The 109,206-nt window shown below is 41.2% G+C and overlaps 12 protein-coding genes and 1 long non-coding RNA gene across 20 annotated transcripts in view; 9 read left to right on the forward strand and 4 right to left on the reverse strand.

The window, feature by feature from the left end:
• LOC5520433 overlaps window positions 1–1,028 on the reverse strand; it is a 23,431-nt gene extending 22,403 nt beyond the window's left edge. Inside the window, exons 1-2 of the mRNA XM_001640140.3 lie at window positions 878–1,028; window positions 32–79 (exon numbers count right to left, since the gene is read on the reverse strand). Coding sequence (XP_001640190.3) covers window positions 32–79; window positions 878–938 — 109 coding nt within the window. The 5' untranslated portion in view covers window positions 939–1,028. The remainder of the gene's footprint in view (window positions 1–31; window positions 80–877) is intronic.
• A 13,947-nt stretch (window positions 1,029–14,975) lies between these two features.
• On the forward strand, window positions 14,976–24,221 carry LOC116603702. The gene is made up of 7 exons (XM_032365292.2): window positions 14,976–17,065; window positions 17,727–17,984; window positions 18,883–19,250; window positions 21,308–21,908; window positions 22,289–22,675; window positions 23,162–23,409; window positions 23,870–24,221. The coding sequence occupies exons 1-7, from the start codon at window positions 15,455–15,457 to the stop codon at window positions 24,024–24,026; spliced, it is 3,630 nt and encodes a 1,209-aa protein (XP_032221183.1). The 5' UTR covers window positions 14,976–15,454; the 3' UTR covers window positions 24,027–24,221.
• Window positions 24,222–24,723: 502 nt separating this feature from the next.
• Window positions 24,724–44,163, reverse strand: LOC5520360. Of its 2 annotated transcripts, XM_032365296.2 has the most exons (22): window positions 43,563–44,163; window positions 42,394–42,644; window positions 41,019–41,221; window positions 40,081–40,163; window positions 39,486–39,606; window positions 38,329–38,403; window positions 37,944–38,032; window positions 37,769–37,842; window positions 37,358–37,434; window positions 36,998–37,081; window positions 33,468–33,541; window positions 33,047–33,124; window positions 32,839–32,899; window positions 32,675–32,759; window positions 32,424–32,552; window positions 30,393–30,766; window positions 29,925–30,090; window positions 27,965–28,056; window positions 27,047–27,124; window positions 26,664–26,708; window positions 25,764–25,853; window positions 24,724–25,300 (listed from the first exon to the last, which is right to left on the reverse strand). In XM_032365296.2, exons 2-22 carry the CDS (start codon window positions 42,623–42,625, stop codon window positions 25,076–25,078), a joined length of 2,535 nt encoding a protein of 844 aa, XP_032221187.2. In that variant the 5' UTR covers window positions 42,626–42,644; window positions 43,563–44,163; the 3' UTR covers window positions 24,724–25,075. The 2 variants fall into 2 exon arrangements, with proteins under 2 accessions (XP_032221187.2, XP_001640187.3); XM_001640137.3 differs by lacking the exon at window positions 27,047–27,124.
• LOC125567394 lies at window positions 28,148–30,368 on the forward strand. Its single transcript, XM_048728455.1, has one exon. The coding sequence runs from the start codon at window positions 28,278–28,280 to the stop codon at window positions 29,745–29,747; it is 1,470 nt and encodes a 489-aa protein (XP_048584412.1). The 5' UTR covers window positions 28,148–28,277; the 3' UTR covers window positions 29,748–30,368.
• Window positions 44,164–44,318: 155 nt separating the features above from the next.
• LOC5520359 (putative histone-lysine N-methyltransferase PRDM6) lies at window positions 44,319–55,171 on the reverse strand. Of its 4 annotated transcripts, none has more exons than XM_032365299.2 (5): window positions 55,035–55,171; window positions 48,485–48,772; window positions 46,474–46,763; window positions 45,938–46,187; window positions 44,319–45,852 (listed from the first exon to the last, which is right to left on the reverse strand). In XM_032365299.2, the coding sequence occupies exons 2-5, from the start codon at window positions 48,705–48,707 to the stop codon at window positions 45,260–45,262; spliced, it is 1,356 nt and encodes a 451-aa protein (XP_032221190.1). In that variant the 5' UTR covers window positions 48,708–48,772; window positions 55,035–55,171; the 3' UTR covers window positions 44,319–45,259. The 4 variants fall into 4 exon arrangements, with proteins under 4 accessions (XP_032221190.1, XP_032221189.1, XP_032221188.1 ...); XM_032365298.2 differs by lacking the exon at window positions 55,035–55,171 and adding an exon at window positions 50,980–51,294; XM_032365297.2 differs by lacking the exon at window positions 55,035–55,171 and adding an exon at window positions 49,959–50,915.
• On the forward strand, window positions 52,844–56,760 carry LOC5520431. The gene is made up of 5 exons (XM_001640218.3): window positions 52,844–53,085; window positions 54,028–54,109; window positions 54,434–54,535; window positions 55,040–55,432; window positions 55,864–56,760. The coding sequence occupies exons 2-5, from the start codon at window positions 54,034–54,036 to the stop codon at window positions 56,262–56,264; spliced, it is 972 nt and encodes a 323-aa protein (XP_001640268.1). The 5' UTR covers window positions 52,844–53,085; window positions 54,028–54,033; the 3' UTR covers window positions 56,265–56,760.
• Window positions 56,761–57,458: 698 nt separating this feature from the next.
• Window positions 57,459–66,603, forward strand: LOC116603703. 2 transcript variants are annotated; one of them, XM_032365294.2, is made up of 19 exons: window positions 57,461–58,760; window positions 59,677–59,811; window positions 60,191–60,265; window positions 60,776–60,869; window positions 61,108–61,305; window positions 61,446–61,604; window positions 62,417–62,522; window positions 62,605–62,736; window positions 62,827–62,874; window positions 63,126–63,176; window positions 63,272–63,414; window positions 63,485–63,874; window positions 64,146–64,244; window positions 64,621–64,773; window positions 65,314–65,398; window positions 65,475–65,591; window positions 65,836–65,916; window positions 65,993–66,225; window positions 66,337–66,603. In XM_032365294.2, exons 1-19 carry the CDS (start codon window positions 57,641–57,643, stop codon window positions 66,461–66,463), a joined length of 3,546 nt encoding a protein of 1,181 aa, XP_032221185.2. In that variant the 5' UTR covers window positions 57,461–57,640; the 3' UTR covers window positions 66,464–66,603. The 2 variants fall into 2 exon arrangements, 1 of the variants encoding a protein (XP_032221185.2); XR_007311629.1 differs by lacking the exons at window positions 65,475–65,591; window positions 65,836–65,916; window positions 65,993–66,225; window positions 66,337–66,603 and adding an exon at window positions 65,108–65,245 and having other exon boundaries at window positions 57,459–58,760; window positions 65,314–65,364.
• A 1,961-nt stretch (window positions 66,604–68,564) lies between these two features.
• On the reverse strand, window positions 68,565–76,258 carry LOC116603705. Its single transcript, XR_004290750.2, has 3 exons — window positions 75,405–76,258; window positions 69,519–69,704; window positions 68,565–68,827 (listed from the first exon to the last, which is right to left on the reverse strand). It is a non-coding gene; the product is annotated as an uncharacterized LOC116603705 (long non-coding RNA).
• Window positions 74,671–77,392, forward strand: LOC5520358 (galactosylceramide sulfotransferase). The gene is made up of 2 exons (XM_001640217.3): window positions 74,671–75,214; window positions 76,193–77,392. The coding sequence occupies exons 1-2, from the start codon at window positions 75,030–75,032 to the stop codon at window positions 77,262–77,264; spliced, it is 1,257 nt and encodes a 418-aa protein (XP_001640267.2). The 5' UTR covers window positions 74,671–75,029; the 3' UTR covers window positions 77,265–77,392.
• An 831-nt stretch (window positions 77,393–78,223) lies between these two features.
• On the forward strand, window positions 78,224–82,028 carry LOC5520357 (galactose-3-O-sulfotransferase 2). Its single transcript, XM_001640216.3, has 2 exons — window positions 78,224–79,625; window positions 80,470–82,028. The coding sequence occupies exons 1-2, from the start codon at window positions 79,330–79,332 to the stop codon at window positions 81,542–81,544; spliced, it is 1,371 nt and encodes a 456-aa protein (XP_001640266.3). The 5' UTR covers window positions 78,224–79,329; the 3' UTR covers window positions 81,545–82,028.
• A 2,832-nt stretch (window positions 82,029–84,860) lies between these two features.
• Window positions 84,861–88,245, forward strand: LOC5498041 (galactose-3-O-sulfotransferase 2). Its single transcript, XM_048731782.1, has 2 exons — window positions 84,861–85,404; window positions 86,248–88,245. The coding sequence occupies exons 1-2, from the start codon at window positions 85,133–85,135 to the stop codon at window positions 87,320–87,322; spliced, it is 1,347 nt and encodes a 448-aa protein (XP_048587739.1). The 5' UTR covers window positions 84,861–85,132; the 3' UTR covers window positions 87,323–88,245.
• Window positions 88,246–91,001: 2,756 nt separating this feature from the next.
• LOC5520430 lies at window positions 91,002–96,616 on the forward strand. Its single transcript, XM_001640215.3, has 5 exons — window positions 91,002–91,513; window positions 92,353–92,541; window positions 92,956–93,162; window positions 93,644–93,910; window positions 94,612–96,616. Exons 1-5 carry the CDS (start codon window positions 91,045–91,047, stop codon window positions 95,961–95,963), a joined length of 2,484 nt encoding a protein of 827 aa, XP_001640265.2. The 5' UTR covers window positions 91,002–91,044; the 3' UTR covers window positions 95,964–96,616.
• A 403-nt stretch (window positions 96,617–97,019) lies between these two features.
• Window positions 97,020–106,236, forward strand: LOC5520356 (QRFP-like peptide receptor). 3 transcript variants are annotated; one of them, XM_048730117.1, is made up of 6 exons: window positions 97,020–97,158; window positions 97,564–97,752; window positions 98,049–99,771; window positions 102,398–102,500; window positions 102,638–102,691; window positions 104,196–106,236. In XM_048730117.1, exons 5-6 carry the CDS (start codon window positions 102,676–102,678, stop codon window positions 105,275–105,277), a joined length of 1,098 nt encoding a protein of 365 aa, XP_048586074.1. In that variant the 5' UTR covers window positions 97,020–97,158; window positions 97,564–97,752; window positions 98,049–99,771; window positions 102,398–102,500; window positions 102,638–102,675; the 3' UTR covers window positions 105,278–106,236. The 3 variants fall into 3 exon arrangements, with proteins under 3 accessions (XP_048586074.1, XP_048586065.1, XP_048586069.1); XM_048730108.1 differs by having other exon boundaries at window positions 98,049–98,202; XM_048730112.1 differs by lacking the exon at window positions 97,020–97,158 and adding an exon at window positions 97,254–97,374 and having other exon boundaries at window positions 98,049–98,202.
• The last annotated feature ends 2,970 nt before the right edge of the window (window positions 106,237–109,206 follow it).

The raw sequence follows: 109,206 nt of genomic DNA on the forward strand, positions 1-109,206 counted from the left end.
CCCATGGCAGCCCAGCCCTGGAGTCACTTACTTATGCACTCTCCTGACTTGGCGTCGATCTCAATGCCAGCAAAAGGTGCTGTGGAAAAAATAATGAGTCGGGATAAGCACAAGCTGAGAGAACAACAAAGACATTCCTAGGCTTTTAGTCCAGTTATCAATTGACATGAAACCAGAGCAAGATAACGACAGAACAATGGTGAAAACAAGATCGCACTGAAGATACAGAGATATTGAATCCGATTGAATTCACCGGGTCACCAAAATCTCATAAAAACAATCCAAGCAAAATCAATATTTGCTTACCGACATTTTGGACTTAGTGGCAAGTTAAGGGATTGTTGCGAGTTTGCAGGGGAATCGCACATTGCGCGCACAAAGAAACAGTGTTCTGAGTTTGGAAAGATGATCTACTCTCGACAAATCAGCCCTCGCGCTTCGACAAAAAATATGTGCGCTTTTGACTTTACGAACATGTGTCAAGCGAGTGCAAAAGAAATGATGGAATTTCTCTTGTGAGCATACACGCAAAACTTCTAAAGAACCGTGCTTTAGTCTCACAGGAAGAATTTTTTCATGCCGAAACTGAAACCCATGCATGGCTAATCAAAAAAAATTTGACCTCTGGGTCTCCTTGCACAAGCCGCAGAATATGTCCGTGAGAAATGTAATAAAATACATGTTTCGTAGCTAAAAGACAAAAAAGGCAAGTAATAATCTCCCCAATGAAGAAGGACAGCTGCGCAAATTTCGTATCGGCACAGGTTAACACCGCACTCGAGCGCGCCGCGAAAATTTCCTCTTTGATTTTCCGAACAATTGCAACAAGAAGAATGTCCATAAAGCACTGGAATAATGCGATAAATATGCTACGAACCTGCAATCGAGCCAGCGGCTAACAGCACGAGCAAAAGCGCTCTCATTCTTGCAGCGTTCATCTTGCTCGGCTGATGAACCTCAAAGAACTAAGGGCTGATTTCAAGGTGCTGTTCGATTATAAGATCCCTTCGCGCGAGAGGAAAAGTATCAGTTTACGGAGTCATGTGAGCAAAAAGCCGCTCTCGTCCAATCAGAATTCGAGTTGCTCGCCGCTGGATGTTGTTTACCCGGTAGATCTCGTTTGTGATGGCATCCTGTGCCGAAGATTACAATGCAAGTAGCAAAGTCCAACCTCGGTTTTTGTTGACTTGCAACTTTCTTGCGCACTAGCTGCGATATTGCTTTCAGCATGGTAAGCTGAATGGTAAAAAAAATAAGGCTTTTGACGCTATATGCGCCATAAAACATGTCAGATTGAATATCTTTATTTTCAGAAGGAGGTCAGTTTATCAGAATAAAACAAAAGGTGGCCTAACAGTCTCTGTGTAATGCAATACTTATTGAAGAGACAAACAATGACGCTCGTGTTACAAGAATCAGGAATTGCCTATAAATTTTTCACCGGGAGTTTTAAAGTAAGATCCTTAAGCAGGGACAAAGAGGCTTAGGGACATGGGGCGGGTAACTAGGCGGGTAGACGACATAGCGAGCGAATCATCTAATCCAACTCACGAAGGTCGTCTCGGCTCGCGCTCTGACAGGATGTGTCACTATCACGCTGTGTTCATGCGTCCTGAGCCTTGACACAGGGAGACCGAGTCGCATTCCGCACCTTGACCTCGCGTGCTCCACTCTTATTCAACCAAAACAAGCTTCATAATACTATCTTTTGCGCGAAACTCTACGAAAAACATTTGGTCACTGGAGATAATGCTAACACAACATCTAGATTCCTTTGGTCAAGTTCTTAAGGAGATTTTATTGAATTGCATAACATGACCCGGCAGGTTGCTAACTGTCTGGCAAAACTCTTGAGTCAAGCAGCGAACGCTCAACTGAACGCTGATTTTGTTTAAGTTCTTACTTATACATCAGACCTGCAGCACTGTTTTAAGCTTAGCCGTGTAGACAAAATATTGTAAACAAAGTGTAATCGTGTGTGTTCCTCCACGAGGCACGTCGTCTTTATGTGATGTTTGTTTTGTTTCTATTTCCAAGTGGTTGCTGGGCCCATTACGACAGTGCAAATATCAGATTGTCGTTTTCCTTTACTGACTCAACAAAACGCTTGAGTATGAACGCTTTGTAAAGATATCATAGAAAAATGCAAATGTCCAGATCTGATTTCGCCTCCCTCGCAGGCATTTTTAAGCAGGCGTCGCTCCCTAGATCTGATTGTGCTGTATCATTGTTTGTACTTTGGAACCGAGAATTGTACAATTGACCCCGATGCATCATGGTATAGTAAAGTGTGAAAAATATTACACAATTTACTTGCGAATAAGGTTAGAAAACTGAAATGCATTTTGTTGAATTAAATTTGCACGTAGAAGCTTTTATACTCATCATACATTGTTTCACTGATGATTATATTATTCCGACCTTGACCTGGCCAATGATCTTAGTACTTGACGTATAACTTTGTAACTAGAGAATCATAGGTTATAACCCCGGGCTTAGAGATAGCGCAAACTCTCTCTGCAATCGAAACCATTCCAAAATTGTTTTCTTCCCTTGAAATGGACACGTGTCATACCCTCGATTGTATTTTTTTTTCGTGATAAAGATTATTTTTGTGTTTATAACAGAACATAAATACGCAACACGTTATAGGACGTCCTTATCGCTCTTCGCGGAGTTTTGATAACACTCGCTACCGGGAATTGTTATCTATTCAGCACTACAGCAGGGTTCTTCTGCAAACAATTTCATTTTACATCGTTTATTGCATGCGTGCCAGGCTAAACCTTCCTTTGTCTGGGGCGGATCCAGAAGTTTACAAAAGGGGGGACCGAAGCAAAAGTTTCAACAAAGGGGGGGGGGGGGCTGACTTATTGTTCTTCCGTATATTTCCTTATATTACTTGTTATTGTCTGAAAATAGGGGACGGGGCTCCCTCGCCCCCCCCCCCCCCCTTAAATCTGCCCCTGTTTGTTGTGATACAGGCTGATTTTGTGGGGTTCCAAAGTCCTCGTGTGGAAGTGGAACTTTCATTTCTTCTCGGTCACGAGATGGAATATTTGGAACTGATCGAATAAGGACTGATATCTTCCAGGAACGTGCTTTTGGTGTTGTCGGTGCTAGTACAAAAATGTTATTTCAATCTCGTTTGCCCTTTCATTAGACAAGCACATGTTTTTTTTTTTTTTTTTTTTTTTTTTTTTTTTTTTTTTGTCGTGTGAGTCTGAGTAGCCTGAGTATCAGGCTTTTATTAGGGGGGGAGGGGAGGGAGAGCCTGATACTTGGGCTATCGTGTGAGTATTTCGCTGTAAACCAAGTCTTATCATCTCTTCTAATTTGAGTTTATGCGCTATTTTAAGAAGACTTGGTGAGCGGACTCATGCCATTACAACATTAAAAAGTAAATGTTTGCTTTACAATAACTTTTTTTCGAACGTCTAGCCTGAGATTTCACAAAATTCTAAGATAGAACATGCCAAGGCCTACCCTTTGTGGTTCCTTGCCTTAAATACTCGAGTTACAATATTTCTAATGTTTCATTTGAAAAGAATCTAGTAATTCTTGAATAAGCCGATGGAAATGAATGACTTGTGGGACTCTGTATTGAATGGGTGTGTTTTATGTCGGAGTGATTGGCTTTTAATCATTCCACAGACAATCAAGGTTGCGCATGAAGCCAAGGGCAATGTAAGCGATATTGTGGCAAAAGAGAAGGCGCGGATGGTAGGGGATGGACAGATGGACCATCGGTGAAAGAGGGGTGGCTTATTCCATGCTATTTTAACTAGATATGCCCTTGAGGATTATTTTAGATCCATAGTATCCGTGCAGAAAGTAAATGCCTCTATGAAACTTGAAATCAGTTCAAAAAATCATTTCGCCGTTATCCGTAGTTAAGATATCTGTCGATATTCTCTCTCTATTTTTTTTTCCTATCAGTCCGTTGCTAATTCGTTTCTTATCTGAGGTTTGACGTGTTTTCATGCCAAGACTAACTTGCTCGTTTTTTGTTGAAATTTCTAATCGACCCGTAATTATGATACCACCGATCAAAACAAACCACTTTGAGTGATGTAGCTTTGTCAGCTTGGGGTCTTTGCCATGTCATGTCTATAAGGTGATAGTTGCTTCCGGTACCTGGAAAATCGTCAACAGCATCGGTTTGTGATCACATGGTAGGGGGTACTGCAAAACAAGTGTAATCGCGTAATGATTAGATTACAATTACACCAGTCAACCGTTACACGTGCCTCGTCTCATTGGCAAGGAGACGATAAAACATTCAAAGAAATAATTTCCGCTTTGGCCATTTTGCCGTGTCGTTGTTACAAGGGTGTAAAAGAGACCAATAAAAGACTTATGTATGTGCATGGCGAGGAATACGCAATACTGTATAGTATAGTTCCTGGCGAGCATGTGTAAAGTGACTAATTTACCGATAAAATAGGTAAATCAACCTTGCCACGAATATCCTTTATTGCGAACGACTCTTGTTGGTTATGCGTACAAAACACTACTAAGGTTACCCTTAGGTCACTTGATATCCACGCGTTAAACTTAATCTTTAACTTTTAAATCGAGTGCGTGACGTAACTAAGTAAATATCTATCTTAACACTCTCCCCTTCTGAAGAAATGTTGTCATAGTATGTTGTCATAGTCTGTTTACTTTCTCTGTGGCTACTATCTTGAATCCATTTGTCACAAACAGATGTGGATTGGGTTGATCAGGCCCTCCTCAACTGATGTATCACTTTCGTTGTTCATTTTAACCATTCTTTAACTATTCTAAAATCATATTCTAATATATGTAAAAATATGTAATAATATCACGTACATTTCCTTCGTGCACATCTTGCACTTAAATATTCATACTCAGTGGCTTTTTTATATTTTTAAATTGTAATAAATGTTATTCTTTGAGTAGATACACGAGTGTAGATATGTATATGTCCACTAATTAATATAATGCTTGAGACGCTTGGTTGACATTTGACATCATACCGTATCCATATGGTGACGTCATCTGATACTGCGGAAGTCCAAATGAGAAGGAGTACTGCTGGTTGTAATTGTTGTAAGGATACAACTGCTGATATCTGTACATCCATGGCTGCATTTCATAAGGCGCAATTGGATTCATGTATACAGGTGTTCCTGGGTTTACATAAGTGAGACGTTGCGGTGCTTGCCGAAGTCTTTGAGGTCTGCCATGATGATCAGAGTTCCCTTCTTTCATGGGCTGAGGTGGTATGCCTGGTGCTGGTTGATGTGGCGGTACTATGTTGGGTACTACGTACGGTTCAGTCGCCTGGGGAGAGCTTTCCAATTCCACCGGTCCTTCTGTCGGCTGTCCAGCGGTTTCCGCTGGTATTTCACCTTCATTCAGCCTTTGAACTGTTCTTGGTACCAGAGCCGGCCACTCGTCGTCGTCGGACATGGATTCTACGTCCTCATGGTCGACTGGAGGTTGTACTTCTGGTTGCCCAACATTACCTTGTGTTTTGTTCTGCTGTCTTTGACGTCTTGGGTTGTTTGCGGTTGTCTCTTCAGCTTCGAGAAAGTCAAATGGTAGCAGTAAGTTTAATAATAATAATAATAATAATAATAACAACAACAACAACAACAATAATAATAATAATAATAATAATAATAATAATAATAATAATAATAATAATAATAATAATAATAATAATAATAATAATAATAATAATAATAATAATAATAATAATAATAATAATAATAATAATAACAATAACATTAACAACATAAATAACAATAACAATAATAATAATAATAATTTTATTAGTTATTATTTTTTTTAGATTTTTATTAGTTATTATTTTATTAGTTATTTATTAGTTTATTTCAACTACCACTATCGCAGGTGATACTAAATTACAGTGGTATGGTCATAACACATGACGAAGTTATTTGCCATAAATATCACTGGTAACGAACGGTTACAAACTCATTAAGCCTAGAGGTCATTCCTTAAAATATATCAGTTCTCTGTGTACCCGATCTCAGAGAGTTGCCATTGCTTATTGTATCGCTTCTAGGAAAAACATAGCTCAGGGGAGGAGACGTTCTAGCTTTGGTCGCAAATGAGCGACATAGGCAATCCCGGCGTTCAGCAAGGGACCCGAGTCCAGAACTGTGAAGGGCGGTGATATACTCGACCTGCGAAAATATGATGCGCATCGCCCTCCTCTGAACTGTTTCAAGCATGTCTGAAAGATAGGCAGAAAGCCCAGCCCATACGGGCGCGGCATATTCAAGGACAGATCTAATTAGTGAACAGTTTCTATGGAGTGTTCTATTCCTTCCTTCTGCCCCCTCTGGTTTAAGCTCGTACACTGGGCTATCTGGTGCCTTTCGTTTAACCACCACATGAACCTTTTCTTCCCAGTAACTTCGAAGCTTGCCTGGACCTCCACGAGGGTTTAGGTTCCGAATTAAGACCCTATCTCCAGGTTCTAGTACTGAAGAACGAACTCTCTTGTTGTACTGAATGCAATTTCTCTGACTGCTTTGTGTGGTTGTCTTAAGTACCTGGCTGTATGCTTGTCCCATCGCAGTTTTCCATCTCTTGTAATATTCTGAGTGTGAAGCTTTGTCTTTGTCAGAGTCGAGGCCAAACATAAGGTCAATTGGGAGTCTTGGTGAACGGCCCAATAGTAGTTTGAACGGCGCAAATCCTGTTGTTTCGTGTTTCGTGCAGTTGTACGCATGTACAAGCTTATGTACATGGTCCTTCCAGTTAGATTTGTACATTTCAGGAAGTGTTCGCATCATTCCTAGTAGGGTGCGGTTCATTCTCTCGACCAGTCCATTTCCCTGAGGATGGTACGGGGTTGTCCTAGAATGCATTACACCTGTCAATTTCTCTAGGTGTTTAAACAAGTTGTTTTCAAACTCCGCTCCCATGTCGGGATGTATTTTGCCTGGATAACCGAAACGCGGTTATATATCTTATATCTTATAACTCGTTATATATCTTTTCTGCTGCAGTCGTGGAACCCTTGTTCTTGGTGGGATAGGCCTGTGCATATTTCGTGAAATGGTCGACAATTACAAGAAGATACTCATATCCACCAGAACTCCTTTCAAGATGTACATAATCTATAGATACGAGTTCAAAGGGAGACGAGGTGACAATTGGCTGAAGGGGTTCCCTTGTGTGCCTGGAGGGGTGTCTTTGTTGCAGATAGCGACATACGTTAGACATATAGTGGTCAATATCTCTTCTCATGTAAGGCCAGTAGAATCTATCTTTAGCTAAGGCTAGAACGCGATCAGTCCCAAGATGTCCCATTTTGTTATGCAATTCTCTTATTACATTCGATTGAAATGCCCTGGGGAGCACTACCTGCTCTGTGTGGCGAAGCAGTGCCTTTTCATCTATATGGAGATTGCTATACTCTTATATGTACTTCCTTACTTCTGGTGATTCACGACGTCTGACGTCTGGGTCGCATGTTAGCTGACATGAGTTCCATGATTCGTTTAATGTTGGGACCATCACTTTGTGCTTTAAAAATGCCCAAGACCTTCACTTCATTTACAAGTAAACAGTCCATATCGATGTTTAGCAAATCTTGTTGATCCGTTACACTAGCCAAAAGAATGGTGTCACCAGACCCAAGTGCCGCTACTGACGAGAGTGTAGTCGACAGATCATCTTGGTTGATTGTTGATGTGCATGTTTCCATGAACTTATAAAAGCTTTCTGGTAGCCTGGAGAGACTATCCGCATCTACGTTCATCTTGCCAGGGCGATATTTGATGTTAAAGTTATAATCTGCGAGTTCTCCTACCCATCGCAGACCTGTTGCATTGAGCTTGGCAGTAGTAAGAACGTAAGTGAGCGGATTGTTATCAGTGTAAACTGTAAACTCTGGTGCATAATATAAGTAATCACGGAACTGCTCTGTAACGGCCCATTTGAGAGCTAAGAACTCCAATTTTCCCGAGTGCAGGTGATAATTCCTTTCTGCTGGCGACAATGTCCGAGATGCATATGCTATTACGCGAAGGGTACCATTTTGTTCTTGATAAAGCACTGCACCCAGTCCACTTTGCGAGGCATCTGTGTGAACGATAAATGACGATTGATAGTCTGGATAAGCAAGAATTGGAGGGCTAGTTATACTCTCAATTAATGAATCTAGGGCTTGTTTGTGCTCAGATGTCCATTCTACCGGAGACTTACGCGAAATCTGGTTATTGCCTTTCTGATCACTGTAATTCTTTGATTCTTTCAGTGTTTGTTTTTGTTGAGGTGCCCATTCTCTCGGAGACTTAGGCGTGGTCTTTGCATTAGTAGGCCGTAAATAGGTTTAGCGGTCTTTGAGAAATTCGGAATATGGCGACGGTATATCCCTAATAATCCCATCAACCGCCTAACCTCACCTACGTTCTGTGGGACCTCATCTTGCCACTCTTGCACAGCTGTTGTCGCTTTGGGGTCAATGCGGTAGCTGTGTTGGGAGACGATCCGTCCAAGGAAGGACACTTCTCGCTTGAATAAATCACACTTTTTCGGTTTAAGCTTTACTCCGCTGGAAATTCGCAGGAGCATTCTTTAGACCGAATGGGATTCTAACCCACTCGTAAAGACCCCATGGAGTTATAAAAGTCGTTAGAGGTTGACTGCCTTCTGCTATGAAGCCCTGGTGGTAAGCTTTACCCTGATCGAGGACACTAAACCACGACTTCCCTCCCAGATTATCAAGAGTTTCTTGGATCCTAGGAAGGGGATGACGATCCGACACGGTGCGTTTCTTCAGCTCACGGTAATCAACACACAGTCTCATTCCTCCATCACGCGCACACAAACGACACTACTCGAAAACGGCGACTTAGAAGGCTTAATAAATCCCCTGTTCAATAAACGTCATGCTTACACAACGGTCTTATTTTGGCTCTGATGGTCTCATCTCTAATGCCTGTCTCCAACGCGTGCAAAAAAGGCTTTGTACTGAATGTGGATCGTATTTCATCCCGCCAGACTCTTTTGATGCGAATGAGATTTTTTGTCGAACGGTTAAAGCTCGCATTAGAAATGTTTGTGCGGTTTCCTCGGTCTCCTGCCTCATATTGGTTAGCTTTTTTCGTTAAAATGGAAACGGAAAATCTTTCTTAGTTGTGCTAGAGATATATCGCCTAAGCTCTCTAAATAGCTTCGCAACTGTAAACCAGGCTGCACGGATCGTATTACCGACGTAACTATTTCTCTTTCTTTGTAACCCTTTTCCACCGGTTTCGATCTGAGAGACTAACGACTGATACGTTAACTTTTTCTTCTGCCCCGGCTCCCCAATTATCCCTTGAATTTTAAAATCCCTATGGAATATATTGGTGGCTGTTGATGGTTACTCGCTGGTTAGAGCTGATCGCACATACAACTCTGGTGGCGGGCTGCTAGTTTTCATACCCAGCCATATTTCCTTCAAAAGGCGCGTGGATCTTGAGTTTGAAGGTATTGAAGCCATTTGGCTTGAGCTCTTATTCCCCCGATCTAGCCCGTGCTTTGTTTGTTTTATTTACCGTCCTCCTTCTTCTACTTCTGCATACATAGCTCTATTGGACGAAATGTTAGCTCATGCTAGCTCAGCAATAAGCCAACAGGTTGTGGTGCTCGGTGATCTTAATTTTGATCTCCTCGAAAAGCCTCTTCCTGCGCCAACCAAGCAGTATTTATTCATTATTGATTCGCTTGGTTATCAACAGCTTATAACCAAATCAACCAAGCGAAAAAAACTTCTGTACTGAATCATTTATGCATGACTTGTCACTTGTTCCTTGGAGCACACTTGATATATACGATGATGTAAATGATGCTCTTGATCAATGGTATAAACTATTCAATGACATTCTTACAGTGCACGCGCCTATTAAAGAACATCGCATAAAGCGCCCTCTTAAACCTGATTGGTTTAATGCTGAAATAAGTGCTGCAATTAAAGCGCGCAACTGCCTCCACCGCATTGCTACTTCGCTGAAAACAGACACCTCTTGGAGTGAATATCGCCGCGCGCGAAATCATGTTGTTCACTTAATAAGAAAAGCTAAAAAGACCTTCTATAATGATGCAATTAAGAACAACCTTGAAAATCCAAAAAATCTTTGGAAAATAATACGTAACATCTTTCCATCAAAACATGTCAATCTCCCTAATCGCTTAACTGTTAATGACACTTTATACGAAGACATTTTTGATATAGCTTATTCTTTCAATGAACATTTTTCCAATATATCTTCTCAAGTTTCTATTGATGCTGTCCCTGAATTTCCGGACTGGTCTGTCCTAACTAATTTTATTAATTCTAAACATCAACCTGGTTCCTACTTTTCAATTCCTCCGATTTCAGAAGACTTTGTCCTTAATAGCCTCTCTCGTTTAGACATCGGTAAGGCTGCCGGGTTTGACGAGTTGAACGGATTTTTTTATCAAATCAGCAGCTCCTGAAATTTTTCGCTCCTTGACTAAAATCCTAAACCTGAGTATTTCCTTTTGTGTTTTTCCTGATCCTTGGAAAAGTGCGAAAGTGTCACCACTTTTTAAGGATGGGTCTCTTTTTGACCGTACGAATTTTCGTCCCATCTCCGTACTTTGTATCCTATCTAAAGTTCTGGAGCGCCACACTCATACTAGCTTTTATTATTTTCTTACTTCACAAGACCTTCTGACAGATTTTCAATTTGGTTTCTGGTGGTTCCGTTCATGCGAACTGGCCACTATAAATCTTTCTGATTCCATTCTAAAGAATATGGATAATGGACTTCTAAGTGGTATGCTCCTGATTGACCTGAAGAAGGCTTTTGATTTGGTTGATCACAACACCCTCCTATTGAAGCTTGTTTTGTATGGGTGCGATGAACTAACACTCAAATGGTTTAAGTCTTACCTTTCTGGACGCACTCAGAAAACGTGCTTCAAAGGAGTTTTATCGAATGCACTACCCATTAATGTGGGAGTTCCTCAAGGCAGTATTCTCGGTCCTTTGTTTTTCCTTCTATTCATCAATGACTTGCCCCTTTTTCTCTCCTCTGACTATGTTACCGATACTACAATGTTTGCAGACGATACCACATTTTTTATTTCCGGCCCCAGTGTGCCTGATGTTGAACTTAAACTAAATAAACTGGCAGCTGATGTACATAAATGGGCTACACTCAATCGTATGGTACTAAACACCAAGAAAACTAAATCAATGTTAATTGGTTCCCACCAAAAAATATCAAATCTGGCTGAATCCTCTCTTTCAGTAACTTTAAACAGTTGTCCAATTGAGCAAGTGAACAGTGCGCGGGTTCTTGGAGTGGTGTTTGATAACCACCTCACCTGGGAACCTCATGTCGAGCACTTATGCAAAAAGATTAACAGCCGCATATCCCTACTACGCCGTATTGCTCCCTTCCTGACGCCAGTTGGTGCAATACATTACTACAATGCCTGTATTCATAGTCAGTTCCTCTACTGTGCTAGCGTTTGGGGCAACTGCTCACAAACCCTCCAGATTTTACTTCTACGCTCTCAGAAGCGCGCTGCGCGCACTATTTTGTCTGCAGATTTTTCCGTCCCGTCTGTTTCGCTCTTTTCTTGTCTAAACTGGCTCCCCATTTATGATTTGATAAAGCAAAGGAAATTATTGACTCTTTTTTCAATCCTTATTAATCCGGATTCCCCTCTTTGTTTGCGTCTAAAGTTTTCTTTTGTTTCGCATGAACGGAGAACGAGATCGTCGACTTCACACAATCTCGTGCTCCCCCAGCCCAGGACTGATGCTGGAAAACGCACCTTTTCCTTTTCTGCAGTTTCTCTTTTTAACCTTCTACCCCTCAGCCTTAAACAACTTGCTGACTCCCGTATTTTAAATCCCAATCAACTACAAAATGTTACAAGTCTTGCTAAAAAAAAGTCCGTGATATTTTCCACTCTCACCTTAACTCGGTATCTCACTTAGAACAACTTTTTTGCCATACATGCCGTTTTTATATCGACTGCCGCTGCTACTTTTCCTAAAACCGGTTATCCATTCTCATGTTAATTGTTATTGCATGTTGATTAATGTTTGTCTGTTTGTACTTGTTTCTATGTTGACGTCTACCTGTTTTTGTAGTTAGTTTTTAATTGCTTTATCAAGATGTAGTATTAGTGATGTCTTGTATAGTTTTTTGTTGCTTTATCAAGATGTAGTATTAGTGATGTCTTGTATAGTTTAATTTCCAAGTTTCCCCTTTGTATTTCCGTAAATGTCTAACATATTTTTTTATTATTATCATAGGTACTTAGATATAGGGAGGGCCATATATTATAAAACTGTAAAAGGTTAATATGAAACCCTCGTTAAATAAAGTTTATTGTATTGTATTGTATTGCCTTGTTTGGGAGCGGTGCCGAGTTGATTCTCGGTAGCCTGTTGTTTGAGTTGTAGATTGCTCAATTCCTTTTTAAGTTCCTCAAATTCCGGTTGAGTGTCTTGTGTCGATCCCTCCAAACCTGGAACTCCGAAAAAAAAAAACAATTGCATCGTCTAGGTATTCGATTTTATCTTCTTCGGTTTGGGGAGCTTCTGTTTTTTATTCAATCTCCTTGCGGATTAATTTTAACAGGCTCATTTTAGTTTTCCCATCAGTCGCCGATTCAATTTGCCCCAAATGGGCCCAAAACTTCGCCAATGAATCCCGGTCAGCTGAAATCAATTTCCCTTCTAATTTCAATTCTTTCTCTTCAGCCATCTCGGGAAATGGAAACCACAACAAGCGTTCAAAACAATAATTTCCAGCTACTAAATCTACCACTTAAACAAACAATGCAAACAAAACACATTCCTCAAGCGTCCAGATATATCGTTTTCAACTTAAAACACATACCTCTATCGGCGCTTCCAGCACCTTTACCTTCAACAAATCCCGTTTCTACACCTTTTCGACAAATCTTGATCTCTCCGTTCCTTTTTATCCAAATACCATAAGAATAACTTGTGTTGACCAGTTACTGTTCACGTTGAGATCCAGCATATAATAACCACTCAACAACTTGAATCCCTAAGTCTTGAACCATAAGATTCTTTCCAACTCCTGTAGATGTTTTCCCGTCTGAGCCCCCAAATGTAAAGTAACTAATTAACCGATAAAATATGTAAATCAACCTTGCCACGAATATCCTTCATTGCCAACGACTCTTGTTGGTTATGCGTACAAAACACTACTAAGGTTATCCTTAGGTCACTTGATATCCACGCGTCAAACTTAATCTTTAACTATTACATCGAGTGCGTGACGTAACTAAGTAAATATCTATCTTAACACATGGAACAAGTATAATCCTGTTTGTCTTGGTATAAATCCCATGTTCAAAGTGCCAAAAAGATCGCTGTTCATTCGTTTGTGAGCTGGGCTTTCTGAAATAAAGGATATCCCTGGGAATAGGTGAATAGGTTTTCGGATCGGCGGATCCGGCCTAAAATGGTGTACGCGAATAAGGGATTTCTTAAAACGTTCCGGATCAGACCCTTATTACCCCCCCCCCCCCCCCCCACCGCCCCCGCCCCGAGGGAAGGGGGGTGGGCTAAATGGGTGTGTAACAAAAAAAATGTAAGAGCTTTTAAAAAAATGTGTCGTATCAAGATCACTAGAAGAAAACAAACGTATCGTGTTTCTCTAAGATAAGCCCCTGTGAAGATGATACACGGTGAGAAACATCAATGCTCGTCCCAGCTCACCCCTGATTTTCCCTGCATAAAACCTTAAAAATAAAAAGTCGTAAAAACAACACGCAGAGTTGTTTTTTTAACGATATTCCGGCAGGCCAATACCTGCCTTCTTCAGGTTATAAATGAGTTTATACTGGCATGTTACAGCTAGTATATATACCATGTTCATTGATGATTGACTAGCAGCAGGAGAGCATAAGATAAGAGAGGGACACTTTGGTATTACCCGCGCGCCATGCCGATTCCGAATCCGGCTATTTTTAGTAACCACCACCCCACCACTGCGCGTGAGGATTTGCTCCGTTTATTTTGTCCTACTGACCCCGCGGGTTGCGTGTTGTTGTTTTGCCATTCGAAAGGAATGAAAAGAGATCATGTAAAATAACTCGGAAGAAGAAAACAAGTCTAACTTAAATTACCAAGATTGGCAAATATACTCACAGAAAGCTAAATCCTTGAATAGTTTGACTGTTTTGTTTGTCTGAGCGGCGAAGTCAAGTGAGAAAGAAAAAACCGACGAGCGATAAAATGGCTGTGATACTGCGTTTGATTCAAATCCCGACTCCAGCTCTCCAGCTTGTATAATAACAACATAATAATATAACATATAATAATAACAACATCAAAGAAGTACAGTAGTATCTTCCTCTTTATTTTCTCACTTTAACAAAAGCTCAGATACTTTAGCTTGCTGGCTTTGATCATCACAAAAATGCATTCCCTCGCTACAAGAATAGTTTTATGAAATGTATTTTTCTTGGATTCCTTCTAAATTCATCGGAATATTCACAAAAATCAATATTATATCTAATGCTTAACTTACAGATTTCGTTTGACCATTAGGCAGATTACGAATGTTGAGAAACCACGGAGAAGCCGCAAGTTAGAGCAAAAACGGTGATTGAAGCACGAGGTTTTCCGCTCTTTATTTTGAATGAAGTCTCGTTTTGGAAACCTTGCAATCCTCGAAGTACTACATCCCCTTAATAAACCGCAAGTGCCCGTATCCTTGATGCTAGAATGACAAATAGGGTGTTTTTTTTTTCGGTTTCATGTCACAAAATAGTGGCAAACAACAAGATGTAAATGCCAAAGCGCGGGGGTAGGGTGAGTAAAAATGCTCAAGCGCAGTGGTGGGGTGGTGGTTACTAAAAATAGCCGGATTCGGAATCGTAATGGCGGGCGGGAAATACCAAAGTGTCCCTCTCTTATCTTAAGCTCTCTTGCTAGCAGCAGATAGAGGCTGTCCGGTAGTTTTATTCCTACGTTTTGTAAATCTCCTGGATCCCACGTGCCACGCTGTGTAAGGAGGATAGGACTTGCTTGACATGTCACCAAAAGAAACGCGATTGCGTGACCAAATTTGCCTGGGTAACACGTGACAAGTAAAAGGAACGCATGCTTGCTAAATAGAAGGAGGACTCGCTAAACGTGACTTGAAAAATTTTAATTGCGCGACATATTGCGTGACAAAACCTGCTTGGGTTACAGGTGAGAAAAGGATCACATTCTTGCATATAAACTTGTGAATAGAAGAAGGGATCGTTCTAAACGTGACTTGGAAAAGTTTACTTGCGTGACACGTGACATGTAGACGCGAGCTTGCGTGACACGTGTGTATTTATTGCGCACAGGGTCAGACTTGCGAGATGTTGCACGTAGCTGTACACAACATGGTTTGGTGGAAAAAATTACATTAAGACTGGTGCAAGTGAGTTCATATAAGTCATCATGGATGGATGTGCAAGAATATATTTGCTAACTTGGATTGTCCTGCAGCAAAAGATAGTTTTTAGCAGCTATGTCGACGTGATTGTATCACAAGCCCGAGGACAAGATACTGCTAAATGTCATGAATCTAATTCCACGCTTCCCTGCAAATCGATAGAGTATGCACTAGAAAGACTGCAAACTACCAGTGATGGGACCACTCTTAGAATCTTTGTCATGGACGAGATATATTGGATAAATAATTCCGTAATTATTCGACAGCCAAATCCAGACATAAATCTATTAATCACTAGCAGATATGACATAACATGGATGGAGTGTAATCGCACTGACGCAGGGATAGATATTGGTCTCCGCACGCTCAACCTTTCAGCTTATAATGTGGAGTTCTCAAACATTGCTTTTAAGAACTGCGGTCCAGTCCGCGCTGCTGTGGTTCTTATATGGAACGCGCGTAATGTCTCATTTAATCATTGTGAATTTGTGGATAATACTCAAGCGGCGATCAACGCGTTTGACAGCACATTGACAGTTCACTCGTCTTCGTTTATACGGAATAGCTATAACGAGCGCGCAGGGCAGCCCTGGCCCGTGTTTGAGCCTGGTATTGTTTCCATGTCGGGGGCGATAGGGTATCTACTGAGGAACGCATATGGTCTCTCTTTGACAATTACCGAATCCTACTTCTATAATAACACTGCAGTCGTTCACGATGATGATTTCTACGTGTCTGCTGCCATGAATTATACACAGTATAGTGAAGATGGTGGCGCTATCCTGGTTATTCTAACCGGTGGTACCGCGAACTGCAGCGTCAGGCTGGACAGACTGAACATCACGGAGAACTCGGCCACTTATGGGGCTGGGGTATTCATCGCGACGGGGGGTTATTCCAGAGACAACGAGTTCATCTTTACCAATGCTGCCCTTCATCGTAACTGGGCATCACAGGCGGGTGGGGGTCTATGCATTGCGCAGTGGGATTACTCCTTCCAGTCTCGATTTATCTTCAGGAATATTACCATTATTGAAAACTTTAGTAGGCGGGGGGCGGGCGTAAACGCTTTCTTTATGAGCTTTTTTGGTGACACGGATAACGTGCTAGAATTCACTCGACTTCATGTGGAAGGAAACTTCGCAAAATCATCTCCCGCGTTCCGTCTGACCTCCTCTCTCCCTTATGGTAACCCTCCCGACCTCGTTCCCGTTTTCACTAATTGTACCATCACGAAACACGTGACCAACGCTCGTGAAGGGTGTACGTATCTCGCGCCAATCACCGCGCAGAGGATGAGCCTCACTTTCGTGGGTCGGAATGTCATCTCCCATAATCATGGAGCGGGCGGGATGGACATCGAGTATGGACTCCTGCACGTGATCGGAGAACTCGTCATTGAGCATAACACGTGCCAGAATGCAGGTGCACTCAAGTTATGGGGTAGCCAGGTGGTGCTTCACCCCGGAAGCCATCTCGCGTTTTATCAAAACTTCGGTGGACTGGGAGGGGCTATTTCTTCCGAGACTTTTCCAATAAATGAGGTTATTCATGAGTACAATGCCGACTGCCTTCTGACCTATTCCGAGAGCCTTGTTCCCCCATCAAAGTGGGAGGTAAATTACTCGTCACCCTTATTATAATCATCATTATCATCATCATCAATATCATCATCATTATTATTATCATTATCATTATCATCATAAGTAGCATCTTCATCATTATTATTAATATTATTATTATTATTATTATTATTATTATTATTATTATTATCATTATCATTATCATTATCATTATCATTATCATTATCATTATCATTATCATTATCATTGTCATTGTCATTGTCATTGTCATTGTCATTGTCATTGTCATTGTCATTGTCATTGTCATTGTCATTGTCATTGTCATTGTCATTGTCATTGTCATTGTCATTGTCATTGTCATTGTCATTGTCATTGTCATTGTCATTGTCATTGTCATTGTCATTGTCATTGTCATTGTCATTGTCATTGTCATTGTCATTGTCATTGTCATTGTCATTGTCATTGTTATTGTTATTGTTATTGTTATTGTTATTGTCATTATTATTATCATTATCATTATTATTATTATCATCAACCCACATCATCAACAAAATGATCACCATTATCATCATCATCACATCAACATTATAATCATTGCATCCTAATTATAAACATCAATAGAATAATTGTTTTCATAAAAATGTAATAGCGAACATTCACAAATCGATTTCTGACAACACTTTTTCTCTTTTAGACCAACGTGACATTCGTCGGGAACGGCGCAATGCTAAAAGGCGCCGCCATCTACGTATCCTCCCTCTCTTCGTGCTTGTGGGACGAGGAATGGCCGCACTATAACATCAGCAAGTCCCTACGATGGAACGACAAATTCTACTATCGGGATAACTACTTAACAGGAAGAAATATGGAAAAGCGCTTGATAGGTCCTGAATACGATATAGCAACAGACACAGCGACTCTAAGGGGCAAGAGCGTCGACAAGTCACAGAGGGTAAGGGCAGACTGAGGGGGGCACTATATGTATACAGGTAGGGAGGGCGGAGGACTCAGCGACAATAAGGGGCTAGAGAGTCAATGAGGGTGGAAAAGCGAGGGGGGAAAGGAGTGCTACATTTACTTAGATGAAGAGGATAAAATCGCGGGGGGAAGGGGAGGGGTGACCATATATGTACACGTAGGGAGAGCGGAGAGACTCAGCGACAATAAGGGGCTAGAGAGTCAATGAGGGTGGAAAAGCGAGGGGGGAAAGGAGTGCTACATTTACTTAGATGAAGAGGATAAAAGCGCGGGGGGAGGGGAGGGGTGACCATATGTATACAGGTAGGGAGGGCGGAGGACTCAGCGACAATAAGGGGCTAGAGAGTCAATGAGGGTGGAAAAGCGAGGGGGGAAAGGAGTGCTACATTTACTTAGATGAAGAGGATAAAAGCGCGGGGGGAGGAGAGGGGTGACCATATGTATACAGGTAGGGAGAGCGGAGAGACTCAGCGACAATAAGGGGCTAGAGAGTCAATGAGGGTGGAAAAGCGAGGGGGAAAGGAGTGCTACATTTACTTAGATGAAGAGGATAAAAGCGCGGGGGGAGGGGAGGGGTGACCATATGTATACAGGTAGGGAGAGCGGAGAGACTCAGCGACAATAAGGGGCTAGAGAGTCAATGAGGGTGGAAAAGCGAGGGGGGAAAGGAGTGCTACATTTACTTAGATGAAGAGGATAAAAGCGCGGGGGGAGGGGAGGGGTGAACATATGTATACATGTAGGGAGGGCGGAGGACTCAGCGACAATAAGGGGCTAGAGAGTCAACAACTAACATAGGGTAGGGGTGGGGAGCCGGGTAACTACATTTAAACATCCAAACATGTGGGCATTGGTTTTAAATCGTCTCATAGCTTTCACCTGGCGAGAATATGAAAATGCAACTGCAAGGTCTAGACGAGCTTGGTCACCCTGTGTACACAATCGTGACCCTCTCAGAGACTACCACGCCCGACCTGCAATTCCCCGGCAAGCTCTCTATTCAGAACCCCCTCCGCATCCTCTCGCCGATAAGCAATGACACAGTCAGGTTCTCCTATAGCGTGAGCAAACGACGCTACTCCTTCCTACACAACTTCACTCACCACATTAGCATAACGGGCGTGTACTCTACCCATAATCTGGACTACAGCCTCCAAGTCGAGGCTATACCGTGCTGGCCTGGGCACAAGTTCCAAGATGATCAGTGTGTTTGTGACAGTAGCATCGCTGGTGTAGTCAGGTAAGCTCTTTATGACACCTACAACAACACCCATTATAATAATCGTAATTTTCGTGTAGTAAAACAATCATCTTTGTAAAAACTCGAATATGTTACTATCAAAAATCTAAGAATCGAAAACATCATTTTTGCATTCATTAAACGTGATGTCGTTAGAGCTGATTCCGTACACCCGCATACACCTTTGAACATAACACAGCACACGTACATGGAACACGTACACGTCCACGTAACACGTAACACGTCCACGTGACACGGAACATATTCTCGGCGCTCTTCATTTTGAATGGCATAATTTCTAAATTGCTTTCCCTTCTACAAAATATTCCATTCTCTAAGACCCTTCGTTTGAAGCTTACGCACAAAAGGCGTATAATTGAGAATTTTTTCCTTAAATAAAACCCATAACTCGCATAGAGATTCCCGTCCTTTTAAAATATAACAAATTCTGTGAAATATATTTTGAAACTACTCAGCCCCCACGACCCAGGATTTTTTTAAGTTTGGAAATTTTCCGGGATAAGGACCTTGAGCAACGACGACGGCAAGGAGACGCGTATACGAAATTGCGTATTTGCTTAGAGCTTGATTATAAAAGCTAGTATCCACAGGAAACCCAAAATGGTTCGTCTGAACAAGTCAGCTTTCAAACAAAATTAAAATCAATCCAATTGGCGATAAAATGAAGGAGAAAAACAAAAGAAAAGATGAAAAGTAGAAAAGAAGTAAAAAGTAAAAATAAAGAAAGAACAATTGGCCGAGGATCGAGCTTGGGCACCATCGGGCCATCAGAGACAAAAAAAGACCATACATCCAGACGTCCGCTGAATCACCGTATGGCAGCTAAAGCTTTACGGCTAGGCTGGAGATTTCGGCCCAACACCGCTATCTAGCGAACTGTGTAACACACAGGCACCGAGGCACCCGCGCATTAATAGGGAGGCAATAACCAGGTTCCTAGCCCTTAAGACCTTAGTCTTATACGGTTACGCCACACACAGCTCGCTGTGACGTAGGGTGAAAAATATTGAGACCTATCTGGGCTCCTTTGGCCTCTTGGGAGTGACAATGCCATAACGAGGTGTAATAGTCATGCACGTGTACATGTATTTGATAGAACAAAGCTCAGCTGAGATAGCAAATACCAAATACTGACGTGACTAAAAAAACAATAACGTCGTTACCGACTTGACTTTTCGAAATTGTGCCGGATAAATTAACCATGCATCACAAAGAAATTTGCAGTTCAGCTCGCGGTATCTCTAGGTTGATTATCTGTCGAATTTCTCACCAAGGGCCCTCAAAATGCTAAATTTGGATGTTCTCGCATGACAGCATTTGTTGTAAGGCTGATACTCGATCATGAGTGTTGCTTCCATAATTGAATTAAAGACAAAAAGCTGTACAAATTTGGACAGCAGGTTCATTTATTATATAATTTCTACTTCATCTTTTTTCTTCTTTCCCGTATGCCAATGGATGGAAAAAGGAGACAGGTTCATTAACCTACAACATTGTTACAAGTTACAATTTCCTTTGTATTTTATTAGTCCGAAATCATTTATTCAAACAAGTTACGTTTAGTTATTTAAACAAAATACGCAATTCTAGATAGAGAAGGAAGACACAATTTCTTACAATGGCCATCGGTTCCTTGTATTCCAGAATTATTTTCAAAACACAAATAACGTGAGACCGAAATGCGTATACCCAGATTTTGGCTTTTTAAGGTATTTTTTCCTTGATCATCCTTGCGCTGTGTATGGGCTCAGGGACGAATAACTCAAATTTCAATGACACTTTACAAAAAGTCGCATCAATTTAAAAAAAAAAAGTCGCAGTTTATATTTTGTTTGCTATTACTCACAAAGAACTTAGAGAAATTTTCCTCCTTATTAGGTGTGCGAAAAGCATCCATTTCCATCGGTTGATTTGTGGAGGCTGTTGCGATATTTCTGATTTCATTTGGTAACTAAAGTACAAAACTTTGTTTTTAGATGGTTATTCTGAGTTTGTATCGCATGACTTGTCTTCCAATAAATCCTCCGTTAACACAGGTGCGATGACAATGGCCGCGCGGTATACCTAGATGAAGGGGTCTGGGGCGGAGTGTTCCATGATCGCCTTGTGACGTACATCTGCCCCTACCAGTACTGCTACTGTAATAAATCTTCTAAGGAGCAAGTCGGGTGCCGGTTTGATCCAGATAATGTTGATAGCCAGTGCGCGCAAGGACGGACAGGATTGTTGTGCGGTAGATGTAAGGATGACCTAACAGTTGGCCTCAGGCCGGGTGAATGCATCCAGTGTCGGCACAGCGGATGGATACTTGTGGTAGTATTCATCACTGTCGTCGTCTTGTGTATCGTAGTCATCTGGCTCAACCCTGGCATGTCCAAGGACCTTCGCGGGCCGCTGTTTTTCTTCCAAATGCTTCCTTTTATCTTCATCCCGAATGAAAGCGTCGGCTCCGTGGTTACCGTTGTGTCGTACTTGCTGGAGTTCGGTGGTCCGCTCGTCTATGTGTGGAAGACGTGTATTGCTGAAGGCATTGATAACTTGTTCTCGGTGGCGATGGGTTATATGATGCCGTGCACGACATTGTTGATATTCCTGGTGGCGTACATTCTGAGCCGTCGCAGAATCATCCGAATGAAGGTACGAAAGAAGCACAAGATATTACCGCTTTCTATGACTGCCGTAGCGGGCATTGAGACATCCCTTCCGTAGCGGGCCTCTAAATACTTGGGGAGGGAGGGGGGGGGATCACGAGCCGAGTTCGAGATGCACGAGTTCGAGTTGTCCAAGTTCGAGCTAGCCAAGCTCAAGTTAGCCTCACTTTATTGCAGTTATTATCATTCGGCTCTTTTTAGGGATCGGATCAATCTACATCTAAAACCTAACCCATTACTTAAATGTAAAAGGAGCCTTGTGCGCAACCCAAACAGTAGACACTATTATATATATACTGTGAAAACTAAACCTAAAACTTATTTTGAAGATGTAAGCAAAACACGTCATGTATATATCGTTTATAGGTACGCAAGCACTCAAGTCTACAAGCATTCTGGGTCCTCATGCTGTTCATGTACAAGTACATCATCGAGACCACCATGCGCCTACTGCACTGCCCTTTGGTCGATAACAAGATGGTGTTTTTCTATGATGGAAACGTGCAGTGCTTCCAGGGAAGACACCTAATAGTGTCCATCGTGGCGCTGCTTGTGTTGACCTTCCTAGTCATCCCTCTACCGATCGTCATCGTCTTGCTCACGCGTGGCTACTGGAAGGTAGACCCCCAGTACTTCAGTACCTTGACGGAGGGGCTGCAGTCTCATTGCTTGTGGTGGTGGGCGGTGGATCTCGGCAGGCGTATTCTTATTGTCGGGGTGTACGTGTTTGTACCGCGCTGGAATGTCAAACAGGTACATAGTTAAGAATGCAACCCATGCTAGTTATGCCCAAATTCAAAACCTTCTGTTCGCCCTAGATTTGCATTGCGCGAAAATAGAGATAATTCATCAAAATAATGTAATAGTCGTGTTCGTTAATCAGAAAAATGGAAAGGTTCACAAAAAAAGTGGTACTCGTTTTTTACGTCTTTGATAAGGCTTCTATAGTGCAGACTCTACACTCGGAAAATCAACCCTGCAACACTAAATACAAAACCGTGGCGAGCCTTGAAATACCGGGGGCTTAGGTTAGGCACGATACAGCATTAAGAAAACTTATGGATTTCCTTAAACAATTAGGGGTGGGGGGAAGGGCACATGAGTTTCCTGGGCCCTTTTGACGCAAAGCACTCAAATGACTTAGCGGACAATAAACACGTGTCGGAGATATGCTCCAAGTCTTGCTTGCTGTGCAATACACATATTTCTAACTTCATGTTTGTACTCTCCCTGTACCAGCTGTGGATGACGATGTCATCTCTGCTTATCCTCACGGTTCATAGCAACGTGCAGCCATACACAAGCGTGCGCACGAACGTGACCGAGTCCTTGTACCTCCTGGCGCTGTGCGTGCTAAACATCGCTCAGTTCATCCCCGACGAAGACACTAAAAGCAGTGTCAGCGCTACCATCCTGTGCATCGCGACCATTCACTCCTCAATAGTGATTTTATACAAGGCGTACCACTTCTTCCGCAAGAGAACGAGGTAATTGGGGGTATGATCAAATGACGCACAAAACGCGCACGACACGCAACACTCTTGGCGCTACAACACAAAACGGGTACGAAACACACAATACGCTCGGCGCTAGCAACATAAAACGCGTACGACACGCACAGCGTGTACAACACAAAACGCACATGACACGCAATATGCAAAACACGACGGCGTACAACACAAAACAAGCACGACCACAGCACACAAAATCACGGCGCTATAGCACAAAACGCGCACAGCACGTAACATGCAAGGCACGTACAACCCAAAACAAGCACGACCACAGCACATAAAACTCACGGCGCGTCAATAACACAAAATTCACACGTAACGTAGCGTGCAAGGCGCGTACAACACAGAACAAGCACGACACGCAAAATGCGCGGCGCGTATTGCACAAAATTCGTCACTCTCGTATGACTGAATGCTTTATTCTCTCCTATTTCAGTATTACTTGTTCACCGTGTTGTCATAGCAAGCTCAGGTACGGTTCTGTGGATGAACCGGACAAAGTCGACAAAGACCAGCGTTCAATGCATGACGCCGAGATCAAGGACAGACAAGCTTTGTTTGATTCGGTGTTCGCTTCAATAGACAATGAGTAATATAGAAATTATCAAAAAAAGAAAAATAATAGAAATGTGTTTTTATGCTTCCTTGGAAAGCCGGAACGTATTGCGAAGCCAACGCTCTGGACGAAAGGAAACAAGCCTTTTAAACCTAAAAATGATTTTGATTTTAAAATGTGTATAGTGTATATTTTACGATACGATCCCAAATAAAAGATAAAGGAAATTCTAGACTTAAGACTTATTTTAACAGGGTATTACTCAAAGCTTTATTCGGAGAGGACATTATTCTGGGTGGGTGAGCTAGCACAGCCGGCAGAGTAAAAAGAGAAAAAGACGAATAAAAACTTGAACGGTATAGGCCTTGCAAAATGGTGTGAAAGTGTCATATCCCTGCTTACGGGGTCTCAATGTGTATAATCTTGATATTAGTGGCGTTGGGAGTTATTTTGTGCATTTTTTAGATACGTTTTTAACGGATGGTAAGTCTATAGATCAATCCGTGGAATTTAAAAAAAAAGAGGGCGTCCGAGCCCATAAATGTTTTGACTCGGAGGAATCTCCCGTATGCCGTCTAAACGGGAAATAATTGTGTTTTAATACACTTTTGGCTCTGTAAATCATATAGCAGACTTGGACAATACCATTATTATTATATTACTTTATTATTTTCAGATTCAGCCGGAACCTTATTAGTGATATTTCAATGTATTTAAATAATTTTTTGGATATATTTTTAAATTCATCTTTTATTGTATTAATTACTTAATTTCTATATTTTTCTTATTATGTACAGTAGTTAATCAATATAAAACTATTTACACGAAAGTACCTTTTACCGAGAAATATATCGTAAATGAAATTAAGATCTAAAGGGCCCATGCTACATTGCAATGGCGACCGTTGCTATCGACATTCAGCCGTCGTCCATTCTACAAAGTTAATCCTAGTGCTCTTCCTTTTGGTTTTTCAGCATGTCTTTGGGTTTCCGATTATTTTTCAGCATTGTCTTGCAGTTCTAACATCAAGCATATTTTTTTTTCAGCATGGTTTTGAGTTCTCTTGATATTTTTTAGTGTGAAGTTTTAGCAAGAAGCATCTTGCAGTTTTTTCAGCATGTCTCTTAGTTCTTGACTGAGCTCCATGTCTTTGCCTTTGTACTTGCGATGAACTTGCAAGTCCTCCGAGCGTCTCTTCATGTATGGCATACTGTTCACAACACTCTTCATTGTCTTCTTTTTGTATGCGTCCCAGTTCACCTTATCCTGTAAGCTGCGCTGAAGTGCGTCATCGTTTGGATAGGGCGTTTCCTGAAGAAATACAGAATTTTAACACTTTATTAGAGAAAAATCGGTAATGGCGACTTGGCACTAAGACGGCACTAAGAACTTAGTGAAATTAGCTCCAGTTTTTGGCGGAAAAATTAACAAAAATACAAAAAGAATTCATCCAGCGCTTCCGAATCAGCCAAAGCGTTTTTTTTTTCATTACTATTTTCAATTCAAACCTTTTTACGTTGCTTTCTAGCGTTACGCCAGCTAGAGAGAATAGAGAATTTGTCACTCAGAAAAGCCTGTGATGTCATAGTCACCCATTGGCTATGTGCCTAATGACCCACCAGGTGCTAGCGATGGTTTCGCCATCGAAGTAAAAGGTCTTTCTTAGGTCACTTGTACCTGTATTTTACCCTTCACTCGACACTCAATTGAACACAAGAGCTCGAATTAAGTTTGATACATCTGTTTATAACACTGAGCTGACCCCGTGACTTACCGTTGTCAATAGCCTCCTTCTCATGGCATCCGTGCAGTGTGACAAGTAGAACTTCTTGGAGATCATGATACACTCGGCGCCATTACTGACCTGGGATTCAATACATTATTTTAGAATAAAAACATTCTTTGCATGAAACATTGTGCTACTGTTATTTATTAGTCACGAGAGTCTCCAAATGGTGTATGTCTAAATATCCACACACCCCCTTATTTATAAGTTGCTTGACTTTTGGTCAGTCATTGTTTAGCGCTCTATAGATCAATGTTTGCCCCTCTCCCTCATGCTAATGTTTCTTCACTTTTATCCATCTAATATCAGTTTTTGTCAGAGCACTCTAAGGTTTAATATCCCCCCTCCCTCATGCTTATTTTGCTTAAACTCTCCCCCTCTGATGTCAGTTATTGTCAGAGTGCTCTAAGGTTTATTCCCTTCCCTCCCTTATGCTTATCTTTTTTAACATCTAAAACTTGATGTCAGGTGTTGTTAGCTCGTGCTATTGTTCAATGTTTGACCTCCCCTTATGCCGCTTGACCGATTTTGCCTGGTGCACACTAGTCACATAACGACATGGTATAGGCGCGCGAACGCTTTTACCTCTGACATAACGACATGGACATAATGACATAAAAGAAAAAAAAACATGTTTTTTTCTCTTATGTCGTTATGTCCATGTCATTATGTCGGGCTTATGTCTTTATGTCAAGTCATTAACACTTAAACATATGAACATAACAGTGCGCAAAGGACTTGGTTGGCCGTCGTCCCCCCCCCTTATGCCGCTTGACCGGTTATTGCTAGTGCGCTCTATAGATGACTCACCAGACTAAGACATGGTACCCCCCCCCCCCCTTATGCCGCTTGACTGGTTATTGCTAGTGCGCTCTATGCATGACTCACCAGACTAAGACTTGGTTGGTCGTCGAACAGCATGGACTGCACACCCTGTACGAACAATAAGCAGTCACCAACAGACCAATACAATGACAATTACATTAAACGCTTTGCTACCATAAAAGGCGCCCAGTGGCCTACGTAGTCATCCGATGAATACTCAACCAAATTTTAAAATCTGTTTCAAATTAGTTTAAAAAAATCATATCAGACCCCTTCTCCCCCAACCCTTAGCACTGTGTTATCACTAGACGTATCTTAGATACATTAACGGTCTTGTGTCCTTCATCCCGCCTCGACTATCTTTTCTCACATGCAGAAAGAGAATCAGCGATTATCAAGCCCATCACTCCATTGAGGATAGCTACGTATTGTGAGATCACACTTACAAATGAATCTCCTTTTGAGAGGAGAGACACTTGAACAAACATTGGATATCGATCAGCTGCAGTGACTCTGACTTCACCCTGATTCACAACACAAAAATCAATTACACATTACTCATAAATCACTCTACACAGTTGTCAGTCATCATCCGTTAGTCATCACGTCTCGGTCATCACCCGCTAGTTATCACCTGTCAGTCATCAGCCGGCAGTTATCACTTGTCGGTCATCACTCGTCAGTCGTTACTTGTCAGTCATCACCCGTCAGTCATCACCCGTCAGTCATCACCCGTCAGCCATCACCCGTTAGTTATCACTTGTCTGTCATCACTTGTCAGTCATCACCCGTCAGCCATCATTTGTCAGTCATCACCCGTTAGTTATCACTTGTCTGTCATCACTTGTCAGTCATCACTCGTCATTCGTTACTTGTCAGTCATCACCCGTCAGTCATCACTTGTCAGTCATCACTCGTTATTTAACACCTGTCTGTTACCACCCGTTAGTTATTACTTGTCAGTCATTAGCCGTCAGCCATCACTTGTCAATCATCACCCGTTAGCTATCACTTGTCAGTCATCAACCGTCAGTCATCACTTGTCAGTCATCACCTCAGTCATCGCTCGTCAACCGTTACGTGTTAATCCACTTCAGTCAGTCATCATTTGTCAGTCATCACCTGTCTGTCACTGAGAGGCGGTCATTCTGAAGTCGTAGAGGCCTCTCATATTGGTTTCAGATTAGACAAAAGTGCTCTGCATATATTTGGGAACATATGAGCTAGCTTTGCATCATGCCGATATATTTGAGAAGAAAATGATCACATCTTTATTTTCAATGCCATTCACGTAGCATCTTTGTAGGTCCGCGTATATTACGATGATTATATCACTGATAATTCCAAAATCTAATCTAATTCACCTGTTTCTGTGCCCCCTCGTCAATCACCGATATTTTCTGCTGCGGTAAACTTGATTCTTCTTCTTCTTCTTCTTGCGTCTTTGCTTTAAGTACTGCATATACAATAAACCGTGAAGTTATTACCGTGACACGACCACCATGACGTCCTTACACACCTGCTAGTCAAGCTTTATGAGCAACTAGTGTCACTATTCATTGAAGAAATTCATTAAGGCAAACCGACTTTGCTAAAACAGAATCAATTTAGGAAAAACGTGAACATCCCAATTATTAAGAAACATCAGCTCTTTAGAAATTTATTAGATCATATAGAATGCGGAATTATTCACGTATGGCTCTTTGGGCGATACCATATGTCGTGGTCACAATGGGTTTTACGCTCGATTTCATTAAACTGAAGGAATTCGAAAAGACTCTAAACATACCACCAATAGAACTGCTTAAATTAGATAACAAATTCCGGGACCGGGTGTGGTTGATGGAGGAGACCTTGGTGGCGAGAGGTATCATGCTACCGAGTAGATCAAGGTTTAACAGGTTGCTCCACAAAGTCTTAAATGGCAAAGAAATCACAATGGTAGCAATCGGGGGGTCCAACACAGCTGGTGGAGTACTAGGAAGAGACGAAAACAGTATGGAGGGCCTTTACATGAATGTTTTTGCAAAATGGTGGAAAAGAGCCATTACCCCGCTATCAGGTTCTCAAATCAATGTGTATAATCTTGGTATTAGTGGCGTTGGAAGTTATTTCTGTGCATTTTGCTTTGAGACGTTTTTACCGGAGGGTAAGGCTATAGACATTGTGCTGATAGAACAAGCCGTGAATTATAGAAGATCAAGGAAGCAACCATCGAGACCGCTAGAGGTCCTAATTCGCAGAGTACTCTCCCTGAACCCAACGCCATTGGCTGCATTAGTGAACTTCGTCCCGAGCCTTGGCAAATTAAGAAACTTCCACTGCAAGAACCTCGAAGACTTTGGAGCTAACAGCGTCGCAATGCATTATGGGATAACGTCTTTCAGTCTCAAGCCGATTTTGTGCCGACCTAATAAGCGAGGAGATTACGAAGTCCGCAAAGACCTTGTTGCGATACCAGGGGTAGTCGCTTCGGATGGGGCGCATGTTGGCGTCATTGCGCACGCGCAGACAGGGCTGATGATGATAAATACAGTACGGAGTGTGTTCCTTAGCCGGCTTGAACACCCACCACGGAAACCCGACACTTTTCCAAGTACAGCAATACCACCTCCATTGTACCCCATTAAGCCCACGGAAATACTTCACAATCCACAGTGCTGGCTCGGCCCAACCCCAAACGGTTGCGTTGACATGCAGCGTCCTAGTCTTTTGATGACAGTCCAGAACTCCAACGCTTTCAAATTCCACAAATTGCTAAACAAGCTACCGCTTTTATGCAACGGGAGGGAACGCACAGATAAACACGCAGGGTGGGGAGGGTGGGGGGACAAAGCATATATCAGCTTCAGTATCACCGTGAAACCGTGGAAATGCACGGCTTGTCAGGATCGCTCCAGGTCGGTTATTATAATTATAAGGAATTGGGGTAATGGTGGTAGGGCACTGGTGTGGCTGGACGATGACGTAGAAAGCGCACGTGACATCACTAACGCACACGAGTTTGGGACTCTACTATACACGGTGTCAGGACGCGTAAGGCCTGGTAACCACACACTCCACGTGCAGACCGTGCGCAAGGGCTTCTTTGTTGTCAGTGGCGTTACCATTGGGCCACCAGACTTTAGCAAGTACGGGGTTATGTAAGGACGTTTTACCTCCCTTCGAAAACATCTTTGGAAACCCTAGAAACCATGTATTTCTTGCGTTTGCTATCGCGCATTTTAGTGATTCAAACTGACTGTTCCTTGCGTGACTCGAGTTTTTAACTACCATTTGATTTTTGAGAGATGTAATGTGATGCTATTTGCAGTCATGAATTACCTTGCGGGCTGTTCCTAATCGATTTGGAGCGGACACGTCTCATAAACTCAGATGCCGGTCCGGGGGAGGGGCTTCTGCTATCACGTGATCTGGCAGAGCTACCACGTGACACGTCAGGTGACTTGACCGGTGCCAGAGAGGGCAAAGGTGCATTGGGGCTCGCTAGCTGTTGACAAACAGAAAACAATACTGTGTAAATCCAACGTATGTATTCTAAGTTACCCAGAGTTCCTTGAGGTAGAGCGTTGTGAAATATCTTCCTCTTTGTGACTATGTAGTACATATATTTCTGAAGAAAACATTCCCTCGGAGAGATCTAGATGAATTGAGTTTTGCTCTGTTTAGCATTGAGAGTTCTAAGAGGTGTAATCGTTGGAGTTAATTGTTTTACTTGTTTTGGCAATATAACGCACCCGTATAAATAATAAAAACTCCATGAAGATATTTCCAGAAGACTAGAAGACTGACCTTTCGTTGCCGTCGGTTCCTTGTCGTTAATGGTATAACATCAGGAGACTCTCTTTCTTCATCTGTCTGGAACGCTACACTCCTTTTCAGCGACTGCCTTCTTGAACCTGATCCCCCTCCTGTCACGCCCAGTGCTTTGCTCCCCCCTTCCGGCCCCCCACCCTCTGCCGGCACCGAGACTCTGCGAGGCCCTTCATGGGACGACACCCTCCGCACGGGCCTCGGCGACGAGCTGCTGCTCTCAGTACCGGGCAAGCTGGTGGAGTCGTCGTCTGACATGGACTGTCGTCTGTAGGTCGCGAGGATTCCCTGTGCTGCCGCGACCTGCTCGATAGCCACACCTTCATCTCGATTATTATTATTCGCATCAGTTTCTATTGAGCATAACACATATCAGAAAGGAAACGTAAAACTACACATAATAGAAAGGACGCTCTCAAATGAGACGCGCGATGTCGTTATAATTCGTTTCTGGTTAGGCAGCCGCTACACCGAGGGTCACGTGGACGGTGATTGGACTGGGTTAAAAGGACGGCTGCTTGTGCTAGTGTGTGATAGTTTCTTGTCATATGTGTAAGGCGTTAAGCCACCCTGCGTGTGATCGTTTTTTCGATGTGTATGGGGCGTTAAGGCACTCTGTGTGTGATCGTTCCTTACCGTGTGTGTGGGATGATAAGCCACTCTGTGTGTGATCGTTCCTCACCATATGTGTGGGGCGTTTAGCACCACCGGTGTGTGATCGTTCCTTACCATATGTGTGGGGTGATAAGCCACTCTGTGCGTGATCGTTCCTTACCATATGTGTGGGGTGATAAGCCACCCTGTGTGTGATCGTTCCTTACCATATGTGTGGGGTGATAACCCACTCTGTGCGTGATCGTTCCTTACCATATGTGTGGGGTGATAAGCCACTCTCTGTGTGTTCGTTCCTTACCATATGTGTGGGGTGATATGCCACTCTGTGCGTGATCGTTCCTTACCATTTGTGTGGGGTGATAAGCCACCCTGTGTGTTATCGTTCCTTACCGTATGTGTGGGGCGATAAGCCACTCTGCGCGTGATCGTTCCTTACCATATGTGTGGGGTTATAAGCCACTCTCTGTGTGTTCGTTCCTTACCATATGTGTGGGGTGATAAGCCACTCTGTGTGTGATCGTTCCTCACCATATGTGTGGGGCGTTAAGAACCCCCGGTCTGTGATCGTTCCTTACCATATGTGTGGGGTGATAAGCCACTCTGTGCGTAATCGTTCCTTACCATGTGTGTGGGGCGTTAAGCACCCCCGGTATGTGATCGTTCCTTACCATATGTGTGGGGTGATAAGCCACTCTGTGTGTGATCGTTCCTTACCATATGTGTGGGGCGTTAAGCACCCCCGGTGTGTGATCGTTCCTTACCATATGTGTGGGGTGATAAGCCACTCTGTGTGTGATCGTTCCTTACCATATGTGTGGGGTGATAAGCCACTCTCTGTGTGTTCGTTCCTTACAATATGTGTGGGGCGTTAAGCACCACCGGTGTGTGATCGTTCCTTACCATATGTGTAGGGTAATAAGCCACTCTGTGCGTGATCGTTCCTTACCATGTGTGTGGGGCGTTAAGCACCCCCGGTGTGTGATCGTTCCTTACCATATGTGTAGTGTGATAAGCCACTCTCTGTGTGTTCGTCCCTTACAATATGTGTGGGGCGTTAAGTACACCCGGTGTGTGATCGTTCCTTACCATATGTGTGGGGTGATAAGCCACTCTGTGTGCGATCGTTCCTTACCATATGTGTAGGGTAATAAGCCACTCTCTGTGTGTTCGTCCCTTACCATATGTGTGGGGCGTTAAACCACTCTGTGTGTGATCGTTCCTTATAATATGTGTAGGGTGATAAGCCACTCTCTGTGTGTTCGTTCCTTACCATGTGTGTGGGGCGTTAAGCCACTCCGTGTGTGATCGTTCCTTACCATGTGTGGGGCGTTAAGCCACTTTGTGTTTGATTGTTCCTATTCATATGTGTGGGGCGTTAAGCCACTCAATACTCACCTTCTTCGTTTACGTTCTCGGTCAGCGGGCGCAGGTTCAGTTTTGGCATCAACTTCGTCACGATCGACAACTTGGCCTTGACTCGATCCAGTCTCGCGCGGGAGTCCGCTTTGGGAACGAGGCTGCGAACTGTGACGAGAACAGGAAGTTATGTAGTGCTAGAACGATGTTAATTGTGGTCTTGGGCTATAACTTCTTAGATCCATTTTTTGCACGTATCATTTGTCTTAGCCTGCTGGTTAGACTCATACCGTTGTCGAATCCCACAACTCGATCTTTGTGCTCTGTCAACCGACTTTTCACCTCTTTCAGTTTTTTCAATACTTGGCAGCTTCCCTATATCACAAGAGAATGATCTTAAGCGCGAGGATATCACCCATAATACTCAATTCTTGTTTAGTCACGGGGATCTAACCCATTTAATGATGTAGATCCAGTCCGTATGATTACTGTCTTTCACAAGCACAGACCCGCTCCTGAAATAAAACACAAATAACCATGAATGGATGAGCTTTAAGCTACACTAGCCCTATTTGGGAATGATTCCCACATTAAACAAAAAAAAATGATATTACCAGGTTTATTTACGCTAACAACAAACATAGTAATAAATAATGCCTTACCTAAAGAAATGGAAGAGACACTTTTTCGGGTTGGTCGCTAGCAGTTCAATTGGCCAGCCTTTGAGGAACTCGAGGCTTCTGGTGAAGGAAGAGTAAGACGAGTAAAGGGTCGTTTCCATGCTAGGACGCAGGCGCATAAATACATAATTTTACAATTCTCACTGGCTGGTAAGCGTAAGAGAACGCAACTGCTTGATTTTCTTGTGCTTGCGCTTATGTTTGACCGATGTTACGCTTGCGTTTTGCGAAACCTCAAATCTGTGTTTTGATATATCGTTCTACCACGGACGCTTTTGCAAACCTGCCTAGTTTTTCTACCGCTTGTCTGTAGTCTTTCTATTTGGTTGTAACAAGCAGTAAAGTCTCTTGCGTGCCGTGATATAAACCGTCCTATCGAAAAGACGTTAGCAGGAAATCTTACCGGAGAAAAATTTGATGGTCAGGATCAGTGATGTTCTTGATGCCGCCAGCAAGCATAAAGATGTCGATAAAATCCTATGGGGAAAAATAACGGCACTATATCAAGTCTTTTAAGGAAGTAAGCAAAATATACACCATTGATTGTCCTTTTGAAATATGGAATAAGTTAATAGGTCATCCACAAGGCATTCAAAAGCAAGTAAGCTGCCCATATATTTGTGAGCCAACAAAGCCAAGACTTGACAGGGGGGTATTTTCAGGAGAAAAAGCAAAAACTCAACAACTACTCCCAGGAAATAAGTTGTAAATCCTTGAAACGTCAATGCTAACCGCTGACAACTTGACGCCATATTTGCGAGAGAAAAAATGCTTTGACAGACATTCAATTAAACAAAAATGAATATGCTCGGGAAAATTACTTTGCGCAAAAATGTCAACTTCAGTACTTCACTTTATTTTTTTAGTTTATAGGAATTACAGAGCCCTGGAGTCAGAGCGGGCTTTAGAGAGTCCGTTTTCAAATCACAAAGTTTACAGCACTGAAAACTCGGTAGGCACTGTAGATGTGTTTCAAAGATTGCTACTAGCATTTTTGTGACTGCCGAATGCGCAAAAAAATATATTTAATCTTGTGCTTTTCAAACATTGCCAAACATTGTAGTTTCTCTAAACGACTGCACGCTCCCAAGAGACCCGACGCGTGAAAAAGACTTCATTATTTGTACGCTGCTTCAAAAAAATCTTCGTTGACAAAAATTCACACCAATTTGGCGATAAGGTACATAATAATCATGTTTTTCTCGGCGCTAAAGACTAAGTGATATTTTTATTATTTAAATAGCCCGCGTCCGGTATCTATTTCTTATTCAAATACCCCGCTCGCGATAACAATTTATCACCATAATGACTTTTGAGGGGATGAGGGTTGGTGATTTTGAAAAAAAATATCCTGCAAGCTACATTTCAAAGAAAAAAAATTTGCATGCAAAGCAAATGACCAGAAAAAAATTCATGCCCAAGTTTAAGAAAAAAATGTTGCAAAGCCATTGTATGAAAAGATGAACTCTATGAAATAAAATCAAATTCTGTGATAACTTTGATAAAACGTTTTCCTCTATATTTTGATATGTGTATTTTGTATTTCTCTCCACCATATTCTTGAAAGTTTCGATTGGTTGAGACTCGTCACTATCACACCCTATGTTGAAACTTATAAGTTGCGTGGTCTCCTCCTATCAGATAAAACTAGTTCCCAATGGTTTTATTTTAGAAATTACATTCTGAAATAAAACAAAAGTTTTCATGCTGAAGATTTTTCAATGATGATTGCTATAATGCCCTTTGCAATCATTTTAGAAAAAAAAAATTACCAAAAAGTTTACTTGTACAACAAAACTCAGAAACTTTTATTTTATTTTGAAATACCTTTTATTTATCTGTTGTTTTATTAAGGCTTAATAAAACAACAAATAAATAAATAAATAAATAAATAAATAAATAAATAAATAAATAAATAAATAAATAAATAAATAAATAAATAAATAAATAAATAAATAAATAAATAAATAAATAAATAAATAAATAAATAAATAAATAAATAAATAAATAAATAAATAAATAAATAAATAAATAAATAAATAAATAAATAAATAAATAAATAAATAAATAAAAAGGTTTAATAGATCAATATATAAACTGTAACATATTGTATATAAATAGATAAAATAGATAAATCTTTCATAATTAATTTGATGGGCTCCAAAATAAAATATAATGTGAATGAGGAAACAACTAAGATGGTTGTTTCCTCTTTGTGTTCACATATAGGCAGAGATACCAACCATCGATTAAAATTCAGGAGATGGGATCTATATAAATGCTTGCCCTTTAAAGATGTCCTTGTTTTGTGGAATATTTCAACAGAACCTTAAAAAACATTCTAACAAATGTTTCAAAGAAGCTTCTCTTTTTTTGCTATGCAAGGTAAGAGCTTGATAGCGAAGACTCGTTTGGCTATGACACGAAGGTCTTTTACCATGTATAATCCCTAGTGAGTTTATTGAATTATAATTTCAATCTATTCGAAGGTCAAAAAGAATGAAACGCAACGTATGGAGTTCTATATCGGACGAGAAAAAAAAAAATGCCGATTGGAAAAAAATGCTGCAAAAAGACTTGGCTCCAAGAAAAAAAAATATCCTGCATAGCAGTACATGGGGAAAAAAAATCCTGCACATCCGATGGGCGAAAAAAAATTCTTGCAGACATAAAATCACCCCCCCCCCCCCCTCAAAAGTCAAGAGGCAGCTCTCACCAGAACGCTCTCCACTCCGCAGAAGACCTGACTTGTTAATAATACACGAGCCAAAAGAAGACGGAGACTACTGCCTTGAAATCAACGGAGAGGTTTTATGGAAGCTGACAGATTATTCTAGGCCATCTTTATATAAGAGCGTTCAGGTCGAATTGGCAAAAATCGGGTATCGTCTGTACGCGTCTTCCAAGAACCGACTCGGTGAAGTATTGAGTCTTGCTGTCAATCGCTTCACCAAAACAGTGGCTTCGAAAAAGAACACCGCCCGAACTAAGGTTTGCAAAACAACATGGAAGAAAGTTCTCATCAAGTGTGGAGAGATCTTTTCCCTTTACAGGTTAATAAAATTCGAGTAGAAAAAGTGTCTCTTACACAATCAATCCGTGTTTATTTCAGAGCAATGACCAAAGAAGCCCTGCGCTGCGGGGTGTGCAGCAACGAGGCTGACGCTGGGGGTCATCGGAACAAACCAAACAATAACCATCGATCTAAGAGTTAGGGGAGGATGCTCACGTGTTCCTTATTTGAATTATTTTCCTTGGATCAGAGCGTGGCGCTTGTTGGTTTTACCCCAAACACTAATTTGGTGCTTATTCCAGGGAAAAAAACATGTGTGTCGTTTCCTACGTCGTACCAAACAGTTGAATTGATGTGGAGGTTCTGTTGCAAAAATCAAAACAAATGTGGCATTTGATTCGGCAAAACAAAAGCTCGATGTTTGAATCGATGTCGCGCTTTTGCCGTGCAGCACGACTGATAATTAGACACGGCAAAAGCGCTTAGTTCGGATGATGATTTTGAGTGCTTATGAGTCTATTATTCCGTTGCAGACTGTATGAGATCGAAGCGAACGTGTCTTTGTAATCTTTGTTATGTCTTTGTAATCTTTGTTTATCGAGCGTAGCATATTTAACCGAATATACAGTTTTCTAACGTATGGCCCTCGGTTAGTAAGCACTGTCACTGGGGGTGGTCACTACCAGAGGGTTTATTGCGTCCCCAGTGGTTCTTTTACGTCCCTTCGGTTCAGGTTAATGTAGTGCAGCTTGAAGAAACGGGACCTCCGGTTTAGTGTCCTTATCCGAGAATACTGGAAACACGGGAGGATCACTTCAACTCACTTGTGACACAAATTCGAATCAAGGCAGGAACCCGGAAAAAAATCCCCAGTTTGAGCTGTTAAGTGTCAAGGTGTTCAGTACAAGGTGGCGCCATACCTCACGAGAGATCACCAGCAGCTCAATCGGTTCTCTGGAAATGACAGTCGACTGTCGTTGGGTGTCGTGAAGAATCGCTAGTTCCTGCAATCAGCGAATATTAAGACGTTACGCGGGTATAATACCAAAACCGCGTGTATACAGGGTGTCAGGCTATTCAACTACTGTAAAAGGGACTATCAATAAACTCTGTAAGTATTGTGAGCTGGAATGAAATGGTATATAAAAGGGACGAGTTGTGTTATTTTAGCAATTATCAGCAATTCTCTGGAACATTCAAAATTTTAGAATATAAACAACTAACATACAAAAAAATGTCTAAGTTTCTTCTTATTTTCCAAATGAATCAGCTCAACTCACCCCAAAACTGTCTCCTCTTCGTAAGAAGTGAACCGTGCGCGCGAAAGCGTCATGCTCGCCCAAGACCGTCACGACGGCTAGGAAAGGCGGGAAATCAGGATATAGCAAACATAATTATGCGCTACATGTTAGACACGCAAAACATAACCCGGGTACCCGACTATGGATAATACAGCACCTAACAAACAAATACAATGATGCGCAGTATATACGACAATTCTTGGTACGTTATTAACATATTTTTGTATTTCCTTTTTTCTATAAAGTTAATAACATCTTGTAGCATTCATATATCAAATATTACAATATATGTCATATAAACAATAATATTAATAGAATATATAAACATGTTTGAAACTCAGGATGAAGGGGTGTTTTAAAACTCTCGCTGATAAATAAACCTTTTTTTACCTGAGCCTGAGAGGACGAAGTAGAAAGCCTGTGGAATTTGACCCTGTCTCAAGATTGCTCGCTTAGACGAGTGCCTGATGGGTAAAAGGCTTGTCAAAGTGTAGCATATATCACACATAGATGCATAGGTAACCCATCGACAAGGCTTCGTTATCAAAGAGAGGGACATACTTACGATTCATACCATCCCACGTTAATAAGCTTGTGTTGGATTCTCTGCGGATACTCGGCAAACGCTCGAATCGAACGCAGCGAAAACAAAACCTAAAGTTAAAAACGTTACATAAAGATTACAAGCCTTCCCTAGCCTGTATCGCTCAAAGGGTTTCGAACAACCTCCATCCCTCGGCGAGTAGTTTCTTAGGCTTGTACCATACAATAGCTAGGCGTGTACCACAAAACCTAGGGGTGTAACACAATCCCTGGGTGTGAACCACAATACAAATCCTGGCGACGCATCAAACAAGTGACGGGAAAACGATGCGCATATAATGCGCTACTAGTCAAACTGGATAGGATCTGAATGGAAGGAGGTACTTTTAGAACATGTGGTAACTCACTTTGGCGCACTGCTGTTCTGTGCGCTGTTCTTGGGGAGATTGCAAGATATTCTTCACCTCGGCGGAAACCCGCATCTTTTGGAGAGAACAAAAGAAAGAAATGATAACATTCCAAAGTAGACAAGGAATCGTTATAGATTTGTTAAGATATTTCACATAAATGATCGATATAAGATATCGTACTAGTGGCGGATCCAGGGGTGGTGACGGGAGTGACATGTCACCCCCCTCCCCCCCCCCCCTTGTTGGGCGAAAAGAAAAGCATTTTGAAAAAAAATAAAATAAATCGTCGCAAATTGTTACGGCCGAATTCAATGTTATCGCGACGCTATTCTCTGGACGAAAACCAGAGAATGTTCGCTACAGAAAGCCAGGCCCTATTAATCAGAATGTTCATGCGGAACAGAAAAGCCGTAAACCCCTTAAGGGATGATAGAACTTTTCAAAAACATGTTTTAATCCTTATAGATAGCACATTGGGTGTGGTCGAAGCAATTTCTGACCCTAAGCTCTAAAATCCCTGTGTTACCCGTGGGACCCCCTTAAGGGATAGCAAAAGCGTTAGAATTTTATAGCAGGAGGGGACGGATATCGCTGTACATCGATTTAAATATGTATTTAGCATTCTTTAAAATGTATTCTTTTGGTGTCAGACTTGCAAACTTCCTATAAAAACATATGCCCTAGTAGATATTACCACACGCTAGACGGAGCGCAACCAGCAAATTCATGCTCGCACATAGTGAGTAGAGTGGACAAGAAAACTGAAGCTTCGAGGAACTCATCAACATGCCCCACTGGCAAAGCTTTGGCAGCATCAGTACAAGAATCCCCGGCTAAAAATGAGGTTGACTTGACCAACTGCCGCGGGCATAGGCACATGAGCCTATGCCATGTAGAAGAATTTGTAACATTAAATATATATTCCTTTAAATCTGGAAAAGAAAATCGCGACAAACTGTCAGAAAGGTCACCCCCCCCTTTTCTAAATCCTAGATCCGCCACTGCTAACATCGCAGTTCACGTCATCGTGAATTAGTAGTGTGCCTTTGATGTAGTTTTGTGATATAGGGTTTCTCAAATTGCAGTTAGCCTTGTTGTAAAAAGATGCATCAATACATGTTTGCACTGTGCACGGGTTAAGGTTAGGATCTCACCTTACGGTTAGCCTTGTAGAAAGATGCATCGAATGCGAGTCCACCGTCCATGGGTTTGTCTTCGTCGTCGTTGATGTACTGAGTGAAGACCGTGTGTGCGACGTCCGATTCTTCCGTCTCCCTACACCAGTTAGCGAACGGCAAAGATTCAGGGTAAAAACACTTAGACGCGTGCTCTTAAGGCAAGTATATGTGAATGCGTAAAAGATAAGAGCGTTACAAAGGAAGAGTACTAAAAAAGGACATTTTTGTGCTAATATGGTGAGAGCACCCAGCCTTTGGTCTCACCCTAAGTTCCTTTACGTTTCTACTTCTAACAGTAGAGCACAGTGCAACATATGATTATCAAGAGCTTATTTTTGCATCATCTCTAGCTTGAGAAGTGGTGGACATGTCGAAAGAATATACTAAGAAAGCACCGGCTACGTCGCTGTACATTTTAAACTTTTTGAACTTGTATTGACAGAGAGATGCAAACATTTGGACCAATCGGATGCAGGCAGTAAGAGCTCTTCTGGTGGCAATTTCTAAGAAAGCACCGGCTAATGTTGCTTTACATTAATACCTTGAATGGACTAGAGGTTTAGAGACTTACTTTTCGAACTTGTATTGACAGAGAGAAGCAAACATTTGCACCAATCGAATGCAGCGCCGTAAGAGCTCTACCGGTGGCAAATTCTACAACATACGAAAAGCCCAGAGCTCATAAGACAATGCAAAGCTCATATAACAGCCCTGCTTTTTTAGGGAAAACCAACAGCATTGCAATGTAATGAATAATGCAGCGAGTATGGGGGTATACTTCGCCAACTCTTCCTGTGTTGTTGTCGAGGGGCGGATCCTAGAGATGGGTCGAGCGCCCCCCACCCCCTATTTTTAGATAATTTGCAAAATTTGCAAAAAAAAAAAAAAAGAAATATAAGGAAATAAACTGAAGAACAATGAATCCGACTCCCTTTTCTTGAAGCCCTTACTTCGCCCCCCCCCCCCCCCCATTTTTAAATAATTTGCAAAATTTGCAATAAAAAAAGAAATATAAGGAAATAAACTGAAGGACTGAAGGACAATGAATTCGAACCCCTTTTCTTGAAGCACTTACTTCCCCCTCCCCCTTTGGAGCTCCTGGACCCGCCCCTGTTGTCAGCAAGGGTACGCTAGCAACACCTCCAATGCCCCAACAAACACACTTTGCCTTAATTTAGTCTGTAGTACTGCCATGGCAATTGAATAAAACCCTAGCTATCTCTATCTATCATCAAACGCACACTTTTCCCAGAGCTGCTGTTCGCTTGCTGTTTTACTCTTTAATACTCTTCCAAGCCTTTTCTTTCCCTCATTACTCTTTTTATTTTCTCCCTTATTCTCTCTTCCCCCTTCTTAACATGCCCGGCCTATAAAGGCTAAGGCACTCTTCCATCCCGCTCTCCCTATCTCTTTTTCTCCCCCTACCTCTTTTCTCGATGCTTTTTAACCGTTTTCTTACTCATATTCCTTTCCCCCCTTTTTCTTTATCCTTTTTCTTGTTTTTCATACCTTATCAAAGTACTTTGTAACTCCAGGGGCAGTCCGCTGACCCCAATGATCGAGAGTACTTCGTTTCCTTCGCTTAACGGTGGCACCCGCCCCCGCTAACTCGCTCAGCGAGTAAATACTCGTTCTTCTACCCGTTCGGCCCGAAGGCGCGAGACTATCTGATAACGAGTTGTTGAGGAAATCGGCTGTGGATTTATTACGACCTAGGAAGATAACAGCAATTAGTTTATTATTTGAATGTTATATTGCAAGGATTAGGCACGGTTACTCGACTATTTGCTATCAATGGCAAATCAAATATAGGCTCATAGGCAGGGAACACACACTCGCCAGTTTACAACGAAGGTCGCATTTTTTTTCTTCCTACGAGACAAGATGTAAGCGCGGAATAAATACTTCTTCAGTTTGGCAAAGAGCTTCATTTTAGAAGTACCACCTAGGGAAACAATGCAATATACCTCTCCAATGAGTTAGAGCTAAAGCGCACGTTGGGCAAATAGGCGACTTGTACTAATAAGAAATCATGTGTGAATCAAAGTCAAGCCAAAAGAAACACAGAAATGGCTGCGGCCCCCATGCCAGAGAGCGACGAAAAAATAAAGTCTTCCAATGAAAATAAATGTGAACTTTAGAAGCACACTAGCATATTGGCACACATTGGCTACACATTGGCACCAGTCGGGCCAAGACGGGACGCTAGCACAGTCTATTACCCGTGCAGTTCGGCAACCATGGACAGCTGTTTCGTCCTTATTAGGACTCGTCAGCATGGCATAGCCGGTTTGCCTCAGTTAAACTTCATCGGCAAAATAAACTGCAGGGCGACTTCGACTCGAACGAAGTGCTTTAAACCACAGCTTAGATCCATGTGGGATCTAGAGCTGCGACCGGGCTAGCGTGATGCCAATTGTGCGGATCACGCATGCGACCTTTGCTAGTCTAAAACTCCGTCGGATAGCCAAACTATCCTTGCGAGTATGTATACATAAATGTGAACTTTAGAAGCACACTAGCATACACACATTGGCACCAGAGCATTTCTAGCTTATTGTGCGAGCGCTGAATAATTTGCTTTTTGTTGTTGCTTTTTTGCCGCTAAAAGCAGGAGCACACGCACACGATTTTGCCACCAAAAAAGTCACTTGATTTTATAGAGTAAGTAGCCGATTACCAAAATATATGTTCAGTGATGTAGCTATCTAGATAGCCTGCTAGCCTGCTAGCCGACGCTCTTTCAGAGTTATTTGGAAATGTTTTGTTTTCCTAATAAACCCCGAATCAGAGCCAGTTGTCAGGCTACTATCTAGAGATAAGGTTGTATAACACAAGGAGGTCATTTAAGCCCCCATCCAGGACATGGTCCCTGTCAACTCACTCTTTCGCTCGTTCTTCATCCTGGCCACGCCCATGGTGGCGGCACGTACAGTGCCGAACTCACTCGTGGATATGCGCGGCATGTTTTTGCGCAGACTCCCTGAGAAGCTTGAGTTCAGAGAGACGTTATCGTCGTCATTCGAGCTCGCCGTCTGACTGGGAAATGTTCGGTCCCGGTGCGCACGCGTGGTAGCTGACCGAGGCGGCCTGGGTGCGAATGTAGGGGACTGCATTCTTTACAGGGGAATTATCCTGCGAGAAGGACAAAATGTGTCAGGTCCTGAAGACACAATTCTGAGCGCTAATCTAAACACAACACTGAGCTTTTACTTTCAACAACCGAGCTCGAAAAGTTCGGCGCGCTCTCCGGACGAGCACGCTATCTCCATGGCAACATCAATCAATGACAATACATAACATAATGTCTTTTGAGTATTCTTCAATCTGTGACCAGAGAATTATGAGATTCTCGAATTCATTAAATTAACAATTCGCATCCCATTTAAAAACGAAACTCCCTGCGTTGATGCTATATAGATATTATTATTTTAAGCTAATTAAAAACAATAGTAGTGGTGTTGTTATTGTGATACCATGTGTGAGAAATGTGTATCCCATCTTCGTCATGTAACTTTTCATAGTCCATAGTCATTTTGGTAGTTTGTGATACCCCGGCGTCGTGCTTGTTAGGGGTTAACTGTCAGATCACTTACGCGGTGTCGCGTCATGTACTAAACGACAGCCGTTAATCTTTTAACGGCCTTCACATCTATAACTTGCCCCAAACCCTACGTAAAACATAGTAGGGCACCGTACGGACAGACTTATTTACGTATCTAGCACAAAGAGATGGACATGAGGAGGAATCATGACTTATCTTTAAAAAGGATCTCAATGATTAGAGTAATGTGCAGGATACAACGCTTATGAAGAAACAAACAATAGAAAATATCAAAATATCATCAGTGTGAATTTAGCTTAAGGATACTCTTGCCTGATATCAATTTTGATAGATTAATAAGGGTTTTAAGTGGCACAAAATTCATTTCTCTTTTATTTCCCGTATATAGTTTGTTGCACCAACAGACGTAATTATACAAAAACCATTTAGAAAGAACACTAAACAAGTGAATCCAAACTTGTCATAATTCTATACTTCACACAACTCACCTTAAACTCGGTGTCGGGAGTAATCTTACATACATCCTTAAAGACTAAATCCTGCCTAAATTTACAGAAGCTTTGTGGGGAGAAAGCCGCGGTTTGCTGTCGAACAACTTGTTACTTGCCGTAAGTCGCGACGTAGGAATCTGAGCCAATGTTTGAGCAGGTTACCCATCGACAACCGCTAATTGTTTATTGACAAAGGCGATGGTTCATTGTAAACTTAGTAAGAAATAACAAAACGATATTTTCATTCACACCTTATATGATTTACTAGATCAATTTTAAAAGGCCAGAAATAAAGGCATTCAGATAGCTTAAATTAATCTTTACCGGTCAATGCCATTTTTTTACTGCTTTTGTATATTTATTCATAAGTCTTATACCCGTCAGCCGACATCATTCTTCGAGTATCATAGTACTATAGAAAACATTAATTGATTTAAGAGACACCTTTTCAGCCGCATCAGTCTCTTATTTTATACACCCAGTATTGGATGCTAAGCTAAGTTAAGCTGTTTAACACTCAAAACACAATCTAATCCCGAAATAGCTCGTTTTATTCATGCAAGGCTTAGCGAATCCGGTGCCGTCTTTTTTCTATACAAATGCAAGTTTCCATTTTTTAAAAACATTTAAAGTCAAATTACAACTTCTGTTTTTTTCCTAATATTATTGGGCTTTACACAATAACAAGGGCAATAAAACCATACAATATTTGCCACAATGGCTTCTACTCTCTATAAAAACGCAAGGAAGAGCTATTACATAAAAGGTTTTATTAATGCACACAGTACAAATTTTATTTACAAATGAAGAACCCAGGTCCCCGTTACTTGGGCGTCAAAGGTAGAAGTTGAGGGGACTGGATCGAGTCCACAAGGACAAGATAAATATGAATATCTAAAACCAGCAGCAAAGAAACGATAAAATTACGACAAATTTGCGATATTCCTTTTCTAAATAAAAAGTACAAAACGCTATCTGAATGCGAGCCCTTCCCCGTGTCCTTGCTCACGCTCCGTGCAATTTTGCGAACAAGCGCAATGAGCGGAAGTTGAATTCATCTATCATAAAATGATCGGCGCGTGATTGACACACCTTCATTGCGTGACATGAAGGTGTGTGACACGCGGTAACTTAAATACATGTCAGAAATTACAATGACCTTGTCTTTGTTTGTTTGTAATGCACAGTCTATTATGTGGCGTATTACTTCGTAATGAACACAATTACATTTTTCCAAAATTTCAAACATTTTTACACCATCCTTAAAGGACTGTAAGTTGTGTATGTGCGGTATTGAGCCCTTCTTCAGGAATTAGTTCCTTAATAATCAAAAAGAGCTGATCCTAGTATCATTTGAAAGCAGTCAAACTCTTTTCTTCAGTAAGCAGGTCCAAGTCACAATGAACTGATCGTCGTATCATTATTGAAATACGTCAAACCCTTTCTTCAGGGAGAAGTTCCATAATAATCAAAAGGAGCTGATCCAAGTATCATTTGAAAGCCGTCAAACTCTTTTCTTCAGGAAGCAGGTCTAAGTCACAATGAACTGATCATAATTGAAAGTCGTCAAGCCCTTTCTTCAGGGAGCAGATTCATAATTATCATAATGAACTGTTCCCCACATTAGAATTGAAAGTAGTCCACCTTTTTTCAGGAAACAGGTCCATAATAATCATAATGAACTGATGCTCGTATTAGAATTGAAAGTCGTGGCCTATTGTCCTCTCAAGCCTTGAGTCCATTTTCACGAGTCTGCTGTCCGTTAAGTGAACCCGCACATGTTGATTGAGCAGCGCTGCACTGGCGAACGCACTCGAGCAGAAACCGCACCGGAACGGCCTCTCGTTAGCATGCGACTCCACGTGGTTTCTAAACTCCACCGGGTGAGAGAAGGTCTGATTGCAATGATGACACACCAGATTTTTGCCCATACCATTGCACTGATGCTCTTCAAGCTGTTCCCGCACCGCGAATGCCTTGAAACACAAGTTACACCGCCATGTGAAGTCATCCGCCATGTCGCGTGATGTCCGCCCGGAATACTTCCCGTTATAAGCCGCTCTACCGCGATATGCCACGGTCCTGCGGTCCTCCTTTCTCTCCTCTGCCTGCGAGGTGCTATTCAACTCGGTTTTCGCGCGCGATTCGTCTTGCGCGCGCCGTAATGGCGGTCGCCCTCGCTGCGCAGGAGCATGATCTGTGTGGTGATGCCGCTTGGCCGGGGGCTCATCTGCATCGTGCCTTTCACGGTTTCTTTGAGCGACCAAGTCTCTTGGGGGATGCACACCTAAAAAGGTAAACAGGTCAAACTCAAAACTAAAATAAACACTAAACAATCCGGCACAGAATCTCTTGTTTATTGTAAGACGTACCTCTAGTGCCGGAGTCACTTAGCGCGACAGGAACCCCCATGAATTGCGAGTACCTAGCGTCATACCAGACCAGTAATTCCTGGCCTGCCAGGATGTCTCTGACGGTGCGATAGTACACGCAGCCGTGGTACTGGAATACCACCATGTTTTGCTCCTTCTTGTGTCGTGCGCACCGCACAAACCGCATCCAGCTCGCGTTTGCTTCCTCGCGACCGTCCAGGTAATGGCTCACTTGGCCATCATGGAAAACCTGGAACAAGAAGGGAAACGGGAAAGGGGACTTGATCAGTAACATAAATATCAAACCCATTATTTAGAGACATCTTTATTATAATTGATCATTAGCATCATCAACATCGAAAATTGCCATCTTCAGAGTTAAATCGTTGTCTTCAGAGTTATGACGTCGTCATTAAAATCATCAAGTATGGTGTGGTCATCCCCGCATCATTTGTCACCAGCAGCAACATTATCATCATTTGAATCGTTAAACATTCGATGACAACATATAAAGAACACAACAAAGAGACACGCACCTCCCACATGTACTCGGTATCCGTGTCACTGCCAATATCCTCCGGTCGCATCAGTTTGCCTTCATACGGCCCGATCCAGGTCCCGGCCGGGATACGCTTGCGCGCGCACACCCCGTAACGCACGCAAGGAATACTGGATGTACACAGACACACTTCATCCGGGAATTTCAGCACTGAGCCGTTCTCGAGCGGGCTGCTTGACTGGCCAGCGGTTACGAGCTTGCGCAGTGAGTGCAAGGGTCCGTGCATCGGACATTCGCCTTCGTGCTTCTCGTTACAAACCTCACAATCTAGAAAACAAGATTTCTCATCAAAATATTTATTTAAAAAAACTGTTCGTTATATTTCTAGACCAACCCAAGGTTTTAATTGCTTTGTGGGAGGTGCACCATCTGAAGATTATTCGTCAATAAGATAATAATTATTTAGTGGATCTCTTATTTGAAATGGACCTGCCTGCATAAATATTGCATTGTATTTTTTCGCATTCTGGAAAAAGCGAAATCTATCCCTGCGTTACGTGTTTCTTTCGGGGGTTTGGATGACTCGATGCACGATAAACAATTCATTATCTGTCACCGTTAGTTGCTGGCGCGACTAAATACAATAGAAACAGATACGTTTTCTATCGCCATGGGGGATCTGACGGAAGATGGTCTCGGTCATAAAGCCTTTTTCATTCAAACGCGCTTCGTAACAAAACAAAAAAAACGAACATAGACAAAAAACAAACCCTTATAGATAGACTTTAAAAAGACATAATATTGTCAAACAAAGCATGATTATAAACCATAGTATTTGAGGCAACCTCTCTTGTCTTATTGTAAGAGGTATGTATCGGTAAATTCTGTTAGTTTGGCTAAACGCAGCGGGATTCTTTTGCCCCTTGAGAGACACCTTTGTTTGCCGTATCAACGGAGATCGGAAAACCGCTCTCTTAAATCGACTACACAAAAATAAGATCTCACTGGTGAAGAAGCGAGTTATTGCGACAATATTGAATCGCGATAACCTTCTCTTTTTGGGGTCTTTTTTTGGTGTAACAAATTAGCCGTATATGTCAAGTTTACCATGACAAAGAAAATGATAATGCGTGACAGTTAGCTAACTCAAGCGTATTCCCAATCGGTGTGTTGTTGTTTTAGTCAAAACACGTCTCAATTTGCGAAAAAAGGGGGCGTACAAGCTCGAGAAAAAGAAAACATGTTTTAAATCTGACCAAGCAAGAGATATTCACACATGACGAATAAAAAAGAACATTAACGTCAAATGATGCAACAATCTTTCATTTCTATCTGTATTAGTTTGAAAAAAGCTGTATTGACAGAACAGCGACAGAGAAATCCAATATTAACCTTCATGGCTACCGTGCCGTCAAACGCCACGCCATTGCATTTGTCATAGCAGAGAAAAAATACACGGCTAAGTAGACGCTTGGGTACTTTTATGTTGGTGGATCAGGAAATAGTTTAACGTCGATCACAAAGGCCTGAAAATGCTTCCTTCTATTAATGACAGTCCTAGACAGCGGAAGATCAAATGGATGACCACCACCGTTTGAGTAAATATTTGTTGTCTTCGTAACTGATCTTACTTATTTTTTAAAGTCGGCGTTTATTTTTCTTCTGAAAGAATACAGATATTATAAGCACCATGATATTCTTGAAATTCTATTTCAATTTATTTGTTTTTACAAATTGTTACGATAAAAAAATATCGCGAATTGATAAAGTATTTTTTTTTAAATAATCATACTCGCTATTTTAAGAAAAAAAAATTTCCGCAATCATTATCCAGCACTACTTCAGATAAGTCTGAAAACTGTTTATCAAAGTGTAAGAGGATCTAAAATATTCACTAGATATCCAGCAATACGGCGGGTGGTAGCATTGTGAAATTTGAGTGTTTAACTCCGACCATGCATTTTTTAGCTTCCAAAAGCAAAGCAATGAAATTTTTCAATATGATAGACCCTCCGTCTCCTAATAAATATTATCTAAACTCCACTCACATGTCACGGTGCCACTTGTGTCCTTCTCCACCTGAACTTTCTTGAGTCGCTCTCGCTGCAACTCTTTCGGGTCAACTAGACGCAGAGGAGTGTAGCCATACAAATAGTTAAACAAGTCTTCCATGGCGACCGCTTGATTCGACGCCGGCCGTTTCCCGTTGTTTGTGGTAGAATTACTCAGAGAGAACTGTGCAGAAGGGCTACCTCTCGTTCGGTCCCCCATCCTGGTAAAGATAAGCCACTACTGCAGTGCCAGCCACGAGTGGAAATCGTCCCCTTTCCTCAATCCTACGGAGAACAGGATGAGCGCTGTGTCACACAGATTAAGGTTTTACTCTAAGGCTAAGCTTTCTTTAACACTGAACTTATCAAAAATGCACGATTTCCTAAATAAGTAATGACTTGAAGGTTGTCCATCCAGGTGAGATAAATCACTTAGTAGAAGCCGGCATGCAAAACCCGTGTAGAATACCTAGTGGGTAATTCATATCACTACTCAACCGTGCGAAGGCACCTGTAATATCCTAAAATATTCATTGCAAGGATCGCTAGGAAATCCCTGCTCTCGCATGGAGCATTCCCTTTCGGCAAGGAATTTAGCCTGGGCAGGCTCTTAATGGCTCTTTATGAGTGATGTTTATATGCGCCTAATAAAAAAAACTTTTAACCTGGTGGCCGAGGGCGCCAATCATGTGATTGATGTCCTAGCAGAGAAAAGTCGAGCCAAGATCACCGATAATAAAGAACACTACGACATTTTCTGACTTGATGGCTTCATGGCAGCTGCGACGTCAAACAAATATCTTAATTAACAATTGGTAATGGTGAAAGGCGAGATGTTATTTGTCTTCGTCCATAGGGTTAACTGGAATGAGCGGCTATTATGGATAAGGAAGTGACAGTATTGACAACTACCTCTTAGCCCGTACTTGCGAGTATTTTTACCCTTAGCGTTGCCGTAACTCTGACAGATCCCGGTAATTCATCAATATAAATAAGAGCTCATTTATTTTCCTTCTTATCTGTTCTAACTCGTAATCTGTGTTTTCATTCACTACATAGAAAAAAAAAACACAAATAATTTAAGTCTTTTTAAAATGCAATCTAGTTCTGACCGTTAGGCAAGTGATATTTGATTAATTTTTTTTTCTAAATGGTGGCTTGACTAGGCGATCGCTCCCATCACAAAGAAATAGAACTTTGGCGAGTAAACTTGCTTTGCTTCTTGCACCTTTTAAACCCGGTATTCTAAATTGCTGGGACAAAATTATGTCATCGAACATGCAAGTACCAAACAGAGAGGTGCGCGTGGTAATCTGAGTTCACGTAAATCTTCTACAATCAAGGGTTCAAATCTATCGCGATGATTACAAGCCTCGAAACAGAAAATCCGAAAATTGATTATCCTTTCTTATTGAGCAATTTATCTAAACTCTAAACACAGGCGCAATATTTAGACATGTCTGCTTCTCACCTCCTGCTCTTGACGAGATCACGAGTCGACTTCAAAACGGGTAGGACGTTCAGTTATCTACGGAAATTTCCTCCGAAGACCTTTTCGTAATAAAGTGAATCCTTGAGTACAACAAACCACTATATAGCTACGAGATTCATCGACACTAAATCCACGTGCTTATAACAGCTATTATTCACTTTGCTTACGGATCACGTGTCCACTAGACAATAACACTTAGTCTTTAGGCTCGCGTGTTTCGATTGAAAACAAGCAATCTACAGTCTTAGACAAGACATAACAGCTTAGAGCATTGCGCCCAACGGTACGTGTTCTGGTGATACGCAGAGTGTCAACTGGCCGTAACCCGATTGGGAGACAATCCCCTCGGCTCCACAGACCAGAAATGAAAGTTTGTCATTAATTATAAATTGCATATCTAGGTTAAGTGCCAGGAGATTTAAATCAATATGAAATTTCAATTATTCATACCTCACTGTCAAAATACCTTCCTTTGTTTGGTAATTCAGTCATCAAAAATACATACGATGGCCAAAGCTGTCAATCAAACTAACTAAATAATTCATAGTTTTGACATTTTATGAAATGAAAGGTTTTACAATTACCTAAGTTTCTACTACCCTGTTTTTTAACCATTTCAAATCCACACAATTTGTTGTATGTTTCTATTCGCGTAAGTACTGATTGTGTCTATGCAAACGAACCGCTTCTTTTGATGAAGTTCAACTCTAGTTCATCGTAAACATTCATTGAAAATTCAAATATAAAACAATTACTTATCTGGAAGGATGATAACAAACTGCTCTACGGCTTAACAGTTAGTGATTCAAAAAGATGAAATATTCAATTTTTCTTAAGAAAACACTTTGGAAATTTCTCGTGCAAGTGGTGATATTTGCCTCTTTCCACGCTTCGTTGACAAGAAACGTTATCCTTTGGTTTGACGGGTGTCAGTACAATGTAAATTCCTTCGAGTACGACTGTTACTACTTTTCATATTTTACTATAACAGCTTGCTTACCAGACAAATGATCCTAGAAGATGATGGACGTGATGGTATCAGGAATTCTAAGGAATCTATTTCAAAAATAATTTTTTGACTATCGCCAATCAAAAGAGTTGGTGTCGAAACTCTCCGCTTGTGGTGATTTTAAAGTTTCATAGCCCTCGTCGCAGTGTGTTCTATTTGTTTGTTTGGTGGCACAAAAGGAGATTCCTAAAAAAAAAAGTAAATAATAATAGAAACAATAGGAAAGCCCTACTCGAGATATCAAAATACAAAAAATCTCCATACCAGCTAGCAACTAAATACTCTTTCAGGTTTTGCTAAAATTTCGGAGTGAATTATTTATTTTTTCAGCTGGACTGATTTATGGGTGCTTTAAGGATACAAGACAGGTTGTCGCCTTGAGAGCTGGAGAATATTCTAATTCCTTTAGATGCAAGTAAACTCTGAAAGGTCCCACCTGCGTAGGCCCCCGTAGCATGAGCTGCGCGGCCATCACATACACAGGATTCTTTCGAACTTTCTACATTCCTTAGCGTCATCTTTTTGCTTCTACACATTCTAGGCACAAATAAGGACATTGTAGATGCTCTCTCGGTTTGCACAAACAAACAGACAAACTAATAATTACACTATCAGGGAATGGGTCATTATCCTTGGAAGCTAAATAAATTGCAGTGCATTCTGTTTTTACTATCATGAAATAATGATCTATTTTGTGCATAAAAACATTAACAGAAATGATCTCCAATCCTCTGCTTATAGCAAAATACAATATCGCTTGCTATTAGTTTGCTAACTGGCGATATACATTCATCAGATAATACCTGTTTCCCATCCTTTTTAACCGTCTAAAGATCCTAGCAATTCCCCTGCCTCCGACAATTATATAACAATGAATTTCCGACAACAGACACTAATGCCTACGTTTTAAATCTAAAGCAAATACTTCAAATTCATTTTTGTTGCAATAGAGACATTCAACAGAAATGCCTCCATAATTCAGCCAGATTAATTTCGGCCGCGATAATAATTAGGTTTGCGGCCAAAGATAACAAAAGTCTACAAATTTTTTCAATATAGAAAAAAAACCGCGGAACCTTTATTGCAGCAATTAAAGGTGAATCATGCAACGAAATTAAACAGAAAATATAGTTTGATCATATGGCCATTGTAATTATTACACCGCCCAGTCATGCCGAACTATCTCTGAATTTTTCATTTAATTGATCTCAGCGTCATATTTGTTATATCCCAGTAAAAGAATAAAGCGTGGGTTCTAATATATCATTTAAGTGTTCATTTTTAATCGAGTCGTTTTCAAAGTTATACAGACCCTTAACCATTGAGCAGCAAGAGTTAAGTATTTTTCCTGTAAAAATATTCATAATAGCTGCGAAGAAGTTTTTGAAGAGAGTAAGTTCCTTGTATAGTATAAAAAAAAAACGATTATAATAGCTTAAAAAAGTAATGTGTTTTTCGTGGAGTATGTAAACCTGACCATAACAGATTGTGTTTTAGGGCAGTAAGGTATTTTCCCATAACTCGTTCGTGAGTTATGTAAAATGTCAAAATATACAAGGAGCCCTTTGTTGGCCACTGATGATACAATCTATTTCATGTGATAATAAAATTTCTTAGAAATAAATAATTGTATCACGTGACATGGATATCATGCTATATTACGATCTTATTTTTGGAAGTTTTCATCATTCGGAAGGATTTTCCACTATAAAATTTATCTAATATCCATTGTTGAAAGTCATACAAATTATTTCAACCACAAACTTGCGCAACGATCACTATAAAACCAACACGTCTACATACATGAAGTGCGTACTAAAAACCAAATGGACTGCGGTAAGACCTCCCCCGCCTAGCTTGGCACGGATTCGTTTGTTGTTGTTTTTTATTGATGAATTTCCGACCAGCTGAGAAGGTGGGGAAGAATGTTATGGCATGGGACCTGTAGATTGCACGGGTAGGGCAGGTTCTCTTCACGCGTCACATGACAGGGTTACTCTCTCCTCTCGAAAGTCCATCGAAAATACACTTCAGGATTCGGATAAATTTGACGCCAAAAGTCACGTTGGAACAACACAAGAATGGACTGAGCGAATGGTAAGTAAACCGCGAAATCCTGAGGTACAAATCTGCAACTGATTGTTAAACACGGCGTGCGATTCAATAGATAATGCGATGAAAAGGACTTCGAGTATCAAGACAAGTCTTCCGTTGGAGCTTATTCCGTCGCTCCGCTACTTGAGTAAAATCGAAGAAAGACCCTATAATCGGATGGAACCATGATATTTGATTACTTACGAGATCTAGGGATTCTTTATTCTCCTCCGTAAATGAAATGGTTATTAGACTCGAAGCAGGTGCCTCGCATTTGAAAGTGTCAGATGTCTTGACAACTTGATTAATCTCGCGTCACTAAATCCAGAGATTGCTGTTGGGATTATAACAAGACTATATACGATGACACGATTACACACGTCATAGCTTCGTCTGTATCTAGAGTGCCGTGTGCCCCAGGTTTCGTTTTGGATTCCAGGGAGTCGCAACTCTCTTTATAATTGCGAGTACAATACGTAAAATATTGAGCTACAGTATATTCTGAGCAGGAAACAGGCCATCGCGCCGATAAAACAATCATATTCTAACACTTGGATGTATCACTTTTTCTTTCGTTACTATGGATTATAAGGAAGCAGTAACGACACAATATATCCATTCCCTTTTCGTCCTCTTTTGTTTACGTAGAAGGTAATATTATTCAAAGTAGAATTTTCCAGGCGCGCTCATAAGGCCAGAGCCAAATGAACTTATGCTATATATATTATTGTTGTGACACCGCCTTTTTACTCTCTTTTTCTCTATAAACTCGAGTGAAGCTTTGGTATTGAATTTTCTCAGAGTATGATTAGACTAAAGCAAAAGCAAAAAAACAATCACACAATATAATCGTTGATAAAAATCGAAAACAAAAACACATTTTCGTCGATCACCACGTGCGGGAATCGTTTCTAAACGTGTTTCCTCTTGGTTACTGTTTCGAAGGTGTGAATGACAATTACCATGGTGACGGGACTGGGATGGTTGTGCCTGCTGGCGTTGCTGCAATGCGCAAAAGCGACAGCCGGTGAGTGATACTAGCTGTCAGGTCACGAGACGACTTCGTGGTCATATAGGGGTCATACCTAACGCGGTGGACACGGCATGCCATTAACAACCATATGGCGTCTAGACACCGTAGGTCACGTGACACCCCGTGAACACAATAGGGGTCCTTGATGTTCTGTTCACGATCCCTGGACCAAGGCAATAAAAACCGCACGAGTCACGTGTACAACCGGGGGATGCTTACTGAGTGTACTCGCCTAAACTGACTAGCATAGTTAGACCCACTATCAAGCATAGTTAGACACACTTGAGGTTGAATGTGAAATCTTATACTTTGATCAAGGTGATGGCTGGTCCGAGTGTACACTAACATGTGGCGGAGGAACACAATACCACGTGGATAATAGAGCAGAGACGAGATACTGCAACACCCACAGCTGTCCAGGTGCGTCTCGTCATATATGAGCCAGGTTCTTAAAAAAATCGAATTGTTTAAAAATTTCGAATTTGCTGATTTTGAAGTCCCTTGTCCGTTCCGTCTCCGCATTGGTAGCCCCCATTAAGGTATTATTATTTTTTTTTGGATTTTTTAACAGACACCGCCGTTTCGGAGTTTCTTGGATTAATTATCCGCAGGTCAAGGATCGGGAATGGGGAGGGGCTATATTCTAGGCCAATCTAGACAACACAGCTTTTCTCGTGTTATTTTGCCCTCCGCTTCTACAATTCTACTTCTTACACTTTTGCTGAGTGAACTCTAGCACGTTGTGTTACCGAAAATGAATCGCAAGAGTTTTTTCAGCGGGATTAGGCGAAAAAGTCAAAAGGAGAAAGAATTATACGGAGAAATGTCTTTCTTGTTAAAACTATAGCGTACAACTTCCTCGATTTCTATCTACACTGATAAATGTCTAATCAAAACACTAGAGTAATCTCCTTCTTACCTCAGGTGACGCTGGCTGCCTCTCCGCCTACCTCAGCTTCGATCGCGGTCACGTGATAGAGAGAACCATCTACGACGCCTCACACAATGGTAACCTCGCCACCATGCAGGGCGGGGCTAGCGTGGTGGAGGGGGGAAAGTTCGGGCGTGCCTTGAACCTGACCAGAGATGGTAACGTGACATTCGACATTCAGCATTTCCGCAACAGACCGACCCTGGCGATCACCATCGCCCTTTGGCTCAAGCTCTCAGAGGTGAAAGGTTCGCAAGAGGTGTTCTTCACGTGCGGGAATCCTGTGGTGCTCAACATCGGAGCGTACCATATTGGCATTGAAGACGGTGTTGTCACGTGGTCTCTGAAGAATGAAAATGGGACGGATTTGTTTAAAGCTATATCTGGTAAGAGAGGGATATCTACCACAGCTTACGCAACTTGAATTCAAGATCTCTCAAAATTTAAACTGGATTTTAACTTCAATTTACATCTTAGTAAATTTAATTTTAAGCGGGACCACGATATAACGATATGGGAGAAAGACAAAAGGACTTTATGTTATAACGAGGTTATTTCCCATATATATTACTGAATCCAAAACGTTGATAGACAAACACTTTTACCGTGGTGTGTTATTACCGAGTATCATTATACAGAGGTTCTCGAATCCTTTACTTCACTTCTTTAATCGATCTTCGCTCAACGGTCGTGTTAACGGGGCTCAACTGTACAACCGCAATGCCTAAACACGTTAAATGATCGACAAATGAGTTACAAAGCGGCCAAAGTGCGACTGTAACCCGCAATATTTACGCACGCCGTATTTCCTTTTCAGATAAACCAATAGAGAGTAATAAGTGGGTGCATATCGCAGGAACGCATCGATACTCCACAGGAATAGCAAACCTGTACATCAACGGCAATCTATCAAAGGGTGCGAGCGCACCTCGTAGGCACTTCCCGCCAGGTGTCTTCAACGACTGGGCATGCGCGGACATGGGAAATCCGCGGGACAAAAAGCCTCTTGTAGGCCTCATAGACGAGTTTTATATTTTTAAGTGCGCATTGCTACCTGAAGAGATTTCTGATCTTTATTCGAAAAATGCCTTTAAACGATATGAGATCCCAAGGCCTGTTAGTGAGCTAGGCGTGAAGGCTCAGGATGAGTGGCCTGGAAATGACGAGACTTTGATGGAGGAAGATGCAGCAATAGACGAGATGGAAGATGAGCGGTGATGGACCACGACGAAACATGTAAATCATTTGTATATATCAACTCAAAAGATAGATAGATCAATAGATAAGGACATCCCTATCAGAGCTGAATCAATGCACTTAAGAAAAAGGTGTAAAATCCAGCTTAGTCAGTTAGTTTGGTCACAGCGCAGACCTTGCACGGACTCTGAGCAGACACACTTTTTACGCACTCTGCGCATGCTCAGTCCTAATCTCATGATAGCACAACCTTTAAAACTGGTCCTCGTCAAGCGGTTAAATTGTTTTTCCCATCTAATAAGCCAGCTCTAATACTGCCATTTTAATTCTTAGTTTCGACAATTTATTATTTATGTCATTTTTTCATGCATTTTGTGTGTTTGTGTGCAAAACGTTCCATCATTGTACGCGCGCATGCGCACTTTGACATACACTGGGCGCACTGTTAGTGTACGAGCGCCCCAAATAAAAACCACACTTCCTACGAGCTCTTTAATAAACCTGAATTTTCCTACTACGCTTGTGTTTACTTTGTCTGTGGATGTTAGAAATCGGTTTCCTATCACGCCATATTCACGCACTCGCACAGCATTACCATTTAAAAGCCAATTGCAGTAAAATTGTATTAGGATTTATTTCTCTGTGACAATTTTATTGCCGTTTCTGCTTGCTGTTAACTACTATTGTCATTATTTGAAAGTTAGACCGATTTGTTTTTTATGGAGGAAGTAATCATTTATGAAAATAAAAAAAATGGAGAATATATGGGGTAATCCAAAAAGTTAAATAAGGTTATTTTTAATTGGATATTTAAAGAAAGAAATACATGCGTACTAAAAGCGATGCGATGGCACGGATATCGAATAAATCGGATTTAATAATTTGGTAAATACATTTCTGTGCCATTCTTGAATGTCACCCTTGACACTTAATTGGTTTCTAGAAGTCTAAGTGCATAGCAGCCCTTTTTTTTTCGCTTCATATCTCTCAAACACTAACTTGGCTTCCGCTGTGAGCTACAAGTCGGCTTCTCTAGAAATAATTCTGATCTTTATTCGTTGCTTTATTTCTGATAAGACATTGGCTTTTGCAGATTATATTTTTGCATAAATATAAATAGTCCTCGGTACGACGTAATTTTAAACATTTTTGCGACGTTTTGTTCAGCGGAATTTCAAATGAACAGTCTGTTGTCTCTTGGGATGGTTTCCATGGAGACGGCCTCGATAGTCATTATAAGTATGAAGCTGGTCCAATAACTCAAAATAATTCTGATCTAATTTAGAAGTGATAAGTGGTGAGGATTGTACACATAAACTATTGGATTCTCGCTCGCTCTGTGATGGAATAATCGAATACGGAGGAACTGATTCTTACGTCTGCATGCTCGCGCTACGATGTCACGAATTGACTTATACTTTTTCGACGGCCAGCGAAAGAAGAAGAAGTGGAAACGCTATCGCAAACCTCCCGAGCTTTTGCCTTTTTCTGTACGGCTAACGGGACTCAGTGGAGCTGTGAGGGTAGAGGCATATCTCAAGCAACAGAGAGCAGGAGAAAATAAACCCAAGGAACCTGCAGCTGAGAAAATAGTCCCAGAGTCAAAATCTGAAATCAGTGCAGAGGAGAATCCGGGACAAGCCGGCGGTGAGCAAAACCAGGTTGTTCTAAACAACCTCTACAAACTAGGCAACGAGTTAAAGGAGGAATTCGGAGACAAGAAACTCGACAAAAAAGCACTTCGTTTACCCAATATTAGCTTTAAAAATTTACAAGGAAATTCGGGGATTAAAAGCTTCGAACAGCTCGAAGGAGACGACGAGGAGGAAAACACGCAACGATTTCTATTTGAAGAAAATAAATTCGCAGCTCCAAACTTATTAGCGCAATTAGCCAAACTTCTTGATTTTATTCACGGCAAACAGGTTGAGGAGTTGGAAGATATCTTGTCCACGAGTGGACAGTTAGCTGACGATTTTAATCCGGCTCTTATTGTCGAAGAGCCGGAGAATGAAGTTTCAGAAACTTTAAAAGCTGGTGGTGTTGTGGTTGCCTTACCGGACGAACTCCGAGGCCGTCTATTGAATAACTTCGACGGGCTTAGCTCAAATGCAGTTTACGTCAAAAGAGAATGGCAAACTACCAGTTATAGAGAACAAGCTATTCTACAAAAACGCTTAGGTTTTACTCCAATAGATTCACAGCGAAATTTGTCAGAGGGACAAAAACAGCCGGATACAAAAATTGCAATGTCAGTTACGAAAAGTGACGCCGCGGAAAAGACAAGAGCTAGCGAGTCTAAAGACTCGATAAAAAAGAAAAAGTCTGAGCAAATTGTTACTGAAAACACCAAAAGAGATATGGACTCAGAGATCCCTGGGACGCCAGCAACACTCGATTCGTCTTTTGAAGGCCCGCAGATCCTGAACTACCGAAGGGATTCACGGAGTTCAACAATGATGACTTCGAGACCCAGGACTCGACTAGAGCGCTTCAAATACTACTCTGACAAATCAGGTAAAATTACTGTGATACTCTAAAGAAAAAAATTATAACGTTCGTAAAGTTGTATGTTAATTATAACATATATTTATTTTAATCAGGCTAGCTTTGCTGAAGGGAAATTATTGATAGAGATTGACACCATATATTGCACGCCGCGCAGGTCGTAAAGTGTTTCTGTAATCACAAGTCGATTACTGCACTTTTACCCGAGATAAACAGAGCGACACTTCATAATTAACACTGTTCCCGCCGCTTTTCCTAATATTAAATGTTCATCCTGCAGGAGATACTTGTAACATAATTTAAACAAGTGTAGGTTTTTGTTCTTTTACATTTGTTTTGGTCTATTTTCGGTCCAATGCTTTTAGACTATTATTGTCTATTCGCCGTTTGAGTGTGTTTGATGACATGCCAAGTTGTGTTTACCATCTTAAGTAAATTTCAATTTGCTCAGGCTTTAAGCATATCCTCATGGAAATTCAATTTATCGCTAAAAGTCATACTATTCTCTAAGTGAATTTCAAAACAATAGCGACTTTTTTACGTTTTTGGATATATCCTGACACTTTTGAAGTAATAGAATTCTGTTTTTAATATAATTTCTACTTTGCATTTAGTAATCACCTGCCTTTGCACTACATCTTATAAAACAAATTTAATGCTATGCAAATAGAGATATAAAACTAACACAGCTTTTAAAGATGATCCTTTGTAAACCCTTCTATAATTGAATTAGAAAATTTTCGAGCTATTTTGCTTTAACTAGTCTAAAAAGTAATTGTTCTATGATTGCTTTGGGGTAAAAAATTAATCTGAATACACAGCTATGGAAGTACCCATTAGAAGTGTTCATAATTGTTGCTTTTTTTTAAAAAAAAACGTTCTAATATTTGCCACTGATTCTAATTTTGCCATTTCCATCTTATAGATGGCAATAAAATATATACGAAAAAGATAAGCAGCAGTAGTCAGTTTTTAGCTGCCAACCAGAAGATCAATGTTGGGCCCCATGAGCACTACGGAGATGACGAACAGGAGAGAGACCTCAAAGATGTGTCTGATGGTGGGTGAATTACCAGGGAGGGGTGGGTGGGGGAAGGAGGAACAGCAAAGAGAACTCAAAGATGTGTCTTATGGTGGGTGAAATACCAAGGAGGGGTGGTTGGGGAAATTACTAGGACGTGAGACCCCAAAAATATGTCTGATCCTGGATGAAATATAAGGGGGGGGGGGTTGGGTTGATCGAGGAAATGATGAGCAGGAGACCTAAAAGATGTGTCTGATGGCCAGTGAGATGGCAGGGAGGGGTGGGTGGGGAAGAGAATGACCAGGGAGAGGATATTATTGATGACGGTAAAATATAAGTACAAGAAAGAGGTGGGGATTATTAAGTCAGTAAATTAAACAGCATCTTGATGAGTGAATATCATTCTGTTTCATAGTACCCTCTGTGCACAACACAGGACAACCAACCAGCATCAACTTCTCACTGCTGTCAAGGACTTGTGAGGACAAAGGTGACAATAACATGACAAAATGATATAAAGATATTAATGAATAGAGAAATTTATACAGTTATTTTGTGTGTGTGTTTTATACCCACTGGTAATGTTGCAGTGTGTTTTGAATGAAAAGCACATAACTGAACAGTTTGTTGTTCATGACATGCTGACATATTTGTTTTCTTTTAAAGCTGGAAGACAGATATATACTGTACATAATTAATTGCCATTTCTGATTACATCAAATCAATTAATGCTGTATATGCCTATTTTAAATATAGTTGCACTCAAAGCATCCATGTGTTGTAAATCTCAGAGGTTCATAAGTAGCATACACTATAAATGGCTAAATCCTGGTCTCTGAAAACCATGTGAATGCTCAAAGCCCTGTAAACAAGAAATCTACAATTTTTTAACCCGGATTTTTGAAAGCATATTACAACATGGGTTCTCTGAGTACAACCTTATTTGAAAAAGATGTTTGTTATATATGAACCTTACCTTTAGTCATATTTCCTTGTACAGGATGGATCATACACCCTGCTGAGGCAAACGACCTTGAGCGTCAGACACTGATCGAGTGGGCCCGAGCAAGACTCCTCCAGTCAATCAAAGAAAAGTGAGTATGAGTTTTCCCATTGATTTCCATGAAGTTCCTGGAATTGAAAGGCTTTTATACTATCCTGCATGTTCAGAAAAAAAACTTAAGACATCCCTCTCTTAGACACATTTTAAAAATATATTAATTAGAATATTGTACCAGTGAATGGCACATCAAAGCCAACTCAGATTTCCTTGGAACTAAACAAAAACAAGTATTGTTGCTTTTTTTTACTAAGAAAATTGTTTATTAAAAGGGAGGAGGCACTCCAAAAAGCTAAGGAACTGGGTGAAGATGGACCTGTAGTGCAGAAATTTTATGGTGATGCACAATTAGAAGCAGCCATGAAGTACAAGAAAGGAGTTTCCTGGGCTAAACGATGGAAGAAGATATCTGAAGATGACAAGAGAATGAAGTTTCTGATTACTATACCAGATGGAACTTCATATTGCTAGTATCCTTTTGTAAAGTTGAAAGTGTTATCAGAGCTATTGATCCTATCAAAGGTATTTTCCTGTGATTTGTATGTGAGGAATTTTCATTTAAAGATTGATACCACATAATACCAAATTCAACCTTAACTGCAAATCTCAGTTATCCATCTGGCAGAGTTGCTATCTGTGTAATATATCCAGGAACTGGATTGCCAGGAAAGTATACCCTTGTGTATGGCGACAGTGAGAGCCAGCCATTATTGGGTGTCTTTACCCCTTCAGGACATGGGTGCACATATCATAATGATGGCAGCATTAAGTGAGTATCTCAGCACTATTTCACTTATTACGGTCATATCATTAATTGATCAAAGTATTTTGACTGTCCTTTGCATAAATGAGCTCTGGTATATAGAAATAGGCATTCAGGTTACAAATACATTTCATCCCTTTCAAGATGAGTAATGCCTGGTGAATGGTTTAAATTTGGGGGGGGGGGGGGGTGAATAGGGGTATGTAAATCTGCCGCAGATATTTTTAGATCCGCATGGTTTGACAGATAAACAATAGCATCAATTAAAATTCATTTCAAATCCGAAATTGGACCATCAAAGCAGTCAAAATCCGAAATCCGCGCCCAAATGTCAACAGATCCGTGAAACGCTGTATTTCCAAAATCCGCCAATCCGCTGAAATAATCATCAAAATCCGTAATCCATGAGCATTTTGGGGCTGAATCTGCCGATCCGCGAACCTATTCACCCCCCTCCTATTAGCCTGACATAACTACATGGACATAATGACATAAGAGAAATACATGTTATGCTGGGCTGAACATGCAAACAGAAGAGTGGACAGCTATGTTGTTATGTCACATTATGGCACAAGGCAAAAGGGAAAATGCTGTGAAATACCCTTGAGTCCAACCCAATAACATCTTGTTAAAACTGAAAATTGGCTTATAGGAATTTGTTGTGTACTGTTTTATGAATAAAAAGTCCAAAAATACAAGGTGGCAATGTAAATCTGTTTACAACTTAATAAGATTATTGATTCCCCTAGCAGTCCCCCATTTAATACTAACAAATTGCACTCTTAGCTAACGTATTATTGTTGTTATTGTTTGTCCAGTTTCGTGGCAACACACAAATTCGGCTCTGTCATAGAAGAAGATGGTACTACACAGAAGAAATGGAAGTGGCCTTTGGGAAAGCTGCAGTCCGCAGTAGTTGTGCATGTACGCAACAACTAGAGTGTCAAGTTTAATTGATCTGTTGATCTTTACGCTCATTTGACATCTTTGTTGGTTATGTTTTCAGTTGAACACGATGATTTCTCTGCGCTGTGTCAGCCATTCCAGCATCACACTATACTACAACTGTCAAAGCGAACACTTAAAGTTTCAAGTTGGCTTAGTATCCGGAGCAAAGGCCTTTAAGGTGGAAGATTTGGTATGTTTAAAGAGCCGAGTTAAGTTATTTGTATTTGAGCTCCTCGTGGGGTCGTGGAACTGATTGATTTGCTTACCACTTTTATTGCAGGGCTATCTTCAAACCGAGCACAACTTCACTTCGCTATCTGCACTTCAGGTAATCAAATCTTATTGCTGACGAAAGCCTTTTATAGATAAATAAATTTTTGATCAGTTCGATTTGTTTGTATGAGGGATATTCTATTTGTTTTTTGGCAATTTTTGGCGCGATTCGATGAGAGTCGCCAGGCGTTCCACGGTTTAGGAACAAAAAAACTAGGGTCCAGTATTCGCGTTGAACAACACGCTCCACAGAATCCCCGTGAAAGGTGTTCCTCGAAAATCTAATCTCATGTCTCTCTCGTCCAGTCTATCAAAGTCAAACCAAAAAAGAAGGAAGGGAAGCGCAAACGAGCAGCGGTAAGGAGACTTCTTGGGATTGTCTATCTAATAAACCTTTGTTTTACTTCATTGAGCGCGACTAGAGCGTCACTTAGTCTTTTTCGTTGCTATAGAAACAAGCCAAAGCGGATGTTATCTCAGAAGAAGTCTTGGAGCAGAGGCAGAAAGAGCTTGAGGAAAAATTCCCCGAGCGTCGAGAATTAGAAACTGACGCTCCGTGGCAAATGGACTTGTTCCGACTGCAGCGTAAAGTCAAGTAAGGTCCCCTTATCTGTGAATTCTTTACCTCGCCATTGCCAAATTGATAACCTTTATTAATATAACAGAAATCTTGTGTATGACTGGATGGAACACTACCGTATTTCCGTTGGAATAACCGCCCCATTCCGCGCCTCATCGCGCGCACAGCGTCGGCGCTCTCTCGCACACTCGGCCCGGTCCCTTCCTGGATCAATGCCGTCCGATAGGGACCTTGGACGGAAGACCCCTCAAGGGCGTTCTCCCTCAGCTCCTCCTATTCCACGTGCAAAGGCGCTGACGAGGTCCCAGGAAGACAATAAATCCCAGTCTCCGCAGCGAGCTTGCAGTTCCACTAGCCAGGGCAAGACGACGAGGAATATTACAGGGGAGGGCACGAGGCGGTCTGTCACTGTTGATATAGCGGGGGCTGACGGGAGGAGCACGACGTACGGAAGAGCACAGTCAACTACAAGCGGGTAAGAATCACAGAGAGACGCAACGAACGTACACGACCCGCACGTTAGAATTAATCCCATGGCTTGTTCCATGAGTGGTAGGCCCCCTTTCAAATAGAATGATGATGTTATTCTACCCCAGTCTGCTAATCTATGCCATGAATACTGCTGGCAGGTAGTCAGAATTTGATACTCTTTGACGTATCACCCACAGCTTATGTCGTCATCCCCTCTTCTCATTTGTGAGAGATGTCGTGCTATCATCTATATCCTGCTCGATTGCTTATTATAGATCACCAGCTCACAGTCTATCACCGTCTCGTGCGCCCTTCCGCTGTGGCGTTGTACAACAGCCCCGCCCTACCACACCACCAAGAACAGGCTGTTGTCTGTATCCTTGCATACTTGAGTTATCTACCTGAAATACCACATGTTAATATTCATCTGCTAGACTTTCAATGGACTTTTATTATGGTTTTATTACCGCGAAACTCATTACAATCAAACACTTACAACTAAAGACGCTGACGATATGTGTGTTCTAAGCACAAGTTCTTATATCATGACTATACCGTAGTTTTACTCATTTCTTGCATGACACAAAGCTAAGAGACTACATCAAAAAGTTGCAATAGCTTATACAAAATAATTTTCACCCTAAAAATTATCGATATTTAGTAGCCTTTTGAATTGCACACTTCGTAAGGTTTCTCCAATCCCTCTATCTGTCTGGGCACGATGCCATGAATCCTTGACTCAATGTTTAGCGCTCTACGTGCGGAAGTGCTCGGTGAGAAAGACCCCCAGTGTCGCTGCGATCGGCGTAAGATTCCTGTCATCACCGACTTGGAGTATGACGTATTTATCAGTGATCACGTGCCTCGCACGCAGCTCGTCGTGGTCAGCGTCACGTCATCCTTGTACGTACATCACGTACTTAAAGCATTAATTGATTTGGGTGCTTTAAGCCGGCCTTGCCTCTGCTGTGCTTGTTTCGCGGGCGCAGTAGGTCTTACACGGATTATATACTATAAATGCTCGTTTAAAGCACTGGCTGAGTTATCTATGCTTAATGTGTTGAAGAGGGGTGCTAATTCAAGTTGGATGCTTATTTAAAGAACGTCATCGTTAAGCTCCTGTTCCTAAGTGTGCTTATCAAAGAGGACATTGAAATAAGCTTTAATACTTTTTACGAAATCTCGTAAATAAACTCTTCTAAAGCGTTTGGCATACTGATGTTTTTTGATTTCTCAGCGCCTTTGGGAGTGGCGGCGTGGTTGGAAACCATTTCAGTGCCGGCCAATAAATCCACTTCAAGGATTTTAAATGACGGATGCCAGAAAGAGATTTAGCTATTTGTCCGTGAAAGTTCACAGAATATTTAAAATTGAAGTAAGCAGTAAGATTTTCTGCAAGATTACCGTCCGTCGATTCAAAGATTTTTCCCCTTTAACCCAAAGGTATCCAGATGCCAACCCGTGTGATTCAATGCTTGATCAACTTTACTACGAGAAAAACAGAAATAGATCAATTCCATGTGTTCAGGTGAGGGTTCTCTGGTCATCACAGAACGCTTGGATATAATGATTTCATAACTTATAACTTAACCTTGTGTTTGCAGGCTCGTAACGACCCCTATATACTACTGAGATACGACATATCTACCGCTGCCCAGTTCTCATCGCACACGCAGCCTTTGCTGCTAAGGCGGCATAACGCCGTGCCAGGCATGTTTCTGGTGGGTGCATATGAGTATGTTACATCAGCCGCTGTACAATAGGTTTTACCTTGCCTCGGTCACTGGCCTCGTTGGGAGACCGCTATCAAGGAGATGATGGAAAGGGAGGGGGAGTGAGGGAACTTTTTTCTGTGTAGACAAAGGCCGATATCGCTGTATTTTTAGTAGCCATACGTTTTTTGTTTTAGGGGGTGGGGCGGGCGGCTAGTGTCAAGCTGGATAACTGATTCGCTATTCGTTGTAGATGTACACAGGTGGGAAGCTGCTATTTGCGGACCACATCTTCAACGGATATGGAAACGCCAAAAGAGATTTCCTAAAACAGGTAATGCCCCGTCAGTATTTCTGTTATTGGGATTTTGATAAAGTCATAACAGTTCTGATTTGATTTCATACACCAGATCACGCGCACGCGAAAAGAAGCACTTGAGGGCAAAGCGTTACCATCAGACTTCAGACTCAGCCCCACCCGCGGCCGGTCAGGTCCGCGGGCAGCCTGGGGCGGAGAGATCGGAGGTGTGAAGATGACGTCCCCACCGCAATCGGCAAGTGTAGATCACGCTGCTGCGAGCATAACCAGAATAAGATCCGGGATATCTAATGAAACTTACTCGTCTACCACGATAGATCTGAGGTGAGAGGATTCGACTCTTGGAAATGTAAGGTGTCACGGAGAAAACATTACGGTTACTATGGTAACATGAGATATCAAGAGGCTTGACTTACGAGTTGCCTTTTTTTTCAGGGGCGGAGGCCATTCTGCTGCAAGCTTTGTCAATCTTGGGCTGTCAATTAATAGCCCGTATCCAATAGCGACAAAGAGAATGGATTCGATTCACAACCCAGTGCGAGATGTACACACTGTGGCGTAGATCTCGACAATAGAAACCATAATTATTATTTTTTGTCCAAAGTATTTAAAACCCCTGCCACAGTTAGAATATATTATATATAAAAGGTGTACATATCTATAGTTTAAATGTATAAAGTGTTAATAAAAAAGAGATTGGTATTTATTTTGTCATAAAATACTCGCGCTTTGTGAGCATAGCTAATGATAATATATGCCCGTGCTATCAGGACTCATAGCTAATCATAATATATGCCCTTGTTTTCAGTTTGTACAACAAAAACAAAGGAATGGTAAATAACACACTATAAAACCTGTATTTAACTGTCAGAGATTGGTGTACAGCTTATGTAACCAAACAACGGCAGATAGGAGGGGGTTTTATGAGGGTGACCTATCCTTACTAGAACTAACATCTCGTATTCTAATATTGACATTTTGGGTTCAGTTTGGGGCACGCGTAGTCACGTGAATCCGGGACAAAAATATCATATTCCCAGCTAAACTTAAGTTCACATAATGCAATAACGTACTGCCACACCCTCCCTTTCATTACTATTACGCCCTGAGGCGCCTGTAAAATATAGACCCAACTCTAAAACGTCAGAAATGCAAACCAAGCATCACCAGACCCGGAGAATCATGGATTCCTCCAAGGCATAGACGACCTTCAAATGCGCATCCGAGCAATGTAATAGAATTGACTCTTTTGTCAAAATATCAACCTTGATTTCTGACCAAAATTCCGAACTAAAAATAGAGACAAGCAAACACAGATCAAGTCACAAATAGATACCTTTATTGCGCTCTGTCAGGTCCCATTTTAAAGCCATTAGCCACAATAATGCTAAAACCTCCATTAGAAGCGAGTCACCATCTTTAGGCATGTTGCATGCCTGCACTGCATCATGGGAGTCTTGGAAACACCTTGACAGAGAGGCGGGAAAACTCTTGTCTGTTTTCGGGATCTCTCCTTAGCCTATTTTACTCACTCTTCATTTAAAGGAAAACGAGTGAGTAAAATGGGCCCATAATACTCAGGAGAGATCCGAAAAACAGACAAGAATGAAGTGAGTCCACTAGAAAGTCTATTTCCTTTAATTTTCCATTTTTTATCACTATACAAATTCTCTTGCGTACTAGAATACGTGAATTTTGAATCTTGAAAAAGGCGCTTTAATACGGCCAAAGAACACGCAAAAAGTAAACATAAACACAACACTAGACTACACGCGTCTTTACAACAAGTTTTTTATTTTTCACTAATTTTGTTTTTCGCCCTATGTTTACCGTAAAATCAATAGGGACAAATAAAGAGCTTGGGCTACCTGTGCATCACCATGCGAAGATAAGTTCATATCAAATTTAGGATTTTAACAGTTTCTTCCTACAGTTTCTTGATTCAGTGGATTTTGATGGATTCCATAAAAGTTTTGTGAACTTTCAAAACGATTCATTCACGGCAAAACCCGACGAACGACTCTAAAATCCAACTCTGCAATTTCTATTCTTCACAATTTTGACACAAGAGCTGTTGTTGTTGTTTACCAGAGTACTTGGTCGAAAGATGAATCCACTTTGATCGTTTTTCGCCTCAAAATATGCGGGTAGAAAACGAAAAAGGCGAGCTAGAAAGTAAGAGCAAGTCTTCGTTCAGCAAAGTTTGATTTCAAATCTCTCAACTGCGCAAAAAATGGTTCGCATTGCTTAGGTAAAGTGACCGACGCCGGCATTTTTTTCGCGCGCAAAAATTCAAAATAAGTTTATTTATGTTATAGATATGTTTATTTTCTCACCTTAAAAAAGATAATTTATTATGTTTCTATAATTTCTTCGAAAATGTTCATTGTGACACATGGGAAAGAAAGTTGGTAGAGCTCTGCACTACTTGACGGTTTGATTGAGTCGCCATCTGCTCACGGGCACGGCCTTTTATACCGCAGGTGCAGCCCCTGCGCGCCCCCGCACAACAAGGGTATTTTATACCGCAGGTCCATCTTTAAAGTCTCTGAATCGTGCCCCCCTTCACCCAGTATTTCGAGGTCCGTTACCGCCCTGAAGCCCTTCTCCCCTCTCACATAAAAAAAATACTTGCTTCTATCCAACTAAGACGATGATAGAAATTAGATGTTGAACGAAGTTTATTGTGACTAATATTTTTTACATGACTTGGTTTTTCTAACCCATTGGCGCCGCCTTAGTCGAGTTACATCTGATGCAAGCCTTTGGTACATCTAGTGAGAGAGGGCGGGAAGCATTTCTAATGCTACACCTTCGCACATTCATTCTATGCATCATTTTCTGCCCCAGAACGGGGGCCATGTTGGGGCTGGACGTCTAGTGGAAATCTTGATATACACAGGCGTAGACGTAGTAGTCTTCACAACTAAACAAAGCATGTATATCAGGAAGCTGCAGTCTTGTAAGTTACAGCTACAGGAAATGTTTTCAAACACAAGGTCCGCCCCCTCCCTCATCCCTCCCTCATCAATAGCGACCATCTTCCTAAAATTGTTGGGCCGCCCATTAAAGAAGGATGCGGGGAGGGACACGCTAGAAATGCCTACAAATCCGAGACCAAAAACGAAATCCAAAGATTAATGTTTTGGGTCTAAGGACATGCTTAGATCCACAAAGCTCTAGAACCACAAAGGCTGCTGGACAAAGCTTTAGATCAAACAGGCTTTTTTGTTTCATTTCATTTTTCCCCATTTCTTTCATTTATACCGGGTTCAGGGCCCGGGGTGATCGCCGCAAAATCAAAGAGATAGCAAATTGGGTGTGGTCAAAGGAATTTTCAACCCTAAGAGATAGTAGAATCGGAAAAAAACACCCCCTAGAGAATTGCAGTTGGTAGAATTTTATACCGTAAAAGATATGAGAACCGGACAAATCCTTCAACAACCCCTAAGGGATAGCAGTCGATATTTTATACCCAAAAGGACAGGACGATCACTTCCGTTACGTTTCTGAAGAGTCCCCCCCTCCCCCGGGGTTCAGCGCCATCTGATCAATGTAACGCAATTATGTAACGCGGCTATGTAAGACAGAAAAAAACAGCTTTAAATTAACCTTACCGCAAGCTGGACAGCATTTGTCGGGGGGTGGTCCATCAGGACTAGGTTCTTCTCCTTCGGGACAGTAACAATTGACGAGATCACAGCGTGCTACATCTCTATCACATGCGCAATGGTAACATTTGGAGTCATTGTGTTTTACCCAGCTCGCGCCGTTCTCCTTTTTAACCCCATTGTGGACGCACGCTGTGAAAAGTGGCACCCACAAAGTTAAGCGTAGTGGCTCACAGCTCGTCTCTTTACTATATGTTACTCCTTTAAGTACTTTTAACTGTCTGCCCTGACTATCATTTCACGCCTTTTATTATTGTCAAGAAGCCGCTAGTTATTTCTTCCTTTACCTAGCGAGAAAAGCAAGAGAAGGAGGAGTACAGCTTAGAGAAAGTCTTAACTCGTCACCCTCTTTTCTTGCTTCCAAATGGACGCTGCTGGACGAACGTTACACTACAGTCCGCCTCCGGTACAGGACCGTAACGACGGGCCTAGTATAACTGCTATCGAGATAAAAACTAATCATGCTTCGAATTTTTTAGTTACCGAACGGTAGTCACTCTACTTTATCTTCCTCGCTTGACGCTGGTAACAAATAACTAGTAGCGGTAATGTAAAAGCGTCGTAGGAAGGTTAGCGGTTAGTTGACAGTGATAAGTAAATAATAATACAATCTAGCCAATTTAAAGCACTAAAAGGAGGTTTCCCCTATACCACTAACCCTCCTCCCCGTCTCCCACTCCTGTACGCTACCCCCTCCTCCCCGTCTCCCACTCCTGTACGCTTCCCCCTCCTCCCCGTCTCCCACTCCTGTACGCTTCCCCCTCCTCCCCGTCTCCCACTCCTTTACGCTTCCCCCACCTCCCCGTCTCCCACTCCTGTACGCTTCCCCCTCCTCCCCGTCTCCCACTCCTGTACGCTCCCCCCTCCTCCCCGTCTCCCACTCCTGTACGCTTCCCCTCCTCCCCGTCTCCCACTCCTGTACGCTACCCCCTCCTCCCCGTCTCCCACTCCTGTACGCTTCCCCCTCCTCCCCGTCTCCCACTCCTGTACGCTCCCCCACCTCCCCGTCTCCCACTCCTGTACGCTTCCCTCTCCTCCCCGTCTCCCACTCCTGTACGCTCCCCCTCCTCCCCGTCTCCCACTCCTGTACGCTTCCCCTCCTCCCCGTCTCCCACTCCTGTACGCTTCCCCCTCCTCCCCGTCTCCCACTCCTGTACGCTTCTCCCTTTTCCCCGTCTCCCACTCCTGTACGCTTCCCCCTCCTCCCCGTCTCCCACTCCTTTACGCTTCCCCCTCCTCCCCGTCTCCCACTCCTGTACGCTTCCCCCTCCTCCCCGTCTCCCACTCCTTTACGCTTCCCCCTCCTCCCCGTCTCCCACTCCTGTACGCTTCCCCCTCCTCCCCGTCTCCCACTCCTGTACGCTTCCCCCTCCTCCCCGTCTCCCACTCCTTTACGCTTCCCCCTCCTCCCCGTCTCCCACTCCTGTACGCTTCCCCCTCTTCCCCGTCTCCCACTCCTGTACGCTTCCCCCTCCTCCCCGTCTCCCACTCCTGTACGCTTCCCCCTCCTCCCCGTCTCCCACTCCTGTACGCTCCCCCCACCTCCCCGTCCCCCACTCCTGTACGCTTCCCCCTCCTCCCCGTCTCCCACTCCTGTACGCTTCCCCCTCCTCCCCGTCTCCCACTCCTATGCGCTTCCCCCTCCTCCCCGTCTCCCACTCCTGTACGCTTCCCCCACCTCCCCGTCTGGTGGTTTTAGAGTACCAAAATAAACGAGGGAAGTCTGAGTAAGTTTCTGTTTCGGCGGGGAGTTTTGGGAGTAGGTTTGACTTTTTTTTTTTTGAAAGCTACAGTTGACTGTGGTTATCCATAGTTAAATCTAATTTATCTTTAATTTAATCCCCTTTTAACCTTGTTTGCAGAAAATCACTATTAACATTTCTTATAGACTCTTCTTAAAAAGTTTAGATGAAACTTGAAGAAATAGCGCAGTTTGTTGAAAAATGCTTGGTGGTTAGAGAAACATTGTAGCAAATTGCAGGTAACAGTTTGTTAAGAAGTATTTGTTACTCACCTCTCCTCTGCCGAGAACTACAGTCGTTGAGATCACCAAAAGAGTAAAAAAAACTTTCAATAAAACAGTCATACTTAGTTTCGTCCAGTTTTTTCTACTACACCCAAGGATTGCGTGTCCTAGTTATCGGATGAGTCAGAGAGTAATCAAGTTCTCGTTTAAGTAATCTTTTTTCTTATGGAAATCAATTAGATTTTTTTTTTGTAATTAAACGACACACACATGCATGCGTCAATTATCACGGTACGGACAAATCCGGATCGCAAGTCCACAGTTCCGCCCGCCAACTCAAGTGCACATTCATCACGCAGTGATGGAAAACAAAAAAAGATAAGGTTATGGACTTTATTTTAAAGAAAAGTGTATTCGTAGAATAACCATGTTACACAAGAGATTAACAGATTATTTTTTAATTGTGGCCCCATAACGAGTTGATGTATTCATGTTCATTTTGTTAAAAATTCAATTTTTTCACGTTATCGGCTTCAAAATTAAAAAAACGAGCATCCAATGTTATTACTTTCCTTCTTTCTACAATTTACATCTAACCTCCGTAAGCCAGTTATTTCCTTTATCTAATCAATAAAAAATGTGTTGGTAATTCTCTTTCAACGAACATGTGACGTCGTCACACAAAAGCTCCTATCTAAATAGAATTAGAATCGTACAAGAAAATGAATGAGTGAGATATTCTTGGCGTGGGAAATTCTTGGGTAAAAAACGTATATATAGTATAATTTGTCAAATGGTTATTGTGATGTTCTTTTACACGGAAGCCACGACTTTGACCAACTTGACACCAAAACATACGCAGCATGGGGAAGAATACTTCATTCATTCACAAAAAGATTTCATGTTCATTCACAAGCACAAGTGCGTGCTTGGGGGTTTGAACTTGTCTGTTTGCAAAAATTAAACGGATAGATAAAAAGTAAAAGCGTCTGCTCTTTCTTTTATCAAAAATATATCTTTCTTTGACATGAACAAAGTAAACGGATAGTTTTTATAATGTGACACGTATAACAGACTTTTATTGGAATTAATTGGTTATTTTCATGAGATATAGCCGAGACGAAATATCTTTGAAAGAAATAACATTCATTTTATCCTAATTTAACATCTATTTATCGCTACTCAAACTAAAAATAATTGTCTAAAGTATTTTTGAAATGAGAAGTGTAGTGGCTTGAACTTAGCCTTGGTTAAAATAGCTGCCGAGCCAAACAAATATTGGCACCCGCTTTATTGAATGAAAGGCAGCGAAAACACAAAGGCCTTCGAAGCTACTATTCACCCCTTGAAAAGTCCCGCATATATACTAGATACGCTCCCATCAACCATTTATTAGACATTATACTGATTTCAACCGGCTTTTAGCCAGTTTTGAGATAGACAAACCTATTAACCTCAAAGTAATTTTAAAAAAGCAAATGGCATTCATAGAGTGAAGATGTGGCTAGTATAAGATACTTGGGGTATCATTGATGACCTCACGTCACGTGATCATCATTGATCACGTGGCGTGTGGTATGCCGTAATCATCCTTGAACACGTGACGTGAGGTATGACGTATTCATCATTGATCACGTGCCTCACACGCAGCTCGACTTGTTCATCCTCCAAAGTACATCGTGTGATCTTAATTTTTTTATAGTTAGTTATACAAGTGCTGTCGTGTCTTGTCATGTTGTGTCGCGTCGTTAACATTACTTACTCACGCATCCAATTGGGCAAGCGAGGGAGGAGTGAGTGGGGATATCGCCAATGCGTACTTGAATGCAGGCTATGTGTTTTGGTTATTTGAAAAAAAGTTTTTGCATTGTGCAAAGTCTAGAGTTCCGCCCGTAAACTCAAGTGCAGTATCACCACTCAGTTCTCGAGAACAAAAATCATTTTAAAGATAAGGTTATGGACTTAATTTCAAAGAAAAGTGTATTCGTAAAATAACCATGTTACACAACAGATCAACAGATTATTTTTTTTAATTGTGGTCCCATAACGAATTGATGCATTCATTTTCATTTTGTAAAATATTCTTCTTTGTTGGTACAATTTTTCTCACGTTATCGTTCAAAAAAAATGAGCATCCTTTCTCACTTTCTTTCTTTGTTTCCTTCTTTCTACAATCTACATCTAACCTCCGTAAGCCAGTTATTACCTTTATCTAATTAATAAAAAAAACTGTGTAGGTAATTGCTCTTTCAACGAATATAACTGTGATCTTTCGTCCAACAGCTCCCACCTAAATAGAATTGAAATGGACAAAAGAAGAAGAGGCCCCCCGTGAGATATTCTAAGAGGAAAAACGTGTACATAGACATAGTATAATTTGTTAATAGTTATTGTGATGAATGCTCTTTTACACGGAAGCCACGACATCAAAACATACGCAGCATGGGGAAAATACCTATGTTCATTCACAAGTTCTTGGAGGATTGGACTTGTCTGTTTGCAATAACTAAAGGAATAGACAAAAATAAAAGCATCTGCTCTTTTTTATATTTAAAATATCTCTTTCTTTGACTTGAATAAAGTAGATTGATAGTCATTACATAATGTGACACGTATTAGAGACTTTTTTTGGAATTATAATTGGTTATTTAAATGCGATTAGCCGAGAGGATATGTTTTTTAAAGAAATTACATTTATCTTTATTCAACTTCACTATCTCTACTCAAAATAAAACCACTGTGGATTAAAACACCTGCCAAGCCAATATGAAGATGATAATCAGCGAAATTGGATGAAAACAGCGAAAAGACCCTCGCCTACAAACCTACTATACACCCCTTGAAAATTCCCGTACATAATAGTAGATACACTCCAATCACCCATTCATTTGACGTTATACCGGTTTTTTTCGGCTTTTAGTTCGTTTGAGTTATTCAAACTTATACCCTGTTCCCCTAAGAGTTTTTAGTAAAAAAAAACTCATACAGTTTTGTTAAAAAGTAAATTTATCCATTAAAGGAACCATTTTTATTGTTTACATGTGCGTATTTGTCAACCTGTTTAAGCGCTGGCCTCTGATTGGCTGAGACTGCAGGTGCCCTTGGTCTTTATGTTTCTTTCCCATCTGCCTTAAAGACTTGCGTCCTTGCCCCTTCGCAATGAAAGCACGCTTTTATCGCATGAGTCCACAAGCGATTGCTCTTTTGCACTTTTATAACGCTTCAACGCTGACAGGCAAAAAAGCGTTCGCTAGGCCTATCACCCGCAATGGCAGACGGCTAAACATTTTGAGTGATCAAAAATTAGCATTTCAAAGGACTTCCTAACAATGTTATTCAAATAACAATCATTGCAGAGGAAAGAAGGAACTTGAAGTCAGCCACCCTTGGCGCCCGCTACTCTCTGGTTGATGTCAGAGAAATGATAACGTTTTTTGGAAGTTAACGTTTGACTTGAAGACTACTAATCGCCTTGGAAGTCGGGGTGTATCATGATACATAGGAGATTCTCCAAACTGAAGGCGCTTTTCTTCGTTTGTGCAGCTAACCTTGTTCTAGTGTTTGTTATAATTACCTACTACGACTTCAGGAAATCATCGCAATTCCGTAAACCTTTCTTCTCAGATAGACTTGATATATCACTGGATGGCCGCCATTATATCCAAAGGGACACAAGGTAAATGATATAATAATCGTATGAGTCTTTTTAAACTTTATTATAATTTTCTAAATTAATTATTTTCCTAAAACACTATTTTTGTTGATTTATCATTGCATTCTAAAATAGGATTAGAATTGTTTTATGATTGTCTAGGTATCCTTCAAATATCTGAATTATATTTGGTTCTCCCATCTTAATGTCATACCTGACTTTTGCTTGTTTTTATCACTTTGTTGTCATCAACCTGTGTGCTGCATTGAACAATACGTCTTCCTGTTCTGTTTGAACAATACGTCTTTCTGATCTGATTTATTTGGCTTTTCTATAAGGGTTAGTTTGCGTGTAATTTATGGATGATTTTGAAGGTGATTATTAATTGCAATAAAAAACACTATGAAAACCCCTGGCGTGATAACCAAATATGCCAATCTGCTTGTTCGCATCTGTCAGCTTAGGTGCATTGAGGTCTAGCTTTCGGTTTTGCAATATAAATCAAGCTAAATCAATCAACTGTCTGTCGGGTAATGTCTGTACAGTGCGCACTGTTTGTTGGGTAATTTCTGTACATTATACAGAACTGTTGGGTAATGTCTGTACAGCGCGCACTGTCTGTCGGGTAATGTCTGTAATGTGCGCCCTGTCTGTTGAGTAATGTCTGTATTGCTCGCACTGTCTGTTGGGTAATTTCTGTACATTGTACATAACTGTTGGGTAATTTCTGTACATTGTTCATAACTGTTGGGTAATGTCTGCACATTGCGCACTGTCTGTCTGATAATCCTTGTATAGTGCGCAATGTCTTTATGAAGGTATCTGTTTTGTACAGTTTCTTTCGGGAAATGACTGAACAATGCGCGCTGTCATTTCATTACAGTCTCGGATGAAGAGGCTCTTGGCTCAAGTGGCCCATGAGTGACTACAGACCGATGCTTCGACATGCGATGTGGCTTCCATCACATGTTATCTCAATCATTGCTTTATTTTCCACTGCAGATGTACTCCAAAAAAGAACGTTGTCTTTTTGAAGACGCACAAAACCGGAAGCAGCACCATCACCAACATCTTACACCGATATGGGGAGAAGCACGACTTGATCTTTGCTCTTCCTGCAGAAGGCAAAAACCGACTAGGTTGGCCGTGGTTCTTTCAGCAAAATCACGTCAAGCAATACAATGTTACGCCAAACATTCTCTGCAGTCACGCACGCTACAACAAAGCCGTCCTGACCTCACTCATGCCAAACGATACAGTGTACGTCACGATATTGCGTGACCCTGTAACGCAATTCGAATCTACATTTTCGTATATGAATTTCGGTGAACTCCTGGGAATTTCTAACGAATCCGATGCACTGAAAACATTCTTGGATAAGCCAAAGGAAGTCTTGGTTGATTACGTTTTAACAAAAGACCTTAGAGTCTACAGCGACCGAGTGAAACTTATTCGGAATGGCATGTTCTTTGATTTGGGACTGGAGTCTAAAGACTTCGAAAATAAAAACCGCATTGCGGACTCTATCAAGGATTTGGAGTCTCAATTTGATCTAGTTATGCTTATGGAGCATTTTGATGAATCACTTGTTCTCTTGAGAAGACTTCTATGTTGGGAGCCAAATGACGTGCTATACTTCCATCTAAACCAAAGACAAGATGTCCACAAAAGAGTGCGTCTGCCTGAGAAACTTGCTCGTAAGATTCGACAATGGAGCGGAGCGGACGTAATTCTTTATGACCATTTTCGCAAAGTTTTCCATAAAAAGATCAGTCAAGAAACAGGAGACTTCCACAGTGAGATTCAAGGCCTAAGATTCAAAAACCAGTACATACAACACATGTGTCTTGACTCACAAAAATCCCAACAAGGGGAATTCAATCCCGAAACTAAAGGTTTTATCATTCGTCGTAACATAACGACAGCGATGAAGAACACATGTGATCGTATGGCTTGGGACGAAATCAGATATCAAAAGTTTCTTAAAAAGAAGCAAGACGTTATGCTACGGAGAAAGCAGTCTTGGTGGAACAACATGTGGCGGAGACTGGTGACTATTTATCACCCCGTATAATTGGTTTGGTGGGGAAAATCTGCGAATATACCGATTAACAATAATTAATGTAAAAAAACAAAATTCATCCTTTCAAACATCATCTTATCGTGTAATGTAAATAATATTTTATAAAACCTGCGACTTTGCCTTTGTGTCATGCATTGTAATAGATGGACACAATTTTAAATGCTTTAAAAAAACATGCAAGAGCAGGGCACCATCTGTAAACGATGTTTGTTAAAACCACCGCTGTCCTCGCTTGACTGGGGCTTTCGATCCTATGGCGGCTGACTCAATACAAAGAGGATCCTCCGAGCCCATTATTGCTCGGGTGCGCAAACCGATCCAATACAGGTATGTCTTGCATTGTTGACCACAAGGCAAAAAAGATGTTGGTGGTGAAAAGGAAAAGTATTTTCACAACATCTAGAGATCCCATTTACCCTCCGACCATGGAAAATCCCCCACAAATCCTTTAAATCACCACAAACCTCGTTTTTCACTTCCAATTAAATATGCTAGCTATTTGGTTTGTTTAAGAACGCGAAGCGCCATCGACTCGTTTATTTGTCCATTCATTTAGCATTTAGTTATCGTCATAAACTAGTTTATTTATCCGTTCACTTCTTGAGATCATTCAGAATATGATTTATTCGCACTTCAGTAATTTGTATCAACAAAAATCTATGAATACGAAAGCTGAATGTCGGGAATAATTTCCGGCGGACGAAGAAGGAAAGCATGTGAAAGAAAGGTTACAATAAATAAATGTTACACTGCACTGAAGCAAATTGGAAGGCGAAGCCCCAAGGAAACGATGGTTTGACCAGGATGGATGGTAACAGACATGAAAATATTGGGGACACGAAAACAGAAACAAAAGGAAGTATTTGGGGACACAGCCACGCCTACTACTCCCGGCGTCGAGAGACCGCGCCGCTTATTATTTTTGACAATGTAGGGATGTCCAATTTCTCACAGAGAACCTCCAAATGCTCCTAAATTTGGATGTTCTCGCGTGACGGCATTTTGTTGTAAGGCTGATACTCGATCGTGGGAGGTGCTTCCATATTTGATTTAAAGCAAAAAGCTCGACACTTCGAGTAGACTGCTCGTTCTAAGCAGGTTTCTATGATTGATATGTGACTTGGTACAGGCCTCACCCTCTCCCCATAATCAGCTTTGAGTAGGGCGGGGCGAGAAGTCAGGTGGGGAAGTTATGGCATTATGGTGGGAAACCTGTAAGCTAATGTCCAGATGCTATTTATACTGATCATGACACAATAAACAGGCGAGAAATGGAACTGATAACATCGTAAATAAACTGGTCAAACTGTTTTTAAGGATGATGTAAGAATATAAGATGTTGTCTTTGGGAAGAGCATCACCTACCAAACAGCAAATGACAAACTAAATTCCTTCGATAGAAATAACAAGAGCAAGATAAGGAAGAGTTTGACTATATGGAATTATGCAAAATTAAGACAATGTATCAGCGGTAATAATAAGATTAGGATAAAGGTATTTGCCAAACCGTTTTTTTGTGCCTAGGAAATATAACCCGGTTTTGTTAAACACTAACTACGCATGCTAAGTCGAACAATGAGGAGATCCATATCAAAGTAAAATATAATGCGAAATGTCGGATTGGGGAAGTGAAAGTAAATATCGTGTCAGACGTGTCAGAAACGACTTTTGCATATTAACAATTCCTTCATAAGACATTTCCCTCTAACATGACAGATTAAAACCAACAAAAAAAAGAAATGTAAAGAGCTTAGGGAAAGAGTCTTTAGACAGTTTCCCGAACATATGATGAATTACTACATCAAGAAAAAAGAACTTTAAAAATAGAAGAAAATATAAGCAATTCATTTAGGGACAGCTTCTTTTTACATTTTTCCGTACAGATTACAAGACGTACAACATCAAAGGAAAGAAATGTAGATTTTCAATAAACATAGGGAAAGGCTCTTTAGAGATCGCACTCCAACATGAGAAATTACAACATTTAAAGAAAAAAAATGCAGTTGTGTGCAACAATGAGAATAGCGACAGTCTCGTTCGCCTAACAACATGACAGATGACAACATTTAAAGAAAAGAAAGGTAGAGAAACAAAAGACTATAATGGCAGCCCGGTTAGACATGGTCCTCCCAAAGAGTCAAGGTCTTTCTCTAGCAACTCTAAATATCCGCTGGAAAGCAATATGATATTTCGCAACCTCAAGGCGCTATTTTACGTTATTTGCGCTGTTAGTTTGATGATAGTGTGTGTTATCGTCGTGTTCTACGACTTCAAAACATCACCGCGAAATCGCTCCTTTACTCACGGGGACGCAATTCTGGTGGACGCCCGTCATAATACCCGTAAAAAGAGGTTTGTTAACGTAGTGTTAATTATTTATCTATTTATCATTGATGCTTTATGCAGGCGGATCCAGTTCAACAAGGCAAATTTACATTGATGTATCTGCTACTAACAGAATTCAATAGAATGATACTTGCATACAAAACAAAAGAGCTAAGAATACAACAATTTAAACATTGGTTGGTACATGTTTGCTTATTAATTTGTGCAATTATTTCGTCGTTTATAAATATATTCTGATACAGAAAATATCCATTTTAAAAGTTGCTGGAAAAAAATTATCCTCTCCTTTTTCCCAGGAGCGGACCATTCCTTTTTTTCCCAGCCAGCATTGGTTAGGCATTTTAGCACAATGAATACATGAATAATTGCCCGTATAATCGATCGGGACGTTTTTTTCTCCAAGCATCTTCTTCGGCGCTCCCAAAAATATCCCCAGCACAACTATTCGACTTCACAAATTTGCTAGCAGAACCATTCGGGACGGTTATTTTTCCACAGCAACCGAGGGGTCTAACATCTTTCCAGCCAGAAAAAAAAAACGGGCTGCGGGACAGATACTTTGCGGAACAGATTTGTTTTGTGCCCTTGTTTATGCTTGTTCATGTCTATAAGTATCTCTGGGGAAATATAACTTTTTCGGGTTAAAGAAATCACCATAGCAAATGATAGTCCGTTGAGGACTTTGAACAGAGCTAAAACAAAGCAGAAAACTTATATTTTACGAACGGCTTTTTTCCAGCGTTTCTAGTCGAGTGTATCGTGGATCCGCCGTGGATATGCGTCCTTAGTGTTTCTGTGTGTTTATGACATGCAAATGTTATTCTAACCATTGGTTCATTTGCCTCTATAGTTGTACTCCTAAAAAGAACGTTGTCTTTCTAAAGACGCACAAAACCGGAAGCAGCACCATCAGCAACATCTTCCACCGATATGGGGAGAAGCACGATTTGGTATTCGTTCTTCCTGTGGAAGAAACAACAAGCCTGCTGGGATGGCCATGGTTCTTTCAGGAAAGTCACGTCAAGCAATACAATGTCAAGCCAAACGTCCTCTGCAGTCACGCACGCTACAACAGGGCCACCCTAACATCATTCATGCCAAACGATACAGTGTATGTGACGATATTGCGTGACCCTGTAATGCAATTCGAATCTACGTTTTCGTATATGAAATTCAGTGAACTCCTTGGAATTTCTAATGAATCCGATGCACTGGAAACTTTCTTGGAGAAGCCAAAAGAAATCTTGGTTGACTACGTTTTAACAAAAGACCTTAGAGTTAACAGTCATCGGCTGAAACTTATCCGAAATGGCATGTTTTTTGATTTGGGACTGGAGTCTAAAGACTTCGAAAATAAAACCCGCATTGCGGACTCTATCAAGGATTTGGAGTCTCAGTTTGATCTAATTATGCTTTTGGAGCACTTCGATGAATCGCTTGTTCTCTTGAGGAGACTTCTATGTTGGGAGCCAAATGACGTACTGTATTTTAGTATCAACCAAAGGGACGATGTCCACAAAAGAGTACATCTACCGGAAAAGCTTGCTCGCAAGATTCGCCAATGGAACAGTGCAGATGTTGCTCTTTATAAGCACTTTAGCAAGGTTTTGCGAAAAAAGCTCTATAAGCAATCAGGTGAATTTTACAGTGAAGTGAAAGATCTAAAAGTTAGAAACCGGCACATGCAGCATATGTGCATTGATTCAGAAAAATCAGAAAAAGTGTTGTTAGATCGAAACATTAAAGGTTTTAGGATTCGTCAGAATATAACGAGAGAGTCGAAGAACACGTGTGATCGAATGACTCTTATGTCAATCGATTATCAAAGGATTTTGAGGAGGAAACAAGATGCTATGCTTCGTAGACATAAATCGTTGATGAGTAGAATGTGGGAAAGAATTGTGACTTTTTTTAATTCGGTGTAAATGTCTTGGACAGATCTTGCACGTGCGCTCCCTCTACCTCGACCGAAAAATATCTATATCTGCACCCCCGTCGTCAAACTCTGGCTGGAAAGTACTGGGGCCGGATCCTGAAAGGCCGATTAACTTAAACCTAGATCAGCGCCTAATCCCAGGTTAAAATGCGCTAATCGTAGGTTAGCTAACCTACGGATAACACAACGTTCACTAAAGCGAAGTAATCCCTCGATTTACTAACCCTGGATTAAGCGAGTGAAAAACTAGTTTGACGAGTAAAATTCACACAGGATACCCACAGTAGATCAACACAGTAGAGCAACTCAAATATTTACCTTTGGTGATTTTATTTTCGCAGAGTAGCCCCGAAACACCTCTACATCGCCTGTATGTACCTCCATTTTCTTGCCAAAAATGTCATTTGCAGGATTCGAGTTTTGTGCGTGACGCTAGCGAAACAGATTCATTTCAATTATATAATAAGTTTCATTTAACTTTCTGTCTGTCCCAGAGCAATTTTCGAGTCAGCATCGCAACGAAGGTCGCATAACAATGCGAAATGTTAGGACACTTCATTTTATGAAATTTTAGTTCTACTACAAAGTTTGGGAAGCCTGTGTTACGCCAACTAAACCGTAGGTTAGCGAGTTAACCCACCTCGCGAGCAGGGTTAGATTTTACCTCCAAACTAACCCAGAGTTAATGCTAATCAGCGTTTCGGGAACAGAAATAGCCGGGGTAAAAATGTAATCGTGGGTTAGGGCAAATTAAACCCTGGGTTAGCGGTAATCGGCTTTTCAGGAACCGGCCCCTGATCAGTGGCAGAAAGGAGTAGGGTCAGCCCATTGACCAAGGTACCTCTTCTAGATCACATTGACCAAGGTACCTCTTCTAGATCACATTGACCAAGGTACCTCTTCTAGATCACATTGACCAAGGTACCTCTTCTAGGTCACATTGACCAAGGTACATCTTCTAGATCACATTGACCAAGGTACCTCTTCTAGATCACATTGACCAAGGTACCTCTTCTAGATCACATTGACCAAGGTACCTCTTCTAGATCACATTGACCAAGGTACCTCTTCTAGATCACATTGACCAAGGTACCTCTTCTAGATCACATTTACCAAGGTACCTCTTCTAGATCACATTGACCAAGGTACATCTTCTAGATCACATTGACCAAAGTACCTCTTCTAGATCACATTGACCAAGGTACCTCTTCTAGATCACATTGACCAAGGTACCTCTTCTAGATCACATTGACCAAGGTACCTCTTCTAGATCACATTGACCAATTGACCAAGGTACCTCTTCTAGATCACATTGACCAATTGACCAAGGTACCTCTTCTAGATCACATTGATCAAGGTACCTCTTCTAGATCACATTGACCAATTGACCAAGGTACCTCTTCTAGATCACATTGACAAAGGTACCTCTTCTAGATCACATTGACCAAGGTACCTCTTCTAGATCACATTGACCAAGGTACCTCTTCTAGATCACATTGACCAAGGTACCTCTTCTAGGTCACATTGACCAAGGTACCTCTTCTAGGTCACATTGACCAAGGTACTTCTTCTAGATCACATTGACCAAGGTACCTCTTCTAGATCACATTGACCAAGGTACCTCTTCTAGGTCACATTGACCAAGGTACCTCTTCTAGATCACATTGACCAAGGTACCTCTTCTAGATCACATTGACCAAGGTACCTCTTCTAGATCACATTGACCAAGGTACCTCTTCTAGATCACATTTACCAAGGTACCTCTTCTAGATCACATTGACCAAGGTACATCTTCTAGATCACATTGACCAAAGTACCTCTTCTAGATCACATTGACCAAGGTACCTCTTCTAGATCACATTGACCAAGGTACCTCTTCTAGATCACATTGACCAAGGTACCTCTTCTAGATCACATTGACCAATTGACCAAGGTACCTCTTCTAGATCACATTGACCAATTGACCAAGGTACCTCTTCTAGATCACATTGACCAAGGTACCTCTTCTAGATCACATTGACCAATTGACCAAGGTACCTCTTTTAGATCACATTGACAAAGGTACCTCTTCTAGATCACATTGACCAAGGTACCTCTTCTAGATCACATTGACCAAGGTACCTCTTCTAGATCACATTGACCAAGGTACCTCTTCTAGGTCACATTGACCAAGGTACCTCTTCTAGGTCACATTGACCAAGGTACTTCTTCTAGATCACATTGACCAAGGTACCTCTTCTAGATCACATTGACCAAGGTACCTCTTCTAGGTCACATTGACCAAGGTACCTCTTCTAGATCACATTGACCAAGGTACCTCTTCTAGATCACATTGACCAAGGTACCTCTTCTAGATCACATTGACCAAGGTACCTCTTCTAGATCACATTGACCAAGGTACCTCTTCTAGATCACATTGACCAAGGTACCTCTTCTAGGTCACATTGACCAAGGTATCTCTTCTAGATCACATTGACCAAGGTACCTCTTCTAGATCACATTGACCAAGGTACCTCTTCTAGATCACATTGACCAAGGTACCTCTTCTAGATCACATTAGATAAGAAAACAATTGGCTATTATTCTAGACATACGCTGAACGGCGTATGGCACGCCAGATGCCGTCGTCATCATGTACAACACATTTTGATCAAAGTTTTTAGTGCCCCTTTGTTCAGTCACGCAGATACACATGACATCTTTTCCCTTCGGAAACAGTAAAAGCTGAATTATGCTTAAATGCATGATATTGTGTTGGTAGTTTTATTGCTTATAAAATGCAAAATCAAATTGTATCAGTAATAACAGCCTTAAATATTATTGTTATTGATCATATAATTCTAGAAATCTATTGGGTATAATGTTTTTGTATGGACTGAAATTTGAAAACATCTTTAAGAACATTTAAATGCTTTTAAATAAAAATCAGCCAAAAAATAAGAACGGCCTAGCCTCAACTAAAAATAAGAAGTTTTTGTTTTTAAAGAAAGAGTGTATTACTTGAAATAGTGTGTTTTTCGCTCGGATCAGGCGGGGAGGGGGGATATAACCGGCCATCCATACAAACTTAAGGGGGCTGCGTGTGCGCATTTTTGCGTCTAATGTTATTCCTATAGCCGCGAACGTATCTAAAAATCTTTGCCTTTTCAAGTACTGTTTTAAAAATCTTAGCCAAAAAAATGCAATAGTCAATTTTATTTCTATCCGTTTTGTTTAATTATTACCTTATAGCTTTTCTGTGTTACGTATCTTTAATCAAGTCTGGGTATAATTTGTTATGCATGCATATTCAGTGGATTGCGTGATCATTCATGCATCTTCACTAGAAAAAAAAAACAAGCCACGAACATGCACCACAGAAGAGCTTTAAGAGTAGTTCTACAGCCTTGCTTCTGGCTGGCACGATCGATACGGAGACGAACAAACAGCACTCTTATTTTTAGCACAGTTTGCTTCAGTTTAATCATCTTTTTTATCGCATCAAGGACCTTTAGTGAAACAGAGCTTGAATCAGAAGAGTACATGGACAAAGTAGCCAGAACTGCAGCATGCAAGTTACCAAACATCAATCCTTTCCATGAGAGAAACAAAAGACTATAATGGCAGCCCGGTTAGACATGGTCCTCCCAAAGAGTCAAGGTCTTTCTCTAGCAACTCTAAATATCCGCTGGAAAGCAATATGATATTTCGCAACCTCAAGGCGCTATTTTACGTTATTTGCGCTGTTAGTTTGATGATAGTGTGTGTTATCGTCGTGTTCTACGACTTCAAAACATCACCGCGAAATCGCTCCTTTACTCACGGGGACGCAATTCTGGTGGACGCCCGTCATAATACCCGTAAAAAGAGGTTTGTTAACGTAGTGTTAATTATTTATCTATTTATCATTGATGCTTTATGCAGGCGGATCCAGTTCAACAAGGCAAATTTACATTGATGTATCTGCTACTAACAGAATTCAATAGAATGATACTTGCATACAAAACAAAAGAGCTAAGAATACAACAATTTAAACATTGGTTGGTACATGTTTGCTTATTAATTTGTGCAATTATTTCGTCGTTTATAAATATATTCTGATACAGAAAATATCCATTTTAAAAGTTGCTGGGAAAAAATTATCCTCTCCTTTTTCCCAGGAGCGGACCATTCCTTTTTTTCCCAGCCAGCATTGGTTAGGCATTTTAGCACAATGAATACATGAATAATTGCCCGTATAATCGATCGGGACGTTTTTTTCTCCAAGCATCTTCTTCGGCGCTCCCAAAAATATCCCCAGCACAACTATTCGACTTCACAAATTTGCTAACAGAACCATTCGGGACGGTTATTTTTCCACAGCAACCGAGGGGTCTAACATCTTTCCAGCCAGAAAAAAAAACGGGCTGCGGGACAGATACTTTGCGGAACAGATTTGTTTTGTGCCCTTGTTTATGCTTGTTCATGTCTATAAGTATCTCTGGGGAAATATAACTTTTTCGGGTTAAAGAAATCACCATAGCAAATGATAGTCCGTTGAGGACTTTGAACAGAGCTAAAACAAAGCAGAAAACTTATATTTTACGAACGGCTTTTTTCCAGCGTTTCTAGTCGAGTGTATCGTGGATCCGCCGTGGATATGCGTCCTTAGTGTTTCTGTGTGTTTATGACATGCAAATGTTATTCTAACCATTGGTTCATTTGCCTCTATAGTTGTACTCCTAAAAAGAACGTTGTCTTTCTAAAGACGCACAAAACCGGAAGCAGCACCATCAGCAACATCTTCCACCGATATGGGGAGAAGCACGATTTGGTATTCGTTCTTCCTGTGGAAGAAACAACAAGCCTGCTGGGATGGCCATGGTTCTTTCAGGAAAGTCACGTCAAGCAATACAATGTCAAGCCAAACATCCTCTGCAGTCACGCACGCTACAACAGGGCCACCCTAACATCATTCATGCCAAACGATACAGTGTATGTGACGATATTGCGTGACCCTGTAACGCAATTCGAATCTACGTTTTCGTATATGAAATTCAGTGAACTCCTTGGAATTTCTAATGAATCCGATGCACTGGAAACTTTCTTGGAGAAGCCAAAAGAAATCTTGGTTGACTACGTTTTAACAAAAGACCTTAGAGTCAACAGTCATCGGCTGAAACTTATCCGAAATGGCATGTTTTTTGATTTGGGACTGGAGTCTAAAGACTTCGAAAATAAAACCCGCATTGCGGATTCTATCAAGGATTTGGAGTCTCAGTTTGATCTAATTATGCTTTTGGAGCACTTCGATGAATCGCTTGTTCTCTTGAGGAGACTTCTATGTTGGGAGCCAAATGACGTACTGTATTTTAGTATCAACCAAAGGGACGATGTCCACAAAAGAGTAAATCTACCGGAAAAGCTTGCTCACAAGATTCGCCAATGGAACAGTGCAGATGTTGCTCTTTATAAGCACTTTAGCAAGGTTTTGCGAAAAAAGCTCTATAAGCAATCAGGTGAATTTTACAGTGAAGTGAAAGATCTAAAAGTTAGAAACCGGCACATGCAGCATATGTGCATTGATTCAGAAAAATCAGAAAAAGTGTTGTTAGATCGAAACATTAAAGGTTTTAGGATTCGTCAGAATATAACGAGAGAGTCGAAGAACACGTGTGATCGAATGACTCTTATGTCAATCGATTATCAAAGGATTTTGAGGAGGAAACAAGATGCTATGCTTCGTAGACATAAATCGTTGATGAGTAGAATGTGGGAAAGAATTGTGACTTTTTTTAATTCGGTGTAAATGTCTTGGACAGATCTTGCACGTGCGCTCCCTCTACCTCGACCGAAAAATATCTATATCTGCACCCCCGTCGTCAAACCCTGGCTGGAAAGTACTGGGGCCGGATCCTGAAAGGCCGATTAACTTAAACCTAGATCAGCGCCTAATCCCAGGTTAAAATGTGCTAATCGTAGGTTAGCTAACCTACGGATAACACAACGTTCACTAAAGCGAAGTAATCCCTCGATTTACTAACCCTGGATTAAGCGAGTGAAAAACTAGTTTGACGAGTAAAATTCACACAGGATACCTACAGTAGATCAACACAGTAGAGCAACTCAAATATTTACCTTTGGTGATTTTATTTTCGCAGAGTAGCCCCGAAACACCTCTACATCGCCTGTATGTACCTCCATTTTCTTGCCAAAAATGTCATTTGCAGGATTCGAGTTTTGTGCGTGACGCTAGCGAAACAGATTCATTTCAATTATATAATAAGTTTCATTTAACTTTCTGTCTGTCCCAGCGCAATTTTCGAGTCAGCATCGCAACGAAGGTCGCATAACAATGCGAAATGTTAGGACACTTCATTTTATGAAATTTTAGTTCTACTACAAAGTTTGGGAAGCCTGTGTTACGCCAACTAAACCGTAGGTTAGCGAGTTAACCCACCTCGCGAGCAGGGTTAGATTTTACCTCCAAATTAACCCAGAGTTAATGCTAATCAGCGTTTCGGGAACAGAAATAGCCGGGGTAAAAATGTAATCGTGGTTTAGGGCAAATTAAAACCTGGGTTAGCGATAATCGGCTTTTCAGGAACCGGCCCCTGATCAGTGGCAGAAAGGAGTAGGGTCAGCCCATTGACCAAGGTACCTCTTCTAGATCACATTGACCAAGGTACCTCTTCTAGGTCACATTGACCAAGGTACCTCTTCTAGATCACATTGACCAAGGTACCTCTTCTAGATCACATTGACCAAGGTACCTCTTCTAGATCACATTGACCAAGGTACCTCTTCTAGATCACATTGACCAAGGTACCTCTTCTAGATCACATTGACCAAGGTACCTCTTCTAGATCACATTGACCAATTGACCAAGGTACCTCTTCTAGATCACATTGACAAAGGTACCTCTTCTAGATCACATTGACCAAGGTACCTCTTCTAGATCACATTGACCAAGGTACCTCTTCTAGATCACATTGACCAAGGTACCTCTTCTAGGTCACATTGACCAAGGTACCTCTTCTAGATCACATTGACCAATTGACCAAGGTACCTCTTCTAGATCACATTGACCAAGGTACCTCTTCTAGATCACATTGACCAAGGTACCTCTTCTAGATCACATTGACCAATTGACCAAGGTACCTCTTCTAGATCACATTGACCAATTGACCAAGGTACCTCTTCTAGATCACATTGACCAATTGACCAAGGTACCTCTTCTAGATCACATTGACCAATTGACCAAGGTACCTCTTCTAGATCTCATTGACCAAGGTACCTCTTCTAGATCACATTGAGCAATTGACCAAGGTACCTCTTCTAGATCACATTGACAAAGGTACCTCTTCTAGATCACATTGACCAAGGTACCTCTTCTAGATCACATTGACCAATTGACCAAGGTACCTCTTCTAGATCACATTGACAAAGGTACCTCTTCTAGATCACATTGACCAAGGTACCTCTTCTAGATCACATTGACCAAGGTACCTCTTCTAGATCACATTGACCAAGGTACCTCTTCTAGGTCACATTGACCAAGGTACCTCTTCTAGATCACATTGACCAATTGACCAAGGTACCTCTTCTAGATCACATTGACCAAGGTACCTCTTCTAGATCACATTGACCAAGGTACCTCTTCTAGATCACATTGACCAATTGACCAAGGTACCTCTTCTAGATCACATTGACCAATTGACCAAGGTACCTCTTCTAGATCACATTGACCAATTGACCAAGGTACCTCTTCTAGATCACATTGACCAATTGACCAAGGTACCTCTTCTAGATCTCATTGACCAAGGTACCTCTTCTAGATCACATTGAGCAATTGACCAAGGTACCTCTTCTAGATCACATTGACCAATTGACCAAGGTACCTCTTCTAGATCACATTGACCAAGGTACCTCTTCTAGATCACATTGACCAATTGACCAAGGTACCTCTTCTAGATCACATTGACAAAGGTACCTCTTCTAGATCACATTGACCAAGGTACCTCTTCTAGATCACATTGACCAAGGTACCTCTTCTAGATCACATTGACCAAGGTACCTCTTCTAGATCACATTGACCAATTGACCAAGGTACCTCTTCTAGATCACATTGACCAATTGACCAAGGTACCTCTTCTAGATCACATTGACCAAGGTACCTCTTCTAGATCACATTGACCAATTGACCAAGGTACCTCTTCTAGATCACATTGACAAAGGTACCTCTTCTAGATCACATTGACCAAGGTACCTCTTCTAGATCACATTGACCAAGGTACCTCTTCTAGATCACATTGACCAAGGTACCTCTTCTAGGTCACATTGACCAAGGTACCTCTTCTAGGTCACATTGACCAAGGTACTTCTCCTAGATCACATTGACCAAGGTACCTCTTCTAGATCACATTGACCAAGGTACCTCTTCTAGGTCACATTGACCAAGGTACCTCTTCTAGATCACATTGACCAAGGTACCTCTTCTAGATCACATTGACCAAGGTACCTCTTCTAGATCACATTGACCAAGGTACCTCTTCTAGATCACATTGACCAAGGTACCTCTTCTAGATCACATTGACCAAGGTACCTCTTCTAGGTCACATTGACCAAGGTACCTCTTCTAGATCACATTGACCAAGGTACCTCTTCTAGATCACATTGACCAAGGTACCTCTTCTAGATCACATTGACCAAGGTACCTCTTCTAGATCACATTAGATAAGAAAACAATTGGCTATTATTCTAGACATACGCTGAACGGCGTATGGCACGCCAGATGCCGTCGTCATCATGTACAACACATTTTGATCAAAGTTTTTAGTGCCCCTTTGTTCAGTCACGCAGATACACATGACATCTTTTCCCTTCGGAAACAGTAAAAGCTGAATTATGCTTAAATGCATGATATTGTGTTGGTAGTTTTATTGCTTATAAAATGCAAAATCAAATTGTATCAGTAATAACAGCCTTAAATATTATTGTTATTGATCATATAATTCTAGAAATCTATTGGGTATAATGTTTTTGTATGGACTGAAATTTGAAAACATCTTTAAGAACATTTAAATGCTTTTAAATAAAAATCAGCCAAAAAATAAGAACGGCCTAGCCTCAACTAAAAATAAGAAGTTTTTGTTTTTAAAGAAAGAGTGTATTACTTGAAATAGTGTGTTTTTCGCTCGGATCAGGCGGGGAGGGGGGATATAACCGGCCATCCATACAAACTTAAGGGGGCTGCGTGTGCGCATTTTTGCGTCTAATGTTATTCCTATAGCCGCGAACGTATCTAAAAAATCTTTGCCTTTTCAAGTACTGTTTTAAAATTCTTAGCCAAAAAATGCAATAGTCAATTTTATTTCTATCCGTTTTGTTTAATTATTACTTTGCGCTTTATAGCTTTTCTGCGTTACGCATCTTTAATCAAGTCTGGGTATAATTTGTTATGCATGCATATTCAGTGGATTGCGTGATCATTCATGCATCTTCACTAGAAAAAAAAAACAAGCCACGAACATGCACCACAGAAGAGCTTTAAGAGTAGTTCTACAGCCTTGCTTCTGGCTGGCACGATCGATACGAAGACGAACAAACAGCACTCTTATTTTTAGCACAGTTTGCTTCAGTTTAATCCTCTTTTTTATCGCATCAAGGACCTTTAGTGAAACAGAGCTTGAATCAGAAGAGTACATGGACAAAGTAGCCAGAACTGCAGCATGCAAGTTACCAAACATCAATCCTTTCCATGAGAGCATTTTACCTTATGTCAAGGAACTAGAAAAGCTCGATTGTGGGACAACTCAGTCCTCTTTTGAAAACAGTGTTCTGCGAGTAAACGGCGAAAACATCGTGTCCGTAAAATACCGACTTATTACTAGACCGGAATGTAACGACGATGCAGTGAATATATCCGATGCGTTTGACGTACCTAATAGTCTAAAGGGCAAAGCGACAGGAGAAATGCAGAAAGGGCCTATCAAACCAGGTATGCTTCAGTAAATAGCTAAATAGCACTAGTGTAAACTTGGATGTCTATTCAAATATTTGCATGACTCGAAATATCGAGAAATAGAGCACATGCTAGTAGAATTATCATCGAACGTGTGACTCGATCATTTGTTTTCCCAAACGAGCTATAACCTCTTTGACATGGTATAGGCTGTGTGATTTTCCCTTTTTTGATGCCTTTATATGGCTGACAGTAAGTGCATAATACACATGCTACTGTTTCAGACACTATTCATATTAGCGGAAAGATAACGGTATAGCCGATGTGATATCCTGGATTTACTATCGAAAGGATAAATATTACCTCCTCTATCGTCCCCAAAAGTAATATGCCATTGCAAGTTCTAAAACTCTTTCATCTGTTTACAGGCTTAGACAATCATTTTTTTTAGTTGTATTGGTTTTAGAAATTATGGATTCTCAAAATATAATGAAAAGCGTGGTCAGCGGTTTCTTAAAGGGGGGAAGGGAAGGGGGTACACAGTCATTTATCATATAGGGAAAGGATAGTATTTGATGAACCAAAAAAAAAAGATCCACTTTTTCGCGGGAACCGTACGCGGGAACGTACGCGCCTGTATCAGCTTAGACCAATTATGATCTCCACTGCTATGTCGATGCAACCTGCTAAAAACGCCTACGGCGGATGCTACTGCTATGATCATGGCTGTCTATTCATAAACAATCTATTTTCGATGGCTTTTTCTATATTTTACCTGCCGCAGTCGTTATGTTCAATAATGCGATGAGAACGAAGGCGTTATTATAAATTGTTTCCATCTCTATTATGTGCTTTTTTTATATTACCACCGCCAGGTGCATACGGCTGTATCGTCCATAAACTGAGCGGAAAATGTGTGCATCCCCAGGGGGGGAGGGGATTGCCAAACGGACTCCAGCCGGTGGTGCTGTATAAAGAGTGCTGCAGCAAACAATCGTACTTCAGGGTACTCCCCACGGGGGCCGTCCAGCATGTGCAGAGTGGTCGCTGTCTCAGGCAAAAAAGTACGTACTAGGGAGGGGAGGGTGAGGGGAAAACTCAACAACATGCACCTAGGTTTAAGGTCTTTCGTAAAAGGGAGATCCCACAGTGGCAAATCCTGGAATGCTGGATAATGAAAACGCAAAGATTTAGACACTACTCCCACGCGAAAATAATATTTTATATGTTTTAGCTGTATCAAATCGGATAATTCGTATCGTAAAGTCACCAGCACCAACATACCAGACGATTTAACTGCCACCATCATCATCTTCACCACCACCATCATCATCATCATCAGCATCATCGTCGTCGTCGTCATCAATTCATCACCACCACCACCACCAACAACAACAACAACAACACCATCACTGTCCTTGTCGACGTCGACGTCACCACCATTTTCTTATAAATCTCCTGACCCTTGTACTTTACAGGGCCAAATACCCGAAACACAGACATCACTCTTCATCAAAAGTGTGAGACGCTTTTCACCACAGAAAATGGTATCCTGCGAGAGACTGGGACCGGAATGTGTCTCACGCCCGCGAGTGAGCGGGACGATCCCGCGAATAATGAAGAGATTGCTCTAGGCGAGGACTGTAACCAGGAGAGGAACAAATTTTTCTTTTACTTTAAAGAAGGTACAACAAGCTTTACGCCATTCATTGGCAATTAACCAAATGTGGCTAGGGTTGCCGGTCTGTCAGTTCACTTCTGGTTATATAGTTTCTAAGCAATAATCAAAGTTTACATGTATTATTTATTATAGAGTGGTTTTCAAAATCCCGTGAAACAAGATGCAATTGTTAAAGTGTAATAGTCAAGCCAGAACAAAAGAAGACAAAGACATTACATTGTATTAGTACTAAATAAATTTAAAAGTATTTCACGGGTTTTTGAAAACCACTCTATCCATATCTTTAATTAGTTTTCGCTAGTGTCTAGGGTGGTACTGCCCCGCCGGGACCTTGCTTCCTTTCGCTCTACCCTTCCTTCGCTTAGCACGGCGAGTGTTCGAAAATAGAAAATGCAGCGTAGTTGAAATTATAAATTTTACAGATATCACAAGGTCATGGGTGCTTGTGTTCTTTAGCATAAAACTATATTATTCTCCCGACACAGGGGTACCATTTAAAGCAGAAGTACCCATCCATACAGACTTTATACGAGTTGAGATCGAGAATGGGGGTCCTGTGGACGATAATATCGAGACCTTTATGCAGACGGCAAAGAAAGATGACGTCATCAAGCGGCGCGTGCAGCCTGCCGGGATACCTGTGAACATCCTTATGATCATGTTTGACTCGACTTCGGCCGCTAACTTTCACCGCAAGATGCCGAACACTACGAATCTGCTGAAGAACACATTGGACACGGTCTTTCTACGAGGTAATGGGGATACGCTATAATCATGGGCGTAGTTTGCAAAGGCAAAAGCAGTATTTTACCGTAAGACTAAACTACCACGGCCGTACCCCTTGGTAAGGTAAGGCGGTTTGCTATTGCGGAATGGGTGAAAGGCATAGGTCTTGTTTGCAGAGCCAACAGGAGTATTTTACCGTTTAGACTGTCAAGTCCGTGTCCTTGGCGTCTTATTGGTTATTATACGTGTTAGTACAGACTACAGACGACACCCTACTTTACGGACACCTCGACCATTTAATCTAATAGAGATACGACGTTACGGAGGGAGTCCGTTATAACGAGGGTGCAGTATTTTATAAAGATGTGTGTCAGACTTGGTATTGAAGGGGAGGATGTCCGTTATAACGAGGGGGCAGTATTTTATGAAGATGTATGCCAGACTTGGTATTTAAGGGGAGGGTGTCCGTTATAGCGAGGGTGCACTATTTTATGAAGATGTCAGAGTTGGTATTAATGAGGAAGGGTGTCCGTTATAGCGAGGGTGCACTATTTTATGGAGATGTGAGGTGTGTGGCAGACTTGGTATTGATGGGAGGTTTTTAATGACTGATCGTTATCTCTTAGGCGATTTTGCTTGTGTATGACATACCAAGGTGCAGTACCTCTTTTCGAGTGCTATTTTCGCTATAATATACTTTTCCTTTTTTTTGTTTTTGCTTTCTCAGGTCAGACAATAGTAGGAGATGGAACCACGGCCCAGCTCTCAGCCATCCTCACTGGCATTGCCGAGAAAAATCAACCAGAGGCTCGAAAAGGTCGCAAGAAAGCCACGACAGTGGACAAGTGGCGTTGGATATTCAAGGACTTCAAGGATCGTGGTTACGTCACGATGTACTCGGAGGACTCTCCTACCACAGCTGCCTTCAACTTCCGTCTCAAGGGCTTCCGGGATCCGCCCACGGACCATTACAGCCGGTACTACTGGATGGAGGCGGAGAACTACATCCGCAAAGAGTTCTGCAGCAACAATCAAGCCATGCACAACATGACATTTAACTATCTGCTCAGTCTGTTCAGAACTTACACAAAAAATCCCAAGTTTGCAATGGTGAACTTCTGCACATTAGTCCACAGGGAACCCAACGCGATAGGGCATGCGGATAGGGATTTGTATAATTTGCTGTTGAAGATGAAAAAGGAGTCGTTTTTGGATAGTACTGTGGTGATGATATTCGGAGATCATGGGTATCGTTTTGGTGGAATGCGAAAGCAAACGCTCCAAGGGAAACTAGAGGAGCGTTTACCCCATTTTTCGATCACTCTTCCTCCATGGTTTAGACGAAAACACTGGAATATGTATAAGAATTTAAAGTTCAATTCGAGAATTCTCACTTCCCCTTTTGACATTTATGCCACACTCAAGCACATCATATCGTACCCTTGGCGGCCAAGTGGGGTAAACAGTGGACAAAGCTTGTTCGACAAGTTGGACCCTTCCTATCGCAGGTGCACCAACGCGGGGGTCAAGGATCATTGGTGCCCGTGTCTGATCATGAATAAGGTCCCTGTTAAGAACATTATCGTACAAGACATAGCACAGGTTGCCGTGGCCGCCATCAACAGACTTTTAAACGAGACACAGGAATCCCGTGATATGTGCACAGGGCTGACACTAAAGGAGGTGAAATCAGCTTCCCGGGAGCTTCCAAGCCAGGTAGTCCAGACATTTAAATACTCATTCCCGAATCGTGAGTGTGATTCCTGTGGAGTGAAACTGGCCGCCCCGGCCAAGAACACGATGGTCAAAGACACACTGTACCAGATCAAGTTTGTGACGAGCCCTAACAGTGCGTATTACGAGGCTAGTATCAGCCTGAATGGAGGTGTGCCTTCTATAGATGGTGACATCAGTCGGATTGACGCTATAGGAGAGCAGGCGGACTGTGTCAAAGAATCTCTTTCTCATTTGATCAAGTTTTGCTTTTGTAAGGGAAATAAACCAATTGCAGACGATAGGCCTAAACGTGAAAATTCTAAAACTATATCTCCAAATACAGAAAACATTGAAGACTATTAAATGACGGCTTTTTATGAAATGATACATTTTTATTGGTAAAGGTTTTTTTTTGGTGGATATTATAGTTAATAAAGGCCAATTACGCCGCCTATTTCTCATTTACAAAATACAGTACCGTAGCAGGCGTCGAAATAATGTACAGAAACATTGAGAAAATATTTGGGGGTCACAGCCACGCCGCTGGTCATTTCGTTATAAGTTTTTGAAAATACTGTGGGGCACGTGCCGTCAGAGCCCCAACTCCTGCTACGACCCCGGAATAAGCGGTTTTTTTACGGTTATTGTTAATTCTTTGGCATCTTTATTGCAGTTAACGGTCCCCCTCTTAAATTAATGCTAAACGCTTATATATTTTTTGCGAATTTACAGTTTTAACGGTTAACCCCATTAACACCTTTTTAAATGGGTACTAGCCTATAGTCCTGGTGCTATAACAGGGACTATGACTTACATACGCCAAGGTCAAAAGAATGATAATGATCATTATAAACAAATCGTTTGAGCGGGAAGTGGATTATTAAGGTACTTGAAAAGAAAACAGACAGACAATAGAATATTTTATTTAAGGATATTACTGATGCCACTGATATCGATGATACAATTATAGTACAATTGTTTTATAACGAATTTGAATAAAATATGTTTTTATTTAACCATTTCATTTCGTAAATTTCCCAAAATATCGTTATATCGAGTAAAAAGTTTTGTTGCTTAAAATTGTCTATTGTCCGTCTTCAGCTTTGATACTTGTATTTACAATGCATATCTATCTGTTTCGAAAAGGCTTCATGATTATCCGTTCATCACACTCGAAAAATGTAGCTCACCTCAAAATGATAGAAGACGGACGTGTAATTTTGCATCGCGTCGGATACAGAATTACCGCCATTTCAGAAGTTGTTACCCAAAATCTCGCTTGTCGTAGAATAAGTTTATCCAAATACCGCAGCTCATAAACAATATTCTAAAAAAAACTGGGTATTTTTTCCTAAGACCGTAATACCGCGAAACCCTAAAGTGAGTCTCCCCAAGCATCCCGAGTGAACAATTATATAAAACGAATACAAATCTGCTGTGAATCTCTCCGATATAATAAGGCTGTCTACTCCCCCTCATTGTACACTCGATACGGAGCTGCCCGCCCTTCTTCCTGCTAATGGAAGGAAGTTTCAATTTACTACGGAATATTGGATAGGTAGGGCAAACTACGTACGAACAGTAATATTTGACTTTTGAAGCTAATATGAGATCATACGTTTTGATTGTACAAGCTAGTGGGTAATTTTAGGATCGATAGGACAGCGACTGTGAGGCTAAGTTTAAACATCGTATTCCACGAGCCGTATTCAATACAAATGCATGAAAATGAAGATGAAACAATCGACTTGGTTCATTTGCATGCTAAGTCACTGTAAGTTATTGCTCGTACAGTTGGACCAAGATCCGTCGCTTTACATTGACAAAATTGGGACCCCTTATGTCTTTTATAAAAAAAAAATCTATCATTGTTTAAGAAGAAGTGTGATCCATAGGGAGTGGAAGAGGGATATCTCGGTAATAATTGCCTTTAATAGGGGAATTTTCTTTTTCTACGAAGCAGAGGATTGCCTTGCATCAGTTTGGAGCATGCCGTGACGGAGAAATTCAAGTTGTTCGCAAACAAAGTGTGGATTAAGGATCTCCCACGCATGGAGAAATGATAGCATATAGCCAGGCGCAAAACGGACCGCCGTGCGTACGGATTTGTTTACCAAGTGAAGGGTCTGCTTACCTGTAAACGGAAGTAAAGGTAAAATCTCTAAGAATGAAAGCAAAGTGAAACTTAGGGGAAATTTTGCCGATGGGTGTATACACAGAAAATGAATTCTTCTTACGAAGCTGAATAAACATTCTTACAGTTCATTTTAGTATTCTGAATGCACCGTGATGAAAACAGGATGTTGCGTATAATGAGCGCACTCCAGATTTGAAACTCATTAAGACAATTCAGAAGGTGACGCCGTAATTACGACATGCACCAATATATATTTATATGTTTTATGCGTCGACCAATCCAACCACGTCCACGGCTAATTGTTGATGCAGAGCTAGAGGAGAGTCGGTGGTTGGGATCGTGAAGCCAATATCGCAGCTCTTGAGCACTGAAAAGAGGTGGTCGCGCAGATCGTCATAACCTAGCAGCTAAGAAGGCAGTGTTTCAATTCTGCTAGCAGGGATTACCGAAGGTGACGGCAGAAAGGTAAATGTATACAAACAAACCGACATTTAGGACGATTTACAAACAACAAAAATGGGCGGTTTTATCCTACAAGCTATCCTACGGTTTTAACCTACAAACTGTTTTGTTGATTGCCCCTTTTTGATTGTAATATGAAAGAAGCTGGTGTGATTAACCGGAGCATTTTGAGAGCTTTTAAAACCACAAATAATTTTATTATACACACGTTTTTTTATATTTTTCCCATAGTGATAGATCAACAGAATTACTGCCCCTGGGACGAACACAAAAATGTTTCATGAAAAATATTTACTGCTTGCCAAATCATTTTGGTCGAAGCTCGGCTTTAGCGCCGATTTCATAGTGTTACTTCTTTTTCGATGTTCCTTAATGAAAATACAACATATTAATTACATTATTTCATTTCTGTTAGAAAAGGGGTGTGCGCCAACATGCTTTTCATTCAAAATGCTTTACTAAGAAATCTTAAATTTTAAAAATAAAATATGGACTGACACATCAAAGCGATTTTTTCTTAATTTGAAAGCATTGTTCTCAATCTTTATTTACCTTTAATTGAGATTCGTAGCCTGGTCCAGGACTTTGTAAGACCGTTTTATAACCACATACATGTGTTAATCCTACAGTAAGCTAAAATAAAAAGGGACAATCTTACCCTTCCAACTAAATAACATACACCAAGAAGGACTTGAAAATCCTGCGGGTTTAAGACGGGAGCGAATATAAGCAGCATTTAATAATATATCACAATTAACAGCAATAGCATGAACTGCTAAATACGACAGCGCTTAATCCTCTTATATGCTCAGCCCGGGATAAATACTGACTTTTAATAAGCTAAACATAAGCTCGTGGAGCGTATGGATATCCCCTTTGCACAGTTCGTCTGCTCAAGCATTGTAATCATAGCTGCTTTAACGAGTATTAAACGCGCTAAATGAAGAGCTAAAGGACCAGCAACCAATACGTTAGAAGAATGTTGCAAAGAGCTCCATGTATATTGCAATAGCAAGAACTCGACTCTTTCTTTGTTTCCGGAAGATTTTCAGCAGTCCACAAAGAAGGTACGCAAAGCATTATTAAGGAAAAGTAAGATACAATCTTTATAACATCAATGAGCAGAAGATTACTTTTTCACGACTTTCACATATTTACAAGTGCACGAAAAGAAATGAATGTGGTCTGTCTAGTTTGCGTTTGAAACGTGATTGTCGCGCGAAAGCAAGGTAATTCTATGCTATTAGCGTAGGTCTTAAGGAAAAACGAGAATTCAAATGTCTTAAGTGTATGATAAATAATATCCTTAAGCTATCAAATTTAAGACCTTTTCCTATCCCTTTATCAGTAGGAAACAGAAAGACGCACGTATTTCCCTCAGAAAAAAGGTTAGCGATTTTATATTTCAAGCATTGTCATCGGGTGATGGGATTTTCTTGACGCTTACGATGTCACGACAATAAATGAACAGAAAAATAAACAACGCTCGGACTGTCTCTTTCATTTTGACCACAATAACTGATGTCGATAAACCTTTGGCGTTGTCGGCGATATTATTTCGACAATCATTAGGTACGTTGAACGTTACGATATTCTTATTATGCTTACTTGTCATTGGAACAGAATTTACTAAGAGAGCGTAATATATATTTTGCTCAGCTTGGTATTTTCTTCTTGGTATTTTTTTAACTCGGTCACCTCCCAAGTTAAATTCATTTACCCTTATTGCAAAGCCTAATGCTTTATACGTAATAGCATAATAAATATTGCTAAAGGAAGATTGAATTTTTATTTGCTCTTACAATTTAACAAAATAAACAAACGCATGTTTAACAAATAAGAAAAGGGGACTAGAAAGATGAATCAATTATAGCAAGTCTAGTTTTGTATGCCCATGCAGCTACGAATAGGTGAGACTTTTCAATGTAAGAAAATAGACAAAATGAGATGTCAAATTTGAGGCATTTATTCTCTTATGAGGAAAGAGAAATATATAGTTTTTCAATACTAAGTATTTATTTTCTTATTATGAGAGAGGAATATTTGGTTTTTCGATGTTACGAAAATAGATAGTATAAAGGTCGAAGAAGAAAACATTAATTTCCCCATTAATAAAGAAAGTCGAGGTAGCAATATTCCTATTTTACTCCGACCAGACCCCGCATATCTGCCCACCATCAAATGGCCAACCATCTGCGAGTACGCGATTGCACCAGCAAAAAGCTCAAGCTCTATATGTTTTTTTATATCGTACCTGTTCTATAATTGGGAAGTTGAGCATACAAGCACTTATTTCGCGAACAAATCCAATTTTTAACCATTCGTGGACCTCATTTCCTACTTTAGTTACAACCTGCCTCTGAGCAAGATCAGGAAATGATAGAGGGATACTAACCAACACATCTCATCAGAATCTACCCTTCTGTCTTTGATGATTACCGCAAAATGACACTTTTAAAGGAAGCAATTTATAGACACTGATTGTTCACTTGTAAGTTTGTGTGAAGACATTATTCTTCTCCGACAAATGATCACGCAAACGTAACAAAGAAAAACAAAAAAACATTGGATAACGCTTTTTGACGTGTGTTTAACTTGTGATCATCACAGTTATAAATTTCTCATAGCGAGCTGAAATAGACTTTGGATACTATAACAACATTAGTATGGCAGTTCCTGTAGTATACAATTCCTTGCCCAAAGGTTATCATTTTTAAATCATCATCATCATAATAATAAAATAATCTTCATGCCTTATTATTATTATTATTATTATTATTATTATTATTATTATTATTATTATTATTATTATTATTATTATTATTATTATTGTATAACTACTTTTTAATATAAGGAAACAACCTGTAGGGGCGTGGCTGTGCCCCTCAATGTTTTCTAAATGTTTCTGTATCGTGCCCTCCCCCCCCCCCCCCCAAATATCATTTTTTTTTAATATAAGGAAACAACCTGTAGGGGCGTGGCTGTGCCCCTCGATGTTTTCTAAATGTTTCTGTATCGTGCCCTCCCCCCCCCCCCCCAAATATCATTTTTTTTAATATAAGGAAACAACCTGTAGGGGCGTGGCTATGCCCCTCAATGTTTTCTAAATGTTTCTGTATCGTGCCCCTACCCCCCGCAATAATTTGTGGTCTTCTACGGCTATGGTTTACTAGGGGATATACATCTAATTAAACGATCTAAGTGCAAACGGCGATGGCAAATGGCGGTACTAATTATTCGCAAAAATAAAAGCTATAAATGAACTCAAGCGATGTAAGAGCCAGAAATTGATGAATTATCTTGTCTAGATGACGGGGTATTTTACTCGTTTTTCAAGGTTTCAAGTTGAAGTGCATTTATGATTTTGTGGATATGTGTGACTTCAATGCATTATAATATGACTTTTTAAGCCATCCCTTTGCTAAGGTTGTGAAATTAGTATTGAATTGCCAATGCGTGTGTGTGTGTGTTTTTTATCTAGCGCTGTTGTTTGACTTGTTGTTTGGGGATATACTTTTTAGCATGGAATACACATAACATAAGAAAGAGTTCTCAAATCAGTGTGCAAAATATGCCAAGTCTAAGGGGTTTAGGTTATTTTTTCGACGATGGCTTATGACGGAATACCCTGGTCCCAGAGCCTCGAACGTCTCTCTATTTAGTGCCCAGCGAGCTTGATGGAGACGTCCGAGGTTCTGGAACCAGGGTAATGACGGAAACGCCGTTAATAGCGTAGCTGTTCCTTGAGGGGTAAAGCACGCATTGGTTTGTTGGAGTTACCTATATTGCCAACTAAAACATGTACATAAGATAAGTTTTTGGGTTGGTCGCCTCGCGTGGCAAAAAATTAAAAAAAATAGCATTAGAGGAAGACTGCTCGATCAATGCGAATTTGTTATAAAGGGAAATTTTACTATTGTTATAAAGGGAAATTCTATTTGGGGACTACTCTGTTTTTTTTTTTTTATAAAGCGTAAAGTCCCAATAGACTGCCTGAATTTTTCCCCAAGCTCTTAAAATTCTTATCCCTTATTTGAGCTAAAACTTAAAAGGTTTAAGTAAATATTTTTTAGCTGATAGTAAAATATTTACCTACTTAAAAAGGCTATATTGTTACGCCCGCCGCAGTATAAGTACATACTTCATTAGTTGTACCAAGATGAATTCTATACCAGCTAATTATGTTTTCATTTGCCAGATATTAGCTTTGTTTATTAATTGAGCCTGAGTCGCCGAAGAAGATCAGCTCCCTACCATTCCAGTCTTCATTTACTTTAAAGATTTCTCCCGCGCAGCTAAAGGTGTTGAAACTACAAGTAGAATTCGTCTATAGCCACTTTTTCGCTATTTGTTTTTTTGTTGATATAGGTGTCTTTTGAATACAATGAAATCGTTATTATTAAAATCCCTTGGAAGTAACTCGGCTTTATTTTTACAGCGTCACACTAGAGGTTGGAGGACAACTCGCTCTTACTAATGAATATAACACAAGGTAAGTGAAATAACGGTTATATTCCTTAATTACTATTGAGAAAATATTTTCGTGTGTCGCCTGATTATTTCTCTTTACCTATTGTTTCTGCTTTAATGATAAAGTTTTATATATCGGAGAAGATAACATAACGGTAGAAAGAAGATCAGTTTTAAACATCGAAAACCGATTGTTTTTACTAACTCTAAATTTTAGAGTATAATGTCTAACATTATTTTAAAACAGCCCTCTATCAATCATAATATCATACTATGCTCTTGCTATAATAACAAACAGCTATTTCAATTAACGTTGTCTAAGAGCGCTCTGCCGCACGCGCCCATACCGCGAGGTGGTATGGGTAATATTATATAATGTTACAGAGTTTTCAGTTTTGCCGCAGTCTTATAGTGACGACCCTCGCTGGCGAGTTATCTGGTTGGTACAGTTTCTTGGAGTATATATCGAAGACACTGCGGCATTTCTTTCTATGTCCCCGCGTACAATAAAACGGTATCTGCAAAAATAGGGACTTTAAGCAGCGACAACGGCAACACGAACGGCGACGGCAGAAGAGCCAGACATGAAATGTGCTTGAAATGGATTCTGTCTGATACATTTCAGCCGTTTTCCTTCAAACTACAACGTGAAAACCGTAAAACTAGTTTTACGGTCTAGCGAGGACGGGAACGTGTGCGCTGAACTTAGAACTAGAATTATCTTTGTTCGCTATGTTAGAAATAAGATACTATGCTTTACTATAGTTTTTTGGGAATACATAAACGAGTGAATTTTATCAAAATTAGCTTACAATTGAGCGCAAAGTATGAAAGCTTTTGGGGAATCACGTTCTCCCTGCAGTCGGTCGCCGTCATCGTTGCCATTCGTTCAGGCGCTTTGCCAGCATGTTTTCTTTTAGTGTAACTTCTTAGTGTTATTACAGGATAGGTGTCAAACATACTCTTGTTTCCTTGTTTAAGGACGCGCAGATATATATTTAGACAATTATCAGACTGTTCTGCCATCCTGATAGCGTTGAACGAAGTTCGTGTCGTCGTCGGCGGTGAAGGCAGAGCTTGAAACACCATATATTACCCATACTACCTCGCGGTATGGGCGCGTGCGGCAGAGCGCTCTTTGACAACGTTTATAGAAATAGCTGTATGCTTATTCACCACGAGTCACAGTGGTAGATTACCATTGTTCTTTCAAAAGCGAGCAGAGCTTCCGCTTTCTTTATGTCCCTTCCTCCACTGCTCTCCTGGGAATGGTTTCAAACCTCGCCGGTTAAATACCAGGGGATGTATGAATCGAAGTCTTGATTAAAACTTTCAGTCTAACAGCCTCCAAGCGTCTGTCTGTTTTATAGGCTTTATGTATCATTTCATATTCAACGTGTATTTGCTAATCGCTTAGCCACCGTCCTGTAGCTTTGTCATTCAAGTCTTAACTTGAGGGACACTAATTCGAGGTAACAAGTCATGTTGCTATCAATACTAAAAGGCGCCACCTTTTTATTTCATAGGTGCCGTCTACCAAAGCGTCCTGTCGCGCGGGCTTGACCCATTTAACATCACTATGATAGTACTATACACCATCGTGGGTGTCTTAGCGTTTGTGGGTAATGTCTTCGTGCTGCACGTGTTAAGGACACGCCTTTCAGCCCGCCGCAACGTGGGCTTCATGTTTGCCAACATGGCGGTGGCCGACCTCCTAACAGCCCTCATCATCATCCCTAAGCAGATCACACAAGCAGCGAGGAACAACTTGTGGTTCCCGGGAATGCTGGCAGATGTATTGTGCCGCGCGTGCGACTTCACCGTCTTCACTTCGATCGCCGCGTCCATTCTCACCCTCACTATTATGTCACTGGATCGGTTCGTGGGCATCATGTTGCCCCAACACAAGCAAACCACGCTATTCCACCGCGCTAGTGTGGTCACGCCCTTCGTGTGGATCACGTCCACCCTTCTGATGAGCCCTATCATAGTGGTGTCTACCTCACTCCCCAGTAGTCTGTACCCGGATGACCCCGCCCGCTGTCGGCAGACGTGGAGTGTACTAGGTGACGTAGATCTCTCCCAACAAGTCTTCTACGCCTTCGTGCTAGTCATGCTCTACATAATCCCACTTGTTGTCATGACGACTATTTACTCGTCCATCTGCTTCAAGCTGTGGATTCACAGGACCCCGGGAGAGACAATCCCTGCCGTGACACGGAGAGTAGAGCGAAAGAACAGACGTGTTATCCGAATGCTTGTTATCGTGGTGGTTGTGTTTGCTGCGTGCTGGCTCCCACCGCACGTCATGCATATATACTCGGCGTTTTACTGGAGGGAGTTCAGCGTCAACATTACCCGTTATAATATTGACGATATCATGTTCTTTATTGGTCAGGCTAACAGTGCTATCAACCCTATACTATATATCTGGTTGAATAGCGAGTTCAGAAAAGCGTTTGGTAGAGCGTTTCGCTTTAAATGGGGTAGGCGTTTTGGGTGTTGTCTCATGGACTATAGTGTACATCGGCAATCATCCGACGAGATAACCTCCAGAAATAGAGTAGGACTCAAACAAAAGGATGACGCAAAAGAAACAATGATGTAATGCTTACCTTGAAACAGGCCATAGACTGAAGCTGACGATAAGGGAATACTATAAAGGGACTATGAAGAGAAGATGTCATATAATGCCAACATTAAGAGAAACAGGCATGACTGAGTTGATAGCAGTATGCTGTAAAGGGCAAAGTAAAATTTATAAAGAGGTGATGTTAAACACCCAGAACGTTTGGATTCCTGTGCGGATTGATGACATCACGTCTAAGAAAAGACGTGATCCCTACAATGAAATCTGACCAAAACAACGCATTATTTTCAATGTGTACGTTACGCCTAGCCAACATGGACGAGAACCGGGGTCTTTCGCTTGGCTTTGCTCATGTATTCGCCATTCTCACTTTGAACAGGGGATTGGGTCGAATTGAAAAGCGACAAGCTTGCTGCGACGTTTTAAGGGGACACAATTCTACATATGACGTCGAACGATGCCATTGTTGATGTTATAAATCTTACTAACGAAGATTAAATTTCGGTAGCCGAATCTACAAAACCTACCATCTTCTAGCTTCAATTCATTGACGTTCGACGCCATGTTGAATTGCGTCCCCTAAAATAGTCCCAGCATGCTTTTCACCTACCACCTCGACCCAATCCCCCGCGTAACGTAAGAATGACGAAAATAGTAGTCTCTCCTTTTCTGATTCTTACCTGGCCAATATATTTATTCTTGATCACGGACTTTACAAATTGTAAGATCACTGTCAGGCGACCTTTTGAGTTACATTTCAAGTCGTTCGGGTTATAGCTTGGCGTCAATTACAAATTCGAGTCACTCTACGAGTTATGACAGGTCCGACCACTATGAAAGTGTTTGTCAAAATCTACTTGTTAATGTATAGTAGATGAGTTGTTAAACAATTTATTTAATTTATCAGTTTATTTACCTTGTATTATTTCATTTCTTGATTCTTAATTCAGATAATAAAAGGTGTCTAATTACATTAATCAATATCTAATCAAAAAGTATATTTGGAGATAGGAGGGATGAGAATATGGCAAGATCTAAATTTCCACTTTTATTCACATCGTCGTGTTTGAAGACTGCATTCCATTTCAAGACGAAGCTATCACGGGGTTTTGTCCCCTAGTAGTGTAGGTTATCCTCGCAGCAAAAAGAGGTATATTATGTGATGTTATGTGTTACAATGAATTACCATAAAGTGATTAATTAAAATGTTCTGTGGTAACGGTGCGGACAGCAGACCTGTGAACAGCGAAAATATGAGTGTCTTCTGCCATCTAACGAGTAATGAGCGGAACCTCATGAGGATCAATAGAATAAATTAGTCAACTTTGTCGATCAGGGAATTATTGGTGTTGAATTACCAGAAGATCACAATACCTCGTCAACTTATCCGCAATTGTGTTGACAAGTAAATAGGAGAATTGAACCATAAACAACCACGTACAACCTTTTGAGTGGTAGATGCTCGTCGAAATTAACACAAAAATGGCTGCAGCCTCACGCCAGAGAGCGATGAAAAAATATACGCGCGCAGCTCTATGAATACAACACCGCGCTCACGTGTTAAGATGTAAGGAAACGCACAAACAGAGACTCCGCGTGTACAAGCACATGTAAGGATGCACACAAATAGACACTCCACACTACGCGCATACACGTGTACACGCCTATGTAAGGATGCACACAAAAAGACACTCCACACTACGCTCATACACGTGGTTAGATGTAAGAATACCCACAGACCCTCTACACTACGCGCACACACGTGTACAAGCACATGTAAGATACACATAAATAGACACTCTCTACTGCGCATATACACGTGTCACACGCACATGTAAGGATGCACACAAATAGACACTCTATGCTACGCGCACACACGTGTACACGCATATGTAAGATACACATTATAGAAACTCTACACTACGCGCATACACGTGTACACGCACATGTAAGGATGCACACAAATAGACACTCCACACTACGCGCATACACGTGTACACGCACATGTAAGGCTGCACACAAATAGCCACTCCACACTACGCGCATACACGTGTACAAGCACATGTAAGGATGAAAACAAATAGACACTCTACACTACGTGCATACACGTGTACACGCACATGTAAGGATGAAAACAAATAGACACTCCACACTACGCGCATACACGTGTACACGCCCATGTAAGGATGCACACAAATAGACACTACACTACGCGCACACACGTCTACACGTACATGTAAGGATGCACACAAATAGACACTCCACGAGCATATGCAAGGATATACGCACTCCACGCCACGCGCACACAAATAGACACTCCACGAGCACATGCAAGGATACGCGCTCCACGCCACGCGCACACAAATACACGAACCACGCACGCATACACGAACTATTTTTTATTTCTGTCATCACCCACACTGTACGGGGCAAACCACATCCTACGGCTCCAGGTAAAAATAGTAAATAGTCTCCCAGCTCATCCCATCCCAGGAAATTACCCCTGGCAGGGGTGGGACATCCTTGACCTATAACTCCCATTCCCTCAGGATAATTAAACCAACGGTTCCGGATATTCACGCTTGCCAACTGGCCATAGTTACTGTCTGGGGCGATGGATACCTCTGGTTTTGTCTAAGAACCCATATCAGGAAGCCACCACTAAAGTTTAGATGACTCATCTACTTTGAGGGGATGGGGGAGGTTTTATCCCTTGTAGCAGGAAGAATAACTAATAGACTGTTTTGTTGTCTTGGGTCAGTTCAAAGCCAAGAGCGGTACTGGACTAATCATTGGATATAGTGAATGGCATCTGCGAAGAGGTACCCGCCATGAACTCGGTCTGCATTCAGAGCGACACAGTGAATCCGCCGAAATCGTGCGCGAGGGGAAAGGTCACGTTGCTAAACTGTGGCTTTGTGGGGAACTCCATAACAAAGTCCCCTGGCAAATGGCGAGATTGTCCAGGCTGTTTGCATAGGCCTATGGATATAGTGAATGGACAACCGATTAGTTACATATTAACCGTACCTCCATAGACCTATGCACAAACCCTGGACAATCCACCAGTTACATATTAACTATACCTCCATAGACCTATGCAGACAGCCTAGACAATCCACTAATTACATATTACTCCTACCTCCATAGATATATACACAAACCCTGGACAATCCACTAGTTACATATTAACCATACCTCCATAGACCTATGCACAAACCCTGGACAATCCACTAGTTAAGTGTTAACCGTACCTCCATAGACCTATGCACACACCCTGGACAATCCACTAAGCCAAGCTTGTCAGTGGTGGAGCTCATTTGGCACTTGTCAGAAGGAGTAAAGTTAAACGAGGCGAAGTGGTCATGTAGAAAGCAGACAGCACTCGTCGCTGTGGTGTTCATAAATACCAGGTCACCAGGAAGTGAGCGTGGCGGAACGCGAGACTTCCATTGTACCGCGCGGCAACCGCCTGAACGGAACATTCTATAACCCTTTTACCACCTTCTATGCAAATCCCGCTAGTTCTGTTACTTCGAATTTTGTATTTCCAAAGGAAGTTTTAATTTTTTTATGTTTTCCTATTATTTTGAGCTATTTTTTTAAAATAAAAAAATGCTGAAAGTTGTAATGGTTTTACAAATGGGTGATATGACAGATTTTAAAAACCTTTTTTGACTAAATTTGCTTTGGCAGCGAGCAGCTATGTTTACTTGGTATAATTAAAAAAGAACAAAAAAGAGAATGACTTGGAAACTGAAAGTGATAAATAGCCAAACAAAAGCTGTATTTCTAATCTTTTAGACGCTGATGGTTATAATCTGCCTTTAGATATCAAATACAATCGCATTATTTTGCCAGTACAAAGTAAAGCAGCTATTTTGAGTCCTGAAATCTCGCAAGTAAACACACGAAAAAGCGCAAAAGATACATTTTAAATTATTTAG

The sequence above is a fragment of the Nematostella vectensis genome, chromosome 1 (genome assembly GCF_932526225.1).
Source record: "Nematostella vectensis chromosome 1, jaNemVect1.1, whole genome shotgun sequence".
Lineage (NCBI taxonomy): Eukaryota > Metazoa > Cnidaria > Anthozoa > Actiniaria > Edwardsiidae > Nematostella > Nematostella vectensis.

Coding starts and splice junctions, on each gene's coding strand:
- LOC5520357 (XM_001640216.3), top strand. CDS start 79,330: ATGACAACATTTAAAGAAAAGAAAGGTAGAGAAACAAAAGACTATAAT. Junction 79,626..80,469: donor CATAATACCCGTAAAAAGAG/GTTTGTTAACGT, acceptor TTGCCTCTATAG/TTGTACTCCTAAAAAGAACG.
- LOC5498041 (XM_048731782.1), top strand. CDS start 85,133: ATGAGAGAAACAAAAGACTATAATGGCAGCCCGGTTAGACATGGTCCT. Junction 85,405..86,247: donor CATAATACCCGTAAAAAGAG/GTTTGTTAACGT, acceptor TTGCCTCTATAG/TTGTACTCCTAAAAAGAACG.
- LOC5520360 (XM_032365296.2), bottom strand. CDS start 42,625: ATGCAGTCCCCTACATTCGCACCCAGGCCGCCTCGGTCAGCTACCACG. Junction 41,222..42,393: donor GATGAAGAACGAGCGAAAGA/GTGAGTTGACAG, acceptor TTATCTTCCTAG/GTCGTAATAAATCCACAGCC. Junction 40,164..41,018: donor TTACAAAGTACTTTGATAAG/GTATGAAAAACA, acceptor CGTATGTTGTAG/AATTTGCCACCGGTAGAGCT.
- LOC116603703 (XM_032365294.2), top strand. CDS start 57,641: ATGTCACGAATTGACTTATACTTTTTCGACGGCCAGCGAAAGAAGAAG. Junction 61,605..62,416: donor CATAATGATGGCAGCATTAA/GTGAGTATCTCA, acceptor TTGTTTGTCCAG/TTTCGTGGCAACACACAAAT. Junction 65,592..65,835: donor CCGTGCCAGGCATGTTTCTG/GTGGGTGCATAT, acceptor TATTCGTTGTAG/ATGTACACAGGTGGGAAGCT.
- LOC5520431 (XM_001640218.3), top strand. CDS start 54,034: ATGACAATTACCATGGTGACGGGACTGGGATGGTTGTGCCTGCTGGCG. Junction 54,110..54,433: donor ATGCGCAAAAGCGACAGCCG/GTGAGTGATACT, acceptor ACTTTGATCAAG/GTGATGGCTGGTCCGAGTGT. Junction 55,433..55,863: donor TTTGTTTAAAGCTATATCTG/GTAAGAGAGGGA, acceptor TTTCCTTTTCAG/ATAAACCAATAGAGAGTAAT.
- LOC125567394 (XM_048728455.1), top strand. CDS start 28,278: ATGCGGAATTATTCACGTATGGCTCTTTGGGCGATACCATATGTCGTG.
- LOC5520430 (XM_001640215.3), top strand. CDS start 91,045: ATGCACCACAGAAGAGCTTTAAGAGTAGTTCTACAGCCTTGCTTCTGG. Junction 91,514..92,352: donor GAAAGGGCCTATCAAACCAG/GTATGCTTCAGT, acceptor TACCACCGCCAG/GTGCATACGGCTGTATCGTC. Junction 92,542..92,955: donor TCGCTGTCTCAGGCAAAAAA/GTACGTACTAGG, acceptor TGTACTTTACAG/GGCCAAATACCCGAAACACA.
- LOC5520358 (XM_001640217.3), top strand. CDS start 75,030: ATGATACATAGGAGATTCTCCAAACTGAAGGCGCTTTTCTTCGTTTGT. Junction 75,215..76,192: donor TATATCCAAAGGGACACAAG/GTAAATGATATA, acceptor TTTCCACTGCAG/ATGTACTCCAAAAAAGAACG.
- LOC5520359 (XM_032365299.2), bottom strand. CDS start 48,707: ATGGGGGACCGAACGAGAGGTAGCCCTTCTGCACAGTTCTCTCTGAGT. Junction 46,188..46,473: donor ATACCGAGTACATGTGGGAG/GTGCGTGTCTCT, acceptor TTCTTGTTCCAG/GTTTTCCATGATGGCCAAGT. Junction 45,853..45,937: donor AAGTGACTCCGGCACTAGAG/GTACGTCTTACA, acceptor TTACCTTTTTAG/GTGTGCATCCCCCAAGAGAC.
- LOC116603702 (XM_032365292.2), top strand. CDS start 15,455: ATGGATGGATGTGCAAGAATATATTTGCTAACTTGGATTGTCCTGCAG. Junction 19,251..21,307: donor AGCATCGCTGGTGTAGTCAG/GTAAGCTCTTTA, acceptor CCGTTAACACAG/GTGCGATGACAATGGCCGCG. Junction 22,676..23,161: donor CGCGCTGGAATGTCAAACAG/GTACATAGTTAA, acceptor TCCCTGTACCAG/CTGTGGATGACGATGTCATC.